A 144,179-nucleotide genomic window follows, 5' to 3' on the forward strand; every position below is an offset into this window, starting at 1 on the left:
ACACTGCTATTAGACTATATAGCTTGCCTTGGGATGTGCTGCCATTTAGGCTGCTAAAGCCAAGAAGCCAGGTTGCATCTCTGTAAAAAATCTCTCAGAAGACCTTTTCTGTTTCAATCTGCATGGCAAATGATAACATAGTAGGCAATATGAATACAGCTACATGCATAAGTTCCAAATTACTATGCCATTATTCATAAAAATACTTAACTTATTTAATCACACCTTGGAGGATACATATATATTAAAAAATATAAGTATTCATTTCAGTTATTGTTACTACATTTCTTTCAAATCACAATGCCTTTCTCATTGCTCTAAGCATAATTTTTTGGTCTGACTTAGAAATACTGTACTAGGCAGCTAAAAAGAATCTTTCAATACAATGTGAATTATGTATATGTTGACCTCTTCATCCATAATTTTCTTGCAGAGTTGTATCATACATTTGAGCTAAAATCTGCTATAGTGCAATATCCTAAATTCAGACCACTGACATAGTGGATATTGTTCATCTGTGGCTAATTCATTTGGTGTAACAATAAACTTATGTTGTAGACATTTCTGACCTGTACTGAGACAAGGCTTCGGGTGTGTGACGCTACAGAAGAAATCTTGCTTTATCCTATCACCATTTTTAACAAACAATTGAAAATTGGGATCTCCATTTCCACCTTGAATTTCCCAGGGCTTTAAAAGCAAATATAACCAAGCACACAGGAATGTTTTAACTATTATACTATTTCCTTGTAGCTGTTGAAGCTGGCAATGAGTTTTCTCATGCCACTTGTAAAACCAACAGTTTATCAGTGTATTTTGGACTGTTGTCTAAATGGTATTCTATGTTAATTTTTGCCAGCAAATCTGCAATTGAACTCTCATGAGCTTTTGTAAAACCAGACTATATGAAAGAATGTAGTTTTAGTCCCCTAGAGGCATATTTAACTTCCCAAGGCCAGGAGCCTGATGTCTCCTTTTTCAGTGTGATGTGAGCATGGTACTGCTACTTTCAGTCGAATCCCTTCTCATTTACAGTAGTTGAAACCAGGCTTTAGGGTAGAATAATTGACTTGGTAACAATGTAAAACAGCATATATCTGCTCCAATCCCTTTTGTATAGATTTATATATGATATGGATAAGCACTTGGGAAAGGTGAAGACAGCATTAATATTATTGTGTGTGTTTTTCTATATGCCTTCTACTTGGTTTTTGAACGTGAGGGGTCTATTGGGAAATTTAAGGACTCTTATCAATTACTCTAATAATAAATTCGTCAAGACACAGCTCTTGAAATATTTTGTGCTTGGTTTTGATTCAATTATTTTGACGTTACTGAAATGAACCTGGAAATGTTTCTCATTGGGGAATACAAAGGCAAAAAGAATAACATAATACGTCTTGAAGAAAGGTTTGTGAAGAGCAGAGTGATTCAAGAAACAGACAGGTGAAATGTTTCTCGTTTCCTGCTGTCCCATCTCAATATACTTCAGCAAGTGAACCATATTTTACCACCAATGTCTCCTATCCAGCTACAGCAGTTTTGCTCTAATCAGTGATCAGAGCCTTTTACTGATGTGAGTGTAAAGGATTTTGGAAAGGGGGTGGGGAAAAGAAAATTTAAGGATTTCTTCAGAGACAAATTATCTCAGAAGCACCTGTAGCTTGTAGGGTTACTGGAAAGATCTGTTTGCTTATATCTACTTTCCATGCTGTTTGCTAGAATGTGAAGAAATGGAATTACACTGGAATGAAGTACAGATGATAAAAACATTGAGAGGATGTAAATGTTTGGCCACTTCTGAATTTAGGACTGAAATACTTCATAGCCTTTCACATTATTAATGAAACTACAATGTATTGATACGATTGTGGTTATGTATCAGTTCCTTGTATTCTGTCTTTTCCATCACAGCTTTAGTTAAAACCCTGAACATGTTCATTTAACAGACAGTTGACACTCATATGGAAATTCATCTGCATAATAAAATATCTGTACTTGTTGTGTCTCAGTGGAGGTCTCTGAAGCTTTCTCTGATCTGAGCAGCTCTGTGGATGTTCAGATCACAGTCTAGTCTTATTGTGCATGGTCTGTTACAACTTGGCCTTTCAGAGGAAGGAAAGTCTCTGCTCTAGCTCATCTGCATTTTCCATCTTTAGACTGTTGTGTGATAAGAGGGTATGATGGTGCTCAGTTATGGTATAATGATACTGGAACTGTCATGGGCTTTTATTACCTTAGTGTCAGAATTGCATGCAGTAGTTTTTGTTTGGGTTATTTGGCCTGTGATTTCAAGTGTCTTGTTGAATTTATTGAGTTCTCACAAATTGACCCGGGGCTTCTCTAGACAAAGCTACTGGTAGCTCACCCGGGTATGTCTTCTTTCTCCATATAAGAAAATCTACTAGCATGGGGGTTTCAGTCTTGATGGCATTTGATCAGGGTCTCTGAGAATCTTGCACCGTGGTCCATGCTGGTTTTCTGTGGCTTAGTCAGGAAGAAACCTGGAAATCTTGGAGTTGTCTAGTTTCAGCTTGTCTACGTGGATGACATTCAACAACCGATCTGCTGTGGGCACATTCTGCAGATCTGCCATAGTGCAAGTACACATGGCAAAGCTGTTACTGTTGATGTGAGCTAATAAAGTGCCTTACCTGAGCTGTGTGTACATGGTAGCTCTGGCATGTCCTAAATTCACAGGTTTCACTGAACCAATACTGTGTAGTGCATGAGCATGAGTTTATGTCTAAGGCAGCTTGAGTTATTTTACTCATAGTGATACTAGATTCTAATGAAGGCAGTGATCTGCAGGATCTGGGTGATAGAAAAGACAACTCTTCTCAGGTTTGCTGTTATACTTACATTAGGCTATCCAATATTAGTATTTTATGCCTGCAGATAAACTATTTTCTTTGGATTTACATGCTTCTAATTTTGTTTTATTCAAATTCTTAATAATGCTTTTGAGTCTTAACTGCTACATTAATAAGATATTTTACTGACCTTGTACCAAAAAAGTTGGGCCTTATTAAGCTTTTTGAACTGTTTACTATTGCAAATCTATAGTTTTGTCCTCATCATCTGTTGCAAAGAGCATCCCTGTTCTTGTTCCTTGAAATTAAGAGGAAACAGGTATTGCGTGCTGGTGTAGTGTCATGGTGAAACAGATTTCTGGATTTTAAGCAGGACGCTGAGATTTGTTTGAGTCTAGAGGTGGGCAAGATGAAGCAGAGGTAAGCAATTCCATCTGCTGTTGAATTCAGTCCTGCAAGAATGCTTGCTGCTGAAATGCATACCCTAATCTGACATTCCATGTGCACTGAACAGAGGACTGGCAATTTCCCTGTGTATCTCACCTCAGGTTCACAGAGTGCGTTGCAGATGATGGGTGATCCTCATAACAGCTCTGTAAAACAGGAAATCAAAGGCAACCTTGGTCACATGTCAAGTGCTGAAGTAGGGCCCTGGGGCACTGATGCTGCAGCTGTGAATTCCATCTAAAGCAGCCTGGCTGCAGTTGTATCTGTTGAGATTTCTTTTCTACAAAGGTAGGGGTGTGTGTTGCTGGTGATTTCTTTTTTTTTTTTTGTAGCAATTCTCTAGTACTGGTTTACTATTAATTTAGTATTCTTTCTTGAGGGTTGGAGGCACTGGAAGACAGACAGAAATTAAAAGCTAATTAAAATAAAAGGAAGCAAATTATCCAAGCTTTCTTCAGCAACTCTTCTGAGGATGAAATATATTTGAGGTGTCTCAGGGCTGTAGGGAAAAGAGCTATGCTTTAAAATCCAGTTTTGAAGTAATTAGCATTATTCCAGCAAACTCTGTGCTCCAAGCAGTAGGATGCAATCTGTCTTTCCAGCTACATCTAGTAGCTGCCATCCGAGACTGCACTGGTGAGGCTGCAAGCTCAGTCAGTGAGCATTGCTAAAAACTAGGCTGCATGGTTCAGTAAATGGAATTTGCTCAAGTAAAAGGAAGAGAGCTTCACTCTCTGTGTCCAGTACGTGGTGAGACCAGTAGAAATGGTGGTATCTCTTACCACTGGCCCAAGGCTCCTTTTTTCACTCTTTCTTCCTGTAATAGGTACTGGAGAGGTAAATGAACATGAGCAAATCTGTCTGAGTATGTTGTGGAATTAGGTGGATTGTCTATAGAGAGATTTTGCCTATTCTTTCTCATTCAAATTTCTGAGAGATTTGGGAAATCTGCAGTTAAAGTGAACTGTGTTCACGCTTTAGGTGTTAACTTTAATATGCATGTCATGTTTAAAAATGTCAGCAGAAAAGACTGAATAATACTTGTTGCATATAAATCTGAAGTACATAATTGCTCCAGCTGACATGTATGAATGCACTTTCATTATCGTGTCAAGAGGACACTTTGTGCTTGCAAATGAACAGTGTTTGGGGTTGGCAATGAAAAGGGAAGCACTTGCTTAAATAAAGTTTATTACAGCTTTTTAGAAAAATGTAATTATGAAGTGTTCATACTGAATGAGAACAGTTTTTGAAGTGTTAACTTTAAACTATAACTCCATTTTTCATATTAAAGGGGAAGACTGTTTGGTGTTCAGGGTTTACTGCAGAGAGCACAACACCAAAGTAAAATAATGTGATTTGATTTGCATGCCCATGCAATATTGGGTGAGTACACAAGCTGGTTCCAAAAATTAGCCAAAGATTGGCAGTCCACTACACTTTCTTAAGCCAGTCCACTTAATTTAGGAAGGACAGGTGGAGAACGCATGTCTAAATGTAGACATCCTACCAGAGAATCCGAGTTCAAGGGTCTAATGCTGCAGTGAAATCTAACTAGTAACACTAGCTTCTACTTGCAGAATAGATTCTGGTTTAAAACTGAAAAATCCCCAAACAACAAAACACTCAAAGTATCAAACAAAAAAAATCCCAAATCACCAAAATGTGTTTTGTGCATAACAATGAAATGCATTAGTACTTAAAGTTCCATTCACTATCTGTACAATGCCTTCTCCCAGACAAGGAAACTGAAGGAGTAGCAAGGCAAAGAATGTTACAGTGGGATGTTCATTAAAAGTTCTTTGGAAACTTGTGGCTCTTTGTAGATAAGACATGTTGCAGAGAAGTAAGTTGGGATTTATATGTCTAACATAATCCAACAAACAGTTAATTGAGTTCTAAACATAGCTTTCCAACTTGCATGGGGCAAATTCATCCAATACTTGTGTAAATTTGCAGGCATCAGAAGGTGGAACTCAAATTTATAAGCTACCATGTTTGTGCCTGGTCTATTTATTAAACAGCACAGATGAGTTAGGCTATGAATATGACTCAGCTGTTGCTCTTGGTTTAAATCAAGGACTATTGCATTATGAGTCGCAGTCTCTGGAGAAGCACTGGGTAACTCTCCTGTGTAATCCATTAATGTCACCTCTGCTGTTGAGTTAAACACTTTAGAGAAGTGCGGGCAACAGCTGCACAAAGGAAGCAGCAGAGGTGCCAGTGAGTGTAGTCTCTGCTGGTGGTGGACACAGCAGCCAGCTGCAGCTGGTAGGACACCTGGAGGTACACCCATCTGGTGGCTGGAGACAGAGTTTAGTCTGGGAAGCTGGAAAACGTATTGATTCCTCACCTTCACAAGGCACACTCTGCCAGCAAGATTGTGATGGAGCCTCTGACATCCAATGAAAGCTGAAGCCCTGAGGGAGCACAGATGGTAGTATTTTTTTGCTGTGATGAATTCTCTCTAGTAGGTGCTTTTTGCACATTGCTGTGCTAGCAAGGGTGACTCTCATCCACACTGCATTCAGAATTTAACAGAAACTTGTTTGTTTCTCATGTCTCTATTGCTATGTAGAGATAAAGTACTACTCTTGTAAGAATGCTCTCCAAACAGGTTTCCCACTTCCATGTTTTCCTTTGTTCTTTAAAAGAATTTCCAGAAACTCTAGCCATGCTACTGTATTTAGGAGAAGGGTGCTTGCCCAGCAGTGAGGGAGACTTTGCAGAGAGGAAGTAATAAGTCATATGAAAGCTTTACTGTCCATCTACAGAGTTTAGATTTATTCCCTGTAACTCCTGCGTTTGCCTCTAAAACCCACTGTAACTTCAGTCTGGTTACTACTTGTCCACAGACATTTCTGCTGTTTGGTGTTTTTTTTAGGAAGTAAGAAAAATAAAAGTAAGTTTAAAGGTCTTTTCTCCTCTTCTGGAACTTTCCAATGGAATTATCTGCTCTGCAACTCCTCTCTCACATGCCTTCTCTGGTTTTAATAGCCTCTTGGAGGTTTACAGATGGTCATATTAAGTCTTTACAAGCAATCCTTGTGCCTGCAAAGTGGCACTTGATGTGTGAGTGCTGCCATTCAGTGAAGCATCTCCTAAGAAAAGATTTCTCGTGATGTTTATAGAATCATACATCCTGCAGTAGCCTTCATGTATTGGGTGCTGAGGAGTTCTAAAGAGATGGGATGCCACATATATCTGTGTGGATTTCAAGCTGTTTAAAACCAAGGAATTCTGGTTCCTATATGTGTTTCTTCATGTCTGCTGTTACCTTTGGGTCTAAATGTTGCTTCAATAACTTAAACAAATGCATAATCCCCCTCTTCAAACTTTACCTTTGCTACCTACAAGAGGGTATCCTCTCACAGAGCTAATTTTATTTCTCTTGATGAATCTAGCAGAGATAGAAAATACAATAATGCCCTTAATGAAAGCAGAGGTTTGTTACTAAACATATACTCTTTTTCAAATTGTGTGTATTAAGTATCCAGCTTACAGTGGTTGAAGCAAAGTTGTGTGTTGCTGGAGCCCTTTCTCCATTCTTGACTTACAATGTGTAGTGCGTTGGCCCTGAGACCTCAGTACTTGTAATGTGGGTTTTAAGTGTAACAATGAGAAGTAAAAATAGAGGCACACTTAGCCCTCAGAATTATAGATACTTTTTGATTTAGATAGCACTTCTGTAAACTGCTGTGTTTTGTGGGCTTTGCCAACTACTGCATGTTCATTTAAATAAAAACAAAAGATTGCCAAATGGGCTTCTCTTGATACAGACAGCAATACCAGATGTGCTGCTAGAAAGCTAAGCAACTGGCAAGAAAAAAATTCATTGACCTTATAATATTTCTAGAGTATGAAAGTAAAGCTGCCTCTCACCCCCAAAGCCTGGTTTTAAGCTACTGGACCTCTTCCGTCATTGGTTTGCTGTAGAGTTTGTTTTTTTAATGGATGCTGTGGATAAATCTTTATAAATAATAAACTTCCATGTTCACACAGATGTATGGAAATAGAAAAGTCATAGAGAAAGAATGGCTGCAACTCTAGGCATTAGTTTAATGATTGTTGTAATTGTTTCATTGTTAGCCTCTACTATATGTTCAGTGTTTCTGAGAAGCAGGAGAGGTTTGCGGACACAATCTTCCACTTCCCACTAAAACAGAATGATTACACTTCCTTCCAATGTAGTTTTCTGCACATAGAGGTGTGAACAATCAAATGTATCACATACAATTCTCCGTTGGCAGAAAAAGGAGAATTCTGCTTTGGGACAGAAGAAGCTGGAAATATGTGATCTCCACAGACCTAAATAATCTGTTTCACCTGTGAGAATACATAGGAGTATTATTTGAGTGTGCTTCAATAACTGAACTGTAAAAAGACAGGAGAGTGTGTTCCAGATTTCAGCACTGTGGGAAAAAGAAAGCCACGAGGAAGTAGGTCTGCATGACTGGGGGAAGGGATGTAAATGGGGGGTGTGTGTGTGTTTCAATGTCCCATTTGTGTGCAAAAGGGTTGCCAGCCAATAGACTGATGAGCCAAGCAGGTAACATTTGAGAACAGAGTAGAAGAAGACAGTGCAATGCAGAAATGTGTTATTATTGTAGGACATTCACTGTACTTCAAAACAGCTCCTTGCAACTACTGTGCAGATTCCCTGTTCTGCACCAGCTTTCTAAAGCTGATTCATCTTGGTTTGAAGATATACTTGCCTTATTTGACTGCTAACACCAAACTAGAATACTGCCAAATTTTAGGAAATCTTCTTTTCCCATACCTTTAAGTATCACCTGCCTAGAAGTTTGCATGGTAAACTCATGGCTTTCCAGAGGATTATTTTTTTGTCTGGTTCCCTGACCATAAGTATCATTGACAATAATTGTTAGTGACAATACAATAATTCTTGATGCTAAAGATCTTCTAGAGAAAACTAAGACTACATGCTATGGAGTTCAGAAGTCAAAGGAAATGATTTACTACTTTTCTTCTCATGTTGCCAGTTCCTGCCACTGCCTGTGCGCAGTAATTGTTAGGCCACCAGGTGCCCTGGGAAAGATGTGTCCTAAGATCCTTTACATTCTAAAGTTGTGAACGTCCTCAATCCTTGCCATGAATAATAATAATGTTTAGGGCAACTTATTCCCACTATTCGTTAGCTTTTGGAAGATACATCCACCGTATAAATCTGTTTTGAGGACTAGCAAGTAGAAAGTTGATTTTCTGGCAAACTAAGTAGAGAGACATCAGTGGGCTAGCAAGACAAGAAAGCATAAAAAACTGGGAGGTGAATCTGCTCCTTTGCAAGCACTAGAATTTTGATAATTTATTACTTTCCATAAAAATTATCATGACAAAGTGTTAGATTCCACAGCAATCATAGCTAAAATTTGAGGAGTTCATTATAAAGCAGTTTTTTGCCATAAAACACAGAACAATTTATGTATAAGATTATGGAGGAAGCTCAGCTCCCTCCTGATTTACGATTTTGTGGCAAGAAATACTTTTATTAAAAAAATCAAATGATCAAAACAATCCAATTTTGTAAACATATTGAAGGAGTTGAACTCTCCTCTTGATGCAGATCACTTTCTGTCAGAAATCTGTGTGGTTTTCTGTAGGAACAGATAGTCCAGGAATGCCTTTTTTTTTTCTCCTTCCTTTTGCCAATGGGATGAAAACCATTGACAGCAGAAAAATTGAAGTAAGTCTGCTCTTTCTGAAATGAAAAAAAATGTTGTTTATGGCAAATGTCAGAAACATTGATTTTATATTCAACTAGCATAAGATCAAATTCCAAATGTTGAATAATGTGAATCAGAAAATCATAGGTCAAGCTTTTCATCTTCTGTTTGTGTGCAGAAAAGATGACTTCTAAACTCCTAACATTGTCTCATGTGATAATTTCTATGACATTTGGGTGTCTCACCTGTCTCTGTTAACTTAGAATGATGGTTTAAATTTTGTATATTGTGTTTGTTATTTTTGATTAGTTGGGTTATAATCACTCTCTGAACAAATCTTGTGAAGTGACTGAAGTGAGTTGCATTTAGCTTGAACAAATGGAGAATAAACCTGTATCTCTGACTTCATTCATCCATTTTGATCATTCCCTTCACTTAAATTTACCAGTGGTTTGCCATACCAAAGTATTAATTTATTTTTGAGTCAAAGGCTGCTCAGCTGATCTGTGATGAAGTAAGACTAGCAAAGCCTGAAGCAGGCATGGGTAAGAATGCTATGCTTCTTCACCCCTGAACTTATATTTAGTCAAAGTAACATTTCCTCCCCTCAAATTAACACTGGGAATGAGGCCTCTGTTTCTCACTATATGCCTGATGCTTTTCCGTGCATGGGGAGATGTCATTGGTTGAATTGAATTTGCTGCTGATATTCAATATCATGCTGCTGGCATGTCAGCTTCAAAATGAATGTACTGCCTGGAGCTTGAGGTTCAGGTGGTAACAGAAGAGGCTTCCTGTTCCCATGCAGTTTCTGGGTTTTTGGGCATTGGCTTTTCTACTGGGCTGGTGTAGGTTCTGGGGAGTGGGAAACAGGTTGCTGGCTGCTGCATTTGCTGTGCCTTTCTGCACAGTAAACTAAGGTACTTGTGCATTATATGATCTCATTTATATTAAACTCTTTTAATCTAAATTTTTTACCTCAACCTGGAGGATTTTTTGATGTGTTACTCTCCTTCACTTTTGTGTTGGATGACAGCAGGCTATATTCAATCCTGAAAAGAAAAGACTTTATTTTTTAGTGTTGTATGTCCACTCAATGATATTTGCCTGTTGAGGAGTCATAGCCAAACACTTATTAGTAGTAGTCACACTGGTGACTATGAGCACAAAAAGCAACTGAACAATGCCTGGTGAATTTGCAGTACTTGGTACTTGATACTAATAATATTACACAACAGCACAAACTTGTTAACATTTGACTCTCATCATTGGCTCTTTTCAGTACTGTGTAATTATTACCCCATGTTGCATGAATTTGTTTTAGAAGCATTTTGAAGTTTGAAAGGGACAACGATGTGTATCTGTACTAAGGCTTTTGTGCATGAGACTGATTTGTTCTCACTGAATGAATGAACAAACTTGCTCACAAAAGAAGATTTAGAGAGAGAGATAGTGCTAGATTAGAAATAACACATCGGCTGTGAAGGATATTGAGTTACACAAGTTGACTCCCAGAGTGTATTCCTGCTTAATGATTTTGCCTGTTACAATGAAATACTTTATTAAGGGAATAAAAGATTGTCAATAAGGTATTAAGCTTCCACTGCTGAACCTAGAATGCTTATATTTTACCTTTTAATAGCGAATAACATGCTTCACCTTATCAAACTGCAGTAGGTTAGGAGAAAAACCTCTGTTCCTTTAGGCTTGTATTTCAGCTTTAGGATGAAGGTGGGGTTAAATTCTTTTGCCTGATGGACATTTGTTCTCATTGCTAAGCTTATCATGTAATTTCTCCTAAGACTGCCAGTCTTGGGAGACATGAGCTTATATGGAGGTTAAATTACCTCTCGCCCTAAAGGAAGCAAAGGGTATTCTTAGATGAACGACTCAGCATGATATACATTGTAGATAACTAAGGTGTTGCATAACACAACTCTTGGCTATGTAAAGAGCTGTAGTCTGGCTTCTAGTCACATAACTGTCTGAAAAATAACTTGAGGGTTATTGGAATAATTCAGTTTTACCAAAAGTCTTTAAAATCAGACTGTCCCCTTTTATATTGTTTGACTACAGATTTCAGACTTTTCAAGTATTGACTGGAGCCATTAATGCAATGACTTTGGAGCTGAGGAGTGTGTAGTGTTGACACTTTGGATAAAATGTGCATTATACTGGAATTTACTGGGTTTTGATTTATACAAGTAATAAACCTCCCCCTTTGTTTACCAAAACAATGGAAATAAAATGTTTTAAGCTCTCACATGACTGATTACAGCTCTGTAATGCTTTCAGTGATTAAAGTATTAAAATAAATGAATTTAAGAAAAGGTAGATAAAATGCAGATATTCATTCACAACAGATTTTTGCAGTCTGATTCTTATTGTTTCTTGCAAGCTTGGCAACAAACTAAATTGTAATAAAGTATAGAGCCATAGAAGGAGTTGAATGATAATTCTTAACTTTTTAAATGCCTATTACAAAATTACTTTTATCTTTTATGAGATTATTTTTCATTCTTTTCAATCTATATGAGAATAACAACAAAATGCTAGCTCAGCAGAAAGTAGGAGTACAAAAATATGAGTGCTTATTAAATGTCTGGAAGGTAGGTATTTCAAGGAAAAATTGGAATTGAAATAATTTACAGCTCTATTAAAATTATTAAGATAACAGAATTGTAGCTCAGAGTTTAAAAAGTTGAGTATTTAATGAGAATGCAACATGCCTTCATTTGCCAGTAGTGCAGCATTAAGGGGAGATTGACTTTCCTCAGTGCTCTTTGATGTAAATGTGGAAAAATCAAATCACTTCAGTAGAATTCTTTAGTTGGAAGACAGTGTTCAAAATGATGGAGAATTTAATAGAGAGACAGGACGAGTATGATATTTAATGAAATGATAACTTCATAAAACAGGCTATAGGCTAGTAAGAAAGTCTTGCACTGTTGCCAGAGATACCAACAACTTCTTTACAAATGTATAGAAACATTGATTAAAAACAATCGTATGAAGGAGCTGGAATATATGGATGTTTGATTTTAATCTCTTGATTAGTTCTGAAGTGCTTTTGGAAAGTCCTTAACTGCAAATGATATTTAAGTTGATGACATGGTCTGCAGTTTTACATTGAAGTGAGACTTGACACTTTCTCTAAAGTTGTAGAAAAAGCAAATCCATTATAGAACAGTATTGAAATGAATTTGGAGCCAGGAAGTGACTATGTAGAAATAGGAGTAATAGCAAACTGAGCTTCTATTGATAAGCTAATAATAATAGTATTTGTACTGAGATGGTAACAGGTTCAGTGAACAAGATAAAGAGACACTTATTTGTGAGAGTGAACCTTTCAGTTGCCCAGAATAAAGATGGAAGAACTTATTTTAGACAAGAGTTCTCAATATCAATTTTTAGCAGTAGGAAAGAAATGCTTTTAGCAGAAAAATGTCCATTCAGTGTATGAGGAAAGAATCTCAATTGTTTTGGTTGGAAAAGGCCTTTAAGTTACAAGGTACATACGCTTGGATTGTGCCTGCCTTGTGCAAGGCCTATGTTTTTCCCAAATTTGGGTGAAGCAAGTCTATGGTTTCACCTAATATGGTCAAGATTGGATAACTGCCATTCTGATGGGCTACTCTGTGTCCAAAGGCCCAGGCTACATTGATGCAAAGAGATGAGCAGGTAACACAATGTGCTCTGCTGTTGTGTTTGTGCTTGCTTGCTACTGCCTGCTGCCGTTGCTGGCTGCCTCAGTACATGCTGAACTGCCTGGAAACTCCACTGCCTTGAGTTCACTAGGAACAGGCTCTAAATGCTTCCATGTGATTGGCCTGCATAGTCAGTGTGATACCATGCTGAGACTGCACATTGCAAGACATCCTGCCTACAGCTGAAAGTCTGCTGCCAAGTCAGGAAGCACTGGAGATACACAGATCATCCAGAGGAGCCAGGATGAAGTCAGAGATTGTCTGCCTCCCTTCCCCAGCACTCTGTGAAGCCTGGGAAGAATCAAAAGTCTCAGCACCTGACAAGACCGACAGAATTCCTTGAAAGCATTTTAGGTACTGTCTGATGCTGTAGCTAGCTCCTTGAGTTGGGGAAAAAATACTTTGTGAGTAAATGCTTAAAGCCTCTTGTAGTTCACCATAGCCTTCTTCCATAAGGAGAAAGGAGCTCTTTGAGTCCATCTAGTGGACAAGTGCTATATTGACTGCAAGCAGTATATTAACTGCAGGAACCTTCTCTTCCAGTTCAACTGAGTTCAGTTAATATTTGTATATTTTTTGCAAGTTATTTCTCTGTGTGATGTTTCCATGACTGTGTGAAGAACCAATTATTATTAAAATTAGTGGCTGTTGGTGGTGAGAATTCTGAATATCAAAATTAATAACCAATATTAATTTTGAAAACAATAATCTAGCATTATTTAATTACTCCTCCAAAACAGTCACTTACCTCTCATTCCTACTGCAGGGGAAAGAATTGGAGGGGTGGGGTGGACAAAGAACAGCAGAAGCTAGGCAACATAAAGACAACAAATGGATTATTTCTTTTTCATTAATGCAATGACTATGACAGACTCTTGTCCATTATTCACGTAGGAATCTGCCTCATCATAGCAAATGTTAATTGGAAGTTGAAAAATATAATTTCTGAAATAGGATCATCAGTGCATAATTTTCTCATAGTGTTCTGATACCGAAGTTGTCTGATCTCAGGACTTCCAGTTCTCTTTTATTTTATTCTTGGAAACATTTTATTTTCATTAGTTTTTTCTTGTGTAGGAAAATGTTCACTCCTCTTATAGGACAAACTTCAGAATTTCATTCATTAATTTGGACATCTGGGCTTTGTAGATGGAAGAATAGACATCTCAGATAATATCACTTAACTGTGTTTCTTAATTGCTTCACCTAAAGGAGAAAAGCTATAGTAATAGAAATGGTTGATAATATATTGACAAAGATTAAAAGTCACAGTAGGTCTTAAACACTCATAATGGTCTTTAAGAGGTAATCATAGCAATGATTGTAAATCTGGCAAAGTCAGGAAATTATTACCACCATCAGGAATAGCTCTTCTGGAGTTCCAGGCATCCTTGGTTTTGTTCCATTTGTTGTTTGCATCATTATATACTGTCAATAGAAGGAAGTAAAAGTGCCTTCAATAGTATCTATGTTCTGTCTCTTGTGCTAGTTTGAAGCTAGCTAGAATGTTTTGGTGAGAAGAACTAGATTACAGGCTGTGAAGGGGAAACAGTGGTGATGTCTACTTCACTCATAGGCTTGCTGAGATGTGTAAGAACAAGAACGCAAACATAGACAAGGGGCTTTGTCTGGGCTTTGGGCTGCATTTCTCTCTCTAACCTGCCATCTATGTGACTAAATCTACCTGCTTCCTAACCTCCCCCAGCTGACCCCCCAATCTTCCTTGGGCACAAGGCAATGTCTGGAGTAAGGTAGAGGGGGGTAGGGGGAAGGTGGAAGGGCGTTTGAGAGCCCTCCTGGGGACTTGGGTTTCTGGGAGGGGAGTTGTGTTTCTGTATTACCTTTTAACTTGTCTATTTCTGTATAATTGTAAATATCTGCTTGTATATTGTGCTAAGCTGTAAATATAAAGCTTCATTCAATTTCCAGAGCTGCTGAGTCTACTCTGGGTGATTTCCAAAGTGTGTGGGGTGCAGGTAACACCCAAACCATCACATCTTTTATTTTGCTGTGGCTGAAGCGCCCTCAAACTAGCACAATCTACCCATCTATTTCACTCAGAGTATTGCTGAGAACTGTCTAATCTAAAACACTCTGTAGGTAACAGCTGATCAAGTTTTAAATTATCAAACTAGTAATCAATTTCCTACTGCTGAGTAAGGATCTTTCAGTATGATTTGCTGGCCTTGTCAAGGCACCCAAAATCTTTCTCCTGCAGTTTGATAATTGTAGAATGGTTTAGGTTGGAAGGGACCTCAAAGATCATCTAGTTCCAATGTTCCACCACAAACAGGGACACCTCTCATTAGAACAGGTTGCTCAAGGCCTCATCCAATCTGGCCTTGAACATCTACCTGGGCAACCTGTTCCAGTGTTTCACCACTCTCACTGTAAAGAACTTCTTCCTGACATCCAGTCTTAAATCTTCATTACCCCTCATCCTGTCATTACAAGACCTTGTAAATAGTCCCTCTCCAGCACTCCTGTAGGCCCCCTTCAGATACTGGAAGGCTACTACAAGGTCTCCTTGAAACCTCCAGGCTGGAGAACCCTAACTCTTTTAGCCTGTCCTCATAGCAGAGGTGCTGCAGCCCTCTGATCATCTTTGTGGCCCTTCTCTGGACTTCAACAGTTCAATGTCCTCTTTGTGTTGGGGGCTCCAGAACTGCACACAGTACTCCCTTGCCCTGCTGGCCACACTTCTCTTGTTGCAGCCCAGGACACGGTTGCTGTCTGGGCTGTGTGCACATGTTGCCAGCTCATGTTGAGCTTTTCATCAATTCTGACCCCCAGGTCTCTTCTCAGGGCTGCTCTCCAGCCATTCACCACTCAGCCTGGATTTGTGCTTGAGATTGTGCTGACCCAGGTGCAGGACCTTACATTTGGCCATGTTAAATCTCATGAGGTTGGCCTGGGTCCACCTCTCTAGCTTGTCTAGGTCCATTTGGATGGATCTCTTCCTCTAGCAAGTCGACGGTGCCACACAGCTTGGTGTCATCTGCAGACTTGCTGACGGTGCACTCGATTCCTCTGTCCATGTCTCTGACAAAGATGTTAAACAGCACTGGTGTCAGAACTGACCCCTGAGGGATGCCACTTGTCACTGGTCTCCATGTGGACATTGTGCCCTTGATCACCACTCTCTGGATGCGACCATCCAGCCAATTCTTTATCTGGTTAGTGCTCTACCCATCAAGTCCATGTTTTTCCAGTTTGGTGACCAGGATGTCATGTGGAACAGAGTCAAATGTTGTCTACAACTACCTGAGGGTTGGTTGTGGCCAGGAGGAGGTTGCTCTCTTCTCTCAGGTGGCCAGCACCAGAACGAGAGGACACAGCCTTAGGCTGCGCCAGGGGAGGTTTAGGCTGGAGGTGAGGAGAAAGTTCTTCACTGAGAGAGTCATTGGACACTGGAATGGGCTGCCCGGGGAGGTGGTGGAGTCGCCGTCCCTGGGGCACTTTAAGGCAAGGTGCCATGGTCTAGCCTTGAGCTCTGTGGTAAAGGGTTGGACTCGATGATCTGTGAGGTCTCTTCCAACCCTGATGATACTATGATACTATACTATGAAATGCCTTACTCAGGTCCGGGTAGATGATGTAAGTTGCCCTTCCCTTGTCCACTGTTGCTGTGATCTTATAAAAAGCCAGCAAATTTGTCAGGCATGATTTGCCCTTGGTGAAGCCATTGCTGGTTACCACCAATCACCTTCTCTTTGTTTTCCATTTGCCTGAGCAGAGCCTTCAGGAGGATCTGCTCCATGATCTTGCCAGGAACAGAAGTGAGACTGACTGGTCTGTAGTTCCCAGAGTCATTCTTTTTCCCCTTCTTGAAGATGGGTTTTATATTTGCCCTTTTCCAGTCAGCAGGAATTTCACCAGTCATGACGGACAGTGCTTTAGCAACTTCATCTGCCGGTTCCCTCAGGACCTGTGGGTGGGTCTCATTTCAAGCCCTATGGACTTGTGCACATCTGTATTCTTTAGGTGCTCATGAACATGGTCTTCCAAAATAGTGGGCATGTCTTCTTTCTCCAATCCTTTTGCCCTCTGGAACTTGTGTGATGTTTCTGATTTCTTTTTTCTGTTAGCAGAAGCAGCACTAGAAATGCAGGGACATGTTAGGGAACTCCGCTCACAGCGCTCATGTCTTCAGACAGAGGAAGGGCCATTGTAATTAAAACTCCACACCTCCTTTAGATCCATCACTTCTTGAAATGCTTGATATGCTGATTATGTGGGCAATCCACATAGCTGCTACTCTATGAAAGCTAGAAACACCTTTTCCAGAGGAGCTGTTTTGAGCACAGTTTCACTTAGTCTGTGCAAATCTCTCTCCTGTACTCTTTAATTTTTAAGAGATTCTCTGTGTCAGTCACCTTCCTGCTACATGTAGATTGTGTGTCAGCTCCCTGACACACAAAAAGCCTCAATCTCTTAAGCAGCTGCCACCAGAACACCTAGTAGGCTGTCAGTTTGAGTGTTTAAATGAGACTCAGCAAGGGAGGGAATAATGCTTTTAACAAAATGGTGGTGGGCAGACTGAAAAAAACAAACCCACAGCTCCATTGACATGGTAACTGGAAATACACTACTTGCAGTGGAAGAGAGGTATTGATGAAGGCATCAGTAACAGCTGGAAAATGGTGAATAGATGGGGCCTACTAACAGGAATTAGAGACAGCATTTATGGCAGTAGAGAGGAGCAGGCTAGGATTAGAATTACATTAAACAGATTGTCTCCTTTGTAGGATGCAGTGTTGCCTCCTTTTGTGGTTGTTGCTGTTTGAGCTGTATTTTAAACATACACCTGTGTATGTAATACAGATCTGTATATGACTAAGCCCTGACAGTGGCTGGCTGTATGTCTTGTATATGTTTTAGGGCATTACAAGTGGGTATATCTTCAAAACTGTACATGGCATTATTTTGGTTAGGGGTTCAGAACCTCATTTCTTACGTATCAGTGGCATCTCAGATTTCCTCAAAAGTAAAATGAGGAAGGTTAGAAAGCACAGGAAAAGTTTTGTTTTGCAAGTGGTCTGTTTGAATGTTGCCACTAGGAAAGCTCGTTTACTTTGGCAGATGTTTCAATAAGGCCTGCTTCTCTCAAACTGTGGAATTTGATCCTCATTTTACACTTGGCACATGTATCCCTTCTTCCTGCCTAGGAATTACAAGCAAGTACTCTTTGGTTTTAGAATTGGGTGGGTTTTTTTAGTAACTGACCATAATTAACTAACTTGTGCCCTGGGCAAACACAGTTTCACAAAGTGAAAGACTTTTTACTTGTTTACTGGTACTAAGAGATGAGTTTCATGAGTTGGGTGAAATTTCAGCTTGGCTGCCTGACAGACAGCAGTCAGCAGTTACAAGCAGTGGAAAAGCATTTCTATTATAACTAGAAAATAACTGTTTAATAACAAACATGAAACTGGGAGACGGAAAAGTTATCTTCCATGGTCTGTGGGTATGGTTTTCTGTTCCTACATGTATAGAAAAGTGGGTGAGAAAGAGCATATACAGGTCAGAGCTACTTGACTGTCATGCTGTTGAGATTGTGCCACAATTAAATCACATATTGCTTCCTCTTTATACTTAGTTATCTGATGTGCCTTAACATGGAGAAGGTCATTCAACTGAGATTGGGATGAGTGTTCTATAGCTAATTGCACAGAAATGGCAATGCTTAATTGTATAGAAAATGCAACATTTATTCTGCCTTTTAAAATGAATATGCTAATGCAAAGGATTTTTTTTAGAGGGTGGGAGCTCGAGAGTTGCAGCCTTTTGGCAGTCTTCTGATACTTGTGGCACAGTTCAAAGCCTAGTGGGTTTGAAAAATCTCTTAGCTCCCTTTTTAGGAAACTGCTCTATGAAATATTACCAAAAACTTTTTCATTACTGGTTTTTTATTTTCTTTTCTTTTTCCCACATGCAGTTGTGAAGGGGAGAGAACTCTAAAATAATTGATTCTTTAGAGTAAGGCCTAGCAAACATTTCATATTTTGAAAATTCAATTTAATGGTACGCAGTAGTTACAAAAAATACCTTCTTACCCAGCTGAAGACTTGTGTGAGTTTGCTTCATACTATTTTTATGATTTCTTTTTATTGACATTTTCCTTATTCCTTCACACTATGAATATAGTTATGACTGCATCTATACTTTTAAAATATACATGCGTGTGCTTAATATTGCAATCCAAGATGCTTTATAGTATCTATGAAATAATAATAAGGGAAATATTAGGAGTGGTTTGGGTTTTGGTAAGGGCACATAAACATTGTTGCTGTAATGTAACATGCTATTCTTATTTATGCTAAATTTCTGAGTCTGATTTCTATCTCATTACTACAAAGTCTTTAAGATAATTGGAATTTCAACACACTGAAAAATCCTGCAGGATAACTACTGGAACTTAGGTCTCCACACATTGCCTCAAGATAGCAGCTTTCTCTGATTCCATCTTGAACCTGTTCACTCATCAATAGTACTACTACCTTTAACTCAGTTTAAATGTGCTAGGTACTGTCACAATTACTATGATGGGCAGTAATCCTGGAAGCAGAAGGTAAGTGTGTATCTCGGTGCAGGATTAAAGAAACATGACAGCCATTTGTCAGAATTACTGTTGATATGCACTTGTAGGGTGGTCTGTAGGGTGCCTCCAGCACTTTTATCTACTCTGAACTTATAAACATATCCTAGTATGGTGTTAATATTCAAAGTAAATATATCCAAACTGATGCTTTTTCAACCATGTACTTTCCCATTCTAGGTTTAAAACAAGGTCTAACTAGATTCCAGCATTTCAGTGTATTAGAGGGAAAATAATATGTAACTAAAATATAATGTGACTTTGTATTTAAATCCACGAGAAAAATGCAACTAATTTTATGTTCCCCTGTACTTGTTCTGTTCCTGTAATGCCAGACATCAGTGATGTCTTTGCACTACCCCATCATCTGGTCTAAGACAGGAGCTAGAGACTGTGGTAGTAAAATAATTGCACTACTTTTTACCAGCCCTGGAGGAGTCTGTGTTGACTCTAGAGGAGGTTTTAGACTTGAAGAGTGGATGTGTTTCCTCAGCCGGAGTACACTAGTGCAGCTTTGTCCAAGCAGCAGCCCCAGGACTGTAGGGAAACTTACTTTTGTTGTAGTGAGGGGTTTGCTGTTGGCACACCAGGCGGGTTAGTTTGGATACAATCATGTTGCCCTGCTTACTGCTGTTTACACAGTTTGCTTTTTGAGCTTAAAGACTGAAGTGGCACAGTGGGAATGCAGACTGAAGCCGTTGGTTGGTGTGTTCTCTAAGGACTTAAACCCTACTTATGAATGTAACTTGGTTGCAAACTAGATCAGGTGAAGAATCCAGCTCATGCTCTGTTCTTTGCTGTCTTTCTTGTTTTGGCAACCTAATTCTGTGGGGATTTGTGTGCTTGGAACTGTGTTTGGGCTGTGAGCACAGAATGTGAATCAGGCACTTGGAAGGATTGCTTTCAGATGTGTTTACTACAAGGCAGCCATTTCAGAAAGTGTTTGGCCTCACAGGAAATATTTCCAGGAGGTTAATTAGCATTCACATGCCACCTCATGGAGCTGCTCTAAATTGTGAAGCTTGCTTGAGCGTGTCTTTACACGGCAATAGATCGATGTGTGCCGGGGAGGAAGAGCCATCCATGTTCTCAATATGTAGTGTCTCTGGTCTTCAGACCTTGCAGCAGGTCCAAGTTTGAGATTTCTTTCATTCATTCACTTCAGAAACTCTAATCAAAGACTCTTCTGCTGCTTTCAAGAAAGAAGTAAATTTTGTGTGTAGACAGAAGTCCATTTCTTACTTTCCAGTGCTTGGATTCATTCTGTGATGACATCTCATAGAAATTGGACCGTGTTTTTGAAAAAGAAGTGGTGCAAAGCAGAAGCCATTATAAACCAGTCACTGTCTTTCTTCCTCCCTAGCCCAAATGCTGTATCTACTCATGCCTTTGGCTACCTGTTCTGCTGCTAACTTCCCAGTTAACAGGTGGCAAGTCTCATGTTGCTGGATGTTATTAAATAACGAGTTTTCCAGATGGTTATAATATTACATCTTTAAATAAAAATACACAAGTTTAGTGTCAACGTCTTATTTTGGGAATGCTTTTGGCTCCTGAACTGCTTGTTGAAATTGTGGTAAGCCATTTGGTCACTGAGAAGTAATTGTGTATTACTGTAGACAACAAGCTGTTTGCATTAATTAGCAATCCAAGCATATTGCCGAACAGGGAATAACATGCCTTTGACATCTCTGCAGATCCTGGTAACTGAAGCAGTGCAAAACCACGGATTCTCCTTTGCTGCATGTTTATAGTATGAGTTTCCAGTCCATCTGCCCATATAGCCACCTGCAAAATCACTAGGACAACAGCTGGTAGAAATAAAACTGAAGGTTGGAGAAACAGCATGTGAAGGCACAAGGGAGTTTGAAAAAAAAAAACAACAAACAAACCAAAAAGCAAAGCAACAAACCCACAATGTCTTTTGCAGGAAAAGTAGCTTTTGTGAGCATTGCATACAGTTCCTGTAACAGGAAACCTGTGATTAGCGTCTTGTTTGTAAGCATGCTCTTCTCACCTGTTAAGGAAGAGATGCAGTGTGTGTGATTGTGAGTAACTTGGGCCAGCTTTAGGGAAATGCAAGAAAGCATGACAGAAGGGCATGCCTTCTGAAGATAGCACAGTAAGCTACCTTAGGTGAGACAATGTACAGACCATAGATGCTTCTAATCACATGGAAATAACCTCAGAAAGGATTGAAGTCTTACCTGCCTCTGTCTCTCCCACTGTATTCCTGAAGGCATTAGAGTTGAAGCTGTTTCTCTGGACAGCAGTGCATCTAGAGGAGCATATTTGTATGTTTAAGCTGCCTTGAGCACGAACCCCATTGCCCTGATGCAATACCCTGTTTCTGTTAACAACGGTTGAAAGAACATTAAAGGTTTGGGAAGAACTTTGCAAAAGATCAGCAACTTTGTCTCATGTGGACAAAGTTGAAAAAACTTAATGTAAAGTTAAAAAAAAAGAAAAGTAGAATTGACAGTCCAAATAATACTGTGTGCTTTCCTGTTTAGCCATTCACCTTTCCACTTCCCTTGTAAAATATGCATATTATGGGATGTCAGGTGCTTTCTAAACAGCAACTGTGTATGATGCACACTCAGGAGAACCTGGAATTCTTGGCATTTCTTGCTTTTCTTCCTTAACACAGCTTCTGGAAAATGTCCTTATGAGTAGAAAAGTTCCATGTGAAAAATTAGTGATGAAGAACTCAGAGTAGTCTGGACTCAGTGGAGGACGGTTGCAGTGGGTTTAAAAGTTTAGATCCTCACATGCCTCCTTGCTTGGTAGTCCCAGCTGCAATTTCTGATCAGATGTTCCTGTTTGCCTTTTAAAATAAATCTTCATTGAAAAGGCTTGTGTGTTTCTAAAAAAAACCAAACACACGCTACATCTATTTGTCTTGTAGTCATGTTAATTGTACAAGCTTAGGGTGACTTTAAGAATGACCTTCCTAGACCTATGCGATATAACTGTCTGAGTCTTAGGGAACTGTTACACTGCTGCGTTGGACTGAAATAATTTGTTGTAGTGCAAGTGATAAGACCAGTTCTGACTCCAGTGCTTTGAAATAGTGTGCCATTTGAAATTATTGGATGAATGGGAAATGAGTGTTAAAATAGTCTGGGGGCTGTGTTTTGCTGCAGTAGCTACCAGAATCTAGCCAGAACAGCCGCACATGTATGTGTTTAAGTGTGCACATTTGCACCTAGCTAGTTAATGTGATGATTTGAAGCCCAGCTGTGTCTTTGTGGTTTCTACCTATTCTGTTGTGTTGTGTAGAGAATAAAGGCACAAAAAGGCACACAGAGGAAAGAAAAATACATTCAAGTGCACGTCAGTGTTTTCCATTTCAACTTTTTTTTGAAGGAATACATGTATTGGGAAATGCATTTATTAATTTATGCTATGCTTAAGAATTAAAAGTATTTGCTACTAAAACTGGCAGGTTCTCTGAGTTATTAAGCACAGTATAATGAACCCTTTGCAGAAAATAACTAGAATGTGATCTATGTCTGCAGAGCAAGCAAAGGAGCAAAACACATTACAAAAATAATGTGATGCAAAATCACCTTAGTTCCATTGCACGGAAATGTATAATAACATGGATCTGTTAAGCTGCTCTTCTGGAAGATGCTGCACATTCTATGTGGCAGCACTGTGTGATGAGCATCATGCAAAATCAGGATCTTTCAATATTCTGAGTGTTTTGCACATGTATTTAACATGTGCAGATAGGCACAATTCAATCAAGCAAGATAGCTGTTAGACAAGAACTCTTAACAAACACTCCCACTAGGGCTTTGAAAATGTACAGGGTTTGGGCTTTTTTCTTTTTTATTTTCCTCTCAGAGTTTGTTTTTTTCCATATAGAGTCTTAGCCAGATTACGCTGCACTGGAGGTCAAGACTGTGTTCTTGGTTCTTAGTGGCTTGCAAGAGAGGGATATGACTGAACTGATTTTGGAATAACTAAAATTTCTTTGATAGGATAAGCAAAACTAAAGCATCTTCACCAAAATGTACAAACTCAGCACAACTGGTCAATAAATAAACAATAACAATTCTCCCTTGCTCTGAGAATCATAGAACCAGTTTGGCTGGAAGAGACTCTTAAGCTCATGAATTCCAACCACTAACCCAGAACTGCCAGGTCACAACAAAACCACATCTACATAGCCTTTAAATCCCTCTAGGGTTGGTGACTCCACCAGTTCCTTGGACAGCCTATTCCAGGGTTTGATGACCCTTCTAGGGGAAGACACTTTACTTGATGTCCAACCTGCTAATGTAAACGTGCCCTAGTGCAACCTGAGGCTGTTCTTTTCCTATCACTTGTTACTTGGGAGAAGAGGCTGACCCCCAGCTGGCTCAGACTCCCTTTGGGATCGTTGTGGAGAACAATAAAGTCTTCCTTGAACCTCTTTTTTCCTTCTTCCCAGTCTTAACAGCCCCAGTTCCTTCAGTTGATCCTCACAAGACTTGTTCTCTAGGCTTTTCACCAGCTTGACTGCCCCTTCTCTGGACATGCTCCAGAACCTCAATGTCCTTGTAGTGGGCAGCCCAAAACTGAACCTTGTAGTCAAAGTGTAGCTTCACCAGTGTCAAGTACGGAGAGACAAATTGCATCTGTGGACAGCATCTCTTGTAGAATGTTTTTCACAGCTTCAGAGAACTCGCAGGCCTTAGTTGCATGTGACTTTAGTTACAGATTTAAGACTTGTTACTTTGCTAGCTTCTAGAGGAAACTGGTGTCCTGTCCACTCCCCTGGGGAAATGCAACTGAGAGCAGTGGAACAGTGTAGGATAATGAAGAACAATTAATAAAAGATCACTTAAAGAGGACTCTCTGCCAATAATACACACATGTGAAAGATGATGTGAATTCAGTAGCTTTCTTGCCTGCTGAAGGAAATCTGTGAAGCCATGTATACACCTGTGAAGTTTGTCTGAAAGACAACTGTGCATGTGAGAGGTACAGAGTAGCTGATCACCACATTGGATGAAAAATGATAGTTGGAGTTAACAAAAGTGGAAGGCACAAAGGGAAGAGTCTGGAGAGGGAAGAGTGAACAGCTTGGATCTCAGTGCTGACTGGAACTGTTGTGTTTGAAGAGGCTGCTTATTGGTAGGCTGACCCTGGATGTGAAACAGCACTAGGACATTTGTTTCCATGCATGGGTGGTCTAATCAAACTAGCAGTCCTACCCTGACAATACAGACATCATTACTTAAAGATATCTTGAAGAATCCATAGTGCCTGGAAAAAGACTTCTCCTTTCAAGATGTAGATTGGAGTCTAGAGATTTGGTTTGTCATGGTGTATTTTTTTTTCTTTTGGTATTTTGGAAGATATATTGAACATTTTCCCTGTGACCTGACTTTGTTTGAACAATCACCTAAATTAGAAGGGAAAAAAAAAAAAAGAGCTCTGAGGGGGAAGTTCAATCAACAGATTTTTAATGCCCCAAAATAAGAAAACTGACCTTTGATTTTGGTCAAAGCCAAAACTTTAAGCTTTGTTTTATGAAGTTTGTGGTGGTTGGTGGTGTTGTGGTTTGATGTTTTTTTTGTGTGTGTGTTTTTTTTTTTTTTTCTTTTTTTTAATGAAAGCAACATTTGTTTGCATGAAGGCTGAGTTGTAAGGGAGGAAGGTGCTTTCAGCTTGTCTAGCTTTGGTTACTGATCAGGAGCAACTGTTGCTCTGAACCTGCTCAGTGTTTCACAGTTATGTGGTGGTTCTTTCCCTTTAAAAAGTCCATGTTTGGATATTCTCTTGGATGAAAAGTGGTAGAACTTGACAGAAGTGCCTCTGGTAGTTCTTGCACTGTAGAGCAGGTACAATTTTTCTTTTAAACCTGGTATGATATTTTAATCTTACATAAGTGTAGTGCTTTGATTTTATGCTAACCTTCTTGGCGTGGTTCCTGAGACATGAAGGCCTTAGCAATTCATTCAGTAGTTGAGGTATTTCATAAACCCAGTGCCTTCATGCTTTTGTTCTCCTTTAGTATTTTTTTTTTTGTGGTGTATATCATTGCAGTGAAAAATTATTTGCTGCTCTTACTAGGATACAATGGTCTGTCAGTGAAAGTAAGATGTCATTTTCAGTGTCTCATTTGATCATCAACAAAGACAGCCATCAACAAAATATTTACATTTTTCAGTGATGATTATGGATGAGGATGCATAAATCAAGGATGCTTTACATGTTAGAAGCCAAATTGACAAAGAGGAATTGAATCTGAAGTTTTATTAGGATAGGAAATGTCAAAATGACTCTATGAATCTAAGCATAACAATAAACATGGGAAACAGTCAAAATCGAGACTTTTGTCACTGTGTGACCTTAAAAATCAGGACTCAATCCTGTTCCTCAACCTCACAGGTTTTTTTTCCTATGAGCTCACTGCCTGTTTTGGCATATCTAAAATGATTCTTACAAGCTGTGGAATAGGATTGTTTGTTGCACATATGGTGATTGAGCTTTTTCTTTGGTTAATATGTTAAAAATAGATGAGAAAGAGAGAAAGGTCTTAAGCATGTGAGAGGGACCCTAGACTGCCTGTGTGGGAGCAGATGTCCAAACACCTTAAGTCATACCCTATGAATATATAATAGATAGGAGGAATAGTTGTGTCAGGAAGGGGTGACTTTTTTAATGAACTGTGAAGACAAAACTGGAGAATGGTTAAAATGCATGTAACAAAAGAAACTGAAATACTATGTGTATTAATCTTGCAGCCCAAAGGGCCAACCAGATCCTGGGCTGCATCAGAAGTATGGCCAGCAGGGTGAAGGAGGTGATTCTTCCCCTCTGCTCTGGTGAGACCCCACCTGGAGTACTGTGTCCAGTTCAGGAGCCCCCATTACAAGAAGGATGTGGACATGCTGGAGCGTGTCCAGAGAAGGGCCACTGGGGTGATGAGAGGGCTGGAGCACTTCTGCTATGAGGACAGACTGAAAGAGTTGGGGCTGTTCAGTCTGGAGAAGAGGATGCTCCAAGGCGACCTTCTTGTGGCCTTTCAGTATCTGAAGGGAGCCTACAAAGAAGCTGTGGAGGGACTTTTCAGGCTACCAGGGATTGACACGACTAGGGGGAATGGAGTGAAGCTGGAGATGGGTAGGTTCAGGCTGGGCATGAGGAGGAAGTTGTTCAGCATGAGAGTGGTGAGAGCCTGGAATGGGTTGCCCAGGGAGATGGTTGAGGCCCTATGGCTGGAGGTGTTTAAGGCCAGGCTGGATGAGGCTCTGGCCAGCCTGACCTAGGGTAAGGTGTCCCTGCCCATGGCAGGGGATTGGAACTAGATGATCCTTTGTGATCCCTTCCAACCCTGACTTATTCTATGATCTTAAAATACCTTTAAGACTTGTTCAGCTTTTGTCTCCTATTCAGCAGTCTCCTATGTAGAAATAAATCAGCTGCCTCTCATAAACCAGCTCACCTTCTTAATTATGGTGATGGAAGTGCTTCCCCACAATAGAAACCCAAAGTTTTCAAGCACAGATGTTTGTTTAATTGTGGTACAGTACATATGGTAAACACACACAGTATAGAGTGGCCATCCACCCTTTGTCACTAGTGCATTGCTCTTGCAGGAGTTATAGGGAAAAAAACCTCCACCAACCACCAAAAAATAGAAAACAAACTCCAAAACACCAAACAAAAAGCCACTGAAACCCCAAACAGCATTTAAAAAAGGTATTTCTACACATTAGAAATATATTTTTTAATGTTTTTGATGATTTTTTTTTTTAAACCAGGAGTTTGAAGCCCAAGTTGAGTATTGCACAAAGAAGTGGCTACAATGCAATGTCTACTTGCTTCTCCTGGTGGGAAAGCCCAATGGATCTAGTTATATTAGTGCTCAATTGAGTGCTAGTACCTGAACAACTCATGGCATTGGTGCAAGACAAGTCTTGTTCCAGTATGACTTTCTGTAGTAATCCAGCCCAAGTACTCTGTCAACTCTATATACTTATGCAATGGGATGAGGCTTGTATGGCTTTTGAACAGCTTTGTGGATACAGATGTCTATCTGCATGAATGAATTCCAGCTCTGTTTCCTTTAACTGTTTTAGTGTTTCTCAGGAAAGAATATGGGCTGTATGCTCCAGATGTTCTAAAACTTATCTTTTAATTCAGCATTGTTTTAATGCTCTTCTGAACAGGCTCTCCTACACAGCAAACTTCAAAAGCAGATAGGTGGGATCTGAATCTGGAATTTTCTGGATCCACATAAATGGTAACACAGAATGAGCATAAAAACACCAGTTTGTGATGGTGATGAGCTTGCATAAGATGAAGTAGTAAACTCTTTTTGAGACTGGTGAACTTTTTCACTGGGAGAAAAGGGTGTAAAATCTGACTGCTTTTCCTGACCACCTTTCAGAAGGAAAAAAAAACACACCAAAATTACTACCTTTTAATTTCTTATGGAACAGTGTTTGCTTTTTTTAACAATCTACATTTGATTGCACACACAAACTTAGCAAAACCACTACAGAACCACAGCATTAGGATTTCTCTGATATTATGTAGAACAATTTTCAATAGGTTTTAAAAAATAGATTCTATAAAGGTATCACTGTCTTTAGGCAGCGGCAAGTGACTTCTCACTGCTGGTAACTGTATCTGGTAATTACTGTCAGGGAGATATAAAAATGCCACCTGTGTCTTTTGGTCACAGCTATGTCTTCCAGTATGCCCCCTTGATGTTTCCTCTGTTTTTTTCCCCAGTCAGAGCTGTGTTTAGGATGGGAACGCAGTGCATGGTATCAGCAAGCCCTACATGCATCTGTTTTGAAAAGTGAGACACATCGAAACCCAAATTGCCAAAGGATGTAAACACAGGGAGAGTTGATATTCTTAAAGCAAAAATAAAATGATTTTTATCTAAGCCAATCTCTGGCAGGGTACCTTCTGTCCTTCCTGCTGTAAAACAGTGGCTTTTGTCACTTGTTTTTAATTTCAAACTGGCGTGCCGAAAGGATCTATTTCAAAGATGAAGGAAAAGTAAGACAAAAGAGATTGCTACTTTCCCCAATCAGTTTGATTTCTGTCATTACAAAACAATACCTTTACAGAAGATGTCTTTGAAAACCAGCCAGCACTATGACAGATAAGTTATAGCTGGTCTGATTATTCATGCAGATATCAGCAGGTTATTCCAAAAGGACTTTATTTCGTATTGTTAAAGCTATTCTCTAAAAGAAACAGTAATCTTTTTGACGAGCATGGGGAACAATTTCTTCAATACTAATCCAATTTATTTGGAGCCTCTGATTGGTGCTTTCAGCTGGATCTCTAAGTACAATATTAATTATTCATTAAGGTACTTGAAGGGAGAATATTTGCATAGCCATATTGTCAAAATTGATGAGGCTTTGCAAATGCACCGTAAGAATAGCTTTCAACCTAGTGCTAAAACCTAGAGATGATACTCATAAAATCGTTAAAAAAATTATCTAAAAACCCAAGAATAATTTGAACTTTCTTGTAATCATCACACATTTATTTTTATAGCACCCACATGTCCTATTGAGAGATGATGAAAATATTCTTCCTACGACTGGTCGTGTGGGTACAGAATAAAAAAACCAAACCCAAATCCTCAAGAATGTTCACATAAAGGTCATAATGGGGATAACAGATAATAAAAAAGAAGAAAGTGGTTTTCAGTGGGAGGAAAGAGAAAGCCTCAGGCTGCACCAGGGGAGATTTAGGCTCGAGGTGAGGAGAAAGTTCTTCACTGAGAGAGTCATTGGACACTGGAATGGGCTGCCCGGGGAGGTGGTGGAGTCGCCGTCCCTGGAGCTGTTCAAGGCAAGATTGGACGTGGCACTTGGTGCCATGGTCTAGCCTTGATCTCTGTGGTAAAGGGTTGGACTTGATGATCTATGAGGTCTTTTCCAACCCTGATAATACTGTGATACTGTGTGATACTGTGATACTGTAATACACTTATTTCCACTTTGAAACACGGGATGGTTTTATGAGAAATGATAGTGCTCTGTCAATAATACGCATAAGTGGGAAGAGGGTCATCTGGCTGCTGTGAGACAGGGATACTTCTCTGTGTATGCATGTTAAGGGGCTGTTACTTCTAAAAGGCTAACTTTAAAAGACAAAAGAAAGACCCAAACATTCTTGAAAAAGGTGAAAAGATCTGAAAGATCCTGGTGATCCAGAAAGCTGCTCTCACTACAGTAAGACAGCTGCAGTTCTCACAGCTGTTCTTCATATAAGGGAACCAGGCTGGAAGCTGCTTGAGCTTTTAATCTTGTCTCTTTTTTTCCTGGAGCTTTGTCTATGTAGGGAAGCTCTTACTCCACACCACACAAAAGCAGAACGGAGGATTTGAGGAGCCATTGCCTGAGTTTCCAAGTATTGTAATTCAAGCATTTGAATTAACTTTCTTAGTGTCCAGGCACAGTAGCAATATTCAGTTAGGCTGTGTGAAACACTGACTGATTCATGCTTCTAATACAGCATCCTTGCTAGCAGAGAAGGAAAGAGTGTTCTGAGGCCTTAGCTTAGGGGAATGGTGTCATAAATTTTGGTAAATACTGAGTGAGAATTACTTGATTCTCTATAAAAAGGCTTAGCAGCCTCAGAAGTAGCTGTCTGAAACTGATACAAGAGATGAATTTTTACTCACAAGGATTTAACAGTGTTTGGAGAATCATATTCAAGAAGGTGCTGAGGGACCCAGAGGAAAAAGAATTGTCCTCTTAATAGCTACTGCTCAGGTTATTCCTTTTGCTAAAGCAATGAAAGGCTCTAATGTTGTTGCTGAATTTCTGACTTTGCAGTGACTCTAAAGGAATTGCACTGCAAATGACCTTCCTGAGATCCAACAGTGTGTGGGTCTATAATCTCAACAATAGCCTGTAACCAATGGTAGCACTGTAATGAAGATGTGCCTTACATGGCTTGCTTGTGTGTGAAACTTTGTTTCCCACACTCTTTCCATGTAGATATGAGCAACAGATGTGTGTGTGACACATCTGGGCTCCAGAGTTTATATAGCTTTCGTTGTTCAGAACTAAAACACTGGAAATGCCAGCAGTGGAGCAGGAACTGTGGAGATCTTTTACATGCAGTTTTACTGAGAGTCTCAAAATATTGTGCTTCTCTTTAGAACCAAAGGTCTGAACTATAGCCTTTCTCACTTATTTGTAAACAAGTTGAATTTCAGGCCTTCATGATAAATTTCAGCCATGATTATTAAAACCAGAAGGCAGGTTGTTTTAAAGCTTATAATTGTAAACCAGTGTGGATAGATGCAGCTGGCTGCATTGCATTGCAAACTTAAAAAGAGATTGTTTTGCCTGCTTCTGTTCAAATTCATATGCACCTTTATGAAGTGTAAACTCTTTTCTGCTGAAACACACAATTATATTAGGTTTTCATTAAGTATAAGGGATGAAAAATAAGGAAATATTTGCACAGTATCTTAGTGTTTATGCACTGTGAATTTATTTTAAATTCTATTTTTAACCTTCAAGCCCTTTCATTATTAAAACCATCTGAAAACTAGAATATTGTACCACGACAATCTCAGATCACCTTTTGTACAGCTCTGTTGAATCTTGAAATGAATGGTTGCATCAGAAAGCCAATGTTAGTGCAGATCCATGAAGAAACCATTACAACATAAATTGAAGTGTTGCCAAATAAATTATACTTCCATTGTAAAAGTAAATTAAACAGAAAATGCTATGTTTAGATAATAATAATACAGTTCAGAAACAAACCCAGAAATTAAATTCCTAGTTGTGTGCCACAGGGTTTTTAAACTCAGTTTTATCATGTCTCAAGAATTGCAGAGTAAATCTGCTTGTTGATGTTTGGACACTTCTCAAAGTGCCAAGGTACAAAAGGTCAGAGGCCAGATACAGCAACTGGTCAACTTGGATTTCAGGTATCTTACTTTTGTACATTAGCCTAAAGTTCTTCATTTCGTGGAAGGAATTTGGATGTTAAATTTGCTTTGTAACTAAGGGCAATCCAGCATCCCAGTCCCTTGAGAGTCTTTCAAAAGTATGATAATCTTACCTAAAATCTCATTTACCTTGTTTTTATCTTTAACTGTTCTATACACAACCTGGGGATTATTAAAGTGCCTTTAAACTGAGCCCGACAATATTGAGATTCCATTTTGAAACATGGGCTGCATTTAATTGAAGACATTAGGCAAGAGACTGGCTGTGATGAAAGTGAGAGAAGGCACTCTCATATATACAAGTCCTTGCTAGAATCAGAATGGACCTAACAATGGAATTGGAAAAATGCAGTGCTGCACTGTAAGAAAATATGAGTTTCATCAGTATTCACAGCATATGCTGATAGTCTATCGGTGAAATACTGCAGTCCATTTGCATGCAGAGCAATGCTCCCTTAAATAGGAAAATAAATGAGGAGTTAGTCCTGATAGGGGAAATGTTTCAGACTATTTCCTTACATTCAAAATTCAGGAGCCTTGATACGATTGCTGATTTTTAGAGAGATATTCAGGAGATTAATTAAATAACTACAAATGAAATAAAAAGTAATATTTCAAGGAAATTTTGATGATAAGTCAAGATTTCACCTGAATGCAGTATTTAGACCTTGAAATTGTTACACTGCACATCCTCTCCTTTTCTTTTGGGACTAGGTGTGGGGGGGAAAAAAGGGAAGGTTAATATAGTTGTCTGCAGCTAGGTTAGTGTTTCCTTACAAATTACCTATACTTCCAAAACTGCTCTCTTTTGTCCTTTCTCTTTGAAGAAGCTGAAGAGAACCACCCATTATATTCAAGAGAACTCTATTGTGATCTTTTAGATGATTTCCTTCATCAGAAGAATTTCACTGAGTTAAATACTTAAAGCAAGTTCCCCAATAACTTTCTGTAATGGTGCAGCTCTGGTGGTCTGTGAAGATGTCTAAGTGTATCTGGACGCTGTTTCCAAAGCCAGTGATGATTTGGAACTTTCAGATAACATTTCCATGGCCAGATGACTTTAGGCCACGATGCACCATCAAGTTCAATAGATGAGTTATTTTGTTGCATTTATTGTTATTGCTAAACACCAAGTGCTTATCAGTACTTGAGCAGAAGGAAGTTAAAATTCACAAATGCAGCTAGGAATCAAACTCCATGTGGGAAGATGTGTGGGAAGAGTTCTCTTGTTTGTGATATTGATTGGTACTCCCAAATAGCATTTACCTAAGAGCTGCCTCTTAATGCTGCTGACTTGAGGGCTGTCTGTTCAGTTTTGTAGACAGGCAGCATGATGGTATTTCAAGGGACTATTTTACTGATTCTCCAGAATGGTTAAGGCAGTGTCAGAACTTAGATGTTTTTCCTCCTGTGCTTCCTCTACAAGCATACTACTAGGTAACATTGCAGCCTTGCTGTCAGGATCGTTGTAACCTTCACTAGATTAGTGTTGTGTGCTTTCCTAGGTTACAGGACTGTCAGATTGTATGAATCTCTCAGGCTTCTAATGCTGTGAGGTTAAATTTTTAGCTGCCATGGGAGATTATTTCCTATTCCTTGAATCCATTTTATTCAAGCAAAATAGCTATGATTATGATCTCACTGAGCTCTATAAATTAGAAGGCATTATGGAGAAACAGATAGGAATTAGGAACAGTTTTGAGTTTAAGAATATCAATTTACTGTTGAAATAGTAAAATCCAGATGGGAATCATGCGTGCTGTGCACTTTGAAATGCATGTATATTCCCTCTTATAATTATATGAGTTGAAATTAATGAATAATTACAAAAATAAAAAGAGATTTTTTTTTTTTGTATATGCAAGTAGCTCAGTGGCATTTAGTTCATTATCATTTATCATTAACAGTCTCCCCATAAAGTAATTCAAGGCTTATCTTTTCCAGTCTTTTTTGTTGAAACTGTTTGATGTTCTGTGAATAATAATCTCTGGAGTCAGGTGTCTACTCACCTACAACACAGCTGAACTCCCTAAAAGTGTACTACTTCTCTCTGTGGTCCCATAAATATCTCATTAACTGTATCCTTTGAGAGATGAATGAACTGGATTTGTTTTCTCTCAGCAACGTCAAAAGAACTCACTTATTCCTTGAGTTTTGGAAACAGCACATATAGAAAGCAGGTCCAAAAGACCTGCCTGCCTAATGGATTTGGCCCTACGGGGGAGTTGGATGGTGGACAACCTAATATATGAATACTGTCCTCATCCCTGGCATGAGAGAAACAATAAGCAGCTTAGTACTGAGCAGCCTCAGGCATTCTGTACTTGTTCAGTGGAAAATTTAAAGGACTTTAATGACAGAAAGTAAAGTGAAGTAAGTATGCCTCAAGGGTCTAACAAGGGTGGCAAGGGATTAAGTTCCACTTTTGCACCAGAGGTGATGGCAGAGGATGTCTCTCCTGTACTTCAATGTGATCAGCCAACAGACTCATTTTTTTCTAGGTTTATAGTGTGTTTTCAGGATATGGTGGGCACAATGCTGTCTGTTTTTTCCCCTGCAACTTGTTCCAGTGCTTCACATCTGAACATGGTATCTGAAATGCTGTTCTGATGCCCACAAACACTCTAGATTCTGGAAATAAATTCTGCCGAAGGTGGTAATTAACATACTCAGGTAACCTACTCCACGCATCAGCAAGCTGAAATAGTTTCCTGTATTCATTTCCCTGATTTCATGGGTCTGCCCCAAACCTTTGGAGTGTGGCTGCAGTAGCTGCCGTCTGATTTTAGCCTGCAGTACAACTCCTTAGCAGGTACTGCCTATCAGTATTGCCTCCTCTTGGATGATTTTAATCTGAAGTAAAGGAAAGGCATATATATGAACAAATAACCTTGGGAGAAGCCAAGACAGTACTGTATGTGATACCACGTCAGAGGATGTGCAGTGAATTGCCTCCTTTGTTCCTCTGTGTGAGGAGTGAGTCCGGCCTCTTTCCCCCCCTTTTTTATCTTCTGTAATGTGAGAGCCTTTTCACAGACATGAAGTAGTAGCATTTTACATCCGTTTTTACCTGTATTTGCAGTTTCTTCTCTGCATGTCCACGCCAACAAGGGCATAGTGGTTAACCATGGTCTAAGAATGACAATGACAAAAGAAGTCACAACCATCTTTAGCAAATGTTTTCTTTCTCCTCAAGCATAATGCACCCTGCATTGTGAATTCTGAGAAAAGGATACGGACTCTGAGCTGGATGCAGGAAACTTGGTTAGGTTTGTGTCCAAGAAGCAAAATAGTAAAAGCATAGCAACCTGTTTCTGCTTCAAAGAAAAATGATTTATCCTTATTTCTGGCGACTTTGTAGCTTTACTAATGTGAAAAATGTGGAGGCACAAATGTCATATTTTTTGCATTAACCACTTACCTTACTGCTCCCTCTCTGCCACTGCGTTAGTCAGTTTAAGACTCTGTTGCAGTGGATGAGAAATCCTGTCCTGCCCTCTCCACCACCTATCTCTGCAGATCCCTGTCCTCTTCCCCTGTATTCACAGTAGTATTTGTATGACCGCCTAGTATGTGAGCACTCTGATGGATAGATGAGGGTTTTTCTTGTTTGATTTTTGGAGTGATCACAGTTAGATACGATGTTACACCCTAAATGATCTGTATGTAAGAAAGAACTAAAACTCCTCTTAATTAAATATCATGATACTAGAGCTTTTTCAGCTGACTTGCAGGACAGAAGACATGAAGCTGGAAGAGCAAGTATTATATCTGCTTGTTCTTAGAAAAAGACACAGCAACCACAGATATGTTGCTGCCTATGCCTGCTGCATTTGATACAGCTAGCCATATGTTCCTGCTATCCCGTTTCAGACTTGTGACAAGAAAATCTCTTCATTGTGGTCAATATGCATCCTTAGAATAGGCATTTATTGCTGGGGTATCTTAATACTTAGTCTCTAAGACTTCTGCTCCTTTACAGATAAAAGATTCAACACTAAGAAGTTTAACTTTGTTCTGTAGGATACTCTGAGTTCCAGAATAATGCATTCTTCTAGAGTGTGCTTTGGAGTAGAATGAATTAAGAGAAGATGGGGAATTATCTCTTCATCCTGCAGATGAAACTATGGCTTTTTGTTACTTTTGAAGTCTTCTTCCGATAGGAAAAGCTGGTATTAATGATAGACTGCTTATATCTTTGGCCGTGTGAGTGTAAGTAACACAGAGAAACAAACTTTTCTAAACAATATGGTCATAACTTTGAAGAATGCTCTTTGCCATTAAGATATACAAACCTAAGGTTTCCCTATAAATAATAATAATAATATAAAACCACTAATATCAATTTCCAAAGAATCTTTCTTGGCAATATTTGCATCCAGACTGTTTTATCATTTACATGGAACCTATATTTATGAAATTGAAGTGTGCATCCCCAAACATTTCTTTCTGTGGATCGGTTGATATGTTAATTTGTATTAAGGAGGTATTCCAGTTGTGTGATCAAAATTTGCTGAACTATGGTTTATAGCAGACAATTAACAGCTGTTAAGTAGGATTGTTGCAGACTGTTATCTTCATGCAGTATCAATTCAGATGCTAATTTCACTCAATTTGCTGCTCGCAAGGCCACCCTTCTGCCAGGTACTGTGTACTTGAGCGACCAACTATGTCTGAAAAGAATGTAACTGATTTAAAATACAAATCGGTGCATTTTATGGTCTTGTTTGCATCTCCTTGACATGGGTCAGAATTCTAGAGTGGAGTGTTATGCATATGAGCAAGTGCAGAGTCAGACCTAGCCTAGCAGAGCTGTGAAAACCTGACATTTCCCAGTCTTCCTTTGGCAGTGATTATAAACATAGTTTTGATCATGAAAACGCTGTGTTTTTCACCTCTTGATTGTTTCACTTCTTGAAGATAATTCATTCATGCTGGGGTATATGGTAGAATCTGTAAGTGATGTGGCTAAATGATCTACGTCTGAAGAAATGCAGTTGAAAGTCAAAGGATGCCTTTTCCCTGCAAAGTATAATTTCCTTCTCTCTATCAACCTGTTCCTTCTTTCATTTTTCAGATATAGCCAACAGTAGGTCCTTCACTTCTTGCAGAGTGACTTCAAGATGTGATAATTTTCTAAAGCTTGCTGTAGAGCTGATGGCAGGGGAAGGCACTTTGTGCCCTATACTGTGTGTTTTTACTGTTAGTCTTTGCCTGGCAGTAGGAGTCATACATATTGATCTAATCTGACAGGAAAATAATACCTCAGGCGTTTCTGGTGCAATAGGTCCCTGCCTTAGGTCTCTGTACAGCCAGAAGGCAATCAACAGGAATGTATAGTTGGACACTGGCATTGCCTGTTCAGAGCTGCAGAGGTTTAGGCTGGCCCCTCGGAACAAGCTGGAAAGCTATGCCCTTAGGCTGTGATTTCTGATTGACTTCTGTATCATCTTTAGAGTTGATGCACATGGTCCCTTGGGACCCACAGTAAGATCTTTGATTCTTGAGATCCTTTCTACGAATCTTGGCAGTTGTTCTCTGGATGCTCCTACAGAGAGGCATACTGGGAAATTTAAAGGAGAGTTAGCTAAGTTTATGGGGAAATATTAAATATAAACAATTCTTACTTTTACCTTAATGCTTATGAAGGGAGCAAGATACTTTTCCAGGGTATTTCTTTTAGGTTTGACTTCCATGTTGTTAGCCCTGTTTAGGAAATTTCTACATTGTATTGGTTTGGCTGAGCTGAGTTAATTCTCCTCAAAGCATCCTTCTAGTGCTGTATTTTGCAGTACTCTAGCTGGGTGTTCATATCACAGCAGAGCTTTGGCTACTCCTGAGTCAAGCACCCAGGCTGTGCTTTTCCACCATTTCCCTGCCTTGAGAGTACGCTGAGGTAGGAAAGATCTTGGGAAGGGACACAGCTGAGCCAGCTGACCCAAGCTGACCAAAGGCATATTTCATGCCATATGATGTTAGCTCAGATACAAGAACAAAGTGAAGGAAGGAAGTGTGAAGGATATTTGTTGATGGTGTCTGTCCTTCAGAGCAACCATTACACAGAGAAGCCCTGCTTCACCAACCACCACCTGCTGATGGGAAGCAGAGAATAACATTTCTCTTAGCTTTCACTTCTGTGTGGTCTATTTGCTATGCTTATTAAATTGCTTCCATCTTATAACTGGCTTTTGTTCTATTTTCCCCTGTCCATCTAAGAAGGGGAGTGATAGAGCAGCTTTGGTGGCCATTTGGCCCGCCAGAGCCAGACCTCCACGTGCATTTACAAGTCAGTGCTGTCAATTTTTGCAGACGTATTTCAGCTACTCTGAATAGGCATGAAAGGAAGAAAGAAAAAAAGATTATCTTATGCTTTCAGTTATTGTTCTCTCTCAGTGCCTAAGACAAAAAAATACGTTTCATATTTAAGCAAACAAAAAGTGTGCATAAATAAGCTTTACTACTACAGTGAAAGAGCATGTAGTGAAATAGGGGATATTATATATTGTATTCAATCTAATTTTTCTTCTGTTTAGTGTCTTGCAAGGTGTATATTAGATGTGTTTTACTTAATCTTAAAATTTGTCTTTCTAACTTAATCATTGACAATAGTTAATCTAAGTGAAGATATTAAATCAAATTTTATTTTCAGTAGTCCTTTATAGGCCAAACACCCACAAAACTACAGCAGTATTATTTCAAGTAATGCTTCTCTGATTTTTCTTAAGCTTTATTTGGGCAGGTCACAACAGTGGAAAGAGAGAGCTTATCTCAAAGCATATAACAGTAATAAAAATTGAATGAAGTATCACTGCGAAGTGTCAGATATCTTCAGTTTAAATAAACATAATCAATCACATCAGTATGACATTTTATTCACCACATAGGCAACAAAGCCTTGTTCTTAATCACACCCAGGTCTGTAACATAGGAAAATTAATGACTAAGGGATTAGAGTTGATATTTAATACTCATAAAGTCTTATTAGGGTTTAAAATCTTCTCATTTTCTTATGGGTCGTTGTTTATTTTACACCACTGCCAGTGTGTTTCATACTTGTATTATAAACAATATTCATCCATTTTCCCTGCAATAGTAAGTTTATATATATAGGTTTGTGAGCTGTCAATAATTGAGAATAAAAAAACAAAGGCTGTATGTATGACTGGTTATAGTTATTTAAAAAAATATATATATATTCCATGTACAATTGTGCAGAAACAAATTTTAATTCTCACTGCTCATGGCTTACAGGGCATAAATAATTCTATCTTTTAGGATTGTGCCACTTAGTAGCCACAAGAGGTGGGTAGATTGTTATTGAACTGATAAAGTTTGTTTTCTATCCATGAAGTATCCAAAAGCAGACATAATAATTTGAAAAACACCTTCTTCCCTCTCTGGATTGATTGCTATGTATTTCCCTTATGTAGAAGCAATTTTTATTTCTGACCCTTCATTGGAAGGCATACCCTTACTACTTATGGTAAGGTTTCCTCTGCTTGTGGAAGACAAACTTTTCAAACTAAAAATGACCAAAATTGTTGCTGATAACATCTGTATTCCTCTGTAAGTTCCTCTTTCCTGTCTGAAACGCAAACCAAAAACCAGCTATTCTCCAATATGTTTAGCACAAAACCTCACATTTGCACTCCTGATGAAAACAAATCAAAGTTCAGGTACAGCTGAATAAAAAATGGGAACCGACTAGGAGATTTGCCGATCATTCCCTGTGTTTATCTCTTGCTGTTATCTCCACAGGACTTATTAATGTTCCAATTGAAGAAATCTGAGCTTTCATTTAAGAGAAATCCTTGAAAAGAGAGCCTCAATGGGAGTGGCTCACAGCCTGACAAAGTGCAGATGATGAGAGTCCTGCAGAGACCTTTGTCAAAGGCTGTGTATAGAGGAGTAGCATGTAGCACTTAACTCATCATGACACAGGCAAAAATAGCTGTCTTGGAATACAATTGATATTTGTGTGCCTTTTTGAGTGAAGCCTTGTTGGTTTTAGAGCTCAGTACCCTATTCTAGAGAAAATGTTGAAGGCTCAGAGCCTGCCTTTGCATGTAGGCCCCACTGCCTCAGTAGTCTTTGAAATTCTGGCCTTTCTTAACATGTGAGTTAGACGTTTTTATTGGCGTAGACAGATAAGCTCAGCCAGCAAGGGCTTTTTAGGGAGAATACCGTGTGTTTTAACATCATGAAAAGCTTTAAAACCCTTCTGAACTAATGGTGAAAGTCATAAATACAACTCCACAAAAGTCATCTGCCTCTTCAGTCTGCAAGTAAAAACACCTTTCAGGTAATATAGTTACAGAGCAAATAAGCTTGTACTTAGTTCTAGATTCCATGACCACTATGAGCTATGCCATAGGCAAAGCAGGTGTGATGTGAAGAAGCCAACGTTTGATTTTGGTACTATGAGAACTGTAGCAATATGATTTTGTCAACATTAACTATGATTGTGATCAGAAATGTTACATTGTGTGCATTTGCATTAGGTGGAGCATGGCAATGGAGACAAGATGCTAAATTTTGGGGTGGGATGCTAAATTTTGGGGTAGGATGCTAAATTTTAGGGTGAGATATAAAATGGAGATAAGATGTAAATTGAAGTAGGATGCTAAATTTTGGTGTCAGATATCAAATGGAGAGAAGATGCTAAATTTTGGGGTGAGATATAAAATGGATACAAGATGTAAATTGAGGTCAGATGCTAAATTTTGGGGTGAGATGCTTAAATTGATGTAAGATGTGTCCCTGCCCATGGCAGGGGGATTGGAACTAGATGATCCTTGTGGGTCCCTTCCATCCCTGACTGATTCTATGCTAAATTCTATGCTAAAATACTGTAAGGGAATAGAGGCAGAGTGGAGGAATAATGCTGGCAGCCAGAACATGAGACAAGGCTAGAAGTCTGGATTCATGCTTATTTCTTTGGCCCATGTAAGCTAAAGAAAAAGGCAAACTAATTTTTGGATATGTCCTTAATGAGTCTGATTACTGTGTTTGCCTTTGCTTGGAGGCTTGGCAGAAGAGCAATAATTTCCATGACGTGGTTTTACAGATTTGAAAGAAGATAAGGTCATGCTATGGTAATTTCAAAATTAGAAGGTGCTCTTTGTTAGAGACACTAAACATAATCCTTGAGAGAATATATATTGGATGGTACAGCGATAGCTGGCACGATGAAGATTAAGAATGAGATTTTAACACAGTTTATTGTCAAAGCTCTCAGTGATTTCATGGTGGCCAAGATTAGAGACTGTGTGTCTCAGAAGTGTCCTAAATAACACCCCAGACAGTTACAATAAAATTAACAATTGTGCTCACATGTCTTATTGGTGAAGGAAGGCCACAGACGCCATCACTACTATCTGCACTTACGTGATAAAAGCACTTACTGTATAGGTAATTACTATGATTAATCAGTTTGTCTTTGTTTCCTCTACAAATGACTCTTTCTCTGTGCATGGGAGTGCAGAATTCAAAAGAGATGCAGGATTAAATTAAAGAAGGACACAGTATGACTGTAATCATAGATAAAAGCACACTAATTTATAAGAAGTGCATCTCTGTGCCCAGTTTTGGACCATTTGTATCATTTTGGACCATTTGTATCAATGTGAATAAAGTGGAATTGATATGGCAGCATAACAATCATGTAATATACACATTCAGGCTCATGCTTATTTTGGGAACAGCCAATAAAAAATAATGGAGTAGTAAAAAAGTATTATTTTTCTTGGTGGAAGAATTGTAGAATAAGAGTATTTGTAAGTGGATTTGTCTGGTTTTACAGTGTCTAGAGATATTAGGTAAGGTGGATTGATTTTCTTCAGGAAAAGTTTCCTCTCTAACTTCTGGTAAAGAGCCAAATAATGGGCATCTGCCACCAACACATCATGAAGGTTTATCATGTATTTTGTCTATAGCTTTCATTATGCCATGCACAGGCATGCATGGAGAAGTTTGTGTTCATGTATGATAACAAGAATTTACACATGCAGACAGTGAGCCTAGTTCCCCTGTGCAGCAGTATGAAGACAAAACTGCAGTGTTCATTCCCAGTGCTTTGAGTATTGTGTTCAGGATTGGTGAATGCTGAAACTGTGCAGTGTCTACTGGCACTGCAGTAACTCAAGTGATTTTGCTGTAAGCATAGATAACCTTCACAGAACCTGAAGCTCCAAACTTCCCTTGCCCCAGTCATTTTTCAGTAGCTATTTAATGTAAAGCAACAAGGCTTTAAATCACTATAATATTTAAAATAATTATCACAGAGGTGCCTGACTTTTGACCAACTCTTTAACTGCTTTTTGGAAGATAAAGTAGAAACCAGGTTTTAATTTGAACTGCTAGCTATCAGCTCATTAACATTAGTATTGCCACGATAGCAGAGAAAAAGGGAAATAGCAGAAACCCAAGAGCTGAAAATTAAAAGAACATGCTGAAACAAGAGAAGCATGATTTGTAAGTAGCTTTTTGGGTTTTTCCTCCTCTTTCTGGGTCCATTCACGCTCAATAAAGCAAATGGCATCTGAAAGAATCAGTGGTGATTCATACAGTATTGTAAGTAGCTGGTTTGAGAGCGCTGGATGATGTATTTGCTATTTATGTAGTCAACAGACAGTTCTAGGAAGCTTCTGAAGTGGTTAAGAGACAAAGAATGATTTGCCTTTTCAGTAGCAACAATCAGTGTCTTATGCAGCAGCTTCAGAGCTCAGGCAAATAGTTCCTTTCAGAGTCTTAATAGTAGGTTGTCTGGAAAGTATAAATTATTCTTATGCAGTAAGACCCCCTGGAAAAAAAAAAAAAGCTTAGTAAAGTAACTTTGCTTATGTTAGAAATAGGCAAATAGTGAAAGTCTAGAGAAGCTAGCAGTTCAGATGTCAGCATCAAAGGACTGAACAAGTATCACAGCCCCATATCCTTTCCAACTTTATGAAAATCTGGCTTCAAATGTTATGATTTGAACCAATCTTCAGACAGCTGCATAACTGTTCAACCCAGGAAGAGCATCTGAGTATCTGTTAAAAAAACACCAACCCCTGCACCCCCCCCCAAAAAAAAAATCCAAACTAACCAAGCCAAACAAATGCAAAAGATTTATTTGTGTTGCTTCAGTGAAGAAGTAGTATTTGCTTATAATGTATGCAAATTTTTACCATTTGAACTTTCAGTGGTTTAATGATTTAAAATTTCTGTCTCAAAATAATCTATGCCAATGCATCAATGCTTCACTTGGCAATAATATTATGCTACAGACCTTTTTGGAAATTAGAAGTTATTAGAGGGAGATCAATGTACTTGCTGGAAAAAAACAACCCAAACCTGAGTCTTCAAAATCACTTAAGGTTTGGGCTCAAATTGATATTTTATTAAAGAGATTTAGTAAAGATAAAATGTACTCTTTTCTAAAAGAAATGTTTTATTTTGGAAAAGTTAAAAGCTTCAGAACTTTTCTGAATGGCTTTACAGATCTTTCTGTAGTGGAACTAACTTAAAGTTCCCCCAGGGTGGTAATTATGGAGGAGGAAAAAAAGAGAGCAAGGGCTTTTATTTTGTTAAACTTCATTGAAAGTTCTTCTCAATAATAAAAAAAATTAAAACCCCCAAAAAAACTAACAATGTAGTCAACCTCAAATTGCTTTTCCTTTTAAAAACTTGGAGGCTTGCTTGCTATCTTAGTGGTCTGATTTGTCTATTAGTGTGTGTGAAGATGTGGATTTCCCCCAGAAACTGAAAACTCATAGCTGTCAGTGTTCTCATCTCTGTGTGCCTTTACCCTTCCTTAGGCCACTGGGTTTGCTTCCCGTGGGTCACAGGTGAGTTCCTCAAGATCACATGAAACCTTTCAGTGGTGGTTAGTGTTTGTTTTTTTTTTTTCCCCTTTGAGAAATTAATTATCAAAGCTTTTTGGGATATTGCCCTGTTCTGTCCAACTGGGACAACACAGAACATAATCTGACAAGTCATTTCCACAGCAAATTGTATGTCTGCTGATCTGTGTTACAGATTTGAAGGAGACTTCATGAGATTCTGTCCTTTAAGTAGACTGAACTTATCTTACATTTGTTGTTTTCTTTGGGGGGTGGTTGTTGTTGTGTTGGTTTTGGTGAGGTGTGTGTGTTGCTTTTTTTTACTGTTGGGTGATGTCAGACCTTGCTGGAAATGGAGTGCTGGTTCCTGGCCAAAAACTTAAAGCGACATATGTGTATTTTCCGCTAGGAAAGTTGATATTAGCTCATTAGCATCTTTCACAGCTGAAATAACACAGTGAGCCAATGTGAATCAAACATTCCCAGGGGGCTAATTTCCTCCCACTGATTGGAGACTGATGAAAACAAAGAATAAGAGGTCAGCCTGCATCTAATTTCAAAAAGCACCCTGTTGATGGGGTGAACATCTGAGATCAAAAGACCATCATCTAAGTGTAATCTATACTGACCTGGTTTGTGATAAGCAGTGAAATCAACCATTGTGATAATCTTGTCATTCATTACTATAATGCAGTTAATAATTTTCCCATATGGCCTGGTTTTGCACTCTATACAAAATGCATATTTCTTTTGTTACAATTCTATTGGTAGTTAAGTTGACAGTTGCTTTGCAGCTGAACTGGCAGAGCCTGCAGTCACCAAAGTCACAACTGTTGGATTACCTGGCTGATAAACACAGGGAATGCCTTCACCTTTCAGATTCCCAAAGAGATTTCTTCCTCCTAAAGCCTGCACCCTCTCTGCCATACTGCATTCTTAGCACTATTCCTCAGCTACTCAAATATCTCTGGAATCAGGAAAAAAGAAGATGAAAAAAAGAAATTAAAGACTGAAACTCATTACAACAGATGTACAAATGAATGTTGAGATGAGTGTAGCGTGGGCTGGGAAGTTGACTGTCATCACTCCCCATTGCATTTTTGTCTGTTCCATGTGCTGTGCACCTGTGGCTTTCAAACAATGGGTTTGATTGCACTATACAATACTGGCAGGCAAGTTAAAGCTGCTGCTGCCTGATACTGTCTTTATTCTCTCCTGTAAGCTCTTTGCATGCTTTTCTCACATGTTTTTTTCTTTTATTTCTATATTACTTCTGAGTGGTCTTTTAATTATTTTATTACTACCTTCTGCTGCTGCTTTTGAGATACTGTAAATATAGTGAAGGAAGATATGTGGTTAAGACATTGTAGATTGTGGACAAAACCCTCATAAGATATTCAGCAAGTTTAAAGTGCACAGAAATTGGACCATTGTTGTAGTGACTTGAGACCACCAGGCAGTGGAAATGAATTAACAGCAAACTCTTCTCCCCACAGATCTTGTCATCAAAATGAACACCTGCACTAAATAAAACCAAACTGAACTCACATGAATATTAAATTTTCATCTTGATTTACTGCTATGCTCTTCCACTTTTGTGCTGACATAAATTCCCTCTGAAGTAATAGAGTTACATGGGAGTAACGTGGTTGCAAGTCAGGTTGTTTGGGCTGTTTCCTGTGATGTCAGGCCTTGTTTTGGGGTATCAATACAGGTGCCACTTTATGTCGTTGCTGGTAGAGCATAGTACTAGAACTGCCCTGATTGTATGATTTGCAGAAAATAATGGGTTTTGGAGACATTTTCCATTTCTTTGTTTTTCCATTTCTTTAATAGCTTATTACCAATGGACTTGCTCAACCTGCTTGTATCCAAAAACCTTAGATATGTGACATTCCCCATGGCTAGCCTGGTCCTTGTTGGGCACTGTGGCCTTATGCAGCCATTTCCATACAGTTCTTTTGTGAACCATTCTACAGGATTGCAAGAACTTGCAAAGAATTATAAAATTTAAAAGTGTAGAGCATGGAGAGTATATGGAGAACTATTCCTGTTGCTCTCATGTTTTTAAGATGCTGTCTTCACTGATTCACCTGCTGCTAGTGTGTTTAGTGTTCAGATCATGTGTGAAATGGACAGCACAATCAGTGTTAAATGCTGACTGGTGGAAGCACTGAAATCTAAGCGGGTGCCAGATGGTTCTACTTTATAGCACTAGAGGAAAATAATTGCCTCTTCCTTGCCAAAGTCTCTTACTCTGCTTGGCCAGCTGCAGTGTGCCTGGAAACCCAGGATGTTCAAGTGGGAGAGAAAAGTCCATCTTGGACTCGCCTGGTTTGAGATTCTAGAGGACATTTGGGTTAATCATTTTATAAGAACTATTTTATCCCTCTTGATGAGTTGTGTAATTTTCTAAGGTGTCATAGCCAACATCCAATTTTCCCATATTTGACTTTCTATGATAAAGGGAGACATTTTTAAGGAAACAAGGACTAAAAAATTTAGAGCTCTGCAAGCAGACAGAGACATATGGCTGTCACAGAATAGTGAAACCCTAACCTCAGTTCCCTGTCACTTAGGCCTCAATCTAAGACCTTTAAAAGACTTCTGTGGACTTCAGTAGACCTTGGATTAAGGCTTGAATCCTTTACTCTAAACTTGAATTGGCCCAGGTGGTAGTTTAGTTTTTTCAGGAAATGCATGTGATGTTTGGGGTATTTTTTGTGTGTGTGCTGTTTTTTTCCCCCTTTCTCTTCTTCCAGGTGCTGGGTAAACAGTTTACTCTTTTTAGGGTTATCAAGACTTCCTTATGATGTCATTGAGCCATGTAGTGGTAGTTTCCTATTTATTATGAATTTCTTGCTATCTTGTATAATTTGTAACAAGATAATGTTTTCTTAATTCTGCTAAAGCATTTGCTATATGTAGTCATCCTAAAAAAGAAGCCAAACCAAACCCTTGCTTCCTTTTATATTTCATTTTTCTTCTAAAATTTGCATTCCAAGTTTGTGTTTTTTGGGGAAAATGTTCATGTATTCTACTTCTGAAATCATTGAGCTAACAGCTTTATTAATAATTCAAAAATCCTCCAGCAAATTCTTGCTGTACTAGTCTAGGGAAAATTGTACTAAACCCTCCTGTCAGTAACATTGAGCCTTCTATTGATATTTCAGATGATAGCAGGCAGGGTGCTGCAACAATCAGTCTGCCATATCTCAGTAATCTGCTATTCACTATTCTTCTTTTTCATATGTGCTATTGATACTGTGTTAAGGTCTTGTGTCAATGCCTGTGGTTGTATGAGACAATAAATTGTAGGGTAAAAGACACCCTTCTCACAGCTGTTATCCTTATACCTAAATCTGTGTCCCTTCTTTCAAAGGCCTTGGACTTCTTATACTTAAATGCAGAAGGTGTCTTAGTTAGATACAGGAATAAGAGATTGCAGTTTTTAACGTAGCAAATGCAACGTGAGATTGGCAAAAGCAAATTGAATATTCAAACTGAAAATAGCATCAACTGAATAGAAAGTGTCAGAAAGTTAAAAAAACAAAAAACAAAACCACAAACCAAAACTGATCTAATGATATTTTGACAATATTCTTTGTATGTTTTGAAACAATATTTCACTTGAAAGTTTTTTTTTCCCTCAAAACTCCAAATTAATCTCAGTGTGCATGGAAAAAAATACTTTCATTTTTGTTTTGTTGTGCACATAGACACTAAGGTATCCTAAGTGTTTTCATCGTTCCTCAGACTTGCAGTTGAGCTTTTCAGATATTTTCTCTAATCAGAGCATTCAGAGGGTGGCTCAGGCAGATCACCCTTAGCTGTTCTTGCTAGTGATTATTTATACTGTTTAAAGAAAGACGGAGTACAAGTGTTGCATCCAGATCTGTGCAAAGCAGCAAACAGAAGTGTGGCAGAGTCACTGTGAAGCCAGAAGATTGTTTATTTCCTGAATACCAACATATTACCAATGAAATATATGGGAGTAGTGAACAGTATGAAGGCAATCTGTTCTCTAATGAGCTGCTTTGATGGGGTGCATAGGCTGAAAAAAAACCCTTAAGCAGTGATGTGCAGCCCTGGTCCACAAGCTCTTTCTGTGATTAGATAAGCTGCAGAGGTTGTACACTTTCAAAATGAGCTTTTCTTTGTTCTGTGTGCCTACCAGTTCTTTGTTCTGGTTGCCTCTCTATTTTTTCTTTATTTGAGCCTGGTAGCTCCTCCGTGTACTTGAGCACTTGCTTCCAATCCTCCAGCTGTTATACTCCTTGCTTTAGTCTCCTTTAAAGAGTCTTAGTGAGCAGCAGTTGCTGGAATTGTTTGGGGATCAGTGGTAGACTGCTGTCTATACAGAGACGGCTTTGTTGTCAGGCAGCTAGGTCTTCATCTTCCAGGCTCTTTTGACTTATGACTGTGTGAGGAGAGAGCCAAGGGAAAATAGACTCCATATCCAAGCTGGGAGCTGTAGCTGGGAGCTGTAACAGGAATCATGTATGTGTGCTCAGATTCCTCATTAAAGTTCCACAGCATAGAATGATTCTGAGCTCTTGTCCATGTATTTTATTTGAGAGATTAGATTTTGGAAATACCATTAGACAGTGTGGGCTTATAATTCTAATAGCCAAGCAACAGATACAAAGAATAATGCTCAAGCTTCTGTTCTTGCCAAAATTGTTTTTTTTTGCCAGAGTGTAGAATAGTAGGAAGTGCTTAGAGTCCCTTTGTGCATTAACAAAACTATAATTGAGGTCATTTGTGCACCAGCAGTGTTCTTTGATCTAGTGAATAATTACCTAAAAGTAAATTTGAAATAACCTAATTCTTTAAGAAATACTTACTTTTCACATGGGCAGTTATGTGCTGCTCTGCAATGGACATTTATCCTAGTCCCCTTAGTCATCAGCAAGCTGCTGGCAGGAACTGCAGCAATCTGCCATAAAGCTGGGCATTGGTACTTCTCATGTTATACAAAACCCAGGTGTGATCAGGCCTACAGCAGTGGCTGAAAGTTGTAAAGATGTCAACAGGTGGGATTTTAATGAAGAATTTGTAGTGGAGCAGATTTCGTTGGTATTCCTCTTATGCTGTCTTTTTGTTTGTAAACAAAGGGCATTATTCCTTGGACCTGTCAATCCTGAACCTCACTTCCAAAGAAACAGTCGTAGTGAACATAAAGGGAATGTCACTGTGATGTAGCAAGTACTTAGCATTTTAATTTCAGCAGTGCTCTTTTAAGGACAACTGGGTCATGCTGCTGGGAACTATTTTTAAGAGTCACTCCGTAACTGCAGATGGGTTACAACTTTCTGGTCTTCAAGCAGATGCTGTCAATTAAAAGGAAATTCTTATCAGACTCCTTGATTCTTGCTGCCAGACAAATAAACCTTCTCAAAATGTTAGACATACATAACCAGGAAGTAACTATGCCATGACACATCACATTCATTTATGGCAAACACCAAAGAGAGGGGAATACATCACCTATAATAGATTGAAAATTATTTCTCTCTATTAATTATTGTATTATGAATTCCTAATTTTTCTGAAGCTTAAATTCATCTTGCATATTAAAAATGCTCCAACCTGCTGCTGACAGTTAAGTGAATTGATGCTCCCCCTCACTTCCACTTCAGAAGGGCTGGATTGTCATTTAGTGGTGGTACAATCTACAGGTAATTTTTGCCTTGTGGGGTATACAAAGCTTACTTGCGCCATTTAACGTCACCAGATGTGCTCTGTCAGACATGTGAGGCTGATCAGACGAGCTGGAAAGCTCCTTGGCTCATGGCTGCTGCACATCTGATGTACAAGGCTTCTCTCTTGGGCTGATGATGCAGGCTGCAAGGGAGTGAAACAGTCAGTGGAAGAGTAGATGTTGCTGCAGCTGGTGTGATGCTGACACAGCAGTCATTAAGAATACTCTAGGAGAGCTGCAGGCAGAGCACTAGCAGGAAGACTCTTGTTGATACCCTCATGCTGTCCAACTGTCTTGGATGAATTGATGTTGCTCTTAGAGCAAATTTTAAAATCTCAGCTTCTCAAGCTGTAAGTGGCTAAAATAGGCTCTACCTTTCTAGAGGATGTACTGAGATGAATTAATTCTTTGTGGTTTATTTCAAAGCTAAAGATGAGATGGTGAGCACAGCGGCAGTCTAACCTCAGTGACAATAGAGCACAACTGAAGTTGGTTGTGTTGTGTACAGTAGGGTCTCAGAAGTGTGCAACTGTAAGACATGGTCACTGTGAAATAAAAATGTGCATATGGACAAATCTCACTACGTCAACAAATTAGATTTATAGATTTTGCCTGAGTTTTTAAAAACCAGGGGTGAGTATATCTGGCACAGTACATGCAGTTATAAGGCTTTCCTATGTGTGAGGTCTCTGTGAATCATTTGTGTCTAGTCTAGAAAGAGACATCAGTTTTGATAAGTCTGTTTTTTTTCCAGGCAATGTTTATATACTCTATAATTATTTAAATAGACTAATGGCTTCTAGAAACCTACAGCAAGTTGGAGGCAATGGCAAAGATTTCTGAATCTGTGATGGACTCTGCAATTCGGCCATGGCAGTGGAGGCTTGCAGTTTCAGCTCTGCTGAAAGAATGAATAGCCAGTTCAGAGATTCCATGAACATCAGAAATGCCGTGTTTTGACCTTAAGCCACTTCCTTTCCCTTTCCCTTTACTGCAGTTGATTAGAGAAAACAGGAGATCTCCATTTGCACAATATTTCCACTGAAGCACTAAAAAGCTTAGTTATTTTTTTTCCCCACAACACCAGACACAGTTCCTTTTACAAGCACAAGTGATGGTTTTATTGAGTTTCATCCCTACAGATAACTGATAACCCACAATCACATTCAGTCTGGCAGGTCAAACCAGACCAAATACTAGATACTTTGAATGGGGGAAAGGGAAAAAAGCTGAAAGAAATGAGTATTTTAAACGTGTTCTTCAGTGAGACTGCTGCACATTTTTGATACATGATTTTAGTGTCCTCTTGACAATGAAAGACAGAAGTTAGAAAACAGCGATTTCTTTGCACTTCTTAAGGCTGTAGGAAATAACATTAAACATCTTGCTAGAATTAAATCTCATACCTGATCAGTGACATGGAGCTGTAAAAAAGCACACTGAACAACATTGGAGCGACTGTTTAATCCTAAAGCAGGGAGTTATTGTAAAATCTGTAATATGATCTTGCATTTTTGTGGATAAAATATTTTTAAACAGTTGAAATCTGGAGCAGATCTTTTCTCTAAAATGTCAGATTGCAATCTTCTAGTGATGGGGAGCTGTCAGTAGTGTACGGAAGCACTGTTGTGTTCCAGGGAGTAATTAGACTTACATCATTAAGCATTTGGTGTAATTGCAATAGAACATAGACACAGGATGAATGTCTTCTCTGAAAATAGGTATCTTAGCTTCTCAGTAATGTCTATTGAAATTGATGCTGTAATGACAAAATGACTGAATAGACTTAACCCCAAACATTTGAAATGTTTGATGGTTCTTTTTCCCATAGAAGGGATTTTAAAAAAGCTTTTTCCATGAAGGCACAAGTGACCATACCAGAAGGATTAAATAAAAGCCTTTTCCATTAGGGCACAACTGACTCTACTGAAGGGATTATAAACCCAACCTTTTCCATGAAGACATGATTGACAATGCCCAAGTCAGTTTGGTTTCAGATATTCAGCCTTGGAAGAAATGGATGCATGATAGGAACACACATTTGGCTGTAACTAATTACAGTGGGACACTTAGGTGCTTCTGTTTTAATCACAAAATACCCTCACAGGAATAAAACCATGAACACAAGGAGCATGCAGAAGCATCCAAAGAAGTGGTGCTCAGAGACTTTCAAAATGCAGTGATTCACTGACAGTCAGTGGCTACCTTCTGTGGCAAAACAAACAAACAAAAAAGTCAGATAAATAATTCTGCATTAGTAACAATCTTAATATAAAAAACAAAGAATTATCTCTGATAGACTGTCTGCCACGTGCTGTAGGCAACTGTGTGGGGAGCCTGGGCCAGATCTCCACATATGAAACAAGGGAGAAATTTCTTACAGGACTTCCATTTTCCAACCATCCTGTCTGTGAGTAGTCTATGATGCCAACAAGAATCACAAAGAAGACTGAAAACACATGAAAACTCATCTCATGGGATAACCCTCTTACTGAAGTTGAGCTAAAGTCTCAAATCCTAAAAATCCCACAAATAAATGAAGAAATCATGCAAAGGCCCATTTAGTCCTTTTAGTTCCAGTTTGTTCACACCCACACCCCCCCTTATTTGGTTTCAAGGTACAGATTATTAGGTAATTTAAGATTATATGGAGATGTTAAAGAATTACTTTTACCTGACCTATCAAGTTTGAATCTAATTTTGTCTAAAATGGCATTTTACAATGTCTAAGTATTCCTGAGATATTCAGATTTTGCTGTAAGGGTTTCCATAGGCATTAATGTTTTTGTAATTGTGGCACACTATTATATGGAATTCTGGTGGAAGACCACAATCACAGGGACAGATTTTCAAAGAACATAATTTTAGTTCAAAGCAACATGACCTACTCCCTGTCACCTCTGCAAGAGGGTTACCTGTGAGGTAACCTGCTATTTAGTGTGCCCTGTAGTTCTCTAATATCCTGTAATACTAGAAAAATTTCATAGTGTAGAATAGAATTTAGGGAATACATCACTCTACTGGTGCAAGACATAACAGAATCTAATATTGTCATAAGAAGGAACATTAAGAGGTTCTAAGACTATATCAAAGGCAGAAACATCTTTCAAACATTCCTTTCAGACTTGTGCTTGGTGTTCTAATAAAAACTTCTGCTTTCAGATGTTCTCTGGACTCCACAGAGTCCTGTGTATTATTGTTATTCAGCATTAGAAAGTTTCCGAAAGCCTCAGCGTGACGTGCAACATAGATTGATTCCTTTTTGTTTTGGTCCCAGTGGACATGGGAACAGTTTTAGCTTCCTGCATGGAATGGGCTCTAATTACATTTGAAGATTGTTATCGCCACTTCCTTTAATCTTCTCTTCCCTGTACCAAGTTTTACTTTCTTTCAACCTTTGTCTGTGACTCATTTTCTAGATCTCTGGTCTCGAGTCTTTCTTTTGTTCTATGTCTTCCTGGAGAAATATGGAAAAACAAACTGTAATACTTAAAAATGAGATCTTGAAATCTTGCTGCTGCTACTTCTCAGTATCATCAACAGATGATGATATTCAGTTAGGAATCTCTAGCAATGCATGCTTGTCGTTGCTGAGGCAAACTTTGGTGAATGAGTTGTATGTGTGACATCAAGGATTTGTCTAAGACTCTGCACAACTAGGGTGAAGTGCTTTATCTGCCCTGTAATATGAAATACCTTCTGAAGATGAAGTCTCTATTAAAATGATTTTTAAATGAAAAAAACCCCAACCTGTTTCTAATCACAAAGCTATCCTCTGTGATTTTTATTTTATACCCAAGGAAAGGTGTTGAACTTCTGCATCTATTTCAAATGTGAAAGTGGCATTGTATTCACATTTCAACAGAGGCACAACTCGAGGGTGCAAAGTTTTGTGAGACCAGATATCTAAAACTGTTCCTGAGATGTTCTTTCATCTGTACACTGTGAATTTTACATTATTTGGCTGCTGTCACTCACTGTTTGCTTGCCCTGTAGAAAAGGAATTTGTGGTCTCAGTTCAATACCCAGTAGACAGATCTGCATTTCTGATGCTGTTACTCCAGTTGCAGAGACCTCTGTAAGCAGATGGGCTGCTCAACTGAGCTAGTCTGCGGCTCCCAGGAGCAGGACTTCCTGGAAAGTGTAGATATGGATCAGCTGGGAACAGGGGTAAAAAGTAAAGTTCTTTCAATAACCAGTCTCTCTTCACCAGGACCTGCAACCTGGGAGTGTTCAAATACAGGAGATATTACTGATGCAGAAGCAGTGTCAGTGGCATCTGAATGACTCAAGTGTCAGAGAAGTGCTTAAGTTCATTTCGAGTTTGAATTTATATTGGCAGAAGGATCCATTAATAGACTGATACTTCTGAAGACTGCTTGTAAGAAACTATTGCATGAGCAGAACAGAAATTGTGCATATCATGGTAGCCACTGACTCTGACTGCAAGACCTTCTGGAGGAGATATTGTACACAGTGTAGCAAGAAACAGTCCCATTTCAAAATGCAGTCTAAACATCTTGGAAGGTGAAAGGGGAAATGATCTGGAGTATACTGTGAAAGACTGCATCCATACAGGGATCTGTGTGGTCTCTTGCATGAAGCCCGTGTGCTAATTTGAGACTAGCTGGAATATTTTGGTGAGAAGAATTAGATTATAGGCTGTGAAAAGGAAACAGTGGTGATGTCTACTTCACTCATAGGCTTCCTGAGCTGTATAAAACCAAGAACATAAACATAGATAACACAGTGTGGCTCTGTTGCTGCTGGTGCCTGTACTTTTCTCTCTACCCCACTTTCTGTGTAACTCATTCTCTTGCTTTCTAACCCCTCATGCTGATCCTCCAAACTCACCTTGCATGCAAAGCAAAGTCTGGGATAAGGTAGAGGGGTGGAAAGGAGGTGGAAGGGTGGTTTGAAGCCCCTCCTGGGGACTCTGGTTTCTGGGAGGGCTGTTGTGTTTCTGTATTACCTTTAACTTTCATATTTCTGTATATATTGTAAATATCTGCTTGTATGTTGTGGTAAGCTGTAAATATAGCTTTACTTCCTTAACTTCCAGCTTGGCTGAGTCTAGTCTGAGTGATTTCATAAGACTGTGAGGGGGTGAGTAACACCCAAACCATCACAACCCTCATCTCAATTAAGGAGAAGTAGTAGGATTTGTATATACAAGAAGAGACTCAGTTTGAAGCTTTAGTGAAATGTTAAAAGAGAAGTGCTGTACTGATTCACAATAGAGCAGAGCTTGACTCCAGACAAGACAGAAGTGGCTATCATTTCTTGAATCTCAAACATGACATTTTTCTAGAGTTAGGTACATAAAGTCATCACTCAAAACCAGACACTGCACGTATCAAGGGAGAAAAATTCTTACTTCATTTTTGAAAAAATTCCATTGGTGTATGAGTTGGAAAGTAATATTAACCCAGCAACTTCATCTCCAGTGTCCTGCAGCAGGGGGGAGTGCCTGAGTTGTAACTTATTTCGGGATGACATCCTCTGAAACCAAGACTGTTGTAAATTCAATGTTGTCTGGCTTGGAGGAGAGACAAATGGGAAGAGAGAGGCTAAACCTATTAGTTACAACTGTCAGCTGGATGGCAGGAAACTCCTGTTTATATGTGTAGCTAAGGTATTACACATAGTGTGTGAAATTATGTATAACAAATATATAATTAATGTATATGCACAGCAGTGTGATAGTCAAAGGAACTCCTGCAAAAGCTAAGTGCCTGGTGGCTTTGGAATTTTTTATTAGCCTGCAAAAAAATATAGGTGTTGTTGCATTTGCCTGCTTTTCTCTTGGGGCTACAGTCTGTGATCTGTCAAAGGCAGCCTGCACAGCATCAGCTGGGAAGCCACTGATTAATCACTGTGTGACCAAACTCCTCTCTGCTACAACTCTTTTAAAACTGTTTGGCTGTAGAAGATATTCTAGAGTAGAATGGCTTGGCAACATCCTGTGTTGCAATGTGGACACAGTTTTTTGAGTGCTTGGTCTGCTGAGAGGTGTGTAGCCAGCTGGACGTTAGTCCTGAGGGCATGTGAAATGGAACATGTCAGCTTGCATTATTACAAGGTGGGATAAAATTGTCTAAACGAGTTCCAAGGCACTTCAGATGGAGCTCTTGAAAACTCTGAGTTCACTGTTGAGTGAATATGACCCTGCTCTTGGAGAGGGGCGATATTTTTGGATAGGTATGAAATTGCCCACCTCTGGAGAAGTTTTAGTAAGGTATATTTGCTGTTTATCACAGGTAATCCAACAGGTGGTGTTTATGCTGTCACTAACCAACAGAAGGCAGCGATGCTTCTATACAAAATCACATTTGAGACCATTGCAGTTGTTGTCTGGTTTTGACACGATATGGGTAAGAACTGGTTGTTGCTCCCACACCACCCAATCTTTTCTGATTTGGCAAGAAGCACCATTTTTCATTGCTTTTCAACCTGTTCTAATTCAGCTGGATTTCACTTAATTTCAAAAGGTGTAGATGGCTTTAAAGTCTTGCGAACCCATGTTAGTCTAATCCCAGGACAAACAAGTTTGAAAAATTGATCTGCCTGCACTAATAGAATATAATCCTAGGAATATAAATGTTTATCCACTTAGAAAATAGGCATGTAACTTCTCCAAACTAGGTTAGCTATTCAATGAAAAAAGGCCTGTGCCATCTCGTAATATGTATGAACGTGAGAAATGCTGAACCAAGAAGCAATCAGTGTTCACACATCATTTTGTTCGTAATCACATTAGTCTCAAATGTGCATTGATGTTTTTTGTACTTAAAGCTGCTGCTGTTGTTGTTTATTTTTCAATTTCTTCATTAATGCCAGATTCATGTGACATCAGGCAATAATTTGCTGAGATACTGGCATGTATTTTATTGTATAAATGTAATCATGCTTGTCAATTATAAAACTGATTGCATTATATGTCCAAGTTGCTTTTGCTTGAAATAATTTAAAAGAAAAAGAGTCTCTAAATCTTCTGCAGCAGAATAGCTTTAAAAATTGCTTACATTATTCATTAGTCACGCTAACATTAATAGCATCCAGTGATTGACAAAACTGTCCTGTAACAATGTTCATTGCTAAAAAGGGATGCAATTCTGAGACATCTGTCATTTGAGAAACAAACCTTTGTGTCTGGAATCCAGGTTTGCTAGATTCTGCTTTGTCGTTTCAAGTCTTACAATGTGATAAAAAGACCTTACAGTGTTTGCCGGGAGTGATGCAGCCACTCCAAAGTGGGGACCATTGTATAGGTCATCCCAAATGCTGTGTTAAGATATCTGGTTTATAAAACATTTTAGGATATTTTCAGCTCATTTGTTTGAGGAGAAAAAGAAAATTACTTATTGGTCTTGTGCTCCATGAGTCTTGTGGTATAAGGCTTACAGAGGTGAACACTGAAACTCTGAGCTTGTGATGTGAATTCTTAGGAGTAGCATGAGCATTCCATGTGAAAAACTGGGAATCTTTTCCAGGTGGTTTAGTCTCATTAAAAAGGCTTTTTCAAGGTTATGTGGATGACAGTGGAGTTTTGAGCTGAGGTTATTTGTAGCAGACATCAGACTACGGCCTTTCTGGTCAGATAGTGCCTAGCAAGGAGGAAAAGGGCAGGTACAGCTAATGGAAGAAGTGGAATTAGAAGGGAAGAAGAGAACATTACTGGAAGAAGGCAGTAATAGAAATAACCCCCCTCTAAGTTCTTATGCAGTAGATTAGCAGATACAATACAAGAGGACCTACAGGTATGTGTGTGTCGTGTTTTGAGTACATCGTTTGAGAAAAGCAGGTTGTGGGAGAGTGAGAGACCAATGTACCGAGTCAAAGAACCGGCATAAGTCAGAACTTGAGCTGAGGTAGTTCCTGCTGTTTTGAGAGTGTGTCATGGTTTATGGCTGTGGGTTTTCTATTGTAACAAGATGTTCCTTCCCAACATCATGTGTGTTTTCTTAGAAATATACATTTATCAGCGAGAAAGCACCTGAGATGGCTTGTACTGAATGTGTTCCTTTTCTCAGGAAATCAGTCCACAAGATATAGAATAAAAAAATAAAACAAAAAAACTTGCAGCTCTACAGTTTTTGGTGCAGAGGCTTTGCAGAGAAGCATGTGGAGAAGACTTCTGCTCTGTGACTTGGGCCAGCTGCAGACAAGGAGTTTGGCTACCTGTTCCTGAAGACTTAAAGTGGAAGAGACAGTTCTGAGCGAGTGGTTATTATACACATGTTTACAAAAAGTGTGGAAATTATATGCTACTGCAGTCCCATCTCTCCTACTGATAGCTTGCTGCTGGCAAAGCAGATGTTTCTCACAGGGTATTGCTTAGCTGTTTGTAAACAACCTCTTTCAGAGACATTCCCAAGAGCATATATTTTGCTTGCACATGAGTGTCTGTCTTCTGTAGTCCTTCTCAGCTTCTGTGACCCCAAGTGTTGCAAGCCTTATTTTTAAGTGTCATTTATTTTGAATATGTCTGCTTTGATTACTATAATAGTTCTGCAGTATGAGGTTCTCTACTTCAAACTACTTAACGATTTTTCTTGGTATATCTGTGGTAGTACTGTTTAGTAACTGGCAGTGTTGGCTTCACTACAACACAAACAGAAATAGTCATCTTGAAAAATATTTGTTATGTGTTAGGATGTAGCCACTTTAGTGTGCTCTAGAGCAATAGAAAAATAGTCACGTCATATTATAACAAGGCTGCTACGAAAGCAGGGAAAGCTCAAATGCAAATACAGCTTCATGAAGCACATTAAAATACTTAGGCATTTGGGAAGTAGAGTAGGGAAAGATCAAAAAAATCATTATTATTATCATTAAAATGAGAAAAATGGAAACCTGTGTCTGTAATGAGAATTCCAGGCTTTAGCTTTAACAAGGACATCTGTGTTCTTTTAAAGTTTTGTCACTTGCACAACGTCTTGTTTCGTGTTCTGCTTTCTCTCCCTTTAAGAGGATAATTTCTCACTCTCTTACTAGCACAGCGAGACATTTACTAGAACAGTGAGCTATTTTACTAGGATAGTGAGAAATTAAGTGTGACAAATAGAGCTCTGCGTGTACTTTGAACTTCTTGTGTGGAAGCTCCTGTTGAAATATGGGCATTATTTTTCTGAGCAGGTGGCATGGTAGAAGGCTGATTGAATTTTGAAGCTCTTTAGGAAGGAAAGCCAGTTCTTAACAACATCTATGCTATCAGCTACTAGTTGGAAAACTGAGAACAATACCCATATTATGGATTTGCTGTAGGACCCTTGAATTTAAGCGTGTAACAAGTGATTCTAGCATTCTGTTCTTGCTGTGTTTATAGTCTTTGAAATAATGGCCTCTGTATTGTTTCCCTGAAGCCTATATTAGAACAAAGTGTAATAATATTGGTGCTCAGTTCAGAAGGTGGTAAGGCGTCAGTGCCTACAGCATTACTCACAGTGAGAACACTATATCTAATGCTGACTAGATGCTACTGTATCATCAAGTGACAGCAAACTTGCTTGACTACAGTTGATCTAAAACAGCTCTCTTGAGCAGAGTCCTACAGGAAAGCACAGAAAATTGTGGTTTGTGATTAATGGTGGTGTTAGGTCAATGGCTAGACTCTAGGATCTTAGAGGTCTTTTCCAAAGGAAACAATTCTATGATAACAACAATCCAGTTTTGGTAATGTTGGTCTGTATAACTATATGGTATTCAGTTAGGGGATTGATCAAATAATTCATGTTAAAAATATGTCTCCTTCTCACTGCTTCAAGTATTTGGAAGAAGTATCAGAAGATGTGGTTACAGAATCTTTCAAGACATCATAGCTCCCAAAGGAGCACATGGGGGAGCAGTCAGCTTACCAGTGTCTCTTTTTGCATAGATAACTGGCAAAATGCAAATGAAGGACATGCGGTCAAGGTTGCGCTAAGATTTGTGGCCAAATAGGAAGACTGAGGTCTACTACAGTTAACATAAACACTGTATTATGATAAGCTGAATCCTAATCTTTCACAGTTTGTTCTGAAATATAAGACATCCCCAGTTTGCTCCCAATGAAATCAGTCAAGTCTGCCATTGATTTGCATGGGATCAAAGTGGGTGCACAATGTAGTGAGTGTTTTGTTCTGCTTCTGAAAGCAATTCTTCTAAAGTGAACAAAGTGTCTTCCCTATATGTGTGTGCCTGCATCTCCAAAGCCTCAAAAATTAAGATTTCTGTGTGATTAAGGAAAGTGGATTTAGCAAAACTACCTCAGAAAATATACTGATAATTGCTCAATGTTTTTGGTTGCTTTTGTGGGTTTTTTGTTTGTTTGGGTTGATTTTTTAATTTTTTCTTTTGTCAGGGGGAGTTGTTCTCATCATTACTGTGAGAGCTGTCTGTTTCTCTAGAGCACTGCAGTTTGCTTAACATCAGATCTGATACCACGTAGCTCTAACAGCCACCAAAACTCCTTTTGGTTCTATTTTTTTTTCCTAATAAACAATATAGATTTATTTCCTAAAATGTATTTTAAGGCTTAGTGTCGTGGATGGTAAGAAGATATATGCTCCTGATTCCAAACTTAGTTCTTTAGTTTTGAAGGATACCTTCAGCTGAGCTGGTAAGAAACAAGTATCAGACCATGTAAAACTGTCCCTTTGACTCTTGTTTGTTGTGTATAAGCCAGAATCAAATCTAAATGTTACAGGCCAAACCATGGCCTGTAGGACAAGGGGTAGGTTATGGAATGGCTGGGGAATGAGGAAGCCGTTCAGGAGAACGACAAGAAGCAGCTGGAGGAACTATAGGAATGTATTCTTTCTTACATGAGTTAATTGAATGAGGTTGTAGAAGCCTTTTTCTTCTGTAGAAAACTCCAAATGCTCTAAGAAATGACATTTCTAATTTTCTTCAGTAAGAAGCAATTGCTTCTGTGTGTCTGTGTCCCAGTAGTCCCAAAATCTCTGTAGACAGCCAAAAGATTTGTATTAGAGCGAAAGCCACTGCATCATGCACAGGAGCTTGTGAAAGTACAGTAAACATCCTTCAAAGATATTCTCATGTGCCCCGACTGCAAAGCAAATGAAAAGCAATACACAGGGTTGGAAAGAAACCACATTTCTAAGATGGTTTCAATAGACTCTTAGTTTTCCCAGTGTATTAGTACTCATTCTGAGTCTGCTGCATCCTGCTTTCTCCTGAATCACACAGCTGAGCTGCCCTTTGTCTACCACTGCGACATTTGAAGGAAAACCAAAAGATCAACAAGGTTTATCTCAAAACCAGTAAAAACAGTAGCTTGTCGTGCTTGTGTGGGATCTGGATAATTTAATATCTTAAGGCATAGTCTACAGAGACAGAAAAATACCAGTTTTCTCCCCATGCTAAAGAAGCAAGAAAGCGAACAGATTAAAGCAGGGTCCAGGGTTAGTTTCAATACCCTGAGCCATACTGTGCCATTGATTTTTTTTGAATAGAAATTCCCATTGAGCTCAGTAGGGATTTCTGCTTAAAAATCAATGGTGCAAAATTATACCCTCAGATTAAGATGCAAAGATGGAGGATGAGACTTAATTGGTGCATCCTTGCTGGGAGAGGTTTCCCTATAGAAAGGTTTGTTGCTCTTTTCATTGTGCAATGAATAGGAAAACCTGGAAGAATTTTTATACAGAAGGATTATTATTGTAGTGTTATTCCTCTGGTAAATCTTACCAAATATTACACTAATGTCATGAAAACAGAGATATATTAAGTACTTTTTCTTTTGGTCAGAATTTAGGCAGCGTGGAGATTCTCTACTTGGGCAGAAGGAAGCATAGCTGTGTGGCATGTGCTGTAGTTGTCTAGACTGAGAAACAAACCAAGACCTTTTCTGTGATGTTTCTGCAAGATGAGCAATTTTATACCCATTAGTTAATATATATCAGATTTGGCCTCGCATCACCAACAGGGAAATAAAGGATGGCATCACTGCATAGCTTGTCTGTGTTCCTTTGGTAAGGGAATGGCAGTGGTGGTGGCCAAACTCTGCATCCCTGTCTCTGGAGTCAGTGTTAAAAGTCCTTGGAGGAATGCATAGCTCTTTTTCAAAAAGGTGCATTTCATGTAAGGAATGAAGATGGCCACAGAACACTTTTCAAGAAAAACTGAAATTGCAATTATTGTTGTTTAAAAGTAAGTTAGATGATAAAAGACCTTTCTGAAAATTCTACAGTAAAAGAGAGAAAAAGAGGACTTGGAAAAACCCCAACATTTCTGCAAACGGATGTCAAGCAGTGAGATAAAAGCTGACAATAAGAATTCCAGACAGAGTTCTTATGACTTTTTCCTATTCTTATCTGGGAATGATTGAAGTAGCAGAAAGCAATGGAGCTTGGAATTATTGCTGTAATTCCTTTTATTGGTCCATTGGGCAAACAAAAATTTGGTGACTTTCATAGCTGTTACTGGAAGCATTTCTCTGTGCTATTCAGAAAAGAAATCAATTGTGATATTGTAAAGTAGAAAAAAGCTTACAGATGCTGAGACAAAGTTTGACTTGATACAGTCTCAAGTTGTGCTGGGAAGGTATAGGCTGGATGTTAGGAGGAAGTTCTTCACAGAGAGAGTGATTTGCCATTGGAATGGGCTGCCCAGGGAGGTGGTGGAGTTGCTGTCCCTGAAGGTGTACAAGAAAAGACTGCGTGAGGCACTTAGTACCATGATCTACTTGACTGGATAGGGCTGGGTGCTAGGTTGGACTGGGTGATCTTGAAGGTCTCTTCCAACCTGATTGATTCTATGGTTCTATGCTTGTCCTGGTGAAGCACACAATGTAATCCAAATACTCTTGACTTTAAAAACAAATCCACAAATATTATTTTCCTGAAAAGAAAATAAGCTAAATGAAATGGGAGTCATGCCAGTGTTATATCTAGTAACAAACATTTTGAGACTTCACTGACTCTTGTGTAGCCTACTCAGACCTGTTGAGGGTTTGTTTCCATTAGAAATGTCAGTTATTTTTGCTTAAAAGAAACATCTCATCTGAAAAGGTGACTTTGTGTCTCTGGCCTCTGCAACTTGAGCGTGCAAGCTCAAATTTGTTGTTTCCTGAAGAAAATAGGAGACAGGAAACAAAACTGAAAAGTAGAAAGAAGAGGTTTTTTCCTTTCAGCCTTATCCATACTCTAATGCTTCAAAGCATCTCTGGGCTGCATGTATTGTTTAATTTATTAACACTAAGAAATACATGTCTAAGATAGTGTTTTGCTCTGAGGGCATATTGGCATTTCAAAGCAGTAAATTTGCCTGAGGTATGACTGTACTGCAGGGAGATATTTTTCTGCTCATTTGCTCCATGGTTTTGTTTATGCTGTGTCCTATGCTCTGTATAAATTGTTTTTAAGTGGTGATTGAAGGGGAACTCGTTCAGTGGGGGGAAAAAAAGGCTTATCTATGCCTTGGACATTGGCTCTGATGCATCCAAGTTCACCCTAAGGCGAGCAGCTATTATTTGGCAGGTCTGCACATAGTTCAGCAGTGGTTGGTGCTGCTGTGACCATTTGGCACATGGGCTTTTAATTTTGCAATTGGTACTTGGCCAACGACAGCCAGTTCTGTATGTTTTCTTGCAAATGGGAGAGGAAGGATTGCATCATGGTTGATGTACCTGCAAAAAATGAGCAATAATGCTAGGGCTGTAGCCACATTAATTCTGCTGATGACCTTCAGGATTATACCGGGGGAGAAGACAAGCAGTCTGGGAACTGGCAGGTGTAAGGGTTAGAATACACACCTGATTTCTCTTAATTCTTCAGGTAAAGGGTGACAGTGTTTCTTAGGTGTTTAGCAGCCAGCTGAAGAAGCTAGAGGATACGATACTGTGTACGTGGGTTTTTAAGTGTCCCAGATTTCTAACCCAGTTGTTTGCCAGTCAGTCTTATTATGAAATCACACAAAATTTCAAGAAGACTCCTGTACTTTAGGAAGAATAGGAGAGGAATCTCTGGGCATTCTTAAGTGTCTAGACAAGGAGAATGTCCTTGGCATTCTATAGGAGTGCCAAGACTAAATTATGATAACGAAACAGCACATTCTAAATCTGGTGTTTATGTAAGTCTCTTAGAGACTGCTTCTGGGCAGAACAGGTATCTAGCCATGTGTGATAGCCATTATTGTGTTTTCTTTCTGTGCTTCTGGAGACATATTCTGGAGACATATTCTCATGAAGGGCAGGTTCTGCCTGACAAACCTGGATGAGGGAAAGGCTGTGGATATCGTCTACCAAGACTTCCAAAATGCCTCTGACACTGTTCCCCACAGAATTCTCAGGGCCAAATTGACTACTCATGATTTGGACAAGCACAGCTCTGCTGGACGAAGCACTGGCTGGTCAAAAGGGCCCAAAAGGTGGTGGTCAGTGGAGTTAAATCTAGCTGGCAGCTGGTGGTGTCCCTCAGGGCTCAGTGTTGGGACAACTTCTGTTTAACATCTTGATTGATGACCTTGATGAAGACAAAGAGTGTGTCACCTGTAAGTTTGCAGATGACACCAAGTTAGATGGCAGTGTTGATCTGCACAAGAGTAGGAAGGCTCTACAGAGGGACTTGGATATATTGGATCCATGGCCAACATCAATGGTATGAGCTTCAAGGCCAAATGTCAAGTCCTGCACTTGGGCCGCAACAACCCCAAGCAACACTACAGTCTTGGGATAGTGTGGCTGGGAAGCTGTCTGGCTGAAAGGGACGTGAAGGCTGTGATAATTCCATATGAGCAAGCAGTGTGCCCAGGTGGCAAAGAAAGCCAATGGCCTCCTGTCTGGGATTAGAAATGCTGTATCCAGCAGGAATAGAGAGGTGATTGTCCCCTTGCACTCTGCTCTGGTGATGCCACACCTCGAGTATTGTGTTCAGTTTTGGGCACTTCATTACAAGAGGGATGTGGAGGTGCTGGAGCAAGTGTGGGGTGGTCAACAAAGCTGGTGAAGGACCTGGAGTATGAATCTTATGAAGAGTGAATGAGGGAGGTGGGGATGGTTAGTTTGAAGAAGGGGAGGCTGAGGTCTACAGCTACATGAAAGGCATTGTGGAGAGGCTGCTGTGGTCTCTTCTCACATAGTAATAGAACAAGAGGGAATGGCCTCAAGCTGGTAGGTTAGAGTGCACATTAGGAAACATTTTTTTCCTAGCAAGAGCGATCAGGCATTGGAATGAGCTGCCCAGTGAGGTGGTTGAGTCACCAACCCTGGATATGTTTAAAGGTCATTTGGATGTGGTACTTGAGGATATGGTTTAAGGGTGAACTCTGTAGAGTAGGGATATAATGGTTGAGCTTGGTGGTCCTGAAGGTCTTTTCCAACCTGAATGTTTCTGTGATTCTGTGAAGCAATTCTGAACCTGCAGTTCATGTGTTTGAGGAAGACACATATGTGTGTGTGTGTATTCTTGATTTAGCATTTGTCACTGTCCTTGAGCATGAATTAGTGTTTGAAGGTGCAACATCTTCTATAAACCTTTTGTTTTAATGGAAAGAAAAGTTCCTCCAGTGACTTCACTCTGTGCATGTTCCTTTTCTTAGCCTTGCTGATGCTCATAAAAAGACCTGAAGCTGTGAAAATGTTCTTTTAAAGTTAATTCCATTCTGAGCCATCATGTCTTTTCAGGCTCCTTGGCACTTGAGCCCCAGGTCACAGTGCAGAGATAAAAAATATGTATGTTCATAATTAGCTTATAAATAATGCAGTGTTCTCATTCAGACTTCATTCTCTCAACATGCCCATGGATTGTTGCTCTCCCTGCAGTTTAAATTTCTGAGCACTCCGTGGCCCAATTTTTCTACAATTTGGTAGGTTAATTCTGTATTACAACACAGTGAAAACCTAAAGAATGCAGTTGTGGGCAGCCTGAATAGACATGATGTTTGGTTTTTGTTGATTTTCTTTTGTCAAGACTGTGAAAGATAAATGATATGGTGCTTGTCTCCATGTACGAGCTTGTACAGCTGGAGTCTGAACTGTCGATGCAGTTAGACTCATGCTTTGCTCCAATCTCAAAGGTTTTATACTATACAGAACTAGATTGAGGTTGAGGCAGAGATGCACTAATAGGTAATTTAAAAGAATAAAGAGTATGAAAGGGTTACAGAGTGCACATGAAATATTTGGACATGAAAATGGAAGTACACTTCTTCCCTGAAGTTTCTTGGTAAACAACCTCCAGTGCCTCTTAAAATCCTTGAAAGGTTAATCTGAGGAGGAAAGAGGAAAAAAAAAAACCAACCCCCCACAAAACCAAACTCCCACAGCGTGTATTAAAGGGATACCTTTCCCTTGACACATGCTTGCTAGTCAGATTGAACAAACCAGAATATTTCTGATGCCTACTAGTAATTTGCACAGAGTACATGAGAAAATTTGCCCTAATTATCAGGTTTCTTTTTTTTGTTGACTAATTGCTGCTGTTGTTCACTGAACATGGATCATGATGTTATTTACAATGGGAATTTCTGTGGCAATAGGGCAGAGGGTTAGAAAAACTCCCTGATGAAACATGTGGAGGGTTTTTTTTTATTATATATCCTCCCAAAGGCAAAGTGTTTAGAGGGAGGGAAAAAGAAAAATATGTTCTATCAAAAGCAAGACCTCATTATCTCTCCCTCTGCATCCACTCCTCAAAACCTCCCACGTAACTCTGCAGTGGCCTGTTCCCCTTGAACTTGGTATCAGGCCTACCTAGTAGCCTTCCCCCTGCTCTTGTGTATTTACAGAGCAGACCACTACCACTGATAGGAAACTGAAGACTAGCAACACTTGCATGCGCTTTCTTTTCCTCTTGCATAGGTAGGAAGGTGTAAGGTAGTCTAGCACAGGAATAACTCTGCAGCCTCAGACCATTACTTAATTTTGAAGAGTTACAGAGAACGAATGCAGTGCTAGAAGACTGGAGAAGAAGAAATGCTAAACCTCCCTTTAAAATAAAAGGGAGAGACAGAGAAAACAGCCCATAAGCAATATTCTAGCCTTGTAAGCAATATTCTAGCCTTGTTTTGTAAGTGTCTGAAATAGAACAGATGGTAAACCAGTGTTTGTGTAAGATAACCATACAATAGTTGGCAAAGACTAGTTCATGGTCAAAATTATGGAAGTATTGGTTGAAATCCCATCTTATATTCTCTCATTTGGGTTTAATTCAGCAGAACATAATCAATAATGAAAGACTTGAGTGATGGCACAAGGAGTGAGTTTATAATATTTCCTGGAAGGAAGCAACAGTGTATAATGTGTGGCTGATGTTTTATAGAGCAGAGCTGAAATTCAAAATGATCTTATTCTGTTGAAGAAAGAATGGTCTGAAAAGATAGGGTGGAATCCAACAGGGATAGATGGTGCTGTTATCCCACTTACACAGAAGCAACTAGCATCATAAATACAAGAGTGTAAGCCATTGATTTATGAGCATTTTGGAGGCTGGGTTTTTTGGTGGTTTATAAACTGCTTGAGAATCTGAGGTCTGGTGTGTTTGCAAAAAGACACAACTCTGAAATTAAGAGTGCATCTAAACCACATTTTGCTAACCTTGAGCGAAGAGACTTAGAGTTACTCTGTACAAATTACAAACCTGCTGCTCAAGATAGCAACAAGAGATTTCAGAAAAGATTTGAGTGATCATTTACAGAGGACCTACAGAGAAGCCAGATATGTCTCAAAACATGAATAATAAAAAAAGACTAAGTATCAGGATTTTGGTTGAAGAGAAGTCCAAGAGGGACATAACTCTCTACACACAACAGTACAGTGAAAAGTTTTTCAGCCAGAGCAGCTCATCCAATTTGCATTGTTCAGAAAGCAAGTTAAGCGTCCCACATTCTCACCGAGTTAGTAATGAATGATTCATTGCACCGTTCAGCATAACCATCATTGTTTCTGATAAAACATTGCATCTTAGAGCTCCTTTTGAATTTGTTATTATATGATGAAAGGCTAGTTTGTGGCATAATTTCCAGATTAGGCAGTGCTCAGTAATGGAATTCCTTGAACGTGTGAGTGACACTGACTTATTTGCTGCTCTGGTGTAAATATTCATAGGGAGATTTTTTTGCATTATCTAGTTTGTACACACTGTATATTTGTGTCTATTTGTGAGATTTCATAGGGATAAACAAAGACTGAATGCTTATGCAGTAGGAAGAGGTGGTGAATAAGAAATGGCAACCTTCCACATTCTTTAGTTTAATAGGAAGTATTTAAAAAATAGAAGTTCTCCATTGTTTTAGATGATTGGAAGGCCTTGGTTAAAGTTTATCTGATCTTTTAATTAAGTGACTAGATGGAAACATAAAACAAAAGGTTTCTGGATTCTTTTTTGTTTTCATGAGGAAAATTCATTCATTAATAAAATTGACACAATAGATTAAATTCAAATACTATGTTGATCTGTTGTACAGGGAAATATTCAAAGCACAGTGAGCCAGCAATGTGCTCTTGTCCAATGCCATTCTGGGGTGTATTAGAAGGTTAGTAGGTCAAAGGAGGTTCTCGTTCCCCTCTACTCTGCCCTGCTGAGGCCACATCTGGAATACTGTGTCCAGTTCTGGGGCCCTCAGTTTAAGAAGAACAGGCAACTGCTTGAAAGAGTCCACTGCACAACCATGAAAATGGTTAAGGGAGTGGAACATCTTCCGTCTGAGGAGAGACTGAGGCAGCTGGGGCTGTTCAGTTTGGTGAGGAGGAGGCCAAGGGTGACCTCATTCATGTTTATAAACATGTAAAGAGCGAGCGCCAAGAGGATGGAGTCAGGCTCTGCTCAGTGATGCCCAATGATAGGAGCAATGGGTGGAAACTGAGGTGTAGAAAGGTCCACGTAGCCTCTGTGAGCAGCAAATACATAATAATGGTCTGATCCTCAAAGGTTGTAGTCTCCTGCTGAGTTCTTTCATCTGCCTTAGTTTTTTTTAAAACGATTTCTGAAAGGGCTTTCACAAGCAGAAACCTCCAGAAAAAGTTTATTTCCTTTGACTATCCTTGAAGGCTCTTTTGTCAATTTATTATCACAATAGCAAGATATGCACATACAACAAATTGGTGTAGGTTAACTTTTCAACAGGAAAAGCATTCTATGTTTCTGGCATCAGTCTGTATCTTCTTTCAATTATAACATCTCTCACTGGGCTAAGCATTTGTGCAGTAGCTGTGTGTGTCAGTGAAACCTTAATATTCAAAGGTCAAGCTGCAAGGATCTGGCCAGTGTGATAGAATCTTTGCTCTTTAATAATCAGATGGGATGTCTATGATGTTTTGAAGTGCTGCTTCTAGGTGGCAGCTTACCACTGCAGTAGTTAATTGCCTGTTAGCTTCTTGGATCAATGTAAAAGAAAGATGTGAAGATTTTTCCAAAGTCTGTTTTCTTTTTTCCTCCCAACACAGCTCTATTTGTGCCCTTTCCTCTGATTTAGCCAAGAATAAGCTGAGTATGTGAGAAGAAACTTCAATACTCAATTTAGATATCTGCCTAGTTTTTCCCCTAGAGGTGAGTGGAGGAAAGGGGGAAATTCTACCTTCTTTACACCAGAGGCTAATGATTGTTCACCGCACAGGGTCACTGAGAAAAGGTTCTGTGTTTTCTCAGTTGCATTGGAGAGCACTGGTGCTTTGCCTTCTGGGGGATCAGTGATTCTATGGAATTCTGCATCTTTTTCCCATGGGGAGCCAAAGTACTTACTAATGTGTTCAGCAAGTGTTTTGGAGATCAGAGTCTGCTTCCTGGTCCACTAATTGCTGCTGCTTTTTTCTTCTTGATTCCTCTCTCCTTTTCCTCAGATAACAAATGTTCCATGTGCAGCTACAGAGAGGCTTCATTTGTTTGCAGTGCAGATAAATGTACTTACCTGCTGGATGTTTAGGACAGGCTTCACTAAACCATGTTTGACCTTAATAGACCTTAAGGAGGTTATATTTTAATGCTCTGCATGCTGGACAAACAAGTTATATGAATGCACATTTCTGCCACTGTGGGTAGAGCATGCACTTGTGCATTCTGTGTATAAACCACGTCTACTGCTTGTATCTGCAGACCTGATGCATGCAGTTTAGATACCATAGAGTAATCAAATAGTTGGAAATGACCTTTGAAAGTAATCTACTCCACTCGTCCCTGATCTATAACTGGACACTGAACACAACTCTTTGAATGTGACCATCCAACCAATTCCTTATCAGCAGCTGACCCATCAAATCCATACCTCTTCAGCTTAGAGAGATAGATGGTGTGGGGAAGCATATCAAAGGCCTTATGGAAGCCCAAATAGGTGACATTTTATTTGACTTGTTTCCTAATGTATCTCCCTGAGAATCAAAGAACTGTGGCATCTCAACAGTTTAAGAATTCATCCCTTGAAGTTCTTTTCTTCTTGATGTGAACTTGAACCTTGAAATAAGGGGGGGGGGGGGGTGGGGGGGGTGGGGGCTGGGAAAGACTGGAAGTTAAAACACATCCTGGCCTTTCTCTCTATAGGGAATTTTTTTTCCTGGCACAGTCAGAATTCCTAGAGACTGAGAACAACATTACTTCTCACATCAACTTTCACCCTGTTAAGGTGTTTGGTTTTTTGTTTTTTTGGCCATGGTCATGTCATAGCATCCAATTTAAATGTGGATGTTGGCATGGGAGAGTCTCAATAGCTTGCAGTTGTTCTACCTTCCTGCAGAATCAGATGCTCTGAAGTACAAGAAATTAAGCACTGTGGTTTACTAATTTGGAGATTTATTTCACCACTTCAAAATGATGGGGGGAAAGGTACCAATTTTTTTGTTTTCCCTTTCTTGCTAATTGTTGAAATGTCAGCATGTACCAAACTCCTGGTCAGTACTGTAATAACAGTCCTTATCAGGATGTCTTTGAATACCTTTCCATCATCAATAACCTTACCCTTCCAAATACCTAGGATTCAGGGAAGAAGGAAGAAGTTAGTGTGAATCCAGTGAGTTTACAAGGAGGTGCTATCCTTAGAAAAATTAGGTAACTTTTAGTTATCTTATCACTGTGAAACTGATCAAGTACTTTGAGCAGAAGACTCCAGACACATCAGTATACCTCTGTGAAAGCTTTTGAAAAATTAAAGCTGATGTGTTGACAGCTGTAATACCACTAGCTTTTAATCCTTGGCTTATTTTTTTCATTATTAGGGATTCCAGGACATGGGTACCAGAAGATTAGCTTTATCCACTAACAATATAAAATCCTGTAATCCCTTGAAAGTTTAAAAATCTTCCTTGGGCTGGAGAAGGAACACTTTATCAATATATACAGCTAGTGACCTCTTTAAAGGATAAATAGAACAGCTCCTACCTTGGGGGAAGATGAATAATTTTATGTCGGCCTAAGAAATTTCAATTTGGAACCAGGCTTCAATTAATGAAAAAGGATTGGATGAAACTACTATTTTTTGCTAACTACTTCTCTCCATCAGGTATTATTTTGATTCAGGGGAATAAATACTTTTCTTTTTTTCTCATCTGTTGTTTCCCACTTGTAGATTTCTAAGAGCTTTCTCGGTTGGTAAATACTATGGAACTCTTCTGTCAGGCATTGACTGGCTGCAGTGGGAGCCTCTGGAGGCTGAATGTGAGCACCATCCAGAAACTTAGGAGATGGAATTTTTCTAGTGTTGTTGAAGTAATATTTTCTCACTCACCAGTAATGAGTCAATCAGATGAGCTTAAGCAAAAAGAACTTCTTTTCCGGTGCTGGAAACATGAGAATGTGCCATGAAAAGTTTGCACACGGCAACTGTCTTCTGATGTCAATTTTGTCCTAAACTGGGAGCGTTTTTGATGTCCTCCAAGGACCCCTACAGGTCAGGAGGCAAAGTATCTCTCTCTGTTTTGGTCACAACTGCTCTTTAAAATATGTTTTAAACGTAGGTTTATTTACTGTATTCCACCCATCTTCTCCACAATCTAGAGACTGTGCTCAAGGAGATCTCACAGCAGTTCTACACACTGAATTTCTCTCTGCAAAGCCATGCTACCTCCTTCCTTTTCTTTCTGAAGGCACAGTTAAAGGTAACTAAGCTTTCTCAGTGACTAGATTCACCTGTTTTCAATAGAGGACACTCTACTGATACACTGAATGACAAATAACCAAGTAAACAGTACAGCAGACATCACAGGAGGCCTCTCCAGACTTTCTGTCTGATATTTCTCATTAGCCACTACCTCTCTCCATCTTTCCCATCAGTCCACACCAGAGGAGTTGTTACCTGCTCCGGTTCCTGCTGACTGTGCACCCTCGTGGCTGCTGCTACTGACAAGGTTCATTGCTGGGTTTTCTCCTGCTGTTCTCACTGTGAGCTGCTTCAGTCATGCTCTCAGCATGGCTCTGTCCATCACCGAGGGCTATGAGTCTACTTTCTCACATCTGCTGATCTAGAGCTTGGATAGCCCCTGAAGGTAGTTCAGCTCTTGCAGAAAGGTGAAACATTAAGCAGGAAATCTCCAGGTTTTTTGTTGCAAAGCAGAGGCTTTAAAGAATCTTTGCCACAGTTCATCATGGAGCTGTAGTGTTAAATCCAACTGATTCCTTCCACTGAAGTACGTCTGGCACCATTGAGGTTTTCTGCTTTGCACAATGTGGTTACAAATTAAATTGTTCATTCAAATTCACAGCTGAGATGTTTCTAACACAAGTCTCAAAATATGATGCATGAATAGCTAAGGAAAATTGTCCTGTTAGTAGTACTGTTCTCTTTTGTTTGTGCTAAAGGTCCCCAAATTTGTCTTATCCACACCCTCTTCCCATTGGGCTTGCTTTTGCTGCCAACATCTTTATCCTGCTTTGAGAGGCAGAAGTCATTTGTCCAATGAATACAGTCAGTTAACAGCCAAATACACAAGAGAGATCAAATCTTATGACTTTCTAGCACGTCTTTTGAGCTGAAGTACTTGCGGGCAGATCTCAAAAACATTTATCACTTCAATCTCTATAGTAGAAAAATATACCTAGCAACCAGTGCTGCTGGGACCTGGCAGCCACACTATACAGCAAGAGCAGTCAGCCAGCAATACAAAAGCCAAATACATCCCTCTCTACAGCACAGCACCATACCCCCTGTGCCTAAAGGTAACGGAGTCTGCTTCTCTGCCTGTTGCTGTTGAAATGTTATTCTTCATAGAAACCCATTTGTCAGATAAATGCAGTGAAAATACTCTGATCTCCTAATTTAGATAAATTTTACTCTCTGTTTGTTGTGTTGAAGTTCTCCTATATGCTCTATAACCAAGAGGTGACTATTTATGCAAAAGCAGAAAGCTAACTGAAGTCACTGAAAGCTAATGAGGAACCTATTTTTTATGCATTTCTCGAGGAAGAAAACAAAGAGTTGATTAGTAAAAACTAGACTTAATTATTTTCCATTGAAAATGTGGTGTGTGTTTTGAGGTTTTTAGGATGTAACTTATAGCTGTTTCTAAAATGGATTTCTACATTAAAAGAATCAAGCCCCCAGAAAAGTACATTTTCTTAGCTTTGCAAATTACGCAGCAGTAAGGCAGCCGTCAGGATCAGGAATGCCAAGGGTGTGTAATCCCTTTCAAGGAACAATTCTTCTCTTGATTTCTTACAAAGTTTAGACTGAGATTTTTTTGGGAAAGCAAGTCACTCTTACTGCCTTACTATTATATTACCAAGATAGCTTCTGGAACAAAGGGATTAAAGCATTTACTTCAAACCTAGGCTCACAGCAGTGACAAGTGTATGTGCACATCAAATCTTAGTTCTTCTTCTTCTTGTGCATAAGCATATGAGAACTTTGCTAAAACAGTGCCTCAGGCCCTGAACTGGCTACTGCATTGGGTGAGTTCAAAAGCTTTTTCACTATAACTTTCTGAGGAATTAGGGATTTGGAGAGGAAAAAAACCTTTAGAACTCTTTATAACTGGACTTTACAAATGGAGATGACATAGAATCATAGAATCAACCAGGTTGGAAGAGACCTCCAAGATCATCCAGTCCAACCTATCACCCAGCCCTATCCAGTCAACTAGACCGTGGCGCCAAGTGCCTCATCCAGTCTTTTCTTGAAGACCTCCAGGGACGGTGCCTCCACCACCTCCCTGAGCAGCCCATTCCAATACCAATCACTCTCTCTGTGAAGAACTTCCTCCTAACATTCAGCCTATACTTCCCCTGGCACAACTTAAGACTGTGTCTCCTTGTTCTATTGCTGGTTGCCTGGGAGAAGAGGCCACCCTCCACCTGTCTACAATGTCCCTTCAGGTACCTTTCTGCCTGGGAAGATTCAAAAAAGTCTTCTAGATTCAATTGTTGGGGTTTTTTGTGTGATTTTGTTTGGTTTTGTGTGTGTATAGATTTATCATCAAAGAAGCAACAGCAACAGACCAAGAAATCAGGGAAAATTCAATATCAGAGTACAAAAAAGTGACAGGATTTGTTTCTGGAATCTGGAAGTTTAAATCTCCACCAGTATTTGTTTGATGCATGCGTGCATAGATACTTAGACACATTTTGGAATTAGGTTAGTCAGAGAATTCTTTAATGGACTTATAACTTAAATGAAAAAGTTTGTTGCTGTCCTAACACAAATTGATGAATCTGTCCTTGAAAGTCGGTTGTTGGTTTTTTTTTCCCTTTTCCCAAGCCTGAGTAATTTTTGAGACATTTGGAAATATGATCCCAATTTAATACCTCTCAGAGTCATTGGGAGTCTTTCCAATAACTGCGGTGGGTATGGAAACAATTTTAGTTGAATCTCTCTGCTTTTCAGCACATTACTTCTTTTTCCTATTTACTGAACTAATCTTTCACAGTTCAGGAATAGTTTCAGTAATAATGCACCAAGCCTCTCAATGTTTGTGGATGATTCTGCTAGGTTCTGGGAGCTATATCTATGCATTAACATCAGCACATGCACTTTTGTTTTTGAAGGATCAGGACCCTAAATGCATGAGTGAATCAGGAGAAAGTTATTTAGCCACTCCATTGCTTAGTTGTTTTGTTGTTTGGTTTTTTTTTTCCTCTTCTGAGTTATGGTCCTAATGGCCAATTTACAAAATTTCTCAGCTAGTAACTAGGGAGAAAGAGGAACCATTTTGCTTATCTAAATAAAGGTGCCCTGTAGAATCATTTCAAGAATCCACGTAATGTATTTGGAGCAAACCTGAAATATCAGTATGAACCTTCTGAATCCTTTTTCTTATAAGGCTTAGATTTAAAAAAACTACAATTTTTGGTTGTTCTACTCTGTGTTTGAAAATGATAAACTGCTAGGTCCTCTCTATAATTGCCTCAGAATAGCACTCCCTGAAGAATAGAAGAATATCTGTAGCCATCACATATTTTTTTTCGGAATTCTCAAAAATTGGAAGTCGTGTTGAGACTGCAACATCTACTTCGTATTTACTTCTCTGTGTGTGGATACAATACAGTTTATTTTTATATACTGCTCTTCACAAAGGAAATCATCACCAGAAGAATGGCTTAAGGCATAGCAAGTCTGTGCCTCTGCCAGTCTGGAAATCTCTGGGTTGTGCTGCTGATTCTGCCTCTAGAATAAAAACCTGAATAAAAGATGTTAAAGTGTCTATGGAATAATGATGTCTTTCTCGATCTTTGTCATTGTCAGTGGCACTATAAATTACTCTGCCAAAAATTCTGTGCCTTGTGTAGTGCTTCAGGTTCTGGCAAACTGATAAATCTTTGTTTTCAGCTGCAGAGGAAACCCTTGCTTGCTTCCAGTACTTAATTTATTGTTTTGCAACTTGACATGTATGATATTAGGTTGATATAGATTGTGATATATATATAAATATGCATTCACATATGTGCTTGTATATATACAAATGTATACATGCATGAGTATAATTCTTATACATCCATTTTTCTCTGAAAGCTTCGTTTCTTCTCTCAGTTTTTCTGTGGTTTTAAATTCACATCTTCCTCTTGTGCTTCTTTTGGGCAGGGAAAGGCTCCTGTGAAGGGGGAGACACTCTTCTTGCTGGGAGGTTGGAGCAAGGAGGGGGCCAGCCTCTTCTCTGTGGTGTCAAGCGACAGGACTAGAGGAAATGGTTTCAAGCTGCAGCACGAGAGATTTGGACTGGATATTAGGAAATATTTCTTCACTGAAAGGGTTGTAATGGTCTACCCAGGGCCGTGGTGGATTCATCGTCCCTGGAGGTGTTCAAGCTGCATGTTGGTCTGGTGCTTAGGGATATGGTTTAGTGTTGTTGATCCTTCAGAACTGGGTTGAGGGTTGAACTGGGTGATCTTTGAGACCTCTTTCAACTGTAGGGATTCTGTGTTTTCGCATGCTGGTATACTGAGATGCTGGATGGGTAATAACAACAGCAACCCACCGGACTGGGATGCACAGACTTCTGTGCCAACTGTACCATGTACAGAAACCACAAGTCAGGTTGTAGAAAAAAGAACTAGAATGGTTTTAAATATTGCAACTCTTGGGGGGGAAGTCATACATTCAAAGATCTCTTCCTTTGACTTTGTTTCTTGTGGTACTCAGTCTTGGATTTTTATAGCTTCTTTTAGCAACCAATAAACTTAGCAGCATTGTCCCTCCAGTCATTATTAGTTGGTTGCTGTTCTGTTATACTGATGCCCAATAGTTGGAACCATGATACGAACATCACCCACCTTGAATGTCCCTGGAGCTGTTCAAGGCAGGATTGGATGTGGCACTTGGTGCCATGGTCTAGCCTTGAGCTCTGTGGTAAAGGGTTGGACTTGATGATCTATGAGGTCTCTTCCAACCTTGGTGATACTGTGATACAATTACTGCATGCCACCATCTCCTGGGGCCTGGCTTGTAATCTCCTATCACTGCTAGCCCTTGTTCAGCCAACAAGCACACGAACCTATGTTTCATTTCATTGTAGCTCTGCTTAAGGGTTCTCTCATTCAAGGAATTATTGCTACCTTTGAAAGACTTGACTGCTTTGTGGTAGCCTACACGTTTTCTAGGCATTTTCCAAATACAGATGAAAAGGATATATATGGCCTTCAAGCAGTTAAGTCATAAGGCCAAAATTCACAGTTTTCATGTCAAGAAATATTCTTGTCTTACTAGGAAAAAAGCAAGTCAGAGTGATATTTTTTAAATTATCTTGCCTTTTTGTAGTTTATCCTAAGCAAATGTTCAAGCATCTGAGACATTTCTATTTTTGGTGAATAATACTGTCAGTCTTTGCTTCATTTGCTTTTCATGTGAAATTCTTGCCAGGCAAGAGCAAAACATTCAGGTCTCATTTACATTGAAAATTACTCTCTCATGGTTTAGGGGAAAAAGATAGAGTTGGATTTTTTTTGTTTCTGACAGGTGTTCTTCTGTTGATGATAGTGTCTGCACCTATAAAGTGATGTTACAGGAGGCATGAAAACCTTACAGAAGTGTAGTCTTTAAAGGCTGTAAATGTTAAAGGCCTCTTTTCCAGGAGAAAAAAAACACACTGTCTTTGGCAGAGAAAATGACTTGTGATAGCAGAGTACTTTGATTGTGCAAGTTCAAATCCTTGACAGATTCAATCATGTGAGATATGTAAGAAGCAGGTATAGGTGAATTTTGTGGGTTAGGGTTTTTTGGTTTTGGTGGGTTGGTTTCTTTGGTTGCTTGGGTTTTTTGGTGTGGGTTGTTTGTTTTTTTTTTCATGCTGAGCATCCGAAATATCAGGTAATTATCTTCTACTTCTTGCTCTGTAAGTCCCATAACTTTAGTTTCACCTCAGAGAGTATTAGGATAACATGTGCTTTTTGAAGAGATTAAAATGAGTGACTATGGCCAAAATAATTGGATGTCTTCTAGTAGCATTTTAAATCTTGAGCTGTTTCTTAAGTGATGTTTGGCTTGATGGGCTTAAATTTTGACTTTGGCACATTTATCTGTTCTTTCAGAATGACAGAGATATATATAAATTTTCTGCCACTGTAGAATTATTGTCTTCATCAGAATTTCCAAACTGGAAAACTGCACAGGAAAAGCATGAACCTTTCTGGTGGTAGGAATGCGTTCAAGGATCTTTTAGCCAACGTTGCAGATAATCATTATGGTATGCTTCAGAGATTCTGCAGTCTTTGGGGGTGTCATTCCCTGGTTGTCAGACCTAGGTACCAAGAACCCAAAAGTGGGAGAGGAGAAATGGTAGGGCCACTTGAAGAGGAGCTCCAGTGCACAGAGCTCTTTGGAAAATGGTTCAGAAGCTCTGGAGAACATTGATTGGCATCTGGATAGTTCTTACGAGTGGGAAAGGTTTGATACCGAGTAACAGAGAAAAAGATTAGTGAGATCTTTGCCAGATGTAAAACCTTTGCAACTGGGAAAACAGGAGAGGAGATAGATTGTAAAGCACCCTTTTTATTGGTAGTTTACAACTGTGAACTTTTATCACTACCTATTGATTGCAGTGCTTTAAGTTCCCCTGTCATGCTGCCATCAGCTGTTCACGTCTTCCTGTATTATCCTGCTTGTCACAGAAATAGTTTGATCTTGTCTTCTATTTTAGTCATAAAAGATACTATGAAATGGACTGAACATGTACAGTGACCTTGCCAAGCTGTGTGCAGATGACAAGGCCAACTGTTGGCAAGCTTGTCTGATTTGGTCCCTGTACAACACTAGAGAAAGTTCAGTCTGGAGAAATTTACTGGATCTTAAAATGCTTGAGCAGAGGTGATAAGCAGACACTTGCATCTGGATCCATAAAGTGTAAACAAACAAGTTTTATTTGGTTCATAAAACTATCATCTTTATGTCAACTGGAGTGAAGCTGATATGTGTTGCTAAAGTTAAGAATGGCTGATGATGATGAAAAAAATTACAGTAGTCCAGCAACTGAAGATTTGTTATGATGTGAACTACTTTCTACTACCCATGAACAAAAACCTTATGCCCTGAAGTACAGCCTTTTTAATGACCTTATCTACAGCATATTGTTTCTGAAAGAGAAGTAATGATGACATGGGTCTTATCAGCTACAACCAGACTGTACCAACTTCCTTCATCTGTTTTGAAATAACCCTAAAATGAGCCAGCAAAAACTAAATTAACTCGGAAGCAAAAGGGGGCTTGTGTCCTCTGAAGCTTCTAAAGGATTGGCTAGTGTGCACTTATGGTGACTTTGACACCATTCTCTACTTCAGGCATAGACCTGCTGATCAGCAGGTGTTTTCAACTGTCAGTGCTTTTCAGCACAGGAGCAAAGGACATGTATGGGCTATGAAAGAAAATTTATCACATGTGCTATGGAGCCATGACATTTACCTCAGCCTAGTACTTACGGTTTCACTCAATGATCTGTAATGCTGCTTAAGTTCCTGACTAGGTTTGCATCCTTATGTCATAGACAATGTATTAAGGCTATTCATTATTTGGTACCTTAGGTATTCTTAGGTTTTTCTCTGTCTATTGTTTGAAATCTTTCCATGGTCTGTTGCTACCTAATGTACACCAAAAAGTTATTGATGATCAGCTAGTTAGGGCAAACTGTTGTTTTTCATGCATTAAGTTCTGCTCTGTCAATGTATTTTATGATGTTTTCTGCTGCTATTGAGGAAAATGGTACAGCCACTGCATTAAGCCCTTGGGGGAGCACTGCAAAATGTTTAAGCAGCTGCAAAATGGAGTGACATTCTTAGTGCCCAGACAGATTTTTCTATACATGGATGACAGACACTTAACAGATAAAGGTTCTTTAGATAAAATCCCAGAATGAACGCTGATAGCTAATTCATGGTGGTACTAAAGTGATAAAATGGATGTGGGTGAATCTCATTGTTGCTTTCCAGTACTTCTATACAGATCACAAGTGGAAGGTTGTGTGAGAGAGCATTTCATTTGTGATAAGTGCTTTTTGTCCACAATTGTCCTCATTTTAGTGTCCTGTTGAAGAGGGTGAAGTGACACCTTTGTGGGATCTGATTTCAGGATGTACCAGGCTAGGACACTGATATTTATGCCTGTGCCTTGCTGCCTGTGCCTGACTTTTATTCTGAGATCAGACTGTTGGCCCTTGAGATGCTGATATATTTAATTGGATTGTAAAACATGACAGAAGTTCATTTTTCAGGTTTTAATCTTGGGGAGTTTCCAACGTGCATGCAGGCAGAGTTGTAATTCTCAGTTGTTTTAGAGGCCTAACAGATTCTAAGTTCATTAACATTATGTTCTTTGTGGCACAGGATTTGGCCATAAATTATATTGGTGTGAGCTTGAATAGAACTTTATGAGCTGAATTCTGCTGAGGCCCTCAAACGTTGTGCTGTTGCAGTTGTAAGCAAGGATGCAAGAATTAATTAAAAGGAGAAAATCCAGCACAAATGCAATATTTCACTGGGATTCCATAGCTCAGTGGAATGAAACATTCCTCAAATTACTTTTTGCTGTCATTTTATTTTAAGGCAGATTTTAAAAAAATAATATTTTTATCTCTGCTTAATTTTGTTTGCTTGTGAAATGCAGAAGTCATGGCTTTTGGTGATACTATGCATTGGTAGGGCAATTTGGGCTCCTAATTACTCTTTGGAAACCAGGTCATTCATAGTCATATCAACTGCTATTTTTATTATTATTTCTCTTCTAAGGATGGAGTCAGATTTCAGCTTGTGGCTTGGTGGTTTGTTTTTTTTTTAATAGAGGGTATGGATTAGTGCCTCTTTATCAGTGCTGCCCATATCCTTTCACTGAGTACTGTTTTATAACTGCTAGAAGGTGGTTCTCAGAGAATGAATTTTGGAGCTGTAAAATCAGGCTTCCAAAAGCTGAGAAAAACTGAAATGACACTTTCTGCATGGAGCTTCAGGAGTTAGATTAAGCATTTACCTCAACAGAGACATTCTGATGCTTAGTTTAGAAACTTTCAAAATAATTAAAACCTGTTTCTTAAAAGGTTTATTATCCTTTTGATCTGTTGTTGTTGTTACTGCTGCTGTTGTTGTTACTGAATTGCTATGACCAAAGGAACATTTGTGAAAAACACTGATTTGTGAATACTGTTCTTTCTCCTGCTGTACCAAGCACCAAATGGGATGCAGGGCTTCATGTTTTGCCAGATGCATTAGGCTGTTGTGCTGCTTCAGTTAATTCCTCGTATCTACAGAACACTCTTCCAGGCCAAATTAGATTTATGTGGGATAGTAGCTGAGCTAGCAGCATTATCTACCTCTAAGTGACTGTGTTAATTAGAAACCAAAACAAAAATAGTAGCATCTCTGCAGAGCCTACTGGCATGCTAACTATGTCTGTGGCAAATCAAATGAAGAGAAATCCCATTATCTCACTTGGGGTTCTGCTTTCTACTGATGACAGGTTTCAGTGGTACTGCAGAGATATATATTTAGTATATTCTTTTAGAACAAAGCATAAAGTCATAACAACTAAACCCAAACCCTAAGAATGCTATTGAGATAAATATTTACAGTAGAACTAAATGAGTGCATTGCTTTTTCCTCTCCATATTGCTCAGGTGAGATAATAGTCACCAAGGCCCATAATGCTGTACCTAAATACCTTTGTATATGTGCTGCTATCAAGATAATTCCAGTGAGTGCTTTCAAAGAAATATTTTTCATGCTACTTGCTCTGGGACCTATTTTAAGCACTTCATGAACATTCTCATGTGAACTAAACATATTCACTCACCTATGCATCTCTTATAATCTTTCATTATATTCTGAAAAGGGCATAGAAACCATTAAATTTTCAGTCCTATAAGTGAGATAAAAGCCTGAGAGTGAAGGACTTGCACACAAATAAAAGGATGTTTACAAATTTTTTTAGTGTACAGTAGTCCTGAGGCTGGGGGGAACTAAAAGCAAACAGAGATGTGTATTTATCCCTTTGCACCCTCGCTAAACAAAACCCATTAGATTCAATGTAATGGACAAAATCTGGCAATTAAGTTGCATATTTAGCTAGGCTTTGACACTGATGCTTTCCAACAAAGAGGAAGAGAATGATTAGATTTTCAGTGTGTAGTACTGGTATTTTGAACATTCTAGATAATGTTTTGTGGCTTTTATAACATTCCAAATGCATTAGAAGCAAAACATCCTCAGAGGAGAAGGAACTCAGATATCAAGTACTTTGCCTCACTAAATTTTAATTAGGAAAACCTGAAAATCAATCCTGCTGTGTTTTTTTGCAGCTCCTTTTCACCTTTTTAAGTCTTTACCAATGAAAATGAGCCTGATATTTTTGTGGAAAAAGGCAGGTGGTATAACTAAGGACTCTGGTAAACTAACCATGGTATTTCAAATACTCTAAGTTTGCAAACTGTTGGGGATACCTTCTTCCACAGAACTTCAACTGAGTTAGTGACAGATACTTTAGCGATGCCCTTCTCTTCTAATCTAGATTTCAAATTCTAATTATATGTGCTGCCCTAACTTTTTCCTTCTTTTAATTCTAATTTGGAGGAGAAAAATTATCTTTGTTTTAGAAGAAGCCTATATTTATATATGAGAAAGCAGACACTTTCGATCTTGCTGGTGTGCACCACATACTGAACCAGTATACTAGGTACTTTGTTTTGATTCTGCCACTTCAAACCCCATGAGTCAGAGCAATGCTCATAAAACTCTATCATCATACTTCTCCTTCCATAAAGAATGTTAAATTTATTTACCTTTACTTAAAGGGAGGTTTTTTTTTGTTTTCAAAGAAATATTTGATTGAGAGCACAAAAATCCACAATGCCTGAGCAAACCTGACTTCTGGTGCCAGCTGTCAGGTCTGATTTGGAGGCATTATCTATTAAGAACAAGGAGGTGTAACAGCCAGGCATGCTTGCCAGCTGCTGCTGGGCGGCACTTTCTGAAATACTCTGCTGTGCCAAGTACTGCACAGCAGGTGGCATTCCATAGTGGTTCAGAACACCATTGGAAATATCGACCGAGCCTATGTCTCTTTGACAATTTGACTCTTGCATAGTCAGGCTTCTACCTTTGCTGTGAATTCTTGGTGTATAAACTTTCATTGGCCATGCACTCTCTTGGAACAGAGCAGAGAAGGTATCCTTCTCAAAGTGCCAAGGGACTAAGGTGAGGACATCCAGAAAAGTGAATGTATTTCAACTAGGTGTGTAAAGCTTGCTTAGATCAGATAATGTGTGGTCTGATTAAGCGTTGCTGTAGGCACTAAAAGTTATATTCCACATGATGTATGTGCATATATGCAGACTCAGGATAATCTGCCAGGTATCTACAGGATACTCAATGTTCAGAGACCATCCAGGAGTACTTGGCAGGTGTCATAATCTTTGAATGTCTGAACTGTGTAAAGGTTAACTGTATTGCACTCTGCTGCAACTATGGTTACGTTGATGGGAATTTGTGCTTAATGCTGCTCTTTAATGTGTCACTGCAGATATGAATTGTGTCAATGCAGAACTGAGATTATTCACATCCATTACAGTGAGTACTTACACTTAAATAGTGAAGATAGGGAAGATATTTATTGTACATTATTATGAATATAGCACTTATGGTTTGCAAATATTTAATTCAATTACCTTTATTCTCTTATACTGTATTTGTTATTTTTGAATATTTCCTTGCTTATCTCAATTTCAGCCTGAGCTGTGATCAGTAAACTCTCTTTCTTATTTGCTGTTTCTTTTTTGTACTGTTATTTTTACAGATGAATTAGAAGAGCTGAGCTTACCACAATTATTGAATGAAATATTTTAAACAAGAGCTTTTGTAGGTATGAGCGAATTATTGTATGTCCTCAGAGATAATTAAATGTTTAATATTTGTGTTATCTGATTGGACCAAAATCAGTGTTGTTTAGAAACTAAGTTTGAGACTGTTTTGTTTTTTCCTGGCTGTACATCTTTAGGCTGCTTCAGTTGGCATACAGGTTGGGTGTTATGTTGGATGCTATGAAACATTGCAGATTTATTTATAGTTTAAGCATGTGTATAGCCACAACATATTTAATTAGACCAAATCCTCAGTTCTACCATCTGAGTTTCATAAATTAATCTACACCTTTTCTATAGGAGATCAAAACTCATTCACTTTGTTTTGATTGCACACCTCTCAGTTTAGGAACAATGACAGAGAGTTTTGCAAAGATGAGAAAAAGTTGAATGCAGTGAGCTGCCTCTGACTTCATAGGAGTGTTAAATCTGGCCTGGTCCCAAAGGACCTAATTCTGATCTTGCCTGTTGTGGATTTCAATTAGTACACCTGGATTTACTCTAACCTTTTACTGGTGCGCGTGAGGACAGCTAGACACTTGCTGTATTAGATGTAACTGTTGTGCTTGTTTGTGCAGTTTAAACCGGCTGAGTGACTGATGGTTCAGCATTCAATTTCTTTATCAGACTGCCCTGGGTTCTGTGGCATTCCAGTCACGATACGTAACAGAACCCCAAAGACAGATTATGCAGTCACAACGATGAAAATTGATTACTAAGCACTCAATGAGTCATCTGCCTCAGGAAGTAACTACTCCAATCTATTATTGTCTGTGTCCTGATGGGTCAACTAGGATGTGAAAAGGAATTTGCATTAAACAGATTTGAGTGTTTTTTTTCTAGAAATAACATCACTCAATCAAAGGAAACATTCAGACAGAGCTAGGGAGAGCTGGCTGAATTTGATTTGGGAAGACATAGCATCAAGGGATGAGCAGGCTGATCCAGATAAAAGTATGAATGGGAGTTATAGCACCATAAATCTCGCATTGCAGAATGAAGAACTGCAACAATTCTTAACACTTTCTGCAATGCAGATTGGACTGCATGTTTTGGAAATCCTTTATTTGCTGACTAATTTGTATGTATCTGTATACACACATCACCCAGTGATGTGAATAGTGTGTTCATGCAAATAGTGTGCTGATGCACACGCCATAGCTAATTGCCATCAGTTATCTGGGATGATTTTGCTCTATTGAGCTCATATGAAAAGTAGAGAGTGGAACGTGTCTCTTAAAAATGTGGGGTTTTTTCCTTCTCAGAGCTGAAGGTTTTCAGAATGAGCAGCTCACCACTCAATAAAATTCAGTAAGTGATGAATCACTGAAATGTCACTTCCTTCTCATCATTCTTCTTGAAGCAAATCATTCCCCCTCTCATGCTTGTACTATAGTGTGTGTATGTCCTGGCATCTTAAATTGTAGTTGCTTTCTACTATCATGTTCCTCCCTAATGGCTTTGTATTGTTTTCCAAGATCATCACTTACATAATTTGAGAGTCCAGTTAAAATCCCATACTCTCAATAGCTAGCTCCTCACTGGTTTGTGAATTGTTCTTTAATTGATTTTTACAGTCAGTCTTTATGTCCATTCCAATAAGTTTTACCTGAGTAATGATTTTGTAATTTGGCCTAAGAAACAAGCTCATGTAAAAAAACCTAATTACTTTATTTGTTTCAGTTTTTGCCTTTCCACTATGAGGCATTAAAAAAACTGTTACATCTTATAGGCTAGATGGTATTGTAACTGTTTCATTGGATAAGGCCTCTCAGAAATGTCTGAAGCTGGAACCTCTAAAACTGTGACATTCACAATCACTCTCACAGTTGAAGCACACTGCTTTTAATTAATGAGGCTTAACTCTGAAGCAGTGTAAAGGAGAAAAGGATAGTGTGATTGGAAAGGCATACGCTGATCCACTAGTGTGATACTGTACAAGTGTTGGCACCAGCTCAGTGTGCTGGCTATAGAATGAGCAAAGTCTCTCAAAGAATGGAGGAAGGTCCACAATCACATTTTCCTCTGCCTAATCTGAAAATGTCATCTCCTCCTTTAATGGGTTCGGCCTTATCCTACCTGTTTCAGACAGGAGTAAAGCAAGCAGAGAAACTCCCTGGTAAGGGAGAGCATACTGTTTATTGCAGGCCAGCAGCTCAAAAAAGCCCAAATAAAATCACAGTTCTCATTAGAAACCTGAAGAGTATATAGATAGCTTTGTTGTGCAAAGCATTGTACCATCTGTATATGCTACATAATATCAAGGTTTTCCTGTCTGAATTATGATGTACATATACTGAATGTGCATTTTATTGAACAAGACCTAGGTGGTAGAAAAAAGTGGTGGTGCTATGGCAGATAAACCTTCCAGCCATTGTGTTTACTATACTAAACCTAGAACATACCATTTTGGAAGTTTGATGCCTTGCTGGCACATATTGCTATTGAGTGAGAAACTAAAAAGGAAGTGTGATTTTAAATATCTTTTCTTGTGTTTTTGCTTTATTTCATTGATCATTTGTTCTGGTAATAGAATATATATATATATATATACACACTACTACTCTGCCTTTCCAAAAGTAGGTGCTTATGTTTCTCCTTCAGGCAGATAGTTGGTTGATATTGATGAAGATACAACATGAATAGTCTTTATATCTTCTGCTGTGATATTAAGATTTAATTCTAGGCGTATTTAAATGATGGGGAACTGGAGTTAATGTGGCTTTGACAACTCTTTGAACATACTTAGTAAATAATTAAATGTTTGGGAATAAAGGGGAAGTCGTTTTTAAGCCACTTTAAATGTGTGGTAGGCTGCTGATTACTGAACAACTCTGAAAAGGTTGGCACTGCCATTAGTAACTGCCTTAGCTGCATTACTTTATTTCCCATAAACTACGACAGATTACATGAGCTGAAGTTCCTCTGTGTAATGTTCTATCCAAATGGCCAGTTCTGCAGTGTCTATTAATTGTGACCATTGGAGCTGGCCACATCATTTTATTTTGTGCTGTTTTGGCAGTTTGTAACTGGAGACAGTGCCTGTCCCACATTGTATTACATGTGGTAAAAGCAGCCTGTGAGCTTAAGAGCCCAGTTGCTGAATTAACAGTATAATGACTTTTGAAATCACCTGCACGGAGTAAATTTGAACAGACATAGGGAAAGGATATACTAATTCTTTCCAACACTGAGTGGATCTGCATTAGGGTTTCAGTTTGGCTCAGAAGGGGAATCTCCTGATTGTCCCTGTTTAATATGCTTTGATTTAGACTGGAAGGTGGTCTTGGAGTGAACTCAGTTTTCACTCCAATGAAGCTGGACTGAAAAATATTCTAGAAATGTACCTAATTTGTTCCTACTGCTATTGAGCATTAAATCCATTGGAACAGAGTAGACCTAGTCCAAAGTCAGCCTCTGAAAGCTGTAGTGCAATGCAGAATCTTGGAAACAGGTCTTTCACTCTGCAGACGCACCTCTGCTGGCCTGCAGTACCTGCTAATTTAGGCATAGCATACGGTTGCTCAGAAACATAGATCCCAGTTCAGCAAAACAATTAAGCACACGTCTAATGACAACATTTCTGATGTACAGTGGTTGCTGGTTTAGGTGCCTGGCAGGAATCAGAATGTAGAGGTGCCAAAATGAAAAATGCTTCAATGCTGACAGAGAATGACAAGGAGTCAAGGCAAGCAGTAATCTAAGGCTGAGCACAAGTTCCAAGATGGAACACAGGCATCGATCACTTCCTATAAATAACATGGATGAGTGGCTTGAAGTACCTTGAACATAATAAGTAAAACTTTTGAATTATATCCTTGATCTCCACAAAAAAAAAAAAAAAAAAAAAAGAAAAAAAAAGAAAAAAAAAAAAAAGAAAGAAAGAAAAAGGTCGATGAAGCTTCTTAATCCGAGCGGTAACATGATCAAAATGAATTTCAGGATAGCTAAGCCAGGGCACAACACTACCAGTAGCTTGAGTCTGACAGACTGAAACCAAAGTAGGTCATGCAGGAGGGCACAGCAAAGGGAGACTTCTTGCAGTTTTGCACCTGGGAATCTCATTTGTCTACAAGTATTTCCTGAGCTTGAAAGTATTGCTCATCAAGGTTTAGTTTGGTCTGTGGGGGAGCATACAGTTACTCAAACACCCCTTAAAAGCTTAATTTCTGTAAGATCTACATGAGAGAGTAAGGAGACAGTGAAGGACAGGCAGGCTGTCATACCCTTCTCAGATACAGGGATAGAGTTAAAAATGAGGTAGCTTCTCAAAATTAAGGAGGTGCACCTAGCATGGTCTGTGAGAAGCAATTCCAAACTAGTCTTCAGTGAATGCCGTAAAGTCAGTCACCATTTAAAAACCCCAGCCTGTTCTTGAGAAAGGCTGAAGTCCTGGCACAGGACAAAGGCAGTCAATATCCTTTCTTTCCCCCAAACCACTGTATTGCACATTTAGAGAGGTCTTACAGTATTTTGTTTTAAATCAGACTCTGTATCTAATTTACTCTGGAACTCCCTTAAAATTCTGCCCATCTTGTACTTGTGAGACATAATTTAAATCATGCACCCCTGTCTGCACATGGTTATTGTGTGGGGCATGCTAATTAATGTGAGAGGCTTCCTTAATGAAGACAGCATGAAATTTTCAGAGTAACAAATCTGTCGTGGAAGAATTTGTACTTCTAAATTATGCTTACCTGTATTTGTAAGAATAGAGTTGCTCATGTGTAAGTGAAGGCTGCTAGCTGAAAATTGGACTGATAAATCATAAGAATTAATATTTTATTACTGTTATTTTAAAAAATAAGTACAGGTTGGGATAGTGTCTGACTTCAATGAAGACAATTCCTTGTTAAAAGCAAGCCCTAAGGGTTTCTGAAGCACATTATTTGTGGAAAATGTTATTTCCCTGTTATCTAGACTGAGTCAGAACTGAAACCATCCATAATTGTCTTGTGTAGCACCTCTGGAGAGATCCTGTTCCATTGAAGGGTGGTAATTTTATTAGCAAACCTATGAGCATCAGAGTTAAAGAAATGAGAGAGAAAACTTGCTACTACCAAAGCGCTAGCACCAAACATCTACAAACTGTGGCATTCTATGCTGATATGAAGAGCTTGGTAAGGTAACCATAAATTATTCCAAACAAAGGAGTTTGCTGTTTCCTGACATAAGTAATGTGATTAGGAAAGCATGACACTAACTTTGCAATGGCTGGAGTATGAGCTGGGACAGGAACACTGCTGAGTTTTACATTGCAGCATCTGAAGACAGCAAACAGGGGTGTTAGTTTATGTGATTTGTGATATAAAGCATGATTTAAATGCTGTCATTAAGTGTGTACAGGTATTCTCCAGTCAAGTTAATAAAAGCATCAACTATCTGATACCAATAAACAAAGCAGAAAAAAACCCAGTGAGTTAGAGATATAAATGTGGATGGGAAAAACTATCCTAAACTTGCTTGTTCTCTTGCTTATAGAAGTAAGGCCAATATTTGTGTAGACCTATAGAATATCTCTGATTTACTAGTAACAGATGACCAATAAGGACGAGATAAGCATACACAGATGCATTCCCAGGATATTCTTAGACTCCCAAAACTTGTGTTTCTGGGCCTTCCTGAAGCAGAAATGTGTCTTTAGTGAGCACTTCTACTAGTTTCTGTTATCTGCAATGAGACTACAATGAGTTATACTTGGGAGAACAGAAATGATCCCCAGAGTGACACAGAATATAAAGGAGAAAGAAAATAGCTGTCCAGAACCAAGGCAATCAAGTTAGGACATCTTTTGGCAATTTTACCTACATCTCTTTCAGAATATTTCATGAACAGCTCTGCAAAAGCGAGGTTGAAAATCTAAATAAAAAGCATTTACTTGAGACACTGTGAAGTAAAATCAATGATGACAGAGAGCTCAGCATTAGAGAGCCTTATCAGCTATTCTCTGGCTGTCCACCGTCAACCAGAGCATACACATTGTCCTAAACACCACCTAAGTGAGGCTTGCTCATCCCTGTGTAGCTGTCATTTGCACTGACTCATGAATTATCTGGAAGCATTGCACCAGGACCTGTGGTACAGTAGAGATGTTTGCAGAGTGAAATACAGGAGTCAACTAATATTTTCTAAAATTGCTATTAAGAAAAGCTCAGGAAACCACATCTAAGGTACATTTGCAGTTAGCTTGAAGTATAAATGCTTAAAGTTGGCTTGAAAAGAAAGTAAAATGACTCTTCACGCTCTTTAGTTGGCAGAATTTCTATCCTTCTAGGCAAATGAGTATCAATTCTTCTTTTCCAGATTGTAGCTGATCTTACAGCATCTAGATTTCCCAAATGTAAGCAGAAATTTCCAGTAGAGAAAAGATAGTTCAAGTGGTACTGATGAAGCAAAGCTGTCCAAGTTTTTTGAACCATCATAAGCTTAAAAGATACCAGATGATTTTTGTGTGCTTGTCTATATTGTCTGACTCACTTTGAGTGTCCCTCGTGACTTCCTCACAATTAGCCAAGATTCAATTTTTACTGATTCTCTTAAATTATTATTTTAATGGATTAAAAACAATGTTTTGGTTTGGAAAGACTCTTTTAAGTATTAATGAATTTAAATTAATCAAATTTAATGTAGCTATATTATTTCCACAATGGCTTGTTCCATGCTACCCCTGACATTTTGGGATCTGGAAGAGTGAAGTGCCAGTGATGATTGTAGACATTACAGTGCTGTCAACTTTTATATAGCTTTTTTCTATCAAAAAGCTGTATGGAAGCAATTCAAGTCCCAAACCAAAAGGCAAAACCAGGAAGGAACAGATGGATAGTAGATCTGAGGAATCAAAGGTAATGCCTCGACTGCTAATAATTAGTTTGTCAGTACAACTGAAAACTGTTTTCAGAAAGGATAAATGTTGATAAGATGATGTTATAGGCAATGAAACATACTGCCCAGATGATTTTGACCCCAAATCCCCAGTGTATTTCAGTTGTACAAGCTAAACTTTACTAAGAAGTATCTGACTGTACATATTACACTCTTCAGGACAGTGATGCAGGTTGAAGAGTGACTAAAAGTCATCTGTAACAAGTTTAAATTTTCACTTCTTTGTCAGCAGGTAGTTTCACTTGCTTAGCTAACATGTAAATCTCTTCTTTGGGGGAGCAGTTGTGGACATGGCTGCAATAAATTTGAATGCAAGGTAAAGAGACATGAGTCTCCTGCCAGATTTTTCATTAGGAGATGAGCGGGAACATTACATACATTTCGGCTTGGCATCGAGGCACAGCAAGTGAACCTAAACTAGGCAGCTAATACTGAAGCTGACATGAATTGAAAACCTAATACCTGAAGGGACTTGATTTTTCTTGATTTCTTTTTTTCTTGATGAGTTTTTTTTTCTTGATGATTTTTTTGGGTGAGATTTTTTTCTTGATGATTTTTTTCTTGATTTTTTTTGTTCTTGATGAGATTTTTTTGTTCTTGATGAGATTTTCTTGATGAGATTTTTTTTTTCTTTCATTAGACCACTATCATCTTGAAAAACTGAGGGAAGTTGTTATGAAATAGTTTGCTTATTATCTCAACCCCTGATATCTATGGTCTTTCTTCTCATGTGCTATAAGACACCTTTACAGACTTACTGAAGTTGTCTGTTTTACTGTTGAGTATCAAGTGACTCTCACATTGTAGGTTTGGGTTTGTTGGTTGGTTTTTTTCCCTACTCAATGCTGAATTATCAGGCTTGGTATTATCTTAAATGTTCCAGAGGCTAAACATGCTTTTAATCAAGTAGTTTAGTTTATCCTTTTTATAGATATCATCATGCAATTTTCTGTTTCAGTAGCTCAGTTTTAGAAATATTTCAGTTCTCTTTTTTTCTTCAGGAGGAGGAAGTTTGAAGTTTTAGGGGAATTATCCAAACTTTTTGTTCTCTTACAGAATTGTATTATTTTTAATGACACATCTGAAGCTAAAAACAGTCAAGAATTGCCAGACTTACATGTAGAGGAGACAGTTCAATCTCCTGGGGAGGCCATTCCAAATTGAGAACACCACAGGAATTTACTATTTTTTGTTTTACAGAAAAACTATGGAAAATTTAATGGAACTGCAGAGTAGGTTTTTCAGGACACTGTAACTGAGCAAAGAAGATGAAAAATGATAGATAAAGCATGTGTCTTCTAAGAGGCCATACGGTAGTGCTTGCTGCTGGCTCAGTTTTAGCAGCTGTTTTTCTCGCTAAGAGCTAGAATATTTGGCTCCAGTAAACATTTCAAAGTATTTAATGTACTGTTTTCACACAGAACAAAGTCTGTGAATAGGTCTGTAATATATTAATTGTATTGTTTTACAACTATGCAGCAACTTTCTGGGAATACAGTCATTCTGGTAAATAAATAAATAACAACATAATTAGTGCCATGGGAATGGCAGGGGTGTTGGACTCAATCTCCTTGGGTCCCTTCCAGCACCTAATATCATCCTGTGAACTGAAGAAAAGGCAGTAGTCGTTTGGACTTTCAAGATAATTTGCTTCAATTATATTCAAGCCTTTCTTACATTAGGTTTTGCCTAAAATTGTCCTTTTTCCATTAAGGGTTCTCAGAAATGCCTGTGTTTTCCAGGTCTTTTCAGCAATATTCTGTACTGGCAACCAGATATGTATAATAATGCTTTGCTAACACAGTTCCTGAGTGAGTAGAAAGTATACTGGAGGGCCTGACTAAGCAAAACTGCCCAGACAGTAGTAAATGCACTCAATCGCTTCTTAAAGAAAAGCTTAAAATCTTCCATTGATGTTCTACAAAAGGATAAAGATACAGATGTTCTGGACTCATATTTTTCTGTAAAATATTCAGTTTACCTCAGTTATAAGTAGATTTAACCTGTGAGTATCTGGACATACAGAGGAGGAGCTCTAAGAGGCCTCTAACACAGGAAGAAATGAGGTGTTAATATCACTGCTGAGACTCATGGATGCACAAAAGAAGGTGCTCAGACCTGGTGAAAAGAAAAAGGAGAATATAACACTTTTTAAAAAAACAACATAGACATCTGCTTGAAAACCATCATAAAATTGTTGAATGGTTTAAACTGTGACCTCAACAACTTCCTGAAGGGAGGCTGGTGGTTGGTAGGGGTTGGTCTCTTCTCCCAGGAAACCAGCAACAGAACAAGGGGACACAGTCTCAAGTTGTGCCAGGGGAGGTCTAGACTGGAAGTTCTTCAGAGAGAGTGATTTGCCATTGGAATGGGCTGCCCAGGGAGGTGGTGAAGTTGCTGCCCGTGGAGGTGTTCAAGAGAAGACTGGCTGAGGCACTTAGTGCCATGGTCTGGTTGATTGGATAGGGCTGGGTGCTAGGTTGGACTGGATGATCTTGGAGGTCTCTTCCAACCTGGTTGATTCTATTATTCTATGAAATGATAAGAGCAGAGAAAAATTCAAGGTGCCTGTCTGCCTTGCAATTTTTTCACAGGCAGGATTCTGAGAAGACAGAGTGAATTAAGCAAAATACAGTATTGCCAAGGGAAGGGCTGATCTAGTGCAGCTATTCTCAAGGAGCATTGATATTCAGTCACCACCCTCAGACCTGGAGAAGTCTTTGTCCTATGCTACTAATCTTAACTACATTGAGGGAAATGGTTTATTTGCTATTGATAAGGTTGCAAAACTACTTCTTGCAATGATTAATGATGAAACAGCTCATCCCCTTCCCCTTCCAACCACTTGTTAGGCAGACGAGAGGAAATTTTGTGCAGAGGCATGGTTTAGCAAAAGAACCTCACCACTTGTGGCACTTCAGGCTTAGCAGTATTGTATGAGGTAATCATTAAAATATTGGTATTAAAGAGGTGTTGGATTTGTGAGACCTGTGGCTGTACAGCCAGCATCTTTTCTCTGATTCTGCAGGTTTAGAATTTTCAAAATGATATTCTGGCTGTGTGATGTCACTTGGGTTTTACTTCTGAGCAGGAGAGCTCGTAGCATTCTCTAGATTGCTAATGAAAAGTCATGATTATGTATGAATATCAGGAGTTCAGAAGCTGGCCATCAATATCTGTACAGAGTTAACTGATATTGGAAAAATAATATGGGTATTGTTTTCTCCTGTGATATTGTTCTTAATATGAATTATTTAATGCATTTGTTTGGATATGTATAGAATTTGAAAGTATTGGTTTGTGCTGGCAAAATATCAAAGTAAAGTTAGTCTAGATTATAAAATACATGAAAATCTTCTTATGCTTGTACTTAATGATATTAGTGTTAATAGGGTGCTCTAGCAAGTAATGCAACTTCAGAAATCGTTAGAGAACAAATGTCTCTCTTGGCTTGTTTCTTAAATATGCTTTCATCTCCTGGTTGCTTCAGCTCAGGTTATGGAACTCAGAGGGATGCTTTCCATTTTGGTGAAGAGGATGTTTTGTTGCAATCAAAAGAAGCAGTAGGAAATGGAAACATACCAGTGCAGCTAATCCATCTTTTAGCAGATTTCTTCTCGTAACATATGAGATTGCCAAATCTCTGTCATCCTTTGGGCTGAAGCAGTTACTACTTGAGTCTAGACCCATTAAGGTGCTGGGGGGGGGGGGGGGGTATGCTGGATTTCAGAGTGCAGTAGTGTGAATTTTGAAGGGAGGGCTGATATTTTCTGAGATGCCTAGTGAATATGTGAAACAAAGATGATGATTAAAGTTATCAATTTATTGTTGTCAAGGCAAAGCCCCCCTTAGCTTTCATGTTCATTGAAACTTCACAGAAAAAATCTGTTCCTAAGGAAGCTCATAATAACATTACTTACCTTGATAAAGGCAGAGCATCTCCAGAATGTGGAGGCTAGTGAGGATATGATAAAGCAGTATAGCACCAATGCTTTCTTTCCCTGGTTTTGGTAGCTATATAATCAATGGGTATTTATGCAGGTTTGTGAGAGTGCATTCATCACCTGGTAACAAGGTAATTTCACTTGAAGCAAAGTTCTGAGACAAACACTGCAAGTCAGTTGGCTTTACTATTCACAGTGTGGCTCAAATGAAACACAAAGAATTTGAACTTCATCTGCACTCTTGCATCTTAACACAGCATTTTATATTAGATGTTATTGACTGAGTTTCCAGTAGCCAGTTGAAAGTGAGAACATATTTTTAGCTCTGGTGTGAGTCAGTGCAGGGAAAATATAGACAAGTACAAACACTTGCAAGTGGGTGGGCTATCAAATGTTCTTGAGATTTCTCTTCTCTGTTAGCAGTAACAAATATTTTATCAAGCACTATAATACCTCTTTAGCAAGTTCTAGCAAAAAGTTCTCACTTTAATTTCTTTGTTGGAATAAAGGAAGACTAAAAATTTTGTGCAATGACAACATTAATATTATTTACATGGCACAGATAAAATTAGACTTCAGTTTATGTTAATGTATTTATGCACAGAGTGGATTGGGAAAATAGTTTATAATCTTCTCCTTTTATTGCATACTTACTGCAAATACAGAAAATATATGTACTTTGAAAATCAGTGACTAAGCTGCTGAATGTCACCAGCAGAACTTTAAAAATAGATGTAACTTCAAGATTGTTGTTGGATTAATTTTTAATAGAAGAGAGATTCTCTTATTAAGGTTTTCATGTCTTGTAGGACTTTGAACCACAATTCAAAATTAAACAAGTACCGTATGATTAAAGCCCTCTTCTGTGCTATTCCTTCTACAAGAGAAGCTTGAAATATACAAATAAATTATTGGAAAAGCATTGTTAAAAAAGTGTTGAAAAAGGGATCTCTGTAATCTAAAGTGCACAGAAGGGTACATATTTCTCCTGAATCGGTAGAAAATCTTTGCTATGAGAGAGGATAATGACATCTTTCAGATCTCTCTGTATTTTTGTCTTTCCTTTTAATCTAGCTTTGTTCCTCCAGAGCCTTTTAATGTCCTTATTTTCTTGTAGGTTATGAAAAATAAGCCTGGGCTACAGTGGTAGTGAGGGTGGGATTCTACTAGGCAAAAGTAGCTGTCCAAAATGAGCTAGCTGTCTAGAGGCCCTTTGTAATTAATAGGTGCATTATGAGCATAGTTTATGTCACTTGGAATGGGACATCTGAACTAGATCAGAGGAACTGACCTATTTCCACCTACTTCCATGTTGAGCTGCAAAAAGATCCTTGTCTGATTAGGTTACCTTGTAGATGCTTGCATAGGAGCTATCTAACACCAAGTGAAACCAATCTTATCCCTGCTGGCAAGTGATAACTCTGTTACCTTACTCAGCAAAACTTTCTTAAAATGAAATTCAGCCTAATATGGATGGCCAGAACAAGCTTTCCAGGGTGTATTGAAGCGCAGGGCTTTATTTCTGGTCTTTTGCTAGAACATGAATTTCACTCCATCTTTTGGCTGGTGTGTTTGCTACACCTGTAAAAGGTTAATCTACGTAGCTTAAGATGATACTAAGTTTAAGAGCTTGTTTTTAAACTTTGTGAAGAAAGAAGAGAGACGGTGCTATATTTATTTAACAATATGCTCTTGCTGTCCAAAAAGGCTGAGATACTCTCCTATTTCATTTTGTGTTTTATCCTGCACAGAGCCACAGTTCTAATCTCCATGGAAAACCAGATCTTTTGTGAAGAAAGTGATTGATTTGTGTCTTTCCTTCACGCTGTTGCCGTCCCACTTTAGAATGGCATAAGTTACTTGAGTACTGTAGAAGAATAGTGAAAACATCCAGTTGCAGTAGGATTTTAAGTTTAAGAACTCATTATGTACATTAAAAAACTATGGTTGAATAGTCTTCATTAGGATTGCTCAGCAGCAGTCTGAACTTAGGCAACAGACTGTGATTCTTAAATCTTTTTCATCAGTATGGGACTGTTGGTTGTTTTTAGCTCTTTTCTTCTGGCATCCATCTGTCAGTAATGTTCTCCTTCTGGCTAGCCACAGCAAAGCACTATTATCATTTCATGATATGCTAAGACAAGGGGGGAAATAAGTCCTTAATACTTACTTTTGAGGTATCCTTCAAATTCTTGGTGCTTCTGATAGCACTTAAGTCATATATATGCCAGGGACATATTTGTCTTGAGTAGTGTAATGTAAGAATTATGGAACTGGGGGGGAGGGGGAATGGAAAGATGTTGTCTATGTCACAATAATGATATAAACAGTTTTCCTTGTGTATCAGAGAGCTTTATTTAAAAATAAGAAAATAAAGAAATTGATGCAATGAAATGAACAACTGGGGAGAAATGGATACAATAATTAATTATATTTGAATATTTAAACCATGTCGCTCTAATGAGCAGAATGTAGCAAGAGAGAGGTCTGGAGACTTCCATCAGGTGTTTTACTATCTTGATTTCTGTATAGCATTGTGTTTCTAATGATCCAAAGAACAGCAAGCCAAGGCTGCTAGCAGTGGTGTTGTGCAGTGATGTAGATCACGAGTTACCCACACGTCTGTAACTTCAGGAATTAGATGGCTCAACCTCCTTAAAACGTTTTGCAGACTGTTTCCTGGTTTCCAGGGGTGAAGAAAGAGTTAAAGAAAGTCTCAGGAATTGTGATGTGACAGAGGTGAACAGGTGAAAGTGCAAAAGTGGAAGTTGGTGTGTATTACAAAGTTTATGAAATATTGATGTTTCTTATTCAGAAGTCAGAGATAAGAAAGAAGTAAAGATGCTAAACTTAAAGAAGGGATACTTAATATCCTAAGTTTCTGTGTCAGAGGAAGAGAAAAGTCATTCAAGAGAACTGACAGCTTCTGAGGGGCTTTCTAGGGAGGCTACAGACATTAGCGATTCCTATGTGAAGGTCAACTAAATCATGAACTCTTCAAGAACTTAAACCTCAAGAAGGGATTGTATAGAATGTGGAAAGTAGGTCATATTGTTAATAATGGTGGTCAAAGAGTAGCAAAAGCATGTAAGGGAAATACAAGAAAGACTAAGAGGAACCAATCAGCCATGGGAAGAAAAATGCATGTCAATAGCAAAGGAATCAATTACTTTGTTGCTAACGGTGCAGGAGAAATAGCAGCAGACACTACCCAGAAGGCTGAAATCTTTTGGGCCTTGTTTTTCATCAAGATGTCCTTTAATCATATGATTAAAAAGAATAGGAAAGAAGTTGTGATAGATCCTAATCTGATCTGTAGGTTGGAGAAGCTGACAATCTGGAATTTTAGTCTAATCTTGAAAAAGGAAAGCTCTAGAAACCATCAGAGCTTTCAGCATCTTGGGATTTGCCATCTCTGGCTGCTGTTTGCTGGATTTCTGATGAGAAGGCTTTTAGTAGGTGAATGCTGCCAGTTTACACAAGCAGACAGGGCATCCTTTTGGTGCTGTTAGTACGATTGTTTCTGTGTAAAAGCTTCTGCTCCCTTCAAAAAACGAACCCCAGACTCAGGCTCAAAGCTGTCATATTTCGTGTTTGTTTGGTTCTTTATCATATTTTCATTATAAAATTCCCCCTGAGATATTCTGTTATCAAAATTAAATTGCATTTTATAGTCAACAGGTTAAATCCTGAGGGAGAAACATCAATTGAAAAGAACCTTGTTAAAGCCCTGTAATGGCTCCATACCATATTTTCAGCTGATTTTACCTACAGTAAGTCAAATAGCTTATATTATTATTATTGTACCTAGCAAATGTTTTATGTAAAAAAACGTTGCCTTTATATTAACTTTTTCTAATTTAATTTGTTTTTATCTCTTAACCCTTTGGAGCTCTTGCCCCAGGAAGCATGTCTTACTCACAGATATTAGACTGAGTGGTAAATGCAAGTATTTTTCCTTTGAGCAAGACCAAATTGCACTTGTGTGTATTCGTGTCTCTCTCTCTCTTTTTTTTTTAAAGTGGCATAACTGAAACACACACAAAGAGAGAAAAGATTTTTTTCCTGTAAGAATGCTAGTCAAGGCCTCCATATTAAAATAGAATTCTTGGCAACTGTCTTCTCCAGAAAACTATTTTGAGAATGAGTTATTGAGTGATAATTAGATATTGAAATGCACCCAGTTTCACATTTCAGTGCTCCTTTCCAATTAGAATGGCATTAGAGTGAAAGTGTAGCTATATAATTGTATGAAGAATGGAGCCAATTTTCTCAATGTCACTGCAATATCACCTTTCAGTAGTAACGGCACTGACTGATTACGCATATCATTTAGTAATAGTATTTTAGCTGTTTCATAGAGAGATTATTTCTTATCTTTTTTTTTGGTGAAGCGGACATGTGATCAGATTGTAAATGAGCATATAGAGAGCAGGCCACGCTACATACAAATGTGTCAGTGTTAATGTCACTGCATCCTGAACTGCTGGCAGCAACGTGATCCCTTGTTTGCTGACACGCGCAGCATTTGCAGGCAGAGTACATCTTAACTGCCTTTTCAGCGGTCGAAAAAAGAGCAATTGCCAACATCTCTCAAGCTACAACTTAAGGAAAAGATATTTACAAATTCTTTATCTACTGCAACACCTAACTACAAAATGAACTCGGGTAAAGATTTAGGATTAAATACTGCCGTTAGCCTTGCTGGTTTGAAGGCATTTTGTATGCATCCTCCCTCTTTAGTGTCTGTCATTGCATCTTGCTGCAGAGCATAGCAGACTGTAAACTGAATAATCCCTGTGAGAAGGTAATGCTATAGAACTCAAATCAATCATATCACATGCTACTAGAAATACTTCTTATGGATCAGGATTAGGAATGTATTGAGCAATATGCATTTAAATGGCAGCTGTCAAAATTAGAATGTATAGAAATAAGAGATCGTGTTTCGGCTTTAGGGTACATCCCTCAGGACTCTGGGAAGACGTGGAGCTCTCCAGTTTAACACCATCAGTATTAGCACAGCAGTGCTATGCACAATTGAAACTCCATTAGCAGGTTAATCAGAGGCACCTGAGCGCGTTCCGTTTGGAACAGTATGTTTTGGGGGTATTTCTGAGATATTGATGGCCAGGGATCTCTTGCTGTCATACTTGGTACAACAGCATACTGAGATTTAACAGTGCGCCCAGGTGTTTAGGTAGGATTTTTATATCTGTGCTATTTATTTCTCTGGGCTTATCTGCTTCTCGTGCCTTCCTTTTAGATGCACAGATTTACTTGAAGCATGTGGGTGCCAGTTTGTGGAATTGCCATGACTCATCTGTGTTCTATCTCAATGTTAATTTTTACTCTTATTTTAGTGGCTTTTGAGTTTCAGTATAAGTCAGGTATGAAGGCTGCCCTGACTATACCCTAAAATTCTAAAACAATGCCTTGGTTTATCCTACTTTATTAATTTAAAATTTCCCTAAAGCCCAGATTCACCAAGGGCAAGTCCTGGTTGGCCAACCTACTGGTTTTCTACAATGGTGCAACTACACCAGTGGATAGGGAAAGACCAACAGGTGTCATCCATCTGTCCTTTTGTAAAGCCTTTGACACAGTTCACCACAATCTCTTTCTCTCCAAGCTGGAGAGGTATGGATTTGGTGTGGAGTGTCCAGTGGAGAAAGAATTGGTTGAATGACTGCATCCAAAGGCTAGAGGCCAACAGCTCTGTGTCTGGATGGAGATGGGTGACAAGTGGTGTCCCCCAGGGGTGTGCACTGGGGCCAGTGCTCTTCAATATCTTCATCAATCTTCAGCAAGATTCAGTGCACCCTCAGCAAGTTTGCAGGTGATACCAAACTGAGTGGTGTGGCTGGTAAGTCTGAAGGACAGGTTGCCATCCAAAGGGACTTGGGCAGGCTGGAAATGTGGCCTGAGGAGAATCTCATGAGGTTCAGTAAGGCAAAGTGTAAGGTCCTGCACCCAGGTCAGCACAATCCTTAATATCAGTATAGGCTGGGAGATGATAAACTGAGAGCAACCCTGCAGGAAAGGACTTGAGGCTGCTGGTGGATGAAAATCTGGACATGAGCCAAGTGTGCACTTGCAGTCCAGAGGGCAAATCACGTCCCAGACTGCATCAAAACAAGCATGACCAGCAGATTGAACAGTGTTTCTGCCACTTTTCTCTGCTTATGCCTCACCTGGAGTACTGTGTACTGGAGCCCTCAACACAGGAAGGATATGGACCTGATGGAGCGGGTCCTTGCAGGGCTGCAAAGGTGGTCAGGAGACTGGAACACCTCTACTATGAGGACAGGTTGTGAGGGAGTTGGGGTTGTTCAGCCTGGAGAAGAGAAGACTCTGGGGAGACCTAATCACAGCTTACAGTACCTGGAGGCTACAAAGTCTCAAAACTAAAGCCTACAAGAGGGCTGACTGGGGACTGTTTACAAAGGCCTCCTAGTGATAGGATGAGGGACAATGGTTTAAAGTTCTCTAATTTAAAGAGTAGGTTTAGATTGGATGTGAAAAAGAGATTCTTTACCATGAGGGTGGTAGAACACTGAACACGTTGTTCAGGAAGGTAATTGAGGCTCCATCCCTGGGGACATTCATCAGCCTTGGCAAGGCTCTGAGCCACTTGACCTAATGGAGGATGTCCCTGCTCACTGCAGGGGTCTTGGACTAGATGACGTTTGGAGGTCTCTTCTGACATAAACCATTCTGTGATCCTAAAGTAACATGCTATGTTATCAGTGCAACACGAATGCACCATTTCCAGAGATATTGTAATGTCCTAACCCAAATTTCTTTTTTTAAAGAAGGTCGTGTTACAGTTTTAAGCAGGGACTTTGAAAAGCACCTTTTGCACCTAATGGGTCTTTTGTTGGTTCTCTTTTAAAAAGTAAAATATACCTGTAAATGATATCCGATTATTTACTGTAATTATGAATGTAATAAACTAAGGGACTCTGAATGGTGTTTTCATAAAATAATAATTATTACTGTTTGAGAAGCTCAGATAGTTAAAATAAGATCATTCTTGGCTTTAGGGTGTAATGGCACATCACAAATGACAAAATTAGAAGGATTAAGAATGTTAAATATATGTTTAGAAAATAAGTTTTTAAATTCCAAAGAAGTAAAATGAATACTTCATTGTAACTACAGCTGCTACACAGTCACAGGCTGAGAGAAGAAGATTTATTGTCTAACCTACATGAATTTTCCTCTTTCTCTATTGTGGACAAGTGATTTACCTTTTCTCTTGGATTGGCTGTTTCATTTTATATTGTGATTGTTTTAAAAGGCTCTTGCAGTGTAGCAATGATAACTTCTTGGTGCAAATAGTGGAAGAACCAACAAGGAGAGGTGCACTCCTGAACCTTGTATTAACTAATAAAGAGGAACTGGTTGAGATCTTAATGGCTCTGCTCACTTGCTCCCTGTTATAGGACAAGGAGCAGTGGATGTAAGCTGCAGCACAAGAGGTTCCACATGAACACAAGAAGGAATGTAAGCTGCAGCACAAGAGGTTCCACATCAACACAAGAGGGAACTTCTTTACTGTAAGGTTCTCAGAGCTCTGGAAGAGGCTCCCCAGAGAGGTTGTGGAATTTCTGTCTCTAGAGATGTGTTCCTCTGTGACCAGAGCTAAATTATAGTCCTACTGTGGCAGGGTTCCTTCCAACCCCTGACATCCTGTGATAAAGAAAAATGCATTGTAAGCAACTAGCGTTAGCAGTAGGGTTCTGACATCGTTAATGTTTTGTTTGCTGATCATATTGAGAAATAAAACATTTTCAAAACACAGTGTACTCAAACACTGATATGAATTCCAAAAGCAAATGTTTTGATGTATGGAAATCTTCCACCTTGGTGTCAGACAGAAGCCTGGCAGCTGATTGTGCCAAATTCACATTAAATACCATGAAATTACATACTTCAATTTTCTTTCTTATAGTCACCACAAAATTCTAATTCTCTTAGAGATTCCTTTTGTTTGAGGAAATAAATTTGCAGTTTATTTCCACCAGGACAAGCCTGGTACTTCCAGCAGCATTCTCCCCTTTGGAAATGCTTGTCAGAAGCAGGGACTTCAACATGTGTCATCATATTGCTGCCAGAAGTAATTGCTGCACTTCTCATTCTAGACATCCTTAAACTTAGCAACCGAAAGGACAGATGGCCATTGAAGGGAACTGAAACTGACTGACTTGAACAAATTGAAACCTCTTAAGACTGCCTGTGTTGATTTTTAAGGGTGTTTTTTTTTTTTTTAATGGTCATATTTTTCCATCATTTGTGATGGAAACGAGGAAGGCAAACAAGCTGGAATATAGTGATAGATCATGAGCCACCACAGTAACAGAGTTTATAGTACCTAAATTGTGCTTCCTGTAACAAGGGTTTTTCCCAGCTAAAACATAGGTGTGGGTGTGCTATCATGCTTTGCACACTGCTTTTGTTTGCCAGAGTTAATACAGGCTTGAAAATTCTATTCATCAGTATTTCCCTCCCAGTGGAGCCTGTCCAATGTACTTTACCTTAATGTATTCTAAACATCTGCATTCAAATAATTTATTCATAGGCTGAAATCTCTAATCCCAGTTTGAGGTGCAGAAATGTTTGCTTGGTCACTTCTTCTCTGTTAATCTGGGACAGTGACAGGCAGGTCATGCCACAGCGTCCTTTCTCATCCAACTCTTTGAACAATGGATTGTTAGTCATTTCATCAGCGAGCTAGAGGGTAGCTCTGTGTGGATGTATTGAGAATCAGCTAATGGACAGAAAGTACCTGCTCCGACGCATTAATTCCCTTCCCTGTCAGCCTGCATCATTGTAGAGTGTGCATGATGGGAAGCAAGGTCCCATCGCACTATGGCACCTGCTGCTTTTCCATCTGCCGAGCGCAATAGCTTCTTTGATTGCCCATTTTTCAGCCTAATGACTTTATTCCTTTCTCTTTGTAAAGTTCTAACATTTTTTTTTATTGTGATTTCAATAGTCATGGCTTGTAGGCTTTTTTTAATTTCCTCCTCTCCAGTGGGCACTTAGAGTGTTGATAAAAGAATAACTAACAAACCAATATTCCAAACCTGTGCCCAAATTCTGCGTGCCCCAAGTGTTGTGTTTCATAATTTATTCTGATAAAGTTGTCATGGTGATAATATCTCTTGAGAATGAAAGTGCCATGTGCCTGGCTGATTACAGGAAACAGCTCAGATGGTACATAAACTAGTAAATATTGAACCCTTGGGCAGTAACATTATCCGTATTTTGTCCACTTATTTATTTATTTAATGGAGCTGCACTCATCTGGGTTGGGGAAAGCGTGTGACAATTCATATTTTACTTTCCATATGCTCAGGTTTATGAGAATGGGTGACAACTTTCGTTGTTTAGGTGTGGAGGTTTTTTGTTGTTTGGTGGTTTGGTTTTGTTTGAAATCCAGTGACATAAGTGTTGGCAGAGTTCCCTGAAATAGCCTTTGAATTCCATCTAAAGCTGTTAATTTGGCTGGACTAGTCAAAGCAGCAGATCATTATTGCAGATCGAACGTCTGTCAAAAATAGAACTTGCAATTAACAGTTATATCATCTGTAAGCTGTGGCTTCAGCTTTCGAGAGAGATGTGCCTTTAGGGTTCCTGATAAATGTTGATTTTGTTTATTCAAATAGGAAGATAAAAGCTATACTTTTAAATATAATTTTCTTCCATCAAGGTGAAAAAAGAAAATGAGAATAATGTGCTTTTCCTTCCAAATACTGATCACATGAAAATCAAAGCATACTAGTGTACTCCTTGGAGTTCCCCTAGAAAGATACCTTTCAGTGGTAAAGTTCAAAGTGACACACTCTGACAGGGAAATTTTAGCTTCTGAGATGCTGGTTTTGAGCATTTGTTGAGCAGTGCTGGCTTTAGTCTGTATTTAAATAATGCTAGCTAGCAGCATGCATTTTTATACAAATATGCACCATTAGTCATCAGCAGTATTTCTGTCCTTCCTTTATGTCTTTTTGCATGATAATGATGTTTCTTTCTGTTAGAAGATTTAGAAAGACCTCAACTGCAATTAAGTGTACTGGTTTTGGGAGTTGGGTCTATCACGCTTGGCTTCCACTTAGCATCTTTAAAAATATTTCTTACTTTATCTCCACTCATGGAATTTTTTAAATAGTCCCAAAGAACTTCTGAACGAGCTTAGGACTACCCTTTAAATACATCAAGGAACAGCTCTTCTTGCAGATAAATATTTAAGGCCCAGGACAAATACTTGAATGGTGTATGTAAATGTGCTGATGAACATATGGTTTTAAGCAAGATCCAAAACTTAGTCAGAGTGAGACTGGTTGGAGAGGCCTTTGAGTCAATGGGAAGTGTTATTAGTGTAGTGTTTTGAGGAGAGGCAAGATGATGAGAGGAAACAAGACTGCTGGCCAAATTCAGAGGAGCTAGGAGGTAGTAAGAAGCACTTCTGAGAAGGTTTTCTCAATACTAATCTGCTGTTTCCTTTGCAGGGATGTACGTTCAGCAGCTGTTCAGGGAAGATGGGTCACTTGAGGACACATCTGATGCACACCCAGACCCAGGACTACACATGCCTTTTGCCAAGGAGAACAGACTAACCATTTATCCAGGTAAGTTCTGTCTGGCAGGGCAGTGGCAGAGACACCAAAATCATGGCACTGAAGACTTTCAAAGTCATGTTGATGTGAAAGCAAAATATCATGTGACAGATGTCTGTGAGAGGCAGCAGCTCCCAGTTTCTAGCACTTGCGCATAATTCCTAGGGAGGGTCTATATCTAGAGCATTCTGCAACTTCCATTAGTACATGACCCTCTCCTGGTAAGCAATGACTTATTTATGAGTGGAAGATTAACACCAGAGGCCCTAACCCAGTCAGCAGCTTGTTTAGCATGGCTTCTTGCACAAAGTGCCTGTCAATAAAAAAAGAGAGAGAAGACTAGAATGCACAGCTCATCATATTATTTGGGGGCCTGTGAATTTCTGTACAGTTTGGCTCACATAGGCTGGATGGCCTGGGTTCTATCCCCCTCCCATGCTGCTTCTCTGTGGCTGAGTGACTAAGATGTCACAGCAATCACAGCACTCAGGAGTGCCTGTAGGCTCACAAGACTGATGCTGAGCAAGTGTCTACCTTTGAATTGAAACACTCCTGCTGTGCTCAGGGCTTGGAGCAATGCAGAGGTTTAGGAAATGTATTTGCTTCCACACAACAGGTGGTATCAAGGGTGTACATGCTTGATTTTCAACATGTATTGTTGTGTATTCCTTCACTCACCCATCCCTGCTTCACTGCAAATTCAGAGGCAAGGCAGCTTCTTAGTGCTGTTATCACAGACAGTTCTGACACCCGATGCTAGTGAGGGCTGTTCTGCAGCACAGATGTATCATGCAGGTAGCAGAGTGCTGTAGGTACAGCTGTTCAGTTCAGTTGCAAAGTCCTTGGGACACTGTGGCAGGAATATATCACATGATTATGTGGGATGGTAATGAAGTAGAGAGGAGGAACAAGAAATTGTACTTGGAAAGTAGAAGGCTTCCATAATAAATGTGACACATGACTTCATAAAAGGAATGTGAAGATTGACCATAAAAACTTAAGATAATTGTGGTTTTGGTTTTTTTTCCTCTCTACTACTTATCTTTTCCTTTGTTTGGAATGTGTGTCTGAACAGGTTCACTTGTTGACCACTAACTCTGGTACTGTAGTAGATACTTGGAACATAAATTCTTACCTCTCCTGCACTGCGCAGAGCAGAATTTTGTAGACCTCACATACCCTTGTGTCTTGTCTCTTTCCCTTGCTGAAGAGGTGCAGCCTGCTTTCAGTCATTCCTTGCTGATTCAAGAGACACATCTGATGGTACATTTCAATTACAAATCTGTAATTCCTCACTTGAAGGAAAGAAATTCAGTTTGGTACATCACCATGGAAGTACCTCAGCAAATCTGATAATGCTGATGCAAAATTGGAAGGAGTACCTGACCCATTGGCAGTGTGTTGTTGTGGCCAAGAAGGAAAATGGTATCCTGGGATGCAGAAAGAGGAGTGTGGTCAGGTGGTTCTCATCATCTACTTTCCCCTAGTGTGGCCACATCTGGAGTAGTGTCCAGTTCTAGGCCTCCAAGCTCAAGAGAACTACTGACAATGATGAAGGTACTGGAGTACCCCTCATAGGAAGAAAGGCTGAGAGACCTGGGTCTGTTTAGCCAGGAGAGGAAGCTAAGAAGAGATTTTATCAATGCTTGTCAAAACCTGAAGGGTAAGGGTCAAGGGAATGGGCCCATCCTCTTTTCAGTGTTAGCCAGTGGTAGGATAAGGGCCCATGGGCACAAACTAGAACCTGGGAAACCAGACCTTTGAGGGTGCTGGAGCACTGAAACAGACTGGCTGGAGAGACATTGAGTCTCGTCCTCTGGAGACTTTCACGACCCATCTGGACATGTTCCTGTGCAACCTTATCTAGGAGAACCTGTTTTTGGCAAGGGAGGTAGGCCTGGATGATCCCCGGAGATCACTTCCAGCTACTGTGATTCTGTGATTCCATGATCTGGGTATCTATTGCAAGTTACACCTCTGTCATGGAATATAGAGACTCCTAGCTAGGGGGAGGCTGAAGGGCTGATACTCAGACCTCTCATTGTTTTCCAAACTCCCTACTCCAGACTGAGCTTACAAGTCTCTTAATTCCTCTTGCTGAAAAATCACCATGTAGTTGGTTCATGTTCTGTTTGCAACTTTTTTTCCATTTTGTTTAAATGAAAAACTTTTTAAATAAAAATATTCCCTTTGAAGGATATTTCACTTCTTGTTCTCTGGCAGAACTATTAACTTCTCCCTAGAAATGTGGGCTTTTAAACTTGAAAATACTCCACTTTTCAACAGTCCTTTCCCAACACTGGTCAAATTGGTAATCCTTCCATGACCTGTAAAGTTTTTCCACACATTTGGAATTTAACCAAATCCTCTCATCTTGTAACATTCAAGGGAAATCATAGCTTCTGCCCTCCTAGGGCATCAGTCACAAACTCTCATTAGATGGGATTTTTCAGTAGGGCCAGAACTTCACCTATGTCTGTGCAAGAGCAAGTTGATTCCCAGCCCTGAGCTACTGCAGCAGAGGGGAGAATTAACTGCTTCTGCCAGCCATCACGTTGTTATTATGAAAAACCTGAAAACTTATTATAAAGTCAGTGTGAAAGTATTCAGTCTCTGACACTTCTCTGTTTCTTGTGAGAACTTGCAGTATATTTAACTCTGTGACAAGGTTATACTTTACACCTAAAAAGAAAGGGGAAGGAAACACTCCACACTGCAGAGAAAGTCTCGAATTATCTTTAATAGGTGAAAGAGAGCCATGACCCCAGCTTAGTGCTGTGATGGAGAGCTGCCGCTGTGACAGCTCCTTTCTGCACTCTTAGATACAATGAGATAGAGAGAAGCAGAGTGGCATTCTCCTGCCTCCCATTCTGCAGGAATCAGAGAGACAGTCCAACTTGGTAAAAGCTGAATGAGACACTTCCGTGGTACTTTCAAGTAACCTGGAGAATCTGAAAGACTTGAGTTTCTGTGTTATCCAAACACCATTAGCAGGAAAACGAGAGAAGGGGAAAAGCTGTTACATTTATTCCTACAAAAGCTGTTGGCATTTCTTCCTATAAATGATTCAAAATGCTGGCGTTAGAATTGTGTGTGTCTGTGCTGAACGCTGTACACATTTATTCAAGGAAGAAAATGAGTGAGGGAGTCACTGGAGATGTGGGAAGACCCACTGAAGGGGAGTTGCTCCTTCCCAGCTTTCCCAGCCTTTAAAAGAATTCTGTTAGAAGTCCTAAGCAATAACTGTAGTGGGTAAAACTGAGCTGCCAAAGAGGCCAGTTAGGCATACGCCCTACCTGCTGAAACATTTGGCGTTTATGAGAGCTCAGGTAACGTGTTCATTGCATGAAAACAGTTTAAAGCAGTTCATTATTTAAAGATCTGTAGATATTAAAAGTAGTGCTGATAATTTTTAAAGCAAAAATTAAACAGCAGTGAAACTGCATTAAAGTGATGTGTATGTGATAATATACACATAATATATGATTGGAGTGGTACATCTCCTGTGGGTTGGTTTATGAGATGAGGTTCTAGCCCCCTGTAGTTTAAACTCTTTGGTTTTGGAGTTCCTATTTGCTACTTAAATCCTTTTGGTTGCTGTTGCAGACTTGCACGCAAGTTTCTAGCAGGTTTTGAATCCCAGAGCAGATGTCCCTTTCTTCTAATAGGGCATTTTGATTTTCAGTGGTCATAGCAACAAATTGCCCTCCTTGGCCTTCTTGAAGAAAACCCCAATAGGAAAAGCATTTTAATTAAGAAAATATACTAATTAGCTACCACCTGAAGTGACGATAAGAGTTTCACTTCATTAGCAAGGCTGGGTGTGTTTGGAGAAACTCACCTGGCAACAAGGGGACTCATCTTTCAGGCTATTTTCAATATTTCTCTTCCTGCAGGGAGAAAGCAATCTTAATTAAAACCTGTGAAAAGCAGGGCAATTTTAGCTGGTAATTTACAGAAGTTTGAATAAGTCAAAAGAGGAGCAGACACCTTTTGGCAAATGGTACATACAGATGTCTGCCAGCAAAGCTGCACCTAGCAACAGGAGCTTTTTATAAGCCTCAGTGAAGCTGCTGTACTGCTGGAACTGCAGGGTTCTTGTGGTGTTCTTGCAGGATTTTTCAGTGCTGTTCATGAGCATGTGTCCCCTGACCCAGAGAGGGCCTTTAGACCCTTCCATCCCATACAATTTAGAACAGAAACTGCTCTTGTGTCTGTCAATAATAATCTGTACTGCTAAACTAGATTTTCATGGTCCCACATGTTGCCTTTGCACCTCTCATGGGCTTATTCTGCCTAATTCCAATCCTTCTGCATTTGCCCACAGCTGCTTTTTTTACCTTTCCTGTTTTTTCCCCCTAGGCATTTTCAGCGATTCTTGAAAGACAAAAAAAAAGTTTGTTTTCAGTATTTAGTACTTGATTCATGGCCTTTGCTCTTTCAGTTTCTTGCACTGACACATACAAACCCAGCCTCAGGCATAGCTCAGACACCCTATTCAGCCATCGTGCCTACAATGAGACCACACTGCAGTGTGAGCTCATTTTTGGGGGGGGTTCTTTCATGTCAGTAGCTCCATTTAGGGCTTGCTCGTAGATCAGCTTGAATTTTTTTCACTTGTGTGAGTTTCAATGATTTTTGTTTCTGGGCTTTCTCTTCCTCCCCCTTTTTGTCAATTAGAAAACCTTGGTTGTCCTTCCCAGCCCAGTGAACCCATTCAAGTGCGTGATGGGGGACTAATGGTCCAAAGTTGCCGTGTTTTGACAAGCCTAACTGTTGGGTTAAGTGATTGGCAGCCCTTTCAGGAGGCTTGTTAGGAAACTTCATTGAAATTTTTCACTATACTGTTAATGATGGATTAAGGTAAGGTCTTTAAATACTGACTTCATTTTGCAGATAATGAGGGAGTTACAGGCAAGTGCTTCTGGTTAGGTAGATGCTGAAGATGGGCATTTAATGGAAAACTTCTGAACTGGCAAGACTGGAGCTTTCTGGAGGAGCACAAGAGTGGCCAAGTCAGGTGGTCTTGATTTGAGTCCATTGGAAGTTTGAGCCTCAAGATTTGACTAGGGAAGAAGTAGAATACCCCTGTGTTCTACCCTACCTAAATTACCTGCCAATCCTTTGATTTAATTGTTTTCTTTTAGGACACAGCAATGGTGTCATTGATATTCATCTAACACAACCCTTTTCCTCTTTTTGTCAGTATTAGTTGAAAAATGAATTTGAAAGGAGTTGGCAGCAGTTTAGACGTCTGGAAAAAAAACCATAAATAGGAACATCCTTATTATGTGGGTAACAACTGAGCTTGTTTCAACAATGCTATTTATAGTGAAGCTCTTCTCCTTAAAATTGTTTAATTAATGCAAACACTGCGAACTGCTGGCCTGATAATTCCTCTCCATTTAAAGAAGGGAAAGTGGTTTTGTTATGTCAGTTGTTTTTCAAACATCAGTCAAATGAAGCCAGATGCACAGCTACTGAAGAAAAAATAGTGCTGACATTTCCATATGCATTCTGGATTCTGTCTTCAACAATATCAGTGAAGCAGTGTGGCAGCTTGGCCCCTAGCCAGCCAACTCTCAGTACTTTAAAATCAAGCCATATTCTATATTGTCTGTGAGTAGTAGCACATGACAACGTATTACAAGACCTTATCTTTCTCTCTTCAAACTTTGTGTTGAGGGTGCATACATATTTATTGTAAATACAAAATCTGTCCAGCTTGTAGAGTACTTCTTCCTTGCTTAATGGTATCCTGAGGTGCATTACAAAGAGTATGGCCTGCAGGTTGAGGTAGATTCTTGTCCCCACTTGCTTTGCTCTGGGGAGGCCACATCTGGAGTGGTGTCCAGTTGTGAGCTTCCCAGTTCAAGAGAGACAAGGAAGTACTGGAGAGAGTCCATCAGAGGGCCAAGAAGATGGTGAGGGGACTGGAGTATCTCTCACAAAGAAAAGCTGAGAGACCTGGAGGCTGGAAAAGAGAAGAGTATGAGGGGATCTCATCAGTGCATATAAATATCTGAATATCCTCTGTCATAAGGTTGAGGCTGGTCTCTTTTCAGTGGTAGGACAAAGGGGTGACTTGGAGGGTGACAGAGCACTGGCTGCTCAGAGAACTTGTGCAGTGTCTTTCTCTGGAGACTTTCACACATTTTTTGGCACTATAGCAGGGGAGGTTGGATTAGATCATCTTCAGAGCTGCTTTTCAACCCCTGGAATTCTATGATTCTATAAAATGAGTACTGTGCTGCTTTTCTTCTTTTGAATAGAATCATAGAATCAACCAGGTTGGAAGAGACCTCCAAGATCATCGAGCCCAACCTATCACCCAGCCCTAGCCAGTCAACTAGACCATGGCACTGAGTGCCTCATCCAGTCTTTTCTTGAACACCTCCAGGGACGGTGCCTCCACCACCTCCCTGGGCAGCCCATTCCAATGGGAAATCACTCTCTCTGTGAAGAACTTCTTCCTAACATCCAGCCTATACCTACCCCGGCACAACTTGAGACTGTGTCCCCTTGTTCTATTGCTGGTTGCCTGGGAGAAGAGGCCAACCCCCACCTGGCTACAATGCCCCTTCAGGTAGTTGTAGACAGTAATAAGATCACCCCTGAGCCTCCTCTTCTCCAGGCTAAACAGGCCCAGCTCCCTCAACGTCTCCTCATAGGATTTGTGTTCCAGGCCCCTCACCAGCCTTGTTGCCCTTCTCTGGACACGTTCCAGCACCTCAACATCTCTCTTGAATTGAGGGGCCCAGAACTGGACACAGCACTCAAGGTGTGGCCTGACCAGTGCTGAGTACAGGGGAAGAATAACCTCCCTTATCCTACTGGCCACACTGTTCCTGATGCAGGCCAGGATGCCATTGGCTCTCTTGGCCACCTGGGCACACTGCTGGCTCATCTTCAGCTTACTATCTATCAGTACCCCCAGGTCCCTTTCCTCCTGGCTGCTCTCCAGCCACTCAGTCCCCAGCCTATAGCGCTGCTTGGGGTTATTGTGGCCGAAGAATGAAGCTGTTTGGTACATTTCCATCACTTAAGAAGAATAAATAAGAGTGTTGCATGATTGCCTATGTATTATCGACAGGACTGGTTGGATGATACATGGTGCCCTTAAATCGGCTGTTTTCACTTAATGGGCAACCGAAATACAAATGGGCATAAAATACAAAGCCAGACTGTGAAAAGCAAGTCACTGAATTTGTTTAGTTTCCACATGAGTAATTTTGTCTCCCTGAAAATAATACAGCTTTTCTAGAAGCTCCTGTTGAAAGTTAGGAGAATATTAGCATAAATTGTTTGAAAAATCTCCCTGCTCTTAACCTTATTTCCTCCCTCTGCTCTTGCCATTTCCATATCTAAGCATAAACCCATGCAAGCACAATTTTTCACTCTTTTAAGTGAAACAAGGTTTATGAGGAAGGTTAATATCTTTTATTTGCCTAACTGATATAGTTAGAGATAAACAGACTTTTTGGCATACATTCCCTCAGATCATTGAAGATGGTATTGGCTTTCTGAAATTCTGTCTGTTTTCTTCTGTCAGTCTAATAAAAAGATATTAAATCTTCCTACTTAACATAACAACATTATTAACACATCTAAATTGTATATGAATAATACATTTAAGACAAATTATCCTTACTTTTCGTGTAGAACGTACTGTCTAGAAGCCAGAGAAAGTTCAAACTAACCTAATTTATTTTCTTTTGGTAGAAGAGCAATACAGTGTGCTACCTAGATTCTTGGCTCTTTTTGTGTCCTAATGATCTGTCTGTTTCCCTTATTTATGGGACTTTTCAGAATGTAAGTAAGATCAAAATATCTATGTAGAAAAATCTTTGGTGGGATGCCTTATGAGTCTCCTGTTGGCCAAAAGTGTAAGATTTTATCTCAATTTTGTCATGTTGTATTATGTCACAAAACAATCCCTGCCCACACACAGCAGAGATAGGTTAAAGTTTTGTTTCCAAGAGGGAAACCAAGAATTTCTTCATTTGAAAAGGCTGCCATCTGAAACTGATAACTGCAGAGGTCATAATTTTTAATTGAAGCTGGCAAAGGTATTTGTAGGGGAAAAAGAGAGGAAAGGGGCTCCATATCTCAGATCCAAATTGCTATAGTTACAGTGTCATGATTATTGATAAGAGGGCTAAAGTCTCCTTTTGTCTTAACTGAACGTGTCAGCCATGCACACCACCTCCAGCAGTACTGGTGTGGTGGTTTGCTTGGATTGGACAAGGTTTGTAGGGAGAAGGTGCATAATTTATTGAAGCAGATTGTCTTGACATCTGTTCCTTTGTACTTTACATCGTCTCTCTTCATGTATAGCATCGTGGCTTGGAAACTTTTCATGTGAAAAATAACAAATGGCATGGACTGTGAGGGCATAATAGGAAATAAGAAAGCAAGTAAATTTTGCCATGATAATTCATGATTATTAGAAGTTTTTTATAAAATCCTTCCCCATCACTTCCTTTCCTTGTTTCAGAGGATATATATTTCTTTTTGCTTACTTCTAAACCTAACAGAAATAAGGTGGTCATCTTGATGGTAAAGAAAGTGTCATTGAAATAAACGTTGTTACAACAGACACTTGTTATCAAAATTCAGCATGCCACGAGATTACAAAGCAGTTTGGCTTCTAAATGTGTGAGAACTTCAGGATGGTGTCCATCCTCTGAAGGCTCAGGTATAAAATAAGATGGTTTTTACTCAAAAAGACTCATCTGGTTGGACTAGTTACCTTTCTATAAGTAGGACACACTAATTGGGAGTTAAGTTTGAATGGACAATGTCTGCTAAAGCTCTATAGGAGAGTGTTTGCACATTTTTAAGATCCATCTGTGCTGTATAACCACATTATTTGGTGTCTGGCTGTATTAATTTGGTGAATCAGCTAGATGGTGATTTAGTTCAAGATTATTGTTACTCCACTGATTTTTTTATTGACTCCATTTCAATGTTGACCTTTGCTTGTATCATCTAACTTCAGCTTAGTAAAAGTCCACAGTAGATAATTGTAACAGTGCATTAGATTCCAAGTTTTCTTCTTTTTCAGCCCTTAAAAAGACCTCTGAAAATTAGACCTAACCAACCCTGCAAGCTTGCATTAAAACCTCAAGTATCTAAAAACATGAAGCAAGGAGTCTGAGTGGCACATGGGTTTTTATCAGAGTATATAATTTGGTGTGACTGTGTTGTCAGATCAGAGATCAACTGTCCAAACCAAATATGGTGGAAAATGCCTTCTGTGTCCACAAAACTAAATCAGAAATGGTTAGGCTCTTGTGAATTTATGAAGCTTTTGGAAGGATGTCTACAACTACCTGAAGGGGCATTGTAGCCAGGTGGGGGTTGGCCTCTTCTCCCAGGTAACCAGCAATAGAACAAGGGGACACAGTCTCAAGTTGTGCCAGGGTAGGTATAGGCTGGATGTTAGGAAGAAGTTCTTCACAGAGAGAGTGATTTCCCATTGGAATGGGCTGCCCAGGGAGGTGGTGGAGGCACTGTCCCTGGGGGTCTTCAAGAAAAGACTGGATGAGGCACTTAGTGCCATGGTCTAGTTGACTGGCTAGGGCTGGGTGATAGGTTGGACTCGATGATCTTGGAGGTCTCTTCCAACCTGGTTGATTCTATGTAAATCAAGTTTACCAGACTTATTTCCAACTGCAATTACTTCTTAAGAGCAAATGATAGAGTACTGCACCTAGGCAACAATGCCAAACCAGCAGGGCAGAATGAAGCATGCAAAAGAGAAAGACACGTAAGAGATAAGTAGCCATAATTTGTTTGCAGGCTTTGTTTCATGATTCTGTAGCATATTTATTGGGAAAAGGCAGAGGGATTTCGAAGCGACTATTCTGGGCACTCCTCCAGAATTAAGTACAGCTGTTTATGCCTTAAAGTCAATTATTTTTTCTTGTTTGTTCTCTAATCATTCATTATTTGTAGATGCCACAAAACAGTCTATGAAGAGCTGACAGAACAAACATTATTCCCTGGAGGTTTTTTTTTAAATATTCATCATACACTTAAAGTTTGTACACAGGAGTTGTGTGAACTCAGCACTACTAAAAGCAGAAAGGGCAGCAATGTGTGAATTTAAAGCCTTTTAAGTGCTATTAAAAATCAAAATCTTATTTATTTTTAAAATGGATTGGTTTGTGTTTTCCCTTTCCTTCTGGAACATGTTACTGTCGGAATAAATCTATTAAAATAGGAGCTGAGTCAGTGTGAATCTATTGCACTGTGATCCTTCTCAAATTAATATTTCAAACAAAGATTTATCTTTGTCACTGTAATGGAACAAATAGCTTTGTCCATCCAGTGTTGGCTTGCCTACTGCTGGATCCTCACCTTGAGAATTTCAATAATGGCTTAATTATTAATCGAGGGCAGATACGATCCTGAAGGAGTTTTAAATGAGGAATGCTCACAACAATCATTATAGTTTTAAGTTTAGCAATGTGAGCTTTGGGAAACTTGAGTAAAAGCCAAGTCATCCACATTCTTACAATCATTAACCTCAGAAGGTTATGCCTGATACTTGTATAAAAATAGCTCAGACAAGGCCCCATTGGTTCATACCAGTTAAATAGAATGTACTAGCCAGACAATGTTTACAGGTGCCACTATGTGACAAGACTGGCTTGCAGCAATACCTCTTGCCTCATAGTTGGTGCAGGATTTCCAGAATCTTGTAGGACTGACTACATGAATGGAACACATGCTGGAAGCCTTGTTTTGTTTTCTGCTGCCTCTGCTTCTGTAAAAGCAGGGAGAAACGCGGTCACTAAAATCTGGTTGTGCCTGTTAAATTTTACCACTTTCTGTACTGGAAGAAATACACAGACTCAATGGCCAGAGCCGCTACTGTGACGAGAACAACTGTGGCTTTGTACAGGAATAGAGAAGAGGAGGGGGTAATACAAGAAGAAAAGCAAACAGCAGAGGGAGAGAAAGAAAAGCTGTCCAGACATAGAGAAACATGAGTGGGAGAACAAGGGAGACAGGAAGGAAAGACCTACCGAAAAAAATGGTTTCTACTTGACTGCCCTTGCTTTGGGTGCAGCCTGCTTTCATAAAATAAGATGCTGGTATTTCAAATTACAGTTCAATAGGACTTAGCTTCTATTTGAGAAGCTTTGCCATAAGCCAAATTCTTATTTTCTATTCCAACTGTGATTATCCTGACGGAGAGTCCAATCTTCTTTTTAATTTATCTATGGAGCAACCAGAAAATGTTACTGGAGTAATCAGTTCATCAGTACTACTGAAGGCATCTAATTCAGTTTATATTTTCCAATATAAATCAGGGAAGTTGCAGATGGAACAAAACGAGTGTGAGAAGGGAGCCCAGACCCATTGTCCTGGTAGAATCAGACTGGAGGTCAGTGTGCTTTTGCCCTTGCATCTCTGCTAGTGCATTGACTCAGTTGATGTCACCTCATTAACTCAGGTGATGTCACAGCTGCTGCTCATGCCTAGGTGGGTTGATTAGGTTTGGGTTTCTTTTTTTGGGGGGGGAGGGTGTTTCATTTTTTGGGGGGGTGTGTGTATTTATTTCATATTCAAACCCCTTTCTCATCTTTCAAAGCTATTTGTGATGATCTTCAACCCTAATTGGCTCCATTCTGTTTCCATATAAGTCAAGGACACAACTTCAGTTTCAGCTACCACCTACCTTCTTTATGTCTAGTAACAGCAGATGGGAATTAGAAGCAATAAAAGCAGGATAAATCTTTTCTTCTATAAAAATCACATGCCTCTGTCTTATGCTTTCAATTGTGTGGTGTATTAGTCTTCAGATTTGGGTTTTAAGGGAAGTTTGGGGTTTGCTTTTGAAAGGGTTATCAAAAGGCTAGATTACTTGCAAAGAGCAATTTTCAGGAATACAGTCAAGTGGCACATTCTCAAGTTGTGCTGGGGGAAGTATAGGCTGGATGTTAGGAGGAAGTTCTTCACAGGGAGAGTGATTTGCCATTGGAATGGGCTGCCCAGGGAGGAGGTGCAGTCACTGTCCCTGGAGGTGTTCAGAAAAAGACTGGATGAGGCACTTAGAGCTGTGGTCTAGTTGATTGGACAGGGCTGGACTGGATGATCTTGGTTGGATTAGGCTGGACTGGATGATCTTGGGAGGTCCCTTCCAACCTGGTTGATTCTATGATACTTCTGAAGTCCAAAGCAGAAAAGATAATGTGCACAATGCCAATTTGAACTCTGAATTTCTTTTGGCTGGCAGGTGTCATGATGACCTGAACCAGCATTCAAACTGAGAAGGGCTTTTTTGGTCTATGTTAGTCTCCTGTGGCATTATTGTACATTATATTCTGCATTCTGAATGTGATGCGATTTATCTGGCTTTATAGAGGTGATAACATTAATTTTAATGTTAGCCTATGATATGACACAGTCTTTGTCTTCATTATTCTGAAATATTGTTTGAAAAAAGCCCAACAAATCAATTTATGTTTTCAATTTGCTTTGAAATATTTTTAAACAACTAAGGTCAAGACCTAATTTCTACAGCAATCTTCACTGTATTTTATTGTTCACCTGTGACTTGTACATGATTAAGGAATCCATCAGGAAAATTCTCTTTTTATTCTTTCTATGACACACTTTTCCCCCAGTATTCCACTTGCAGTATTTTTTTTTCCTATGGAAGCTAGAATAAAATTTGAGGATGAGAATGGATGCTATACTTCAGAAGTTGACAATTTCATTTCAACTGTATGTGTACTCATTCAAATATTAGCAATACAGTGTCTGCTGGAGTTCTAATAAGACACTATTGTTTGCTTTCCAGCCCAAAAATGCTGACAAATGTATTTATGCAAACATCTGAGTGACCTAATTCACCAATTCATCTGTTAATAAATGAATATTTATTTGAAGAAATTAATTAGTGTACATACATCTGCACACACACATGTATGTATGTCTCAAGCACAGAGGGCAACCAACCTTTTGTGGCTTCAAATTAGGTCCTAAGACACCTAATAGCAGCCCTCTAGTACCTGTAAGAGGCCTACAAGAAGGATGGAGAGAGGCTGTTTACAGAGGCCTGTGATGATAAGAGGGGTGATGGCTTCTAACTGGAGAAGAGCAGATTTAGATTGGATGTTAGGAGCAGATTCTTTACTGTGAAGATGGTGGAACACTGGAACAGGTTTCCTAGCTTGGTGCTCTACTTCTGGAGATATTCAAAGTGAGACTTGACAGGGATCCAAGCAACCTAGTCTAGTTGATGCCCATGATGACTGCAAGTGGGGTTGAACTAGCTGACCTTTGGAGGTCCCTTCCAACCCAGATCTTTCTATGATTCTGTCTCTGATATAATTTTTTGTGAGTAAATAAGTAGCTAAGCTGTCCAGAACATCAGTCCTTGCTTGTGTGTGATGCAAAAGAGTGTGTACATGTGTTCCAACCAGGAGAGATTTAACTGGTGTCTTGCTGAGTGATTAAGTTCACATAACTCTTTGTGTTGATAATCTGCTCTTTGCTGTCAGTTATGTAATGTGTTGTAGAGATGCCATTGCACATTTACATCACAGACTTTACTAGGCTGTGATTCCTGCATTCGAAATAGTTTAGTCAGTAGGAAGTTCAATGCAAGTTTTAGAACGTCATCAAAGGAATTAAAATTCAGATTTTTTTAATGATGAAGTCTATTAAACTCTAAGGCAGTGGTATCTGACTAGTCAAAGGACATGAGCAACACTGCGCGCGTGCAGCCCAAAAGGCCAGTGGCATCCTGGGCTACACTGAGAGATGCTTCTGCCACTTTGCTCTGGTGAGACCTCACCTGCAGTACTCTGAAGCCCTCAATACAGGGAGGGCACAGACTTGATGGAGCAGGGCCAGAGGGGGGCCATGAAGATGGTCAAGAGGCTGGAACACCTCTCCTACAAGGACAGGCTGAGGGAGCTGAAGTCGTTCAGTCTGGAGAAGGGAAGGCTCTGGAGAGACCTAATAGCCACCTCCCAGTGCCTGAAGAAGGCCAGAGAAGGGACTGTGTGCAGAGGCCTGTGGTGATAGGCTGCAGTTTGGAATAAGAGAAGAGTAGATGTAGGTTGGATATGAAGAACGAGTTCTTTGCCACGGGGTGGCGGAACACTGGAACAGGCTGCCCAGGGAGGTAGTTGAGGCCTCATCCATTAAGCTATGCAAGGTCAGGCTCAACAAGACTCTGAGCAACCTGATCTAGCAGAGCGGTGTGCTCAGGTGGCCAAGAAGGCCAGTGCTGCCTTGGCCTGCCTTAGAAATAGTGGCCAGCAGGCCCAGGGAGGTGATTTTCCCTCGTGCTCGGTGTTGCTGAGGCCGCGCCTTGAGTGCTGCTTTCAGTGCTGGGCGCCGTGGGACAGGGCAGACGTGGAGGCGCCAGAGAAGGTACAGAGGAGGGCCTGGAGAGCAAGTCCTGTGCGAAATGGCTGAGGGAACCGAGGCTGTTGAGTCTGAGGGAAGACCTATTGCTCTGTACAGCCACTGAAAGGAGGCTGTAGCGAGACAGAGGCTGTTCTCTTCTCACAGGTAACTAGCGGTAGAACGAGAGGGGAAGGCCTCAGGCCCGACCTGGAGAGGCTTAGACAGGACACTAGGAGAGTTTTTGTCACAGAAAGGGTTGTCAGCACTGGAACAGACTGCCCAGAGAGATGGTTGGATTCCCACCCCGGACACGTTTAGAAGCCATACAGGTCTGGTGCTTGGGGACATAGTATAGTGACAGACTTGAGGCGGACAAAATGGCTGCACTTGAGGATCCCGGAAGCTCTTTCTGACATGGATGACTCTGCCCCTGCTCACTGCAGAGACTGAGCCTTTGAAGCTCCCTGTCAAACCCAACCAGCCCGTGGGTCTGTGACTTAGATGTGCTGCTGTAGTGAAGTGCTCAGGTTGCATCTATACTGCATAGACAGATGCATTTATGCCCATGCCTCACACAAAGCCTAAACAGCTCAGGTTATAGGCTACCTATGCAAAATGGACTGCCTGTTAATTTCAGTGCTCTGATACTCTTGTGTTTGTTCTGCATGGCTGTTACACAGGAATCAGCCTTTACAGATCAATTGCAGTCCTGTTTGATGATGTGAGCAAGCAGGAGTTGTCATCTTTAATCTATGGGTTCCCACCTAATTAAAGAGAAAAGAGCACACAGCAGGTTGGACTCTGACTGATGCCCCAGTCAAGGTAATTAGGATTGTAAGTGATGTTTTCGTTGGCTAGAATCCAGCACAGAAAGCTCAGAATTCATGGGGATTTATTTGGGAGTAGATTGTCAGAGGCTAGAACATGCCATCAGAACACTTTTAGTCTTTGGTAGTAGCAGTGTTTCAGGAATGCAAGAACCATAGTTACCTGTTAAAGCAATTTATACATTTTGCACCCTATTTAGGAGGGTGCATCTCCCATCCTTGTGGGAAAAGACATGCTGATTTTGGCAAAAGTGGAAGGCAAAGTCAGGAGGAAGCTGTGCTGTACACAGCCAGGAACAAGGCACAGTGATGCCTTAGGACCGATGATGATGGCTGAGACATCAGGGAGATTCTTCATCGCCTTTTTTATCAAGTTCCAGGAAGTTTTGTATGCTTATGACTTCATGGAGTCAGAATCAGTTTTAGCAGCTGGTGTTTTTGTCATCCTTCTTTTTTTGCACTCTTCTTAAACAGTGATCTTCAGCTAACTTCCATCACTTGCACATTTCAAAGGGCTTATGTTTCAAACGGTGCTTCCAGGCTGATACCTTCTCAAACTTGCATATAATGCAAAGGACTTGGAACCAGCACAGCATTTAGCAAGGTTAAGATGAAAAGCCCCTGCTTGGGATTTCTCTGAGAATACAATCAGATGGTGCCACAGACGTTTCCTGAGACAATGTGTAATTACTTTTCTTGTTCTGCAAGAAAAGCTTTAAAAGGTCACATGAGTTCTACTTTATCATCTGCCCCTTTCTTTTCACTCATGCTGACTTGGACTCTGTGCTGGAAATGTCTCTGTGCTCAGTGGATGTGACCTCAATTACTCCTTCTCGCCTTTTCTCCTCTTCCCCTCCCTGAATGCTACTGGAATTTCTTCTTTACGTTTACATTATGACTAAGAGAAATAACCTCTCTGCCCTTCCCAATAGCTTGATACATGAATCTGCAATCTACTATCTGATATGAAACACTTTAAGCCATATAGAACTACTCTGTAGCTTGTTTAGCTAATCTGTTAATAGAAATGAGTGGACGAGATTAAAAAGTCATCCTCCTCTTAAAGCAACAATAGTTCCGTTTTAAATCAAAAAGTGGATTCCATTGATTCTGCTCTTATCGTGCTGGAGACTTCCTATTCTCTATGTGCCTCAGTTAATGCAGGTAAAGGGCTCTTCTGAATAGCAATGTGCTTTCCATAGTTGCTTCTTGCCTAGCTCATCTTCAGTTGTCAAGATGATCTTGTAGGGTCTCTGTGCAATCTGCTGCTGTTGCTGCTTCTATGAGGTAAAATGTGAAATAGCAGACTTCAGTAGAAGATACACTGCTGGATGTAATGGCTATGACCATGGAAAGAAAGCTTGCATCAGCTTGTCTGTGTGATGCTTAGAGCGAAGTTACAATGTATGTGTTAAATATTTTATCAGACTTAAGGCTGAGACTGACAGTTGTACCTTTTTGGAAGTTCTCATGTTCATATTGCTGATCAGTTCGTGAGCAATGATCTAAATGTTTAATTACATATTTTTAATAGTGCATCCAGCCAACTAGCTATGACTTTCTCTAATCCAAATGTCATTTGTGACAGACTTGCCATGTGCAGATTTTTTAAATTTTTTTTCTGGCAAAAGAGAATAAAAGATGCAATTTACATGCTTCAAGTTGCATGCGTGCCTGGTCGGTGCTGTAGTGGAGACTGTATTTTCTGGGTATCTGCTCATTTGGCTGACAGCATGAAGTTAAGTACAGGAGTCATGTTAGAAAAGGGGAGCTGGCAACAGAGGAAACAATGAAAGAGAAAGAAGGGGATGATACCAGTGTCCTTGAGATAAACTGTAGGTGAGATGCTATTGTTTGAAAAGGAAGCTTAATGAAGAGATATACACTCTGGGGGGTGGAAGGTTGCTTAGAGCAGCAAAAGGAATAAAAGCTCAATTTCTTGTCCCCTGTGCTGCTAGGATCTTTCCCAGATGATACAATCCAAAGTAGCTCTTCAAGTGCCATTCATTTTTCAACACAAGTCTTAGAGCTCACTTGTCTCCAGGTGATTCCAGACAGTATTCACCAAGCCAACCGCCAGTCCCTGGGTCAGGTAGGTTAACACAGCAAAAGACTAGGTTTAAGATAACATTAAGTCATGAAACTCCTTTACTAAGATGAACTGTGCTGCAGGTTTGGGGGAGTTAGCATGTAAAGAAGTGTTCAGGAGGGCCATAGAGATGAGGTAATGGCATCTGTCGGGCATGTATAACAGAGATGTTCTTTTCTAAACTGGTGTAGAGGTGGATCAGTATAGGCCTTTCAGAAGGGTGTTGCAGGTCCTTCTTATGCCCTGATTTGGGCATACCTGCACAGAGAGTGTGCTTATTAAGAAAGATTATTTTGAATTTCTGGATGACCTTCTAGTCATAGGCAGTTGACTTCACTCTGTTAACACCATATAACAAAGTGAGATACAATAGTTCCATCTAGAGAGATATGAAATTAGGGGAACATGCCACCTATGGTTCCACAGGGAAAAGGGGAAGATACAGGTGACTGATGAAAAAGCCTAAATGGGGACCTCTAATGTGTGGGGAGCACAATGGGATGGATCTCAAGTCTGGCATCTACTTAGTGCTTGTATACATACACTGCACTCACGGTAGCAGAAGACACATTGCCGCTCTATTCATGGAGGGCACTCTGGAGATGTGACCTTTTATGTTTCTTCTTAAGGAATTTGACCCAGAGGCACTACTGAAGTTAGACACAGTTTCTTCTTTTGTGAGCTTTCATACCGGCTTACACGATCTCATGTCAGTATTTTCAGTGAATTCTCTGCTCACAAAGCCAAGAGAGGAAGTAAGAAAACCTTCCTGTTTCACATTCACTGATATGTAGATAAAACTCGCGTTCCTCAATCATATTTTTAAAATTGAAGTTTTGCTACTGTTCTAGTTTAGCCTCAGGCTGGTAATTTGGCACTTGCTTCAGTCACTGGGGTCTCTAATTGGAAAAAGTACAGAATGGAAAAGAGAGTCAGGAGGGAAAGGGCGGGGGTGGATCACTTTTCTATCAAATAACCAAGTCCCCCAGCACGTGAATTCAACCAAACTTTAAATATCCATTTTTTCCTCTGAAGAGAGTAGAAGAGAAACAAAGAGATTAGGCTCTGATGACAGAGTCTCTAGAAAAGTATAAAATCTAATAACGCTGAATTTTCATCCAACTCTCTCTCCTGTGTATCAGACGAAAACGTCCCTTGCTAAATGCAGTGAAAATTCAGTTGGGCAGGGTTATTTGTTTTATGCCATTCCCACAGATCTGGGTATACTTACTCTATCTGTGCATGTATCTACATTGATGATTTATCACTTCTATACATAATTCACAGGGGCTCAATGCGAAAAAAGAGAAGGATTCTCAAATTTAGGCTAGTTTTCAAAACTGAAACTTTTTCTCTTGATGTGTCACTTGAGTTTACAAGTCTTTGACATTATTAGAAGGCTCCAAAGGTTCCTGTGAAAGCTCTCTTGGGAAACAACATGTCCTTAAGGATTGGGGGGAATGTTGTATCAATGGCAGTAGCTTCACAGGATTGGGAAGATGAGGAATTCGGGATCAAAATAATGTGAATAACAGAGCAGGTCTCCAGAGATGCTGCCTGCCCACAGCTTCTTAAGTAGCCCAGCTTCTCATCTAAAGAGCACCATATTAGATACTATTGAGAAGGAACTGTATCTCTTTGGGTACATATGTATAGGCAATACTTCAGTGTCAGATTTAGTGAGGGGGAAAATTTGACCCACAGCATTCATAAGTGTAAGATTTAGGAGAATTTATTGTTGTAGTCAGTGTAATAAATGGGATTTTTATAGTATACTCTTGTAAGTAGGTGTCTTTAGAACCCAAGTCTGCTAAATTTCTCATTGAGTGTAAAAGTAAACCTGTATTTGAAAAGAACGCTTTTACTCAGCCAGAAGTTATTTACCCCTTTACAAAGCATAAATTGCATAATTGTTCAAGAAGGAGCAGTACCTCCTACGGCATCTTTACTTGGAAGAAAGGGAGTTATGTTAATCAGGATTTCTGGGGATGCTGATAATGATAATTCTTTTCTAATGTACCAATACAACTCTCTCAATTGTTTCATATTACACTGAGGAAACAGGAAGAGTTAGATGGCACACATTTTAATAGAAGCAATAATTCTGCTTGAAGGGCTGTCTGAATGTTATGCTGGGAAAATGAAACCAATAGATCCCATCTTACTGAATATAGCTGTGTAGGAATAAAAAAGTCCTAGGTCTAATTCTGTTTAAAAGATACTGTTAGTATTTTTCAATTTATTTTACAGTTTTAAAATAGGCAGAAACATATAGATGTAATAATTACTGCAAACTATGAATGATTTCCTTTGTTTCAATCATATGCTATAAGCTTATTAGCCAGTGTGACTCAGCTGCCTTCTCCTGTCCTCAGTCACCTGAGTTTACACCAGGTAAAGATCCCGCTTACAGTATTTCTTTCCTGCTGATGGTTATTTTGTGCTCATGAGCTATTAGCTGTTATGGGCTACTCAACTAATACATGCTGCATTTACACCTGGAAATCTTACTGAATAGTAACAAGTAACTGTTTTTGAATTTTCATAAACTAAGCATCATGGTCAGATTCTCATTTAGTCTAAGGCACCTCCAGATGCCATGGCACTGTAAAGTGTCCTTACTCTGAATATAAAATAATCTTAGCCTTTTGAAGAATGGCATTGCCTGATTTCTCATAGATCTTTCATTTACCATAAGCAATTTGCAGTCTGATCCCATTTTGCTTTACATTGTTTCCCTTTGGGTAGTCTAAATGATAAAATGCTGGTAGCCTCCAAAAACTCAGAGTGATTCCTGCCAAGGCTCATTAGCACTGTCTGTTAGTAAATACTATGTCATCAGTTTGTCATCGCTGTCACAAAATCTGGACCTGGTATAGTGCTGTACTAACTAGTGATGATGTTTAATAAATAACACATTACTGGTCGGGCTACTAGTTGAGTGAATATGTACAGTATTTTCTTCCCTAATTAAAAGAGTCTAGAGATCAATTGCTATTTACAGAAGATAAGAATTGAAAATACTGTAATACTGTAAAACCTTCAACCAATCATTATTTTTATACCATTGAAGTGGTTTTTGGCTGTCAACACCCTACTCCCTGATGTTGAAATATTTGCTCATTCTCATTGTTGAAGTTATATGCTATATAGACCTATATGAAAGGCTTGAGACTTAATAGAGTTAATATACCTGTCATGGTGTACCTAATTCCTTAAGGAAATGCTTCCTCTTTGCAAATTCTGAGGTAGTGCTGTTGCATAGCTTTCACCATTTATAAGGTAGTGTGGTCTAATTGTTTTCCATGAGAACAAGACTCAAGAATGTTGCCTTCAAATCTCTTGTCTATTTCTAGTCCATTCTGAGTCTTGAGGAAAACTCATTACCTCAGAAAAAAGCAAGAATAACTAATGAATCCAGTCACAAGGCTTTGCATTATCACAAAAGTTAAAGAAATGACTGCACTATTTTTAAAAAAACAAACAAACCCCCTCTATAATAGAAATCCTAGAGTGCTCTATAGCAACATTTACCCAAAAAAACTTGAGATAGATTTTTTTTTTCTTTTATGGGGGGAGGGGAGGGGAAGGGGGGCAAGGGGAGCCATTCAATGATTATGCTTTACAGGCATTTACATTAATCTATAGCTTTGCCTCCTAATCAGTTTGGGGAAAAAATGAGTATACTACCACTACCTTTTCTGTGTCTATTTCTTCTGACTGAATAGAAAATTTCATTCTTCTGAAATATTAATCTGCTGCATAAGCGTCAAATTGAAATGAGTATTTGCAAAGGTCAAGTTACAGTATATGGCAGGAAAACATGCCAAAAACAATTAAAATGACTTGGGCTGTATAGGAAAGTCACACACACCACATATTGCTTGCAGGTGCTCTGTGTGAAGCCCAATCCAATAAATGTCAGTCCAGTCACTGACACTAGGAGAGTGCCAGTCATGTGAAAAGAAACAGAAGAACAGATGCTTTATGAGAAACAAAACCAATACAAATTCAAGACTGATTATAAAAAAATCACACTAAACAAGTTTTAAGAAGCATGTGAACTGCATTTGGGATCCTGCAAATGTTTTGTCTGCATTTGGGATTCAGTGAATGATTTATGAAGCAAAAGACAAATTATTTGCAGTGCTTTGTCTTTTGAAACCTTGCCTCTGCATCTCTGTGAGTTGAATTCTTTAGTTTTCGTTTCTCTGGTTTTGTCTCTGTGTTCTCTGAAATTTGATTTTTTTTTAAAAGACAAAAATGTCCACAAAAGTGTGGTGAAATTTAAGAATATCATCCAGAGAGTTGTTGTTTTTGTTGGTTTGGTTTATGTTTAAGTGCTGAGGACAGGAAGTTTGACTTCAGCATGTGTTTTGAAATGCTTATACACCCTTGGCTTCTTGGGAACTAGAACTGGCTTTAAAATGTGTGGAAGGAAAGACAGATTTTGTGGAGATTCTATCTTTTGTAAATGTTTCAAGATCAAAGTTATAGTCACTGGCAGGAGTGAGCCAGGTTCATCAGCTACCCTCACTTCCATTCCCTATTGGCAGGTGTTTGTACATGCCACAGTCATAGCTGGAGCAGAGCTTGAGAGCAACTAGAGTATGGGAATATTACACAGTGTCTGAGTTTAAGAGTTTAACTGCTACATAAATATTCATGGAAACAATCTTTTATTCCTTTTTTTTTTTTTTTAATTGATATCCTGCTTCTTTAAAGCCAAAGGTCTCAGAAGAGGCTCTAGCTTCTGCTCTAGTGATGTTTTAAGCAGTCCAGTTTCATGCAAAGCACCACCACCTCTGGATATAAGTATCCCAACCTGATCCAGTCTACAGTTGTGTTGGCTACTTCTGGCCTGTCAAGATTTCTGAAAAACAAAAATCAAATACAGCTAAGCTGAACAAAGTTTTAAAAGGAAAGTTGGATGTGGATTTCAGTCTTTCTAATTTTATCCAAAATAAATGTGGGAGCCTTAAAGGTTCTGGAATATGTAGACTTCAAGCTTGAAAATTTATCCTCATAAAAACTAGTGCAGAGCAAGCAGCAGTAAAACTCAACAGATAAATTGTCTCAACTCTGACCAGACAGACCACCCTTTTGCATAAAAAACCTAACTTGTGTTTCTTACTCATTTAATTCCCTGTTTTTTTGCTGAAGGGGTTGACAAGGGACTCATTCCTGCTAGCAGTTGGGTTGAAGCCACACATTCATTTCATATATGCCACCAAACAGATCTGTGGTACTAATGATTTTCAAACGCTGGGAACTGGAGTTAGGTCTGACCCTGTGACCAGAAGGTTAAAGGCTCCAAATCCAATTACAGAACCCCAGAGATAGAAAGTCAGTTTTGCTTAAACATGACATGAGCACTGATGAAAACTACAGTGAGCTATTGTATTCAGCCAAGTAGACCTGCAACACGAAGGCAAGCTCCTATGATATGCTCCTTTCAGACAGCACATTTAATTTCTTCTCCTTTTCCAGATAAAGTATTTGTCTTTCTTCAGAAAAGAGAGTGTTGAGTACTTGGGAAGAATATGTGAACATAAAATGTACATCAGCACCATGCACATATTAAGTATCTGAAAATACTGGGTGACTTGAAAATTAAAAACTGACTGTTGCACATTGTTCATTCACAACATTTGATATTCAAGATTCATGCTTGGCAGCTGCTCGATGCCACCTCCAGCCAGTATTCTTTTTGCTGGTGCTGCTATTCTGTCATGGCTTGGAGCTACACCTATATGCACAAAGGTGACCAGTGACTAGCTAAATGTCAATGTAGGGGGCAAGAACATGAAGATTTCTGCCTTTGAGTCTTCCTTGGTGCCCATCTTCCTTGTTCACATGGTTCTGTGATGGCAAAGATTCAGTTTATGGTGCAAGGAAGACTCAGTTGTAGGCAAGTTCTGTGACACTGGTGTAAAAGGACATGTTTTACTGGAACTAGACTCTGCTTGGCAATTTGGGAAGAACAAAGGGAGATAAACAGGTAACATAAGAAACGCAAAACTAAATAGGAAAAGGTAGCAGCTTAATGGCAGCAGAACTACTGAACTGATGTATTTGTTTGATCTGCTTGTTCAAGATATTTAGGGATATGGTTAAAGGTGAACCTTGTAGAGTAGGGTTATTGATTGGACTTGATGATCTTGAAGGTCTTTTCCAACCAGCATGTTTCTGTGAATGATGCATTCTGTGATGTTGGAGAAGAATGATGGTTCAGTCATCTTGTTTGCAATTAGGGCTTTTGGTGAGGATCTGTTGTAGACCCATTAAGTTGTTTGACAGTTTTTGGAGGGAAAAATCAACTACTAATTCTGACTTTCTGGCTGAGAGGAAATATTGGGCAAAAGCATACTGGGGAACCCAGAACTGGATACAGTACTCCAGATCAGGCCTCATCAGTGCCAAGGAGAGAGAAAGGGTCACTTGCTTTGACCTGCTGGCAGTGCCCTTCCAAATGCAACCAGGATACTGTTGCACTCTGCTCCATTGTCCCCATCATTTAGGCAGATGTTAGATAATACTGGCCTCTGTGTGTGTGCGTGTGTCTTGCTTCTAGCTGGACACGGATCAACTAATTGCAAGTCTCTGAGCTTGGTTGTTCAGCTGGCTATCATTTGATCTCACAGCAGACTTGGGAACTGGAGAGGAATTGGCCAGGGGACTGTTGGCACATGTTGCCTCAGAGATGAAGGTATTCAGAATGAAAAAGCATTTGCCTGTTTTTTTTTTTTTTCAGAGAGGCTTCTTTCTTGAACAGGATGACCTATCCAGAAGACTATAAAACCAATAAATTGCAAACTTTAGAACTCCTCTCAGAAATGTTTAATAAATGAGGCTGCATTGCTGTTTAGCACATTCTCCTTGCTGAGAGGACCAACGCAAATATCGACAATTATAATTTAATTACTGCTATAAATAGTGCCATATACAGTTCTGTTTCATAAAATTATGTTGGTCTCTGTAAACATAAGAACTATTTATGTGTGCTTACAATAGTACTAACCATTATTCTGTGTTAATTGAGATAAAATTTTGTACCTCCTTGAGTGCAAATCATTTGGCCAGTTTGTTATCTGAAAAAGCCTCACAACAACTGCTAATAGTGCATATGTTATATGAAAAGAAAGAAGGAAAAGGGAATATTATGTGGGAAGATAAGTTACAAAGAGAAGAAGGGAGTAGGCTAGAAAGGAGTGATGATAAAAAGACAATATGCAAAAAACTCTTAGCTAAGGAGGGTGTTTTTTTCCCCTGGACAGAGCCAGAAGGCTCAGGATGTCTCATTCACAATGCTTCTCAGAAACAAGCTCACTGTCTGATAGAGCTCTGAAAGTATTTATTTTCACTGCCAATGGGTAGTCTCATTTGGCAGATGAACTCTGCTAGTGACTAAATTCTGCTTTATTTCCTCTGTTCCTTAATAACTGAGAGGTACATAGACTGCAGGTAACTGGAATGTCAAAGGATGGCAGCTGAAGATGTAACTTTAAATAAACATCTTTCAAGCTTACATCTTCTTTAAGCCTCAAATATTTTACTGCATTCAAGTCTTCACAGCTAATATTGTGCTTTGTGGGCATTTTTTCACTCTGTGATTGAATGGACCAAGACAAACATAGAATCATTTATATTGGAAAAGACCTTTAAGATCTTCAGGTCCAAGTATAAACCTAGCACCTCCGAGCTTGCTACTGAACCATGCCCTGAGTGCTATAGCTACACTTCTATTAAATATCTCCTGTTCCTAGGAGCTGGTCATGGGCTCTCAAAGTGGCAAAGCTAAAATAGTTGTACTCATCACTTGTCTGGAGTGTTGCATGATAGAAAAAAAGCTATTGTAAGCCAATTAAAGCAAATATATCTGAAATAGACTATCATGCCCTAGGAATATCAGTGATGTCTGTTTGGAGAGAATATTGCACATAAAATACCCTATTGTCCCTTAATTCTGTTTAGAAAGGTCTTCTGAAAAATCTCTTTATTAGACAAACTAGAAGATAAAGCTTGATCCTCTATTAATTATTTCCTAAGCAAAAAAATTACAGAAGAGCAAGGGCTAAATTTCATACATTGAATGCATATATATATATATATATATGTATATATTTCCCACTGGTAAGGATTTCAAACACAACAATGAAAGAAAAAAGATGTCTTAAAGAGATAAATGAGAGCAGAGGTGAGAATGGGAGGTGAGCATGTCTGGACTTGGTTTATTGTTTTGGGGGTTTAATGTTAGATATAGCCTAGAGACTCCTGGGGATTATAAAAAATTGAATTTTTGTGATGAAGGATTTTATGGCATTTCCGAAATATGAAATGTTCTCAACCATTGCTGCAAGCTCAGGCAAGCTTAATATCACCTCCTCAGCATGATTGGCTATTTCATTATGCAATAGAGAAGCAGTGGAATTTGCTTGAGATTTAAAAATAAAGCTTCATATGCAAGGGGCAATTTACTGGGATTTAAATGTCTCTAAAGGAAAGATTTAGATCTGTATAGGAAAACATAGGCACATTTTCTCTATTACCATTTCTAACTCTTCACATATACACTGTAAATCTCAAGAGGAATATGTGCAGGACTTCATTCTAGAGAGGTGTATGTAGTAGGTTAATATTTTAGGGTTTGCCCATGAGGGAAAAAATGAAAAGGACAACATTACCTTCAAAAGGAGTTGTGCTGAATGAATGACTTCAGTGTTCTTCCAAATACTGGTGCAAAGAGTGAAAGTAGAAAATTGTGTTTACTTCTTGGGTGCCTTCTCTCTAAAGTGTAGTTCAAAAAATTAATAATCAATGGTGCCTGAGTTCAAATGTTCATCAAGCGCCAGCAGTTGTGTCTGTCTTCATTTTAATTTACATGTCACTGGACAGTCTCAATGGGGCAAGTTTGAATGAGCAAAGTGTTCCTGAGATCCATTAGATCACATGGATTGCAGTGTGTCTGTTCAGGCCACTTTCAGTGCACCCTATTTGAGTAGCCAGCATGGAGAATGGTTCCCTATAGGTATAGAGAGCAGAAGCATCACATCACGGTTGCTCTAATTTACACCAAATGAACAGGCAAATAGACAATTAGCCATGGATGAGAGAAGTAGAAGTGTACTCCTCAAGGCATCCCTATGCTGTTTGTCCTTTACTATCACTTCCATTTCTGTACTGGAACGGACCATTCTGCATTACCAGCAACCTTTGGCTTTGCAACATATTTCAATACTAAGTTTCATAACACTCAGTGGACTGCAGAGTCAAAATGCTCTCCTTTGGCATGTGGATTGCATGCATGTCTTCAAGTGAAAAGTATCCTCCAGACTGAAAATTACAACCCATTTTTTCTATCTTCCCTCCATCCTCCAGTACTGGGGCACTGAGAGAAGTATTTGAGCCCTGTTGTTGATGAAGCTGTAAGCTGCTGAACCACGAGTTAGTGGGTCACTGCTGCACTTTGTTCATTGGTCTAACCTTATCACAGTTTAGAAACCTTTTGTGTCCATAACTTTAAACATGAAAAATATTTACTTAACAAGATTGCAGTAAAATCCACCACCCTTTTGTTGTGAAGTACTAGCATTGGTTAGGTTAGCCATCCCAGGTACAGGTAATCAAGAGTCTAAGGCAGGAAAAAGGGTTCTGGTTGATTAGATGCTCCCAAGGAAAGGGGTGTCTTGAGCTGTAAACCAGGATGACTTAAATTGTCTGCAGGTATTATGAGATCTTTCTGCAGATGGTTGGTGATGCCAGATCCCTTGTTGGGGCAGGTGTCCCTTTGCAAACACAGCTTGTAGAGACATTGAATCCCTGTGAAATAAAAGTAGCGAAGTGGTGAGATTAAGATTTGGAGCCAAGATTGTGAATGTCTTTTTTATTAATATAAGCAAAAAATATTTCAGGGAAAATATTTATCATGAAATAAAAGTCTTGCACATGATGATGGGAAAGGCTGAAGTATTAATACAGAAGACTCATTGGGAAGTGAATCTGTACCTTTTAATTCTCCCTTCCTCTCCTTCTTTTGTATCTCTGGCTAATGAAAAAAGATTTCTTTTACTCTGTAAGAACTGTAGGTTTTTAAGGATGTTAATTAAAACTAGTGTTTTGAAGCTGTTGCACAGGCTACTTAATCAATTAGCTGTATTTGCAAAGCACTTTTAAGGACTAATTACTGCCAAATACTAAAGCATGTTTCTTTTATTAACTTTCAGAAATAGAGGATGCCAAGAGGAGAGAAGTCTGGTGTCAGAGCCTAGCAGGCAGCCTTTGATCCTTTCTCATTCTCATTCAACAAGAACAACCAGGTGAGAGTCTTGAGGCAGCTGCAGGTTCTGTGTAAAGCAGGGCAGTTATACATACAATAACTGTTTTGTGTTTGGGGGTTTTGGAGGTATGCTTTTATTCACCTATATGGACTTAGGTCTTGCATATGTTAGATGAGACAGCCTGCTCATGCTCCTGGGAGCATGTGGTTTGGAAGCTTAAGCCTGTGGTCTGGTCTGTGTCTGTTCTCTGCTAGTGAGCACTGCACAATAGTGAGGCTGTGGAGCAACTCTCACATGCTGCTACTGTTGCCCAAATGGGCAAACAGGAGGATTTCCAAGAGCTTCAAAATACACCATTCCCTGTTCCCTTCACTCAGTGCTTTTGCTTACCAACTGTAGCGGTGACAGACCACAAGAAGCAGATTTGACAGGCTCCAGTTACCTTCCATTTTCCTTTCTAGAAAAGGGCAAGTTTCATGGTATATTGAATACAAACTGAAGGGTACTGGAGAAGGGGGTATTCTTCATTTAGATTCTAGTATCAACACTGCAGAATGCATCCCATTGAAGATTTCTGGACAGTCAGGCTATTGAACCACCAATAGCGTTAGGAGCAGAGTTTGTGACTAAGAGAAGAGAAAACCAAGAGATATATAGTCTAGTCCTGGTCAAATAATAAATGCTGTTGTCACCAGTTCTGTACTATGAAGTATCCTATCTTTGGTAGTTTCCACAACAGGCAACTGTACAATACTTACAGTCCTAAGTATTTGTATTTGCTTCAGTGGGACTCTTTGGGAGACACTTTGGTATAAAAAACTGCAGTTCTGGACTGAGGAGATGATAATTGTTGGTCCTCTGTTATTATGCTGTCCTTCACATGGAGGAAAAGTGAAGGTTTTGGAGAAATCTTACATATAGAAAAAAATATTTAAAATATTAGATTCAAATTTTCATTTTGTCTTCGATATTATCTATGCAATCACTTCTCTGCTAAAGTGTAATTATATGTTATGTGTATGTCTATTTATAGCTCAGGTTTTTAACCTCAACATAAAATGCTTTTGTGAGAGTTAGGAAGATTAACATCTCTTAGATGCATCTATAGTTTGTTATCGTACTGCATCTTCTAAGGTGTAAAGGAATAGAAGCATAAAATATTATGGAAAGAACAGTATACCTCGTGGTTGAAACTAAGGCCATGCCTTCACACGATGATACAATAATGTTACTGAAGAGTTATTCTAATTAATGGTGTAAAAACTCTTGCAGATAGGTAGTGAACTAGTTGCTGTGAACTGTTACATCTCCCTGCACTATTCCAGCAGCACCAAAGAGCAAGTAACTACAGAAACACCTAGAGATGTCTTTTGAATACTAATGATTTATCCCATGCTGTAGGCCTTTCTGGGTTTGAACACAGCAAATACATACAGTAATTGCACATCACTGTACTATGGGGTCAGGCAGCAGTAATTTTGAGCAGCTTCCCTTATGGTCTCATTATAGCAAACCATAACTAGATATGGAAACTAGACAATTTACTTCTGGAAACTTCTCATTGCAGTAATTCTACTGTTTACTGTGTGGAAGTGCTGCTTAGTCCAAGTCTAGAACCTTGTGTTCTTCTATTCATTAATAGGATGTCTGGTGGAGCTGTCTTCTATGTGAATAGGAACCTCAATTTCTATTAATGAATATTATGCTAGAATGTAGTCACTTAGCAAAACAATTGGTAACTTGAAAAGCTGGTGTTTCTGATATTGCAATATGCCTGGAAATGCATAATCCTGCTTCTTGTTTCATCTAACTATGCTGTTAAAGAACCACGTACTCATATTTTTGTTAAATCCATGCATGCCAGAATTCAGCCTTAAAAAAAACACTTTCACATGCAGGTTACAAAGCCCTACAGACATGCATTGACTAGAGCAGTGTGAATTGTGCTCATCTTGGATTTAAGTGCCACTATTTATAAAAGGCTTGGCACTAGATACATCCTTCCATTGAGACAGACATGAAGCAAAAGTAGATGAATGGATCAGGGAGGGTATAAAGAGAGAATCAGTCCCACAGGCTTATGAAAGGCTGGATATGAGGAAATACATAAGAAATCCTTGCTTTGAAACTCAGTTGTGCCCATCTCGTAGGAACTTTGAGAGTCCATAAAAACAAGGTTGATATTTGATCTCCTTTTGAGTCAGTTTGCTTTATGATGGTATCATGCAACAGAATCTCAAAATCCACATTCAGGGTCTTGGTTTCAACCTACATATTAATCAAGATTTTATACTTTCTTTGGAAAATAAGTATGTAGAAACCTCTTTATTTCTTTGGTGGGAAACATATATTTTCAAGTGCCAGTAATTTTTCTTTCCCTTCTTGATCTTTTTTTTCTGATGCTGGCAATAATAAACATGGTGACATCTAACAGGTGTATTCACAGTAGTTTTTCTTTTCACTTTCTAACTTGAAAAAATGAAGCTATTACCTTTGAGCAGAAAAGGGCTCTTTCCTTGAATCCTATTGGCATAGTTCAAACAGTAAAAAACATTTTTTTTTCCATGCTTTTAATGAGGAAAAAAAAAAGGACAGGTTGACTTCAACATTATATTTGTAACAGACACCTTTGTGGAAGATGAACATCATCGATTGAAAAAAAAAATTGTCAGGTTTTGTATCTTATTTCATGCCCTTGACCCTCCTCAGAGAATTTCTGCAGTGTCTAACATTTTAATTCTCTCCCATTTGTTTGAACAAATGTACATCCTTGGAATTTATTGAGGCAGATTTTTAATATGGCAATAGAGAAGACAAAAATCTTTTTTAAAATGTCAGGGGATAATGATAGGAACAGTACATGAAATTGCTCTTTAACATGTTGACATTAAAAGCAGTGTCAACTTGACTAGCAAGTAAATACAAAGTGGAGGAGGTAAAAAAATGAAATACTTTGAGTATTCAGCATAGCCCTCTGTACAGAGGGCTCATCCTGAAATCAGATAGATAAAGAGAGCATAGCTGATAACAACTAGCTTATATCTAAACATAAGGCATTTTATTCAGGAAAGACAGGGCACAATTTAGACCCTTGGTTCTCATAAACCTCAAATGATATATACTTCCAGAAGACACAGAACATAGTACTCTACACTCATAGCATAGCAGTCAAACTGATTTGTGTTTAGAGAAAATTGTATTTCACTGTTAACCAGTGCTTACTATTTGATAACACAGAATAACCAAGGTTATATCTTGTTGCAAAGATCTGTAGTTAAATACATCATTCTTTGACTGAAAAAAACCCCAAAACCAAACAAACTGCCCTAATACAACATTTTTGACTGTAGTATGTAGCTGGTTGTTTCTGTCTCCAAATATAAAGGTTTTTGTTATTATTAAGACTTACAATGCCCTAATTTATTACATTTATTTCTTCTCAAAGTAGCTTCATAAGAAAGATGGAACTTTAGATTCTGTTGCCCTTTTCATTGAAAGCCATACAGCTACCTTGGGAAGAGATGAATCATGGCCACTCTCTTTTCACTGGTCAGCAGCAATAAGACAAGGAGCAATGGCTACAAACTGGAACATAGATAGTTTCACCTCAACACAAGGAGAAACTTCTTTACAGTGAGGGTGGCAGAGCACTGGAACAGGCTGCCCAGAGAGGTTGTGGAGTATCCTTCTCTGTAGACTTTCAAAACCTGCTTGGATGCTTTCCTGAGCAAACTACCCTAGCAGATCCTACCTTGGCAGGGAGGTTGGACTTGATGATCTCTGGAGGTCCCTTACGCCCTCTAAAGTTCCGTGATTTGTTGACTCACTGGAAAAGAATATGGTTTCTGATAAACTTGTCCTTAATGAAAACAGATCCTGAGTTAGGATAAGTAGAAAAACTGGCACTATCCTGCCATTTAAAGCCCAGATGATTTCACTTGATCTGCCTCTAGTTATTTCTACTAAGGTTGCATTAAAATTGCAAACGTACAAACTGTTATTTTTATTCCAACCTAACTAGCAGCATTAACAGCAGAGGCTCATTTGCATGATCACATCGTGACTGGCAATCGACATCTTGGAAAAGTTGAACTCTGAGCATCCCTAATTAACAGCAAAATGGAGCTGGAAATTAATTGGCATTAAACTAGGTGGCAAACAGAAAAGGATAGAACTGTCTCGCAGCCTGGTTCCTGACTCACAAATCTGTATACCCAGCAAATTCTTTTTTCTTACTTTGATGAGAATTTTTCCTACCTTTACTTTTTAGAACATTGTTACCAACTTTTTGATATTTAGTAACCTTTAAGCACAGCCAATAATGTTTTATAAAGTTAATTAAACAGTATATTATAGTCATAACAGGAATAAACCCTGGGAACTATCTGCTCTTTATTCTTTAAGTTTTGGCGTTTGTTTCTTTCCTGAATGTATGTTAACATTACATTCAAGGCAAAGAAGAAAGCTGGAAATACTGTAGTACAACACTATCTTGGATGGAGCTGAGACAAAAAAAACTATTATAATTTTAACTGTTGATTGTTTGTCTAAAGACAGGGAAGATTAATCTTTATTGTTTCCTGAGGACAAGGTATATCATGGAAGTGATGTTAATTGTCTCAAAATATTTTCCTGGCACGTCTAACTTATTTTCTAATGAACTAATGCTTCAGAGGCCTAGAAAACTGTGGTTTGGCATCTGTCTATTTGAAGCATAATTTCCAGAGACTTGATTTGTGTCATTTAGATTGTGATGTGGTCTAACATCATGCGTTAGATGAGGGCTTGCAGTTGAAAGAGCAAAGGTCTGAGGCTTAGGTGTTACTTTGAACCAGTCATCACCATCTCTGAATTGTTTTATTCTTGCTGCATTTTGATCTTTTTAGTTCACCCATTCTCTAGCCCGTCTCACCTCTGTTGTACCCCACTAACTCTGTTCTCTCCATTGCAAAAATTTGTAGCTAGAAGACTATTATAACTTCATTTACAAGCAGTTTTAATAAAACTCCTAAAGTGCAACATTTCTTCTCTGGTTCATATAAAAACCTGATACTTTGGAGTATCTTTATGTAAGCACAATATGAAATTTAATAGGAAATGGAACTACTGGGAAATTAGTTATAAAGATGGCAGTCTAATACAATCTTGGCTTAAAAATTATAGTATTTCCAGTAATTAAGCTGAGTTATAACATTGGTTGGAATGCTTCATTTATGGCAAATGATTGAGGAAACACTAAGATGATACTATCAGTGCAAACACTTAAGATTATGCTATCAGATTAAAATTGCGTTTATATCCCAGAAATTGTGCCCATTATAGAAGAAAATAAATCCAGGTTATAGGGAGGAAATGCTACGAGCCAGTCTGCATGTTTAGTATGACTTAATCCATGTTTCAAAAAACATAGTTACAAGAAATATCTCTTAATACATTTCAATAGAACTATTAGCTAGAGTACAATCTCACTTGTTGTAAGAGAGGATTTAGTAGTCTGAGGATCATTTTTAAGGTATTTATCTCTCTTTTTTTTTTTTATTTAATTGGAAAAGTAAAAATCTTTTGAAGAAGAATATGCTTCCAGGTAGCAGAAAGGGGAAAGGGAGTCAAGATTATTGGAAACTAAAAAGAAACAACAACAATTCTGTACCTTTATCTTCTAGTCTGAAATTTTCTTCTAATTCCATGCGCTTGCTGGAAACACAGATATTACTTTATTAATTTAAACATAAGCAGTCAATGTTGGAAGTAATTCTTGCTTTTACATCAGAAGTGTCCAACCTTATCTGTTTGTGAGCAAAACAGATACTTTAAAGAAAGAACAAAAAAAGTCTTCTGGAATATTGGATCATCCAGATTTGCTGTGACTGATGGAATCATTCCTTCCCCGTGCATAAAATCTCTGCTCTCTGGTGCAGCCAGGCACCATAATGCAACAATGGGCCATTAAATAAGCTACTTCTGAAAAGGTCACTTTTTTTTTTTTTTCTGAATCACTATGCTTTCTCTTTGGAGAAAACTAATTACAGTAAATACAATGACCATAAATTTGTTTTTATAACCCTCTGTCTTCAATATGGAGTAAATTAGTCCTCGTCATAACAGGCTATGATATTAAGATTTATGGTCTAATTTTACCCCCAGTGTTATTTCAGTGTGGCACCAGGAGTGACTTTGATCTAAGTGTCTATCTTGTGAGTTACTGAAGGGAGCTGCCTTCTTCCTTTCCATTATTCATCATACTGTACTGCCCCCACCTAGAGAAAACCTGTCCTTTTATTATGGTTGCTCTTATTCTTTCAAGTGTTCTTTCCACCGTGCTTGTGAACTTTTCCACTATGCCATGTCATTCTACCTTTAAGGTGAAAGCCCTGTGATAAAAATTCACAGGGAGATCTGTCTACAGAGTAGTTCAGAAGTTTAAGGTGCACTGTTGGACCATGCATGGTTCAATTCTTACTGTCGTCTGAAAGAACGTCACTAGACTCAGTACTTCAGGGCTTGCTTGACAGAAGTCTCTATCCCCTTTTGTATCAAAAAAAGCTTTTTACTGATCTTCAACAGCAGAAAGCAGAAAAAATATGACCTTCAAACATTCTCGACAGCAAAGTGCCTTGGACCAGTTGGGATTAACAGGTGTTTAGCGCTCTCTCTCTTTAGCCCTTTTTGTGACCTGGCACCTTGCAGAAGTAAGCACATGCCCAGGAAAGTAATGAGCGATTCAGATACTGGCAACATTTTTTTTCTATTCTTTCCAAAAGAAGTCATCTTGGCTGCAGAATCCTCACTTGGCTATCTTTAGTGAGGAAGATGATTTACTTTATCTTTCTGTTGCTTCCTTTTAAGTACATCTGGTTCAAAGTAGCATTGCACATGCACATTTCAAGAAGGATTGTTTTCTTTCGTGGGTTCTTTTTTTTTTAATCTATTTTTTAAGCCATGGGGTTTGGTTTTGTTTTTTGTTTTTAATTAGGAAATAGTTATCATGAAGGTTTTCTTGTTCACAAAGAGATTTGAATAGAAACATTCTATTATGTGTGCTTCTGATGTATGTGTTTTAATCTGCATCGGTATAGATCTGAAGAGTGAAACAGATGATAGGACAAAATTGCATTTGTATTATTATTATAATCAATTATATAATGCTAGCTGTCAATTTTGAACAATGTAAAAGAACTTAGGACAATCTGTCTCTAGCAGCCCTAAGAAAGAGAAATTTGGTAGTTAAGAATACTGTGTGAACATCTGCTCTGTAACAATAGTATGACTGCTTTGAAGTCATTGGAGTGAACTGCAGGAAAATGATTCCCTTTTAGATTTTATAATCTGGGTGTTACAATAAGTGTGGATATCACAGAACCATCTTAAATATTTAATTCTTGCTAATGTAGAGATTTTCTGCATTAATCTGTCTTCTCAGCAAAGAATCAGTAGTACTAAACGTACTTTTAATAATTAATGCATGACTACACTAAAGCAAAACCAATATAGATTTATAGGACTGTTTATTCTAACTTTATGGAAATACTTTATTATATTTTCCTCCATTTAAAAACATGTGAAGGAGTAGGAAGAGTATTTTTGTTTCATAGCCTGTTTTAGCCCAGCATACACTGCACACCCAAATCAACTCCAGCTAAGCATTTTGCTTAATGTTTTTAGTCTTCTTTCATGGTTTTCCTGGAACCTTTGCCATTCTGTTGATTAATATGTCAAACCAAATGTTGAGAGTGAGACTTTTGCTACCTGGAGTGTGAGACATACTGGCACATGTTGCAGATATGAACTTTAAAGTTCAGATTGTTTGTTAGCTTTTTTTTGTGAGAGTGAAATAGCAAGATGTGGTGATAAAAAAGACTTATTTGCTCAAATTATTTTCGAACCAGTGCTGAGCAAAAGCCAGACCCACAGATGAGAGCTACTGCTTATATAAATGTTAAGCATATCACTGTAAATCACACCAAAGAAAATCCAATGGGAAGAAGATCCTAATGTAGAAGACTGGAATTAAGGTATTTTAATTAAATTTAAAGATTTTCTTCCTCCTGAGAAAGGATATAATTAGCTGTTTTCTGACAACATCAGCAGAAAGAGGAATGCATTGAGAAATACCAGTAGATAATTGTAAGGTATTTGGGAAACATTATTTACGTGACATCTTGTTTATTATCTACGAGAAGAATACAACTAGACAAGTATCAGCATCTTATGTAGTATTAAAGATGAGTTTTAAACTGATGGTCAGAATCTTGGGCTGACTTGAGGAAAGCAGCTGCCACACATTCAGTCTATGTTACTGTCCTTGCAACTGGTACTAATTGTACTCCAAATTAGAAAGTATCCACAAGGAATATGAAGCAAAGTTGTGAAAAGCTGTCTGCATTAAGCTTCAGAAGACTGCATGTAAAGGAATATGGCCAATGCATAACTCTTTATGCCCCTTTCTAACTTTAGTGAAGTTAAATCAGAAGTGATTTTGATCGCTGAGCTTTGGGCACCTAAGTCACATTCTAATTCTGCCTAGTTCAGACAGCAAGCCTGTTTGTCATTTCAAATTGGCATTTGATACACTACATGCTAATCTCTTTGGTCACTTTGTTCTGTAGAGGCAACAACTAGTGATGTGGGCAGGTGCCAAGAGTTTTATCCCCACTTGGTGCATAAAGCATAAGCCCAACAGAGAACAGAATAAAGCTAAAAAGGTGGACAGGGACAGGGTGTTATCCTCATTATGAATCTTAGATTTCCCATCACACCAAACAATTTGCACATATCCTTATTTGTCTGCTGTCTTTGTGAGCATCAGTAACCATTTAGCCCCCAGCATGGCTATGGGGCTCATATATTCAACCAGTGTTCAAAGGAAAAATCCCGAAGCTGTTCTGAATTCTTCTTGTAGGAACTGCTCTGCAAAATATAAAGATTTTACTCTGTAGAAGTGAAAGCTACATTTCCTCATCTCTGAACTATTGATATTAGGGACATGAGAAAGTACAGTATAGTCAGAGAAATGAGAAAAGAAGATATATTCCAAAGCAGCATATAATCCAAAGAATCGAATATTAAAGTAGCAGAAGTTGCTGTTGATTCCTGTGTATGTTGGAAATGTTTTGAAATGAGCCAGGTTTAAGCAGATGCACTAATGGGTTTTATTCTAAGTGCTTGAAAAAGGAAGTGGCTTTATTTGGTGAGTAAATTTGCAGTGACTGTCATTTTAATCCTGAAAAATTGGTTTGGAAAAAGCACCTGTCTCTTCCAATGTGCAGAGATAAAATGTGAAGAAGTAATTACAGACACCTTCTCCTTTCAACAATGATAATCTAAATGTGAAGCCTCTTTTTAGAAGGTTTCTGAAGACAGAAGCTTTACAACATAGATTCATTTTCTTGTTTTGTTCTCAGATGCCCCTGAGAAGGTATTAGACATTTCCTCATCTGGATTCACAACCTGGTGAGAAGTTTCAAGGTTTTATAATTAAATTTTCACTCTAGCAAAAAAAATCCCAAGCAAACAAACACCACCACCTCCCAATCCTCCACACTAAAAAAACCCCAAACCCAGAACAAAACAAAAAACAACCTCCAAAAAAACCTCACCAAAAACCCCATAATAAAAAAAAAAAAAAAAAAAAAAACCAACCAAATTAAAAGTATCTGCCAGTCCATCTCTAGTATAAAAGTGAAACAAAACTACAGCTCTGAAGTGGCTCTAAAGCTGCACTGATAGCTGCTTAGGTGTTACAGACACAACCTCCCAAAGTGCTTTGCTGATCTTACTTTTAAATTTGGTATAATCTTTTTTTTGCAAATAACAGTTGTCCTTCAGACAGTTTCTTGTTTCCACCATGGAACTTTCAAACTTTAAACATGATGTGAGCACTAAAGGTCTTATTTTCTGGCCTAGTTCTTGACCAAGGTGCCTGGCTGGCAATATAACCAAATACAGAAATGGAAGTTTTTCAGCCTTGCTCTGTGAAGATTTCTCAAGGGGAAGATATTTTTTAATCCAGCACACCATCTACATCCACAGAAGGATCCCTGTGAGTGATGTGCTGAGAAGATCTTTAGGCTGCAGTAATGGTCATAGAAAGTAATAATACCCACACTGGGTACCAGCCCTCCCCTACACTTACATAGTTGTGTTAGGGAGTCAACTTCTCAATACAAAGGTTTTATTTTCTAACCACGTTGTTGTATTGAGGAACCAGCAGGCTTAGCATTTGCTTTGTTTTCAGAGAAGATACTGGAACAGGTTCCACTTTATAGTCAATATCTCTCTTAGATTATCTGAACTTTGCTAAGAATATTTGCTAAGCAACAGTAAAAATTAAAGTGCATTCTAATACTTTGCACTCACCATTAATTTCTGAGATATTATTGTGTATTAATTTTAACAGTTATTTTACAAAACCACTTACCAAAATCTTAGATGCCACAAAAAATGCTGTTAATGTTATACCAGAGCTTCCCATAGATTGGTTCTTGATGTGGAACAGCCTACTTCACTCCCTTACTGATACAGCATCCACCCACTGTGCTTTTCTTTGTAAGAGAACAAACAGCATGAAAGAGCACAATTGTTATTCTGTTTAAAATTCAAGTTAATTTTAACAGTTGCTTGTGCTGTCAGAGTTTCAGACTGAGAAAAATAAGGATACAGTGCTGGACTGATGCTGACTTTGAGAAGAAATTTTAAATGAAAAGAGGTGTTTATTTTTTAGGTATTTGTAGTAGCACTCTAGTTTTCCCACTCAAAGCCTAGTGGCTGCTGGTACAATGGTAATGAACATATACATCAGCCTTTCTGTTGGTACCCTTTGAACTGCTTTACAAATACTGACTTTGAACTGCTTTACAAATAGTAACACAGTAAGGGTGACAAAGCTGGTGGGAGGCCTGGAACATAGCCCTGTGAGGAGAGGCTGAGGGAGCTGGGGTTGTTTAGCCTGGAGAAGAGGAGGCACAGGGGTGACTTCGTTGCTCTCTACAGCTACCTGAAGGGAGGTTGTAGCCAGGTGGGGGTTGGTCTCTTCTCTCAGGCAATCAGCAACAGAACAAGGGGACACAGTCACAAGTTGTGCCAGGGGAGGTATAGGCTGGATGTTAGGAGGAAGTTCTTCACAGGGGGAGACATTTGCCATTGGAATGGGCTGCCTGGGGAGGTGGTGGAGTCACTGTCCCTGGAGGTGTTCAAAAAAAGACTGGCTGAGGCACTTAGTGCCATGGTCTAGTTGATTGGACAAGGCAAGGTGATAGGTTGGACTTGATGATCTTGGAGGTCTCTTCCAATCTGGTTGATTCTATGATTCTAACAGATCCACAAAGCAGACAAATGATTTATCTAAAACCTCACATAATTTCTTAAATACTATTGGCTTTTAATTGCTATGGCCTTGCTGACCACATTCGCTTCTGGTCAAACTGCACAACTGGGCTCAAGGAAAACCCCATGGCATATAGGGTCTGCCAGCATATACACCCCACAGCACCTGTGACTGATCTATGGGGTCAAGAAAGGTCCTTTGTCTCATGTGGCTCTTTATTAGGATAGTGAAACCATGGAGGATGGAAAAGAACAAGAAGACAGTCTCAAGCTGCACCAGGGCAGGTTTAGGCTGGATGTTAGCAAGAAGTTTTTCACAGAAAGAAAGATTTGCCATTGAAATGGACCGACCGTGGAGGTGGTGAAGTCACCATCCCTGGAGGTGTTTAAAAGGAGGCTGGATGAGGCACATAGTGTCATGGTTTAGTTAATTAGAAGGGTTAGGTGACAGGTTGAACTTGATGGACTCAGAGGTCAAGCTGGTTGATTCTGTGATTCTGTGTAGGGGGAAGAAAAAAAAGCAAAGCCATGTGGACTGTAAGTTGTGCACTTGATGCCTGCAGGGCAATGCCTTTTCTTTTTGAAGGGCAGGTGGTGCACTCTGTGTACTAAACAGTGTGGGAAGTGTGGGGGGGGTGAGCTTTTTTTGACCCCTTGTTCTACTTATCAATTATGACATTTGCTAGAGACTTTTACTATAGAAGGCCTAAGAACATAGAATACATCTGAATAATTCTTCAGTTGCTCTGAAGGGGATTCTGCTTCTGCTGATTCTTAGAAGCCCTGTAAGTTAATAGCTGTATGTGTTTGCTCAGGCCAGGAAGCTCTCAAATAGCCAAAGAAGATGCTCATAGTACTAGAAAATCTGAATGAGATCTAGCTTCGTTAATTAGGGGAGGAGGCTTGGGTGGATGGGGTGGGGTGGGTGTGTGTGTCAGGGTGGGGAGGAGGAGAAGAAGCATTGATGCATGATTCTGTGACTATTGAAATGAGAAAATCTCTATAATGACAAATGAAAATCCTATAGCCTGCAAAATCTGCTAATACAGTGTCTGCTGTGGTTGCTATTAAAACCAAACTTAAAACCCATGATTATCTAACCATTAAACAGAAGTAGGGGCTGAACTCAATATCTGTGTCAGATGGCATTTCAGCGCTGTCTGGACTAGGAAAATTACTCATCAAATTTGATTTCTGATGCCTCCTTTCTCTGAAGATTAGCCTCCTAAGGCGCTTACAGGCATTTAGAAAGATTCCTTCCTTCATCCCTTTCTGTCCTCTTTCTCTTTAGTCATTACATTATAGGCTGTCTTTAATTTGGAGGTCTTTAAAAATGTAGAATAGCTGATCCATGGTGAGGTGGCTGACAGCCTGGCAATTTTGTCTTGCCACAGGGGCATCCCTCCTACTCGAGTGTGATTATTTTTCTTCAGGTG

This window comes from Pogoniulus pusillus, chromosome 17 (assembly GCF_015220805.1).
Source record: "Pogoniulus pusillus isolate bPogPus1 chromosome 17, bPogPus1.pri, whole genome shotgun sequence".
Lineage (NCBI taxonomy): Eukaryota > Metazoa > Chordata > Aves > Piciformes > Lybiidae > Pogoniulus > Pogoniulus pusillus.